General features: G+C 38.9%; 4 protein-coding genes across 13 annotated transcripts; 2 read left to right on the top strand and 2 right to left on the bottom strand.

Annotated features, from left to right (window-relative positions):
- Positions 1-24,774: 24,774 nt before the first annotated feature.
- On the bottom strand, positions 24,775-26,247 carry foxd1 (forkhead box D1). The gene has a single exon (XM_060863048.1). It carries the CDS (start codon positions 26,044-26,046, stop codon positions 25,048-25,050), a length of 999 nt encoding a protein of 332 aa, XP_060719031.1. The 5' UTR covers positions 26,047-26,247; the 3' UTR covers positions 24,775-25,047.
- A 19,218-nt stretch (positions 26,248-45,465) lies between these two features.
- On the top strand, positions 45,466-50,204 carry btf3 (basic transcription factor 3). 2 transcript variants are annotated; one of them, XM_060863201.1, is made up of 6 exons: positions 45,466-45,555; positions 47,208-47,276; positions 47,361-47,474; positions 48,164-48,365; positions 49,116-49,169; positions 49,840-50,204. In XM_060863201.1, exons 2-6 carry the CDS (start codon positions 47,208-47,210, stop codon positions 49,884-49,886), a joined length of 486 nt encoding a protein of 161 aa, XP_060719184.1. In that variant the 5' UTR covers positions 45,466-45,555; the 3' UTR covers positions 49,887-50,204. The 2 variants fall into 2 exon arrangements, with proteins under 2 accessions (XP_060719184.1, XP_060719185.1); XM_060863202.1 differs by having other exon boundaries at positions 45,479-45,618.
- Positions 50,205-51,971: 1,767 nt separating this feature from the next.
- ankra2 (ankyrin repeat, family A (RFXANK-like), 2) lies at positions 51,972-66,149 on the bottom strand. Of its 4 annotated transcripts, none has more exons than XM_060863316.1 (9): positions 65,976-66,149; positions 58,731-58,992; positions 58,228-58,386; positions 56,657-56,722; positions 56,460-56,557; positions 55,240-55,365; positions 54,920-54,986; positions 54,738-54,818; positions 51,972-52,341 (listed from the first exon to the last, which is right to left on the bottom strand). In XM_060863316.1, the coding sequence occupies exons 1-9, from the start codon at positions 66,132-66,134 to the stop codon at positions 52,286-52,288; spliced, it is 1,074 nt and encodes a 357-aa protein (XP_060719299.1). In that variant the 5' UTR covers positions 66,135-66,149; the 3' UTR covers positions 51,972-52,285. The 4 variants fall into 4 exon arrangements, with proteins under 4 accessions (XP_060719299.1, XP_060719301.1, XP_060719302.1 ...); XM_060863318.1 differs by lacking the exon at positions 65,976-66,149 and adding an exon at positions 59,236-59,631 and having other exon boundaries at positions 58,731-59,038; XM_060863319.1 differs by lacking the exon at positions 65,976-66,149 and adding an exon at positions 59,339-59,631.
- Positions 62,852-141,056, top strand: arhgef28a (Rho guanine nucleotide exchange factor (GEF) 28a). Of its 6 annotated transcripts, XM_060863311.1 has the most exons (37): positions 62,852-63,003; positions 66,036-66,355; positions 73,729-73,780; positions 85,388-85,538; positions 86,445-86,930; positions 92,089-92,272; positions 93,512-93,701; positions 93,869-93,935; positions 98,621-98,667; positions 99,020-99,086; positions 106,538-106,641; positions 108,047-108,300; positions 108,849-109,041; positions 111,418-111,535; positions 113,491-113,580; positions 115,010-115,052; positions 116,372-116,473; positions 118,202-118,322; positions 118,607-118,742; positions 118,971-119,026; positions 119,262-119,322; positions 119,440-119,578; positions 119,675-119,793; positions 121,508-121,648; positions 122,046-122,296; positions 122,630-122,755; positions 122,861-122,978; positions 123,119-123,370; positions 124,889-124,965; positions 125,053-125,231; positions 125,317-125,408; positions 125,576-125,758; positions 126,229-126,503; positions 130,729-130,776; positions 131,374-131,847; positions 134,765-135,014; positions 138,823-141,056. In XM_060863311.1, exons 3-37 carry the CDS (start codon positions 73,748-73,750, stop codon positions 138,972-138,974), a joined length of 5,379 nt encoding a protein of 1,792 aa, XP_060719294.1. In that variant the 5' UTR covers positions 62,852-63,003; positions 66,036-66,355; positions 73,729-73,747; the 3' UTR covers positions 138,975-141,056. The 6 variants fall into 6 exon arrangements, with proteins under 6 accessions (XP_060719294.1, XP_060719295.1, XP_060719293.1 ...); XM_060863312.1 differs by lacking the exon at positions 66,036-66,355 and having other exon boundaries at positions 106,562-106,641; XM_060863310.1 differs by lacking the exon at positions 66,036-66,355.
- Positions 141,057-144,179: the final 3,123 nt, after the last annotated feature.

Below are 144,179 nucleotides of genomic sequence, written 5' to 3'. Positions count from 1 at the left end.
GATTTTTCACTTATACATTTAAAATACTCTGTGACAGGATTCTCTGGTTTATGACATAAATTATTAAATTAACTTTAAATCTAACTCAAAAGTCCTAAAAATACAACAGAACAACAGCATTATTCATGCATAAATTTATACCAGTATATTTATTTATCATTTATATACTAATAAGTTATTTATATTTGGTAGTAATTGATTGTTTAGTTATTTTAAAATCAAAATTATTAAAAAGAATTGAAATAAATTTAAGGAAAACAGATATATAAGAAGATCTATCCGAAAGTAGGCTAATAAGTTGATAATAACCTTAAAAGGTAAAATGAACAAATGAAAACAACAGCTGGTGTGTAATGCACACAGTAAATACAGATAACATTTCTTTTTTTTCTATAGGTCTTAAACTAGAATATTTTTCCTATTGTTGGTATTATAGGAAACAGAAGTTTTCCCCTGGGTGACTCTGTACTGGACCAGATGTTCGCGTCTCGGACTCGACAATAATAGCGCGTCCACTAGATATAGTGATTTGTGTGTGTGTGTGTGTGTGTGTGTGTGTGTGTGTGTGTGTGTGTGTGTGTGTGTGTGTATGTGTGTGTGTGTGTGTGTGTTTGTGTGTGTATGTTTGTGTGTGTGTCTGAGACATTTGATTATTTGATGATTAGATTAGATTAGATTAGATTAGATTAGATTAGATTCAACTTTATTGTAGATTCAACTTTATTAGCTTCTAAGCTTTACGTGTTGTCGGGTCAGCGGTCAGTCCTGAACGGTTCAGCATCTCTTGTTCATCTTATGGCCTCTCGCCTTCTCAGTTCCCTGCAGAAATAAAAACTTTTCCATTTTGCGTTACATGATTTTAACACATTACTTTTGTGGATGCTTTTAGAATTGGCGAACCAGGAGGAAATGAGATCTGGGATCACATCACAAATCTACGATGGAATAAATTTGCTACAAAATCAATCGTCATTCAACTACATGTCCCACAAAACTAATCTCTGTATTAGTTTTACTAATTTGTTTTTTAATTTACCTTAAAGAATCCGGTGATATTTGCATGTTACTGGAATTTGCATATATCTCACCAGGGTTTTCTCACAATGAAAAACGGAGATGTGTCACTGCATAGGCACTGTGGTCCTCAAATCTCACTTAAGATCCAGCACATACGCATGTATCACACATCCTGAAATGATGCAAACGAGACTAGAGGCGACTCATTCCGACTTAAGTGTGGGGTGGGTGGGGGTAGTGGGGGGGAGGGGTGGTGTAGGAAGAATTTCCTTTGGCTGCAGGCGAAACAGGCGCGTCCGCTTAGCAAACCCACCAACTTCCCACAACAAAGCCAGCCTCTTCTTGTTGTGCTCTGCTCGGCATATTTTGCCCTATATGGCAAAATAGGCTGTTCATATTTAAGGACGTTTTCATTGACCTGACTGTTTCACATAAGGGTTTTATATTTAGTGGCAAAACTGTAATCCAGATGGCGTTTGCCGCGGGAGTCAGATAACGCGCTTTAAAGAACGAATCACCAATTCCGCCAGAAACGGAGTATTAAGTGATAAAACGTGCGGCGCTCTCAGACCCACCACTGACAGACCTTCCTCTACATTAGAATACGCTTATTAAATAATTACACGCCAATCCGCCAAATCCTACTTTATTGCGTAGAGCGCAACATCTGCACATCTGTAAGGGGTAAAGGGGTAGGATGGGGGCAGAAAACAACCAAGACTGCGCGTCTTAATCGCGCCCAGATGTGAGGAGCAAGTAACTGATTTACCGTCAGTCAACAACCATAATGCGCATGAAGACGCGCAATGGTGATACTGGTGTTTAATGGGAGGTGCTAGACTGACACCTGAGTAAGGGCTGTTTATTCATTTTAGGCCTATATGACAGCATGATCTCTCTCTCTCTCTCTCTCTCTCTCTCTCTCTCTCTCTCTCTCTCTCTCTCTCTCTCTCAGCAACCTGTCACCAACATCTGAGTACCACATGTCCCACATGCTTCTTTTCCCTTCTCGTTTTCCCGTGGGTAACATCCTCCAGCTCGATCTGATCACTGGCCTTTAAACGTTTTGCTCCTTATCTTTAATAGCTCCCGTCACATAAATAAATAAATAAATAAATAAATAAATAAATAAATAAATAGCAGTGTTCGGCTTGTATGAAACATTAGGGATGTTCGCGCAGTGGACGGGTTAAGCAATCGAGCTTTTCTTTAGATTTCATATAAGAAAAAAATGCCTTATTAAAAATATGCCTGCTATTTGTTTGGGAATCCTGGTTGGTGCTATTGCGGGAATCCTGACGCATCGTGCAGCGGGATGAATGCGCGAGAAACGCAGAGGAAATTCCAGATCTCTCCCCTGGGACAGATTTCCTATTTGAGTGAGGGAAAAATTCCCTAGATTATTATCGGAGAAATTGGGCGCTCACTGCCGCTTTAACTAACACAAATGGCCGCCCAGACATTATCAGATGAAGCTCAGTAATAGCACATCTTTTACGCTCCGGCGCAAAGATAAGGCGCATTTGGCGAAATGTTTGTTTCTGTGAACAGTGGATTTTAACGACAACGTAAACTTATCGTGTCAGCCCTAATCAGTGAAAAATGATTTGTCATTACAGGCTACAGGGAATAGCAGTATATGGGAATAGTTCTGTGTCGTGAACGAATAAACTAGTTTACCTTTGAACTTGAACAAACACGAGGCCACAAGAAGGAAGACGCGTGCATGGTGCAGTCCAAACATTTGCCCAAACCGCCACAGACTTCCACACCAATTATAGCTGTGAATGGTAAAAAGAAATAGTTTTGCATGCTGCACAATATCACTGAAAAAACTGTGCTTCCAGCTTCCCAAAAGTGCACAGGCGAGAATAATAATAACAATAATGACAAAAAAAAACAATAATACCCTGAAACGAATCTTTGGGCATAGCTTATTACACTTTAACAGTAATTTGTAATGAAATAGAATATTTAGAGGACAAATCATGCACCGCGTTCCTAAGGATGAGGATGTGGAACAAGCGCGCACTCAAATCATTTTACTGGCACGTTTCTGTGAGGCCTTTAATGTAGTGGTCACTGTTGTTTAGCCACATTGTCTCGCATAATGATCATCCTTTGGATTTGAATCGATGCATCAACACGTTAAATGTGGGGCAGAATATGTTCATTTTCTCTTCAACGTCTTGGAAAAGCCATTCCAGAAGCCTATATATCACATTTGAAATGAACTCTAGAGAGAGAAAAAGAGAGATGCCTAACATCTGGATGCATTCCTGGCAATTTAATGCAACTTCATGGTTTATTTACTTTGACGTTAATTTCTATTGAAGTTTGTTCACGTGCATTTTGTCTGTCTATCTCTGCAGACTAATTCGTAAAGCGCGCTTTAATGGGAGTTAAAATCCGTGAGAAAGACGCGATTAAACCGAGCGTTAAGTCCGAGCACGAATCCAAGTAACACTGAACATTGTCCTGTTTCCTCTCCCTTGATCCACTGTAATTAAAAATTCAACCCAAATTAAAAACAACTTTAACACAAACACAGTGACAGATTACTTTGTAATACCCATTTTTCTTCTACAGTTACATTAACTGTCACTACTGAAGTACTGAATATTTGAATATATTTAAATAAAGATTAAATTATTCTTAACTTAAATTATTCTTTTAAAAATACCAACCAATAATATTAAGAATAATAGTGATGTTATGATTGTTAATTATAACGACTATAATATTAATATGAATAAAATAAGTCATCATTTGGATTATTAGTTACATAAGCTTTTTTTTGTCTTACCAAAATATAATTACAGACCAGGTTCAGAGCTTTATCATGCCACAGACTGTTAAAATAAGTCGACTATATAATAAGTTTAATATGTTTCCTTAAGGTTTTGCATTCTTATCAATTCACAATTATTTAATTTGTGAATCCTGCATTGTGTTTTCTTGACTAGCCTCTTTATTGGATTTAATGTGTTGAGAATCTCTCACAATTTCATGGTCTGATGGCTGTGTGTATTGACAGATGAGCAGTGACTGAGCAGAGTTTTCTAAATGCGATCCTCACCCAAGTCAATCACAAGCACAATGCACTCTGACACACTCTCTGGTATAGACTCTCTGGTACACACACTAAATGTGTGTGTGTGTGTGTGTGTGTGTGTGTGTGTGTGTGTGTGTGTGTGTGTGTGTGTGTGTATGTGTGTGTGTGTGCGTGTGGCGTCTGATTGTGCATTATATGTGTGATACAATGTATAAGATTGTAACAGATAACAGATTGTAATAGTTTGTGTATATATTTGTGTAGTATTGTTTAGTTATTCAGTCTTTAAACAAAATATATGAGCAAATAAGACCTCAGAGAGTGCAGCAGTGTGACTTCATCAACCTCTCTGTGTTTGTCCAAATACCACGGTGCTGTGTATGTGTAAGTGTGCGTGTGTGCTCCCCCCTACCCCCTGTTGTTCCAAACCTTGGTCCCTCTTGGAAAAGTTCATCAATATTTTGGGTGACCTTAGACCTGACCCAGGCAATCCAACAATGGCATTCCTGGTACACTAAATAGCCATGTGGCTGGCAGGGCGACAGGGCTAATGAGGGAATGTCATCTCGGGTTTACAGTTCAGGTCGAGCGTGCCAATGAGCGCAGGCTGCCGTTGGCTTGCCTCATGCAAACTTTTAAAGAAGGAGCGAGCAACAGCACCACAGGGGCTTTATTCTCTCAGCCATTCACCTCCTTGCTTCTATGTCCCTGTCTCTCGGTGGAGTTTTTCAAGTCTCACTTTCTCACGCCACTTTCTTTCAAGTTGCCTGTTCTCTCTTTTCCATTCTCTTTTTGCCTGTTTTTTTTATATTCAGCATTTGTTCCTGTGTTATTTGTTTATTACATCCTTCTCATCAGTTTGTCTATCATATACACTCTGTAAAACTATATTATGTTTGCTCTAGATATTATACAATATTACTGAAATCTTTTTAAGACAAGTGTCCATTTGTTTCCAGATGTGGAGGCATGTTAGACATGTTTAATCTAAATTAAATTGCATTACAACTTATCTGTCTGACCTTTGTGAGCAATCTAGTAATCTTTACTGACTTTAAAGATTACTGATTTAATCTTTAATGCATTAATAGCCATCACATCTATGCTGTAAGACATTTCAAAATGACTAAACTCAGAAACTAAACCTTACCTGATGCTTTACCTTCAAGATAAGCTTTGTTTAAACACATACTGTATGTCATTCTGTTACACTGTGGAGCTTCTGTCACTAAAACAAATTCCTCGCATGTGAAAACGTGCCTGGCAATAAAGCTGATTCTGATTCTGACAAGACAATAAAATACTTTAAGTTTTATTTTTAAAACCTTATAAACGTGAGTTTAATATCTGATTTTTGTGTTTTGACTGAATTTGTGAGAACGGCATCATCAAACCTATGTGCAAATAATAAAATTATTTTTTTTCTTAATTAAAAAAAAGTGTTTGAATTTAAAAATTGTTAATTGGATTTGGTGGCTATGGCATTACTCTCTTTGTCTTTCATTTTTAGTGATCCTAGCCAAATACGGCTATCCGTGAGCTCATCTATGTTGAAGAGGGTAGATAGTGCTTTTCTCTGAGTGTGTTACACTGCCCTGTGGCACAGTAGGTCAAAAAATATTCTTCAGCTGTTATATGATGAGGAGATTTGGGCAGTGGGTGGGAATTGGCATGTGACCAAACAGGGGAGAAAAATGAGGAAAAGTTGTGAAAAGTGTGAGCTGTTCCTTTGATATTTTCTAATGAATTTTGTTGTTTCTGTTTCCCAAAATGAATATAAATAGTGTATTTTCTAATTTAAGCTTTGGAACAAGCAGTTACAAATGATTAATAAATAAATGTGGACTTTGTAGACTCTTGTGTCCACTTTTGATCCCAATTTTTGATCCCAGTCCTTTGCACTCATCAAGTTGCAAAAAAAAAAAAAAAAAAAAAAAAAAGAATAATAATAGATTAAAAAATTGTGCCATTTGGAACATACGATAATATTTCTAATATCCCTAAAATATGTACAGTGCTAATATAGTTCATTCTAATTTAGTTGTAATCAAGCGCTAAATAGAATTAATTGTAAATTATCTAAAATATCACAGATATCAGAGATAGTTCTGGCACTAAAGTAAATTCTTTGAGATCAAATCATTATGCTGTGGAGTCTGATTTTATAAACAGCTCAGAACATTGTAGCGAGCCATACAGTTTACCACTACCAACATCTAATGGAATGGAGAACACATTTTTGTCATCAGATTTTGGCCAAACTCTTGGAAAAATTTCACGAAGGATTCATTGTAATCCATTTATAAACTGGCCCTATGAGAATTGTTTTTACGCTACAGGGGAATTGGAATGTGCAGAGCTATCTATCTGCATGCTCACATTCCTACAATCGGAGGCCAACATTATTTTTTAAAGAAAACTACAAAAATCTACAAATGAACATGCTGTGAACTCTTGCTGCAAGACATGACTTAGACAGTTACATATATTTGCAAAATGTAAACAATTGGACAATAATAACAACCAGGGTTATTTCTCACAGCTGATGCACAAACTATCAGCTCCATTCATCTTTGTACAAACACATTCTAATTGTCAGAACAGATGAGATAAGAAGAGGGATTGAGCTGCTTGTCCTCCTGTTGCCTTAAACAGATGTGGGAAAGGATACAGGTTACATGTATACATATATACCTATATACACAGCCATCTGCCATTCTTCAGCAACTCAGTCCTCAAGTACTGATTAAAATGATATTATTAATAAGACGCACAAAGGTAAGTACATTTTTAAAAAGGAAAATCCATAAAGGTTTAATGTTATAAAGATTAAATAAAACATAACAGAGATAATAATGATGGATGAGGAAAGAAACCATATACAATCTGTGACTGTCCAGCATTATAGCACCAAAACATCACATGAATTTATTTAAATACGGACATATTTGATGTGTTTCGAGGTGGAGTTTTCCTTTAATATTTTAATGTCTCTGGCTATATTATAAAGGCTATATTATTTATTTCATATTATGTACCATTAATGCAGGTTCTTAGGTAAAATACTCAGTATCTCTGTATAAAATAATCTCACTTTTCTTTGTGGTATTTCATGTAAGATGAGATTAAATTACAACAACGTCTAAGTTTGAAATGTCACAATAATATTGAATATGATTATTCTGTTCATTACATGAGGTTGTCATCAGAGGAGCATCTGTATAAAAGAGAGCAAAGCTAAACGTCTTAGAAAAGACGTCTTCTTTTTATGTTTTACCTAATGAACGTTTAAATGTTAGAAATGAGCTTCCATAGTTCTTTTCTCTCTTTCCATTCTTTCCATCTGTATATGTGTGTGTGGTTGGGTGTTATTATGGGAAGGGGGTGTAGTCTCAGGGGAGCACTGGGGTGTAAGTTGCTCAGATGTTTGCAGACGTTTGAGTAGGTTTAAGGAAGTCGTCCAACCTTTTGGTTCAGAAGGTTAAATGTCAATGAACATACACCATTACAACATCGGACTGTGTATTTGAGCCTGTACTTGTGTCTTCCTGCATATCACTGCATCTAGATTCAATTTTCTCTGTCTCACTCTATAAGCTTTATTGGACGTTAGCCGACTTCATAGCTTGTGTTGGATGATGTGTGATTGCACACACTTTGCCCCACAGAGTGGACTTGAACTCATTTTGTACACCCTAAAGTTTTACAAGAGTGTACACAAGGGAACTGGTCGACCCGTGACCCTGAGTGGAAAAGATTGAAGTGTTTGAGGGTCAGAGAAAGCTAGTAATCTGCTCCTGACTGTGGAGAATGTGCATGTAATCTGCCACTGTGGAAATCTTTCTCTCACACTTTCTCTCTCTCTCGCTCTCTCTCGGCAGGTCCATAAAGCTGCGGCGGGTTGTAATTCGTCCCAGTGGAGAATGTCTTGGAAAAACAAAGTATGAATGGTTCACATTGATTTGAGTCAAGTGTGTGTGTGGATGTGTGCTCTTGTGTTTTTTTTTTTTTCAGACTGCAAGGCTTTTTTTAATGAAAGACACATCATAAGCTGTTGACCATGGAGATGATTTTAAGGGTTCGGAGTATTAAAAGTCAAAATTTTTTGTAAATATAATTAAAAAAATCCATTATGAAATTATTAAAAATTATCTCATAATTCAAATATTTTAGCAGATTTCTTTATTATTGCTGCTTTGTTTACATCCATCAATATCTAATCACTCCACTTCCCAGCATGCACTATGGAAATACATCAAAAAAGATTGGGAAATCCTCAGTGAAAACTATCAAAGAGTAGTGGATAAAAGAACTGCAAATGCATAAGTACTACTAGTCACTTGTAATGACTTGTAACATAGGAAAAATGACTTGTTGGAATATAGGAGTATATTGTTTTAACTGAAAATGTAACAGAAGAATGTAATAGAAGAATTGTTCCACCTTTTTCTCAAAAAAAGGATATAAATTGATTTGCATTTCTGAATTTGCAGACAACAATAAAGACCAGAATGTTATTAGCAAGATCCCATGTATGCAGACGATTGCAGATAGCTAGGGAAGATAGCTGGGAAAAGATAGAGAAAATCAGCTCAGTGACCTACCGATTAGAAGGTTGTGAGTTCAAATCTCAGTACTGCCAGTCTGCCACTCCTGGGCCCCTGAGAAAGACCCTTAACCCTCAAATGCTGAGCTGTATAAATGAGATGAATGTAAGTTGTTCTGGATAAGGGTTTCTGCCAAAATGCTATAAATGTAGATAGCACTTTACTAAGATGTTTTTTGCCGCCCTGTCATGCAGCATGAGCAGATGCATTTGGCGGTCTTTACATCCCAAAGGAAGCACATGTTAGTCTTTGCCCTCCCCAGTTGGTGGCTGCCATATGTCTGGGAAGACCTGGATAATAGGTGGGAGATGGGAGGGAGGAAAGGAAAGATCCAAGAAACAAAAATGATACATAAATCAAGAGAGAGTTTTTACAGACCAGAAAATCTCCACTGTACAGATGACTATTATCATTGATAATAATGAAAAATGTTATCTTTTTGGCAGCTTCAATTTCAATTTAATGATAAGGCAATACAATGCTGGTGGTTTTAGACAATGCAATTACAAATCTCTTTTCTGCAGTATCTTTTGTCACATTGTGTGAAATGATTCCAAAGGTCTTGCCTGAATTTTAGAACAGATGTATATCATGTTCTCTACGTATGTTTATATGATAAAGATGCCATCCTCCTTTAGCTTTTAGATGTACATCTGCCCACTTTAGTGGCAATAGTTGGCTGCTGATGAGCATGTCACATACAGTACACTCCAGGACCTTGGTTCTCAACTTAATTATTATTTTATGAAGTGATTTTTTTGTCTGTGACAGAAAAATCCTGCCAATATTATACAGTGTAAACTCTTCTTTGAATTGTCAATTAAAAATGCATGCATTCTAAAACTTCTAAAACTGCTATATATTCAGTGACACTAAGAGCAAATATTGTTTGCAATTGGAAACTTGTATTGTTCCATAACCTGTGTTTAGGCTACTTATGGTTTCTGGTGTGGATTTACAGCTCTTTGACATTTCAATGCTCTGTGACATTTCAGTGCTTGATTTCCTCCAGTTGTTCCATATGTTAGTCAGATATTTCTCTCCATTTGGAAAGTATGATTAGGGGAACTATGAGGATGAGTGACAGGAAGGATATTAATATTAATACCAGAGCAATGTCAGCATATTCAACTTAAACTTATAATGTATACAAAGTGTCACTACAATTGTACCAAGTGGATATTTTCTAGATATTGCCATAGACTTCCTCTCAGCTTCAATCAATCTGGCCGTACAACTCTTTCATTTTCAAGACAATTTTACTCCTCTTGTTTTTTGTTTTACTCCACATCCTGTGTAAATTCTAGAGACAGTTGTGCATGAAAATCCCAGGCATTCAGCAACAACCATAGTCAAAGCCAGTGAAAACATTAACTGAGGTTTCTGGCATTGACAGTCCTTGTTGTATTTCATTGCTGATACATGATTTGCTGATTGGACAATTGCAGGAATGAGCAGATGTACAGGTGTTTATTTGTAGTACTGTCTTCACTGAGTATATAATGCCTCACTTAGCTGATTACATTATGCTTTTCAATGTGCAGTCTAATCTTGTTTTTATGTTGAACTGTTTAAATATGGTTTTGCACACCACATTTCAATACCTCATTCAAATGCTACTATTAATTAAGCGTATATATGTTTGTAAGAACCCTCTTTGTTTTCAATCCTATTTTTGCACAATTTACTGTATAATATACAGAATGCACACTGGTCAGAGATATTTTGTGTATCTGTCCTGTAGTGTTTTGTATTTTTTATTTGCTCTGTCTCGCATGGGTTGCACTTCGTTGCACACATTGTATTTTATGTGGCTAGGACAATACTTCAGTCCTTAGCTCTGTTTTGTTTTGTGTAGCTCTATGCTATTTTATGTAGCACCACGGTCCTGGAGAAATGCTGTTTAATTTCACTATGTACTGCATCAGCTATCTGGTTGAAATGAAATTAAAAGTTTCTTGACTCGACTTAAATAAGCTTTGCTCCTAAGCAAGTCTGAATTTGAGGATTAACAACAGTTTAGAAGAGTGGACAGATGTAGGATTTGAAAACAATCAAATCCTCTGAACATATTAATTCACATGTGAATATAAAGATATTTCAATTATTCATAATAATTTGTTTTTTCTTTTGCTGTTCAATTTATTTTTTCTCTACTTAACGGATACAAATTCCCTACTTATAGCAAATTGTCTTTTTGCAAGCAATTTGAGTTGTCTTGGAATTTGCCATTTTTTTCAATTCCTTCTTTAATTTTTTAGTTTAAATTTATTATTATTATTATTATTATTATTATTATTATTATTATTATTTATTATTTATTATTTATTATTTATTATTTATTAATTTATTTTATTACATTGAAAATTAGATGACATTTTTATCCAACTGTACCAAGTAAGATAGAGGAAGTTATCGTAGAGTCATTTTTAGATCACAGATTTTCAGATAGGGTTTAAGTCTGAGCTTTGACTTCAGAACACAAACAATCTTTATTTTGCAAGCCATTCCTTTGTAGATTTTTCCATGTGCTTTGGTTGATTGTCCTGTTGAAACATACATTAATGCAGATGTCTGGCAGAGTGGAAAAGGTTTTCTGCAATAATTTGCTTATATGTTCTTGTCATCCATGTTGCCATGGGACGACAAGAAGATTTCTAGTGATGCTTGATTTTTTTGCTACCTCTAATGTGGCCAACTAAAAGAATTAATGGAATGGATGGGTTACATGTTTGTTGGACTGTGAATAGTTTGTGCCAAACATTATACTTGTGACTCATCAGACCACAGAATCTTTTGTCCACAGACGCTCATATATTTTTACATGAACATGGCCTTTTTCATCAGTAGTTACCTTCTGGCCACGCTTCCTTAGGCAGGATTGGATCTGCTAGGGCTCATGATACTGTTGAGGTTCTTCTATTTCAGACAGAGAGCATGTAACGTCTTTAGTCTTGTATCTGGATTCCTGGACACTTCTCTGATAATTGCCCTTCTTGGTTGAGACGCAGTTTTGGTAGTGTCTGGATTGTGCAACATTTTTCCACTAGTATATGGATATAATGGATTATAATGGATTTTACAGTGCTCCTACGAAGGTTCAAAGCTTTGCCTTTTCCATCTTTTTTTCCTCTTCAACTTTGCTTCAAGCCTTCACAGGCAGTTCCTTGGTCTTTATAACAGGAGGATTAGTCGTATCTACCATTTTAGGGTTTTAGGGTTAGACTTCCCAAAGTCAGAGATATTTATTTTGCCAAGCCAGAATTGGATACAGGTGGATTTAAAATGAACACTGGTGTACCCTATTTAATATGTTTATTGTGAGCTTTTAAAAATTAAATACTACTCTAAAATGAGATTGTTAAAAGAAAGCTGTGAATTCTTGTCAGTTTGGCAAATTTTAAACTTCTTATTTTTAAATAAATCTGAGGGCATCCAAATATTGACTGTCAGGTCAAAATGACCAGAGTCACAATACAGTGTCACAATACCCAATTTTACCTGCTTCCTTTTTCACTTTTAGTTGACATACACAACAATGGCACCTTTTTGTGCTCTCAATTAAACATCACTGTCTACAATTTTATTTAAAATACAGAACAATTTGTAAAATATTCATGTAGCTTTGAGAAACATGCCAGAGCCAAGACAAGGTTTCTAAAACGTGTGCATGTGTACAGTATGTGTGTGTGTGAGATTTTTCATTTTGTGTTTGTGTCTGTGGTTAAATAAGCATATCATTTGATTCCAGTAATCCAAGAAAAATATGTTAAACATAGATAACTTTAATTTATACAACAATAAATGAAAAACGTGCCTAAAAGAATTCCCTTGGAGTGCTATTTAATCTGACCAAATTGCTAGTCTACCCAGTTTGCTTTGGCTAAATATTGTGTGTGTGTGTGTGTGTGTGTGTGTGTGTGTGTGTGTGTGTGTGTGTGTGTGTGTGTGTGTGCCTGTGCATGTGTGGTGAATGATTTTTTGGCCCTTTTCCTGCATTTCTGCGATGAAAAAAACAAACACAAAAACACAAAAGCTGGGCTCTTGGTTACAGTTTCATTAAAACAGAACCAATGCCAATTTTGTCAAACCTTTCAGAAACATTTGGCAAATAATGCAACTGAACAGTGGCATGTGTGCTGAAAAAGAAATGGTCTAATCATGAATTATAAGCATGATATAGAAATAGTTTGTACATAGTATATAAAAAAAAAATGGAAATGACACAAACTCACAACAGTGTATGACATACATTTTGAATTTATGCACAGTGATTGTAATGTGGGGGGCACGGTGGCTTAGTGGTTAGCACGTTCGCCTCACACCTCCAGGGTTGGGGGTTCGATTCCCGCCTCTGCCTTGTGTGTGTGGAGTTTGCATGTTCTCCCCGTGCCTCGGGGGTTTCCTCCGGGTACTCCGGTTTCCTCCCCCGGTCCAAAGACATGCATGGTAGGTTGATTGGTATCTCTGGAAAATTGTCCGTAGTGTGTGATTGCGTGAGTGAATGAGAGTGTGTGTGTGCCCTGCGATGGGTTGGCACTCCGTCCAGGGTGTATCCTGCCTTGATGCCCGATGACGCCTGAGATAGGCACAGGCTCCCCGTGACCCGAGGTAGTTCGGATAAGCGGTAGAAGATGAATGAATGAATGAATGAATGAATGTTATACACACATCTAAAAAAATATGACTCTAGAAAGAAACATCGATAGTACATTTTATTTATGATGAGATTATGAAGCATGAGGCATTTATTGAAGCCACAAAAATCTTTTTGTACTTTTTTTCTTACATGCAGTTTATTACAATTTATGATTTTTAATAATGTAAGACCAAATGTGGCGAAGAAACACATTACTTTCATTCTTTTGCAGACAAAATGTTTTCATTTTTTGGTTACCCACACTTTATAATCAGCAGCACACTGGATGATTGCGTAAAGTAGCTGTTTCCTGTTCAGGAAATAACATATTTTAAACAGATATTGGCCATAATTATGTGGACAGTTAACTTATCACACCAATATGTGCTTGTTAAACTTCCCTATAAAGATTCAGTCTCTGTTTTGCTTTTATAATAACCACCACTAATCTTAGAGGCCTTTCAACTAGATTTTGAAGGGTGGCTGTGTTCATTCAACCACAAGAGCATTAGTGAGGTCAGGTACTGATATCAGCATCAGTACCTGGCCTGGGGTGCAGTCAGCATACTAATTCATTGCAGAAAGGGGATCTGTGCAGGCTACTCCACACCAACCTGCCAGACCATGTCTTTATGGGTCTTGCTTTGCACACATGGACATTGGATTGAGACATATTTGTTTCCCTTAGTTCTGGTGATTTCTTAATGCTACAGCATCCAAAGACAATCTAGACAACTTTGTGCTTCATATTTGGTGACAACAGTTTGAAGAAGAACCACATTTGGGTGTGATTATCAGCTGTCCACAAGCTTTTGGCTATATAGTGTAGCTTATTTTCTTTGAATATTATTATCATATTGAGGCACTGCTATTTCATATTCTTTGACAATATGTCATATTTCTATTTATTTTTCTACCTCACTTTTCTTACTGTTATGTTGCTAACACTTTGCTAACACAATTTCCACATGGACAAAAAGTTTATCCTAATTTTTTATTTTATCCATATTTTCCATTGTTCAATTTATCAGCAATTCATTTTAGCATTCTAGTTTGTGTAATATTTTATATATCTGTACATTCATATTCTCTTACTATTCACTTGTTTTCATGTTTTTATATTCAGGTTTTTACACTTGAGCTATTTCACTAGTCACTTTACCTAACAGCATGGTTTGGTATCTTACAAGAAACCAGACAAACTTGCAGCAGTTAATATGATAATTACAAGCAGTACAATTTATGAATCAATATATAAGACTAATATTAAATGTTAATTGAATGCTTACCATCTTCTCTTTCATAATAAATCTTTTTTTAATTGTTACGTCTGAATTGTTCTTTTGCTTTTATGTTAATTTGTATTACAGGCTTAAAAACAACTGACTATGTTAAAATGCAGTGATCTAGATACTATTATGGTCATTAAATGCTGACTTTACACTTGATCTAATCTAGCGAACTCTAAATAAGTATTTTAATTCAATCCCAAAAACCATTTTATGGATTTCTGTAAAATGCATTTCATACACTGAACAATATTATTGTAGGGAAACAATTTTTAAATTCATTCATTCTCTCTCATGTTGACTCACAAAAAAACAACACATTTTTTAAATAGCTACTAAATGCCTGTTGGGCACCTTGCCTAGTCTCAACAATAGAAAAGTGCTAAATTCTCAGAAGGGCAGTGAGGGCATCCAATGACAATGCTGTTTTTGCTGGTTTGACCAAGGTCACTGGTGAAGTGGTGGTTTAATGGTGTGTTTTTAGCAGAGTCAATTTCCACACTTTTTTTTTGTAAAAACAATATGTGTGTGTGTGTGTGTGTGTGTGTGTGTGTGAGAGAGAGAGAGAGAGAGAGAGAGAGAGAGAGAGAGGGTTTTGTCTTGTTGAGGACCAAATGTCCCCAAAGGGTAAGGAATATCTGACAGTTTTGAACTTGTGAGTCTTTTCACTGAGCCTATTTCCACACTTTTTTTGCAAGAACAATGTGTGTGTGTGTGTGTGTGTGTGCGTGTGTGTGCGTGAGTGTGTGTGTGCATGCATGTGTAAGTGTGTTTGTATGTGCATTGCATATGTGTGAATAATTACACATATGCCATTGATTAATCTCATCACTAAGACAGCAGATCTTACTGCTTGGTTGTGTAAGAGGAACAGATTAACATAGCTCTGACAGTGTGGCAGTACAAAAACCCTAAAGACCAATAACCACTCAGTTCCTCTCATGTAGATCCAGTTAGCTGTTCCAGGAAGTCCTGCCTCCTACTGTGACCTGTTTAAAATCTACACCCTTCAAACACATACACACAGAAACGGCCACCCCAATACAGCAACTTCCTCAGAGACCCAGAACTATCGGCCAAGTTTCAGCAATGTTGTGACAGGACACAGGAAACACACACTGGCTTGGGAGGAAGTATCAAATCAAAAGGCATCTTTTTCTACTTTGAGGATATTCCTCTCCAGTCAGAGGGGCTTTGCATTGACGTTTATAATAAGCCTGTGAGAAGGAGAGTTACTCAGTGCCTTAGAAACAAAAGCCTGCATTCATGTAGCATTCATGAAGAAACAAAATGTTATTGCGTCAACTCCATCCTCACCTCAGAAATAAGTGAGGGAGAAAGAGGGATAAACAGTCACACAGCCTGTGAACATTCACAAATTGTGCATAACAAGTTAGAGCTTTACTGCAGTTTTATGTCATACATACTTTTTTTGGAGAAATTAATAATGGTGAGGACATTTGGGAATAGAACAGGGTCACAAATGTTATGTGAGAACTGACTGGATCAGCCAGACAAGACTAGACATAGTCACACACAATGAATATCTCAACACACAAACAAACAAACACACACACACACTTCATTACATTGCTTCAGGCAACCTATGAGTAAACCTATGACAATTCCTCTCTATTTCTGAATGAAGCATGCTGAATAATTTGATTGGTTCATCCTTTTGTTTCAGTTTTGGATGTCCAGAATCAAATTAATAGCATATGCAGCCACAGACTGAACATGACTTAGAATGAAGATTAGTAGAATTTATATTCAGAAAATATGTTCTGAGCATTCTAAATCAGGTTTTAAATTAATTTTCCTACTTCTGTTCTGCAACGTATGTATTCGCTCATTAAATAAATTTTTGTGTATCTATAACGTAAATACTACTTTATAATAGAGTACTTTACATTACAGTTGTTAATTTTATCATACTAGTATGCCATGAAGCATCCATTGTTATGATATGTCTGTACATCTACACTGTCTGGTTCTTTTCAAGAATTCTGCCTGATTTTTATATGTTTTTTTGTAACATCATGACTGATTAATTAATTGGTTAGTCTGAGTTTCTGCAAAGCTGCTTTGTTACATATAGTTAAAAGTACAGCTGAAATTAAATTTAATCAGATTAAATTTACATTGGTCCTGAGACCCTGAGAATTTCCGCTTTACATGAAATCTTCCCCAGACTGCATGATACTCTGAGAGTACTCCTCTCTAAATGTTGAGTTCCACTCATACACGCTTTTATTTTGTTTTTTATCACTTTCTTGCACACTATCAAAGCCCAGTGAGATGAGTTCCAGAGCTTGGTAGAGGTTTCCTTAGATGTGGCTCTTTTTCTTATGAAGGGAGGAGGCCTTGAGCGAATGGAGCTGAACAGACAGAAGTGCAGAGCAGATGGTGCTTGTGAGAATGGGTGCTGATCGAGGAAACTGGGATATCAGGAAAGGATGGGATTTCAGGAGGAATTGATCAGTAGGAAGAAGAGTTCAGCTAGTGGATACACATCACCATTTACACCTATTTTATATGACTGTCAGGTTGAAATGAGGAGGTCATAGTCAATCAAAGAGTAGATGAAGGGACAGAGAGAGAGAGAGAGAGAGAGAGAGAGAGAGAGAGAGAGAGAGAGAGAGAGAGAGAGAGAGGCTTTGTTCTTGTTTGGTTTTGCTGACTGAATGACAGAGTCGTCAAGCAAATGCGGGAGTTCTGAGAGTATAGACATGAACTCTAAATGGCTGCGTTCCATGGCCACCCACGTGCATTCAAAAACACACACACGCGCACGCAACCTCCCCAATCACTCTACCCCTACCCCCCCCCACCCACCCCATCAACGTGCTCTTCCCAAGCAGTTTTATAAAGAGTATATTCACTCATGTCAGATGTATTTCTGTAGCCTTGCAACCTATATACATTTTATAGATCTGACTAAATCTATTTTATATCTATAGACCAAGCTGTACAGGGTTGTTGCTTCAATTAAAAGCCATGTCTCAAGAAGTTGACAAAACTCTTGCCAGAAATTAGAGAAAAGTTTAAAGACGAGTGACAGACTGCTCGGGCACATTAGCTGTACGGTGCATTGCTCAGACTCTGCTTCTCGTCTTGTTCACCACCACCACCACCACCACCACCCCTGCACTTCAGCATGATGAACGGTCCGAGCGCGCGAGGGATGAAATGTTTACGCGCCGGTGGCGTTATTGCGTGTAACTGGCGTCCACAATCAGGCTGTTTGGGGAAACCGGAGACTCTGGTAGCAGTCACTCGAGAGCCAGGCTAAACTGGCCATTAACCACCACCACCACCACTCGCCCCATCCCCCTCAACACATACACACACACACACACACACACACACACACACACACACACACGCGCGCGAGTTACTTTCAAATGAATACATTGCTTCTGCTGTTTTAGTTTGATAATATATGATATAAATATCATGCAATATTTTTTGAAAGTAAGGCGTCCTAGAGCAAACCAATGTGTCATATTTTGGTAACCTCCCAAAGACACTGCACAAGCCTTTAGACAGAAGGACAAGGCAAAACAATCAAAGATATAATGTTCATCATGCGTTCAGCGAATGAAGTAAACACAAAAGAGACAGAAAGGAGGCTAAGATATGGCCGACAGAGAAACATAAAAGAGACTAAAAACAGAATGTAAAAGAATAAAAGACTGAAAGAAAGTGAGAGTAGACAGCGCATGAAAGGAGAGAGAAGTAATTGACTGAAGTTGGGTGGTAAGGACTGGTGGGCTATTGGGCTCTCTAACTCTCTCTAATTGGTGCTGTATTCAGACCTGTCTTTAGTTCTGAAATGTACTAATGGAGCGTAACACACACACACACACACACACACAGACACAGAGAGAGAGAGAGAGAGAGAGAGAGAGAGAGAGAGAGAGAGAGAGAGAGAGAGAGAGAGAGGGAGAGAGAGAGAGCTACACAGAGGATAGAGGATAAGTGTTGCTGGGCTACACTGTGAAAAGGGATTGAATACCCCCCATGGAGGGCATTCACATGTTTTTTTCTCTCTTCTTCTTGTTATACTTTTATCTTTCTTTCACAAACACACATCCACACATGTAAGGGTTAAATAATTCTGTGTAAGAACACGAAAAGGAAAACGTAATCAAAGTATTTGTGTGTGTTGTGGGGAGGGCGACTGAGTAATTATATTAGCCACATTTTACATGTTTACAGTATCACTATCACCATTGTGAATGGTGCGCTCAATACACCTGTTAAATGAATGGTGTCTTGGGCTGTTTTTCATTTATGAATTAAGAGCTTTATCCCAGTCAGGGACGCGGTGGATATGGAATATTTCTCGGGAACACTGGGCGTGGTGCAGAGTACACTCAGGATGGCAGAGTGCACACAGAGCCTTCCATGCACACATATAAATACTCACACACTCATTGACATCTAGGGGCATTTTGGAGGAGTCATTTTGTCTACTCTTATGACAGAGGAAACAGCAGAACAAAAAGAACATATTAAACGCCACACAAGCTTTAACCAGACCCCAGGATCCTTAGTTTCTGAAACGCTTGCGTTAATTTACACAATGTTTGCGTCACTATTTCCATTATCACTTGATTGTAAGCTTTAAATTATGTTCTGTATTTTGAGGTGACTCGCATCATTCAGTGTTGCACGAATGAAATCCACTTGTCATGTGATTGATTTGTGAGCGTTTTCCATTTACTAATAATCAGTCAGAAACTCACTTAAAGTCAATAACGTGCACTTACCATCTACGATCTGTTGCTTGAAAGAGGAAAGTAATATGAAAAAAATAATAATGATGTGAGGTGGATACAAATTTGTTATAGTATGACTGAGAAAGCTACTTCAGTTCTTTTCGTTGCGCAATTATGTAATAATAATAATAATAATAATAATAATAATAATAATAATAATAATAATAATAATAACAATCATAATAGAATTCTACACGGAATGGTATTTTAAACTTACCAATTGAAACAGCTGCAAAATTATAATTTTATTTATAATAATAATAATAATCATTATTTTTTATTATAAATACAATAATAATAATTATTATTATTATTATTAATATGTTTATTATATGTTATATAAAAATGTTGTCAAATGTTTAATACACAGCGGTGTTTTATTGTATGTATTCATGATTTATACATAATTTGTACACATATAGTGAGCATTACTGATCGTTTTTACGAATGTGGTTATATTATTTGTCATTGTAAGGCGTTGCTAACAACATAGCATACATATTCTATAAAGTATATATCATTCTACAAAGTATATATAAACTTCTACATATTCTATACAGATGATATATCGAGTATGAATGTACTTAACGCTGAAATACAGATAATCTTGCATCTTTTTCCATCATTTTTATTTTTAAAAAGGATCCTCTAGGCTTTATTGTAAACGCACACACACGCACACACACACACACACACACACACACACACACACACTCACACACACACACACACACACACACACACACACACACACACACACACACACACGGAGCGTCTTTAATATTCTAATAATATAATATTGTAAGTGTTCTTGTTCTATGCTTTTACCATGCTTTTACCTGCATTACCATTTGTTTTTGGGCACACTCTTGTGGATTTAGCCCTGATCCTCGTGATCTCTGACCCACAATCCCACTGGATAAACTAACGAAGCATGAAACAGGGCCGCGGCGGCACTGAGCTCAAAGCCAAAAAGAAAGCTTTTTTTTTTTTTACATTTTAGATCAAACCCCCAATCACACGTACAGCCTCGAGGCAAATGAGAACAGCTCGCCACCCAACTTTCTCTTTAAATTGCTCAAACATCATGAAAGTAAGCTAACAACGTGAATGATGACCGGTGCTGTTTGACTGTTATTCTTTGGTGTGCTGTTTGCCACGATGCCCATCACTCACTGCGCACAACTTGTCTTTCCTCCACTTCCAGCGGGGCGCAGGGGGGCAAGCAGGGCACTTTTCATCTTACATGTGTGTATTTTCATTAGGAAGTTGCTTTTTGACATGTGGCATGTCAGATCTGCAATGCCTAGGAAAATATGTATACTTACATTTAATGTGTATAAGCAATTATTAATGTGTATAACTTTGTTTAACGATTGTTTTCAAAGATTGAAGCAACATTTTTTATTTATATCATTATTAATTGAAATTAATATTGTATTAATTCATAGACAACAACAACCACATACCAATACTACAACTAAAAGTAACATTATATATATATATATATATATATATATATATATATATATATATATATATATATATATATATATATATATATATATATATATATTATTAGTATATATTATTATTATTACCATTATTATTATTATTGTTATTATTATTATTATTATTATTATTATTATTATTAATGTATGTATAATCTTTCTGCATGATTATGTTAAACGTAACCATGACAATATCTGATTCTTTTAACCGGTTTTGTTATTATTTATCCGTTCAAAGTGAACTGTAGCATGTATCCACGCAAAACGTGCAAATTAAGAGCACAGATAACAAAGTAAAACAAAAGCAAAAATCTCAGCAAGAAACGCTGCCAGTTATTCCCAAAGATGGAAATGAATAGAATAAGTTTTAAAAAATAATAAAATTAGTTTTGATCTCATAAAATACTATTCTCCTCTTAATAACTTAATAATGGGATGAATGTTCATCCGCATAAAAATGTTCATGATCATGTTAAGCACAGAAGCATATCTTTTAGTACCTACACAGTATTATATGTTACGAAAAAAATTAATTCGTTGTAAAATATTCGTATTCGTCTCTTACATTTGCACATGTATACGTTTTATGTAATTTCTATTTCATCCTAAATTAATTTCTCTACAGCTCTCATTTTTCTAGCTCACTGGGTAAATCGGATTGTTAGTTATTTGTGTCTCCATGAACAAGGGAAAGAGAAACTTTAGAATGAATTAGAATTTTTTAAGGAATACTATTGATTTATACAATGCTGCAGCTTTTCCTGGCATATTTTTTTTTTTACATTTAGGCTATTTTGTGATTTAGAAAAATAAATAAGCAATGTCTAAAAACTACTATAGTTAATATACGGTACAGTCTAGTTAATGTTGAGATTTATGGATCTAAATGCTCCACATTATTAGCAATACGCATCATCCTTCCACTCTGTTATTAGAGGTCTAAAACACACTGTAACGCATGTCCTAGTATGTAAAGCTTTAATGTAATATATGAAATTTGAAAATAAAATCTAACTTAAAAAAGGCCTAAATATATATCAGCCAGATTAAAACCCGAATATATTTTAGCTTCTTGGAGACTCCCTTTAAAAAGGACAATATTGACAGATCACGTGCATAGAGTCTCCCAGTAATAATGTATTATTGATGGACCAGGCAGCTACATCACTGTGCACTTCTGCTTACTGAAGCTACAATCTCATTTCATTAAATGCTCGGATGAGTTTGGAGTGATCTAACTAAGAAGACAAAAAGGGTCAAAAATTCAGAATTTGAAAAAATCTATTAAATTAATGCAGTTCATTACATTCTGTAATTCATGTACTGCATGGATACAAAAGGATTTCCGCTGTTTGCGTGTGTGCGACTTTGACCCATTTTCCTGTTCTGTCACTAGTAGTAGCGCAGTTACATCATCGCCATCATTGTGTGTGTGTGTGTGTGTGTGTGTGTGTGTGTGTGTGTGTGTGTGTGTGTGTGTGTGTGTGGCCTACTGAACTGTCTCCACTACTCTCCGCATTTTCTCCGCGTACAAGGAGGCACGCGAGGTATAAGCTACTGCGGCTGCGCGCACACATACATATACACGCACACTCGCGCGCATCCACCCACACACACACTCAAACACACACACACACACACACACACACACACACATTTATGTTATCGTTCTGAAGACATAATTATTAAACAGCTAATATTATATGTACATAAGATTCTGGATCTTTTATTTGTTTGATTTTTTGTTTGTTTGTTTGTTTATTAAAAGCTGCATCCAGGTAACAAGGCAAATAAAAATAGAAATTATATACTTCGTTTTAGATTTAAACCTTTCCGTGTTCAGATTATTTCAAGATGAATTAAATGACTTACTTACTACTTTAAAACGACTAATTCCCACATTAATCCCAATATAACAAGGGTTTAGTCTTAAATTGAGTTTAAACATTGGGTTCATTTTTATATTTTAATACACTTACAGTGGACGAATCCAAATAATTGTACTTATAGGAAATCTAAATCAAAGAGAACATACTGAGAAACCCTGTCAAGAATGTTTTTCCTGCTTTTTCCCACCTTGGAGTGAGGATATGAACTTCTGTAAGTCATTATGGACAAAGGCATCTGCTAAATGTTGTAAATGCAATTGTATAAATATCTTGTTGGCCTAGAGCCAATTTTCTCTCTTAAGATCTGCTCTTTCACATTTGTAAGTACGAGTTTATTAGTTATTATTGCATCCCTGTAACAGTTTGACCAGGAGATTTTAAATTTAATTTCCACTGCAATTTTACTCTATAATCAGAGTGTTAAGGTCATTGGAGGCCAGAACTGGTGCTGTGGAAGATGGCCAACGTTTGCTCAGTTTAGTTTACAGACAGATTAGTGTCACCAGGTCAGCTTTCACACTGCTGTCTCCGACAACTAAATACGAAAATGAACGTGAGAAAGACGACAGAAAAATGTAATACAGGTCATAGTAGTGTTTATTAATTATGTGTGTGTGTGTGTGTGTGTGTGTGTGTGTGTCCCCGATCAGCTTTCCATGTTTGTCAGGGTGGTAAGTGAACATAGCCTGTTAACAATAATATCAATAGTACCAATAATATTTAAATCTACTGCTATACATTTTACGAGATGGAGTCTGAAAGAGGTGATTTCACGCTCGTAATATTATACTTGCTTATATGATTCCAAAACGATTTAATCTTTTTGTTTTTGCAAATTTTCTTACTTGAAGAAAGCCATTAATAATAATAATAATAATAATAATAATAATAGTAATAATAATAATAATAATGATATATATATATATATATATATATATATATATATATATATATATATATATATATATATATATATATATATATATATATGTGTGTGTGTGTGTCTGTGTGTGTGTGTGTGTGTGTGTGTGTGTGTGTGTGTGTGCATTGACATTGTCATCTTGGACAAGAGCACTTCCATTAGGATAAATGTTTTATTATAGGGTGAAGGTGATCATTCAAAATCATTTTGTATGTGATATACCCTTTCCTCTAAGTGGATAAATGTTTGCAAACCATGCCAGCAAAACACCTCAAACAACATTAGGGATACACTGTTGTTGTTTTTTTATATGGTAACTATCTGTAATTTGTTGAATTTATAAAAACTATTGTATTTGTAGGAACACATGACTACTATCAAATTACATTCACATCAGAGAAATTATTTTCATGTGTTTGTTTTGTCTTCATTATCTGTGAAAACCAGAATCAGGTCTCAGAAATATTTGAAAAAATTAATAACTTTGATTCATCATAATATTTCTGGAAAAAAAAGAAGAGTGTTTTAGATATTTATTTACCTACCATGACCAACGCCTATTATCACAGCAGGCTTTCAGTAGAGACTCACTCTCTCTCTCTCTCTCTCTCTCTCTCTCTCTCTCTCTCTCTCTCTCTCTCACACACACACACACACACACACACACACACACACTACATTTATGGCATGGCGTGCCATTTCTGTGCTTTAATAAATGCTTCTGAATATAAATAAATAAATAAATAAATAAATAAATAAATAAATAAATAATATTTATTGGAAATTGTTTACCAATCTTTGGAGATTATGTTTATATTAAGAAGTTAATTCCACTCATCTTTTCTGTAAAACAATATTTATTCTTAGTGTAAAACAAATCGTGTAAAAAAAATTACACTCTGATTATACAACTAAAATAATGTACATATTATTGATATAAGCACATATTGTATCAAAATCCTTGTGAATTTTTATGAAAAGGAAGACATTAAACCTAAACTTTAAAAGTCTCATTAAATGGGTCTCGACACAAAAAAGATTGCTTTAAATGAGGTGACAGTTTATTATGTTAAAAAAAATGTTATTATCCTGAGATGCCCTACGCCATGTCTAATTTAATAAAATGTAATTAAAAGTAAAATACTAGATGTTATATATATATATATATATATATATATATATATATATATATATAGGCACAAGGGGCATTTTATGTCTATCATTCAGCTGCGTTTAACAAAAAGTCAAATAAAAACCAATCCTACCTTAAAAACAGGAGCTTTTGTGTGTATCGCTTATTATTATTATCTTTTTAAAAAACTTCAATTAAGAAATTAACAGCCGCTTGTGCCACTGACAATCCGTGTGGGAAACTTTTCGGCTGCTGCTCCATTCTGTCCGAAAGGCGCCGGCGGAGTCCGTGAAGCGCAATGCGCATGTGCCGGGCTCCCAGCACTCCCTATGAGGCTTTCAATGGAGAATGGTGAGCGGTGTACCGGGGATTTGGTCGCAGTGTGTACCGAGGAGGAAATCCCGGGACTCAACGGTGGATAGAAACGGGAACGCGCGAGTTCAGCTGTGTTTGGCATGAGAGAAGGCGCTGGGATCAGAGTTCCGGTGTGCCTTGAAGACGGAGGCGCCTGTTGTTGCTGTTGAAAGGTAAAGAGCGTGGAATGCGTGTGATATGCCGCGTGCAGTTGAAGGCCGTATCCGCAACCATAAGCTCCGTAGCCGTATGCAGGGACAAAAGTGCCATGTTCCCGGAGGAGCTCAGGTGCCTGCTGGCGCTTAAAGCGCTTTCGCCGGCGCAGGAAGCTGCCGTTGTCAAACATGTCGGCCGACTCCGGGTCCAGCGTCCAGTAGTTACCCTTCCCCGGGTTGCCAGGCTCGCGGGGGATCTTGACGAAACAGTCGTTGAGTGACAGATTGTGGCGGATCGAATTCTGCCACGCGGGAAACTTCTCACGGTAGTACGGAAAGCGGCTGCTGATGAAGTCGCAGATCTCACTGAGCGTCAGCCGCTTCTTGGGACTCTGAAGAATGGCCATGGTGATGAGTGCGATGTACGAGTATGGCGGCTTCACCAGAGCGTTTTTGCTCCCCGGTTTGTACGCGTCGCGCGCGCCCGAACCGGCGGCACCGTGAACAGAGTCAGCGCACGGAGGCGAGGCGTCGAGGAAAAGATCATCGCGAGCGCGCGGAAATTCGTCGTCGTCATAGACGCACGAGCGCGCGAGTGCGTCGACGTCGTCGTCGTCTCCTTCGCCCACCACATCGATGTCCGGCTCTTCCGAGAGCGCACACGCGTCCGACATCTCGGAGCTCAGAGTCATGGCTCTCGGTGAGACGCTGCGTGCGCTGCTGCTAGTGCTGCGGTTTGAAAAGGCTCATAATTAGCTGCGTGATGAAGACAAGCGCAAACTGCAGCTGTACGCCGCCAAAGACATAAGGCTGCCAGTCGAGGGTTCACCTTACAGCCCAGGTTACCGTGCGCCAATTCAGTCGAACCGGAGATACTTCAAATAGGGCAAAGCAGGATTCCAAATAGGGCGGACCTTCATCACACTATATACCAGCTCACTGATCACATGGTAACTAAGCGTCACTATGCCTAGTGAAATAAAACACAAGACCGGAATTTTCTTGGAGGGCAATGATTAAAAAAAGGCAAATTCCTTTTGGATTTCAATGGTTTCAGGAAACATTTTAGTCAATTTGTTGTCATACGAATAAAATACTACTCGCTACAGCAGAGAACTAATCCCATGGTGCTTGTTTTTGGGGGCGCACACATTCTATTCACAAAAAAATCATGTTTTAAATTAAGCATTTTGATTGTGGAATATATATATATATATATATATATATATATATATATATATATATATATATATATATATATATATATATATATATACATACACACACAAGCGCACACACGTGTATATATTCCACATGTGTGTATATTATACGTGTGTATATATTCCACAATCAAAAGCTTGTGTGTGTGTGTGCGTGCGTGTGCGTGTGTGTGTGCGTTTCACACCTTTCCTCGGACTATTTATTTAGTATCCGTGCGTTTATCGTTGGTCCCCCCCCTCCCAAAATAAATCAATCCAGTTATTATGTATTCAGCAGACAGTAAACAGTTCATAGGCAGCTCAACAACTGATGGAACTATAACTGTGCAATGTAAACGTGATGGCTAACTGATATGGACTTTCTTTAACAGGTGAAATAATGTGACATTTTTTTCCACACGTGTAGCCTAATAGTGATACTGTTTAGAAAACACATTCATTTATGTAGACTAAACACTGTCGTGGTTAATAGTGTTTAATATGATTTGTGAAATGCAACACATTTTTTTCTCTTCCTTTCGTTTTAGTTTTAGTATTAAATGTACCTAATTATTATATACATTTATATACATATAGTATATACATTTATATTTATATACATTTATATACATTTATATTTATATACATATTTATATACTTTTATATACATATAGTATATAAGTATTATTTGTGAAATGCTACACATTGTTTTCTTTTTCTTTCGTTTAATTTATTATTAAATGTATATCATTGTTATGGTTCTTCAGCAACACAACTGAGCTGCTAAACTGAGATTTTTACCTAGAAGATTTAATACCTCGATTTTTTATTTTCTTTTATGTTTAGGCCTAATCTTACAATTTAAAATGATTTAAAAACTATACCCACTGACAGAGAGTATTAACATAATGTTTGTTTGGTTTTAACTACAAACACATTAAATTAAAATACTTTGGTTTAATATTTATTTGTTTCAGTCTTTGTTTATTCGGTGACTAGCCATGCATAAATGTAGGGAAAAAAACTTTTTCGTGTCTTTTTATTGTATCGTTTGCCCTTAAACTTTACTTTAAAGTAGGGTATTAAAGACAATTTGTGGCCAAAGTGATGAGAAGCCATTTATCTAAAAAACAAACAGCGCATGTCCATAAAAACGCTAAAGTGTGCCATAAGTAAGCCAAAATGAATGGGGATGACTTGTGGAAAATATCTTTCCAAAGATACTTATGATGTTAGTGTTTCATTTGCGTGCTGTGTTAGTTCTGGATGATGCAGATGGGAATGAGAGTTTGTATGATGGAAAAAACATCTGCACCGTTCAGAAGGCCGATTCATTGAGAATCGTGTGGTCAGGCTTACAAATAGCGTGTGGGAAGCTGAGAGCGCCATCTAGTGGCCGAGTATCAACGCTTTTAAGGGCAAATGCACTACAAGAAGGAACTGACAAACTTTTTCATCGCTTTAACGCATAAATATTTGAATTTTCTTTTCTTTTTTTCTTCTTTTTTTTTCTTGAAAATGTTTAATCATGACGGATCGGTTCTAATAAGTGAAAAAGTATTAGGAATTACAATAAACAAAGTGCATAAAAGTTCTAGAGTCTGATTACAAGTGTGGCTTTTGGAATCCGTTCACATCATTAGGCTGAAAAATCAAAACAAACCAATCAGAAAATATAAAAAACATTAGCTTAGGCCACATGAGCAATTATTAAACATAAGTTGTGCAATGTTGAACCCATTAACACTAAAATGTCTGAAAAATAACTCTGAGGAATAACAGAAAATGTACAAAAATACAAACAGATATAAAAGTAGAGATACCACTTCTGGTATCATGCGTAAAGTGCAAAAAGACGTCACTCTAGTAAGAAAGCGAGAATTAATACAAACATCCGATCAGTTATAACAGGAAAAGTAACGTAGTTGATCATTCTACTGAAATAATAGCTGTAGGTGTTTCCACCCCGAAATGGACGTGACGTTTACAAAGTCATCATATCCATGTTAACACGTGAAATGCGTATTAAAGTACGTTTTCTCAAAGCTTTCATAGGCTAATGCAAAATAGTTTGTCAACATCCTCCCTCAACCCTTTCTAAATAACGTTGATAAATAAACTAGTGTTATTTACTAAGCCAGATTCCGTTCATTTCGGTACAAAAACCGGATAAATTTCATTATTATTATTATTATTATTATTATTATTATTATTATTATTATTATTGTTGTTGTTGTTGTTGTTTATTGGTCCATGGTGCTCAATAAAGAGGCACACAATATAAGTTTTTTAAATAGTTTATCTATCATTTTAAATGCATTATTGAGGGGTATGACACTGGTGCTGTAAAACAATTAATTGTTCATTGGTGCTCAATAAATGGGCACACAGCATCTGTAATGCTTTTATAGGTTTTTGGCTGTTCCAATGGCATTTAAAAAGTATGGCAATGGTCTTGTAAATCAGCATGATGTATGAGTCTTGAAGTCTAAATTAGGCTAATAGATCTCAGAGATGTGATCTGAGATCAGGGTTTTGGAGCTTACAGTTTTTCAAGGGTGGCAGAGCAAGGGCATAAAACAGAAAAAAAAAAACAGGCCACCCAGAAGGGTATCCAACAAAGCTAAAATCAGGACATATTTGAAATAGCCCCAAGTGATTTAGAGAACTAGTCAATCCTGGCTCTATACTCCATCAATGAACTCCAGATGAAATTTATTTCCTCTAGTTCATGTCAGAATTGGCCAATCAGGGCTCATGCGCGTGAACTGGCCGATCAGGGCTCATGCGCGTGCATGAGCCTTTATGAGCCTCTTCTTTATATCCCTAGAGATATAAAGAAGATACAGCGATATGTTAATGAATGAAAGCTGCTTTTTCACTCCAGCTGCACATCCGCTTACACTGAAATTCTACCACGTGTTTAAATCTAAATTTGCAAATACGTTACATTAAATTCCGCAAATTAAAGTTACATCTCTGCAATTAGCAAATTCCAGGAAGCAGCAAAACAAAAAATATAATAAATATCAATAAATAAATAAATAAATAAATTTAAGAACAAATAATAAAACAAATACATAGACCTACATGATATAAAAGACTATTTCATTTGGTTTTATTGTCAAAATGTATCCCAAATACTTGATCTCCAAAAAAAATAATGGATTTTCACAAAGATATAACAATTTTTTATGGCCAGATTTTGCTTTGGTGTACCTTGTTTAATAAAATCAAGAAGGTCTAAGCTAGAACCTCGGAGCTATGGGCCAAAGAAAGCTATGTCAATTGATCAATCAAGTTATTCTAAGATTTACAACTAACCTGACACAAAGAAACTAAGCTACTTTGTCCAAAAGTATATTTAGCCTTTCTAATATGCTTAGCTTCATTTGTGGAACCAAAATGAAATTTTGGTTCCACAATAATGGAACCAAATTTTGGAACAGACAACGGAATGGAACAGACAACAATCAGTCTCAATCAGTGATGACTGATTGTTGTCTAGTTTTCCTCTTTTTTATTAAGACACACATCAGCTGTGTTTTAACCAGAGTAACAGTTACTTTCCACATTTTCACATGGAACAATTCACATTTGTATTCATGCATAAAATCTTCACACTGTTTTATTTACTTTCACAGGCTATGATGAGTTGTGAGTATAAACCCTTTTTCTGTGCTAGTGATGTCTTGATGCTGCATGAATAATATATTTATTGTTCAGATGAAATAGATTAGACTGTGTTGTGTGTTCAGAGTGCAATAGCACATAGATATCTGAGCATCATGAGCATAGTGTAGTGAACACAACAGACTGTGATCTCTAACAGAACATTCATCATGCTGGTGTCTAGTTTGTCATTTAGTGTTGTACAGACACAGAAATCTGACCTACACACTAAGAGAGAAAAAGCTAAAGGTTTTTGTTTGAATGTGATTTGATAACAATAACTATTAAAGTTACTGATCCTTGCTAACATTACTGTAGTGAACAGAACTACAGAGAGATGTGAGTTAGAGAGTCACACTTGATAATGCTGCATGGAAGAGATTCGAACAGAATGGAAGTAAGTCATCTGGGGAATTTGTTTCTTAATGCATTAATACTGATAGATCCTGAAGAGCAGAAAGAGAAGAGAAACAATACAGTATGGGATCAAAACAGACTTTTTTAGGAATGCTTACAACTAATACTACAGGATAAAATACAGAAATATTGAAAATTACAATGCATTATTAATAATCTCAACAAACTTATTGTGCTTTTTTCCACATCCTCCTGTATAACAAGACTTCTGTGTTCATCAGGTGAGTAAACTGTTATAAAATATTACATTCATTAATGTCTTACTGATGATAGCAGCATCGGATAAGCGGTAGAAAATGAGTGAGTGAGTGAGTGAGTGAGTGAGTGAGTGAGTGATAGCAGCATAAAAAAATCATAAATTATGTTATAATTAGACCAGTGATCAGTGAGGGGTAAATGAGTTGCCATGGCAACCGGCACCCAGCGATGGTTTATTGTGGATAAAAAAAGTCACATTGGATTGTTCTAGAAACACAGTTGTTAAACTGTTTGCTAGCAATCTGCTGTTATTACTGGTGTTGTTATGATGTAATTATTATTTCTAGGAGTGTAAACACTTTGTGGAAACGTAAACAAAAATGTAAGAAAAATGACGACCTTCATTCCTTTGCTGTTTATCTGAAAACTTTGTCTTTAAATTCCATTTAAAGTGACACAGAAAAGGTTTAACACGTGTTCAGTTTAACTTGAGGATCGATGCAGACAACCTACAACACTAACAAAATTAAATTACACTAAAACATTTTTCTTAAAATCTTTGTACTAAAATTATTGGCACCCTAAAAGATAATTGTTGGTCAGTCTGGTGGACTTTTGGGATAAAAACATACATTTCTCTCAGTTTCTGTGTTTCTGGTGTTCTTTGATCATTGCTAACTGACGATTGTGAACAAATAAAAGTCAGCTAATGAACATAAAATAATATAAAACACAATCAGTGTCTTTAAAAATAGATGTAAATGTCTGGAACAGTGAATTATGATGCATAAGAACATGACTTCATTGTGATATTGTGTGACGTCACCACAGCAGAAATGAGACCAAACATCTTGATTCTCCTGGAGATGATTTTTTTTCTCTCTCCTGTAAGGTTCAATTTAGTGTTTAATGATTGTGTTCTTCAGCTGGCTGCATTCAAACTCAGTGTGTTACTGAATACAATATCAGTTTAAATCAACCTCAATCAGCTCAGTGTGCACTTTTAGTAATTTTACACCTACACACACACACAGTTATCTGAACAGAGAAACACTTAATGTTAATTTAACACTTTATTTACATACAGTATGGAGTCATGTATAAAACCTTCACACTGTTTTATTCACTTCCTCAGAGTAAAAGAAAATGGACAAAAGCTGAGAAAGAGACAGAGAAACACACCTGTTCAGCTTTACAGCCTGAAGTGTTCTATAACAAAATAAACGTAGTATGTAGTCACATTCTTCATTAAATATATTTAAACAACAAGAACGTTTATATTTAGAATGGGTAAAAACTTACTGACAAATGTGCACAATTTCTTCATTTATTTTTCTCTACACACTCCACCTTTGAATACAGCACACAGTTTAATTTCAAAATCAAATTTTAAATTTATTAATTACAATTTATTTTTCCATATTTTGTAACAATGAATTACTCAAAATCACACATGTCAAACTCAAGACACGGGGGACAAACACACACCACTGCTGTGCTTGTGTGTGGCCTTCAGGCTGTTTGATGGCAAATCCTGAAACACATCACTCAGTCCACAGACCTAATAAATACAGTATGTTGGAAAAAAGATGGGACGCAAAGACAAGTGAGACAGGAGGGTGAAGACATGTAGGCTCAGAGCAGAAATAATCCTTTCTTTCTTTCAAAAAACAAAACACAAATATACGTTATGCTGTTTTCAGTAAATTGCCAATCTCTGTTTTTTGTCTCTTGCTCCTTTTTTTACTTTTGATATTTTGAAGCAGTTCTTACAACCTGGTTATGATCCACCAGCATGAAATGCAAATACTTGGAATGTTTCCCCCGGTCCTAAGATTTTTTTCAGGAGTGTGTGTGTGTGTGTGTGTGTGTGTGTGTGTGTGTGTGTGTGTGTGAATATATACTGTATATACTGTGTCTATATGTATTTTAATCAGTATAGTAAATGTCATGACCTCATATGTCAAACATCTGAGTAGTTTTTAGTTTTTTCAAGAAGCATCTCATTCTCCATTCAAAGCACAGGGTATTGGTGTTAATACAGAGTTAACAGAAATGTTAATTGTTAATCTGTTAATTGGTGTTAACAGAAATGTTAATATATTTAAAAGCAGTGCTCTTGGTTCATAGCCCTTCAAAGCCTCAACTAATACTTCATTCATTCATTCATCTTCTACCGCTTATCCGAACTACCTCGGGTCACGGGGAGCCTGTACCTATCTCAGGCGTCATCGGGCATCAAGGCAGGATACACCCTGGACGGAGTGCCAACCCATCGCAGGGCACACACACTCTCATTCACTCACGCAATCACACACTACGGACAATTTTCCAGAGATGCCAATCAACCTACCATGCATGTCTTTGGACCGGGGGAGGAAACCGGAGTACCCGGAGGAAACCCCCGAGGCACGGGGAGAACATGCAAACTCCACACACACAAGGCGGAGGTGGGAACCGAACCCCGACCCTGGAGGTGTGAGGCGAACGTGCTAACCACTAAGCCACCGCCACTCATCAAAAATAATGAGTAAGATACATCAGCAATTTTACTGAAATAAAATAATAAATGCATTGCTCACTTTCATGTTAAATAACTATAAACAGTCCTTTTGACTTTAGTCATAATAAGCACTGTTTCTGTAGCTGATCAGTGGTTCTGACCACATTAATCATTCAGCTCACTCTCCTGCCCAATTCTTTACAGAACTGCGAAATAAAGACGAGAAAATCGCAGAACTGGAGAATCTGTTCAAAAAGCTCCAGGAGAAAGACAGACTATTATCAGAGAAAAAACACAACACGTAATTTAAACAGATTCTTCTCAGTAAGCCAGTAGTACTTTCAGATGGTAAATATCTACTTGATAAAATGTTAAAGTACATGAAATTTATCTTAATGATTCTCAATGGTGCAACTTGTCATATCTTTAAATGTATTTGTTTTAAGTGTAAATTTAACAGTGAAAATTATTATTTATGTGTCATACCTTTATGATCTCATCTGTCTAGCTCTTCCTTATGAAGAATTTCCCTCATTCTGATTGGATCTTATGTTTTCTAGTGAGTGAAGAGACCCAGCAGGACCATTCAGGAGAAGAATCAGATTTTTGAATCCGCCATGTGAGTAACTTGTAATTTAACAAATGTGTCTCATAAGGTCAATAATTCCAGATAGTAAATATTCACTTAATACAGTATATGTAAGTACATTAAATATACTGCAATAAAACTTAATGATACTACTATTTATCTGTTGTTAGGAAGTGTAAATTAAACAGTGAATGGTAAGTTATAATGTATAAGACAAAAAAGAAAAAGATTTAGGCGAATAAATTTAAAATTTGATGACAGTGTAAATATCAATATTGTAGAGCTGATAGAGAACATAGACAATAAAAAGTAATGACAAAATATTAAATATGTAATAATGAAAAATCTGCTAAATATGTATTGATCCTGAGCAGCGTGACAGAAAAGCATTTACCCTATTGTGAGTTTGGCATTGTTGCTGGGGAGGATGAATGACATTTCTTCTGTCCGTCACAGTGAAACTAACATGGGATACTTCATGTGTCTGCAAGAACATGCTAGTCTTCACCTGCCATGATTGCTGTTGTCATAGGATAGCACTTATTAATGGTTGGGAATCACAAATAACCAAATTGGAAGGAAGTAGGGGTAAAATAATCATTCTCCCTCTGTGACTATAGATAGAAAAATGCTTTTTATGTATATAAAAACGGTTAAAAAATACTTTGTTGTTTTTAATTTTAATACGAGTAACATTAAGGACATAAGTTATCCAGATTTGGTTATTATTATTATTATTATTATTATTATTATTATTATTATTATTATTATTATTATTGATTGATTAGTGTAATCACTGTAATGCAGTAAGTGTTTCTGTATTAAATGATTCATTTTGTTCATTTTTAGATTAAGACTAGTCCACATAATCCAGCACCAGTTCCTGCTGCAAACTGCCTAGGCGGATGATGTCTGGAAAGAATGCAACAGGAAACACCATCCTGGGAAGAACTAGTCAAATGCAGATTTAAAAGATTAATGGCTGTAATTATAGCAAAAGGTGGCTTGACGAAGAGCTAAATAAGGGGATTATTCTAGTTTTTCAGGGTTTTTTTTGTCATTTTTCTAAACTTTTGCCTTGTGCTTTTATTAGTTTTTTAGATTTTTTCATCTAACCCTTGTATGTTGTTCATTGTTTATCAAAATAAAAATGATATTATAAATTCTTTTTTTAGCCTCAGACTCATTGGCCTTGGCTCATTTTCTGTGAAGAACATATATCAGAACATATTTTCAATGACCACACACTGTACACTGTACACCCCCCCCCCCCCCCCCCCCCCCCCCCCCCGCACATTTATATTACATACAGGATGTTCGGGTCCACTGGACCCAGGGATAATAAAAGTGTGGAAATTGTCGGTCCTGTGTACCTGTGACCTGTGGAAGCTGACCATGGTGGGAATGATACGGAAAAACAAGTCTGAGCTCCCATCCCAACTGCTGACTACAAAGAACAGGCCTGTCAGGTCTTCCAAGTTTGTGTACACAGCTGACACATCCTTGGTTTCCTATGTGCCAAAGAAAGGCAAGAATGTGGTACTCATGAAAACACTGCACAGTGATGGGAGAATCTGAGGCCAGGAGCATCAAAAACCAGAAATCATTATGGATTATACATTTGTAATGCCACAAAAGGATGGGTGGACAACATGGACAAGCTGGTGACTGCCTACAGCTGCAAAAGTAGGACCCTACGCGGCCATCATGAGTAGGATTCAGGAGGAGAATGCTGGTGTCCCATTCACCTGACCTACAGAACCACCATCTGCAAAACCTGTGTGATGCTGTTGCATATGTCTGTCACTCATACCTTGCGAGAGGGAGAGGTGTTAGTAAGATAAATTCCTAATCCTTTCATTATTCTAGGTTGAGGCCAGCAGCAACAAAAAGAAGCGCTGCGAAGTGTGTGGACCCAAGATGGACAGAAAAACACAATATACATGCATGAGGTGCAAGAAATGCATATGCAACACACACACAGTAAATCTCTGCCCCTCATGTGTTGTATAGGCTGGTATGAAAAAGCAATGTGTTCAATGGGGCTGATGTGTCTAGACTGACATGGTTACTGTATGTGTTCAGCTTGTGTTGTGTAAACTGACCTGAATGAGTTAAATTTCAAATAAAGTTCAAATAAATAAACATCAATAGTTTTGAAAAACTTTGCTTTCTTGAAAATTTGTTGATTTTTTTCCACTCATAAATTGATAAAATTTGATTTTCTTTTTTATTACATTTCATTTAAAACAAACAAAAAATGAGTAGCACTTTAATTAAAAAATGTGATGTAATAAAGGAAAAGGGCAAATATTAACCATATATGCTGTTTACATTGCTTGTAATTGGGATGACGTAAACATCTGTAGAGTATTTTAACATAAAATTTTTGATTGTGTTGAATTAAAAACCCAAAAATGCAGCGGGTCGACCAGACCCATGAACACTGGCTGAGTACCAAAAATACAACACACAAGGGTCAAGGCTGTACAATAACTAAACTAACTATACAATGATTTATATTTAGTATCTGGTTAAACCTGTTTATACACAAGTTGAAAAAAAAAGAAAACAATTATTAATATTTGATGTTAATTTTTTAAATCTTATTTCACTGATTAGATGATCTACTATGCTACTACTCATAGTCCTCATGTACGTTCCCTCAAATTTCCACTTAAAATGTCTTGATAATGATTTTGTTTGTAATAAATCTGACCATTTTTCAGTTGCTCTTTTTATCTTAGAATTAAGCATGGTGTTTGTTTATTTTTTGTTTTGTTTTACTGTCTATATAATACAGCAATACAGGTGCATCTCAATAAATTAGAATGTCATGGAAAAGTTTATTTATTTCAGTAATTCAACTCAAATAGAGAAACTCATGTATTATATAAATTCAGTAAGCCACAAACATTCTCACTGCCAAAGAAACTGTTCACAGAGCGCTGTATCCAAGCATGTTAACAGAAAGTTGAATGGAAGGAAAAAGTGTGGAAGAAAAAGATGCACAACCAACCGAGGGAACCGCAGCCTTGAGAGGCTTGTCAAGCAAAATCGATTCAAGAATTTGGGTGAACTTCACAAGGAATGGACTGAGGCTGGTGTCAAAGCATCAAGAGCCACCACACACAGACGTGTCAAGGAATTTGGCAACAGTTGTCATATTCCTCTTGTTAAGCCACTCGTGAACCACGGTCAACATCAGAGGCGTCTTAGCTGAGCTAAGGAGAAAAAAAACTAGACTGTTGCCCAGTGGTCCAAAATAGTCTTTTCAGATTAGAGCAAGATTTGTATTTCATTTGGAATCCAATGTCCTATACTGTAGTCTGGAGGAAGGGTGAAGAATCTCATAGCCCAAGTTGCTTGAATTCCAGTGTTAAATTTCCACAGTCTGTGATGATTTAATGAATTGTGATCTGCTGGTGTTGGTCTACTGAGAAACCCAAAGTCACTGCACCAAGAAATTTACCAAGAAATTTTAGAGCACTTCTTGCTTCCTTCTGCTGTCCAGCTTTTTACAGATGCTGATTTCATTTTCCAGCAGGATTTGGCACCTGCCCACATTGCCAAAAGCACCAAAAGTTGGTTAAATGACTGTTGGTGTGATTGACTGGCCAGCAAACTCATCAGACCTGAACCCCATAGAGAATCTATGGTGTATTGTCAAGAGGAAAATTAGAAACAAGAGACCAAAAAATGCAGATGAGCTGAAGGCCACTGTCAAAGAATCCTGGGCTTCCATACCACCTCAGCAGTGCCACAGACTGGTCACCTCCATGCCACACAGAATTGAGGCGGTAATTAAAGCAAAAGCCCATATTGAGTTCATAATGAACATACTTTCCAGATTTGGTGGGTTTTTCTTAAATGTGAGCCAAAATCATCACAATTAAAAGAACCAAAGACTACTTCAGTCTGTGTGTACTGAATTTACATAATACATGGGTTTCACTATTTGAGTTGAATTTCTAAAATAAATTAACTTTTCCTTGACATTCTAATTTATTGAGATGCACCTGTATGTTAAATGGCTTCTGTTCTCATAGGCTGCCTTGTATCGCACTGTATCTCCCACACATCTCACACTACTAGACTAAGAAAAGTCTAAGTCAAGTTTGCAAAACATGGACTAATTATTGGGGGTTTGATTACGTGGTTCAACAACATTTTATGAATAAAAATTTGTACTTTCTATTCTCATCTATCATAAATAATAAAATAAGTTTAACATGCGATTTCAGACCCGGTTTAATGTGTGTTGACATTTAGGTGTTTAATTGGGTGTGATCATGTTGTATAACAAACTACATGATTTATGGAAGAAATTAATTAATAATGCAAGGGCCCTATTTTGTAGATCTTTTCAGAACAGATCAGACTGTATAGTCTATGGACGGAAGTCAGATTGTGTTCTTAATTTAACTTAACATTCTCATATGCTCCTTTTTAGAAAACAGGCACCTCCATGCAGGAGCAAGAATCACTTGAAATGAAATGAAAAGCTCAATGATAAAGGAGGGAAATGTGTGTAAGTGAATATGGCCCCATTCCTATAATTTGTCTAGGAGGGAAAATCATGGTTGCACCAAATAATCGCGTTTAAGACCATGCCTCATTAATGTTTGTGAAAAATGGTGGAGTTGCATGTTGTTATGTAAATGTGTATGTGACAGAGGGGGCCTGGTTAAGTGTCAATGGCGAGAGAAGGGGAGTCGAATCAGCAAGTAACATGAAAATTCTCACCTCTCATTTACTGTGAGGAGAGAGAGAAGCGCTTGAACTTGACGAACTGTGAGTTCAGAACGGACCCATTTCTGCTGAGTTGTTTTGTTTGGTTGAGGTTTTGAAAATGTCCTTTGGAGGTGTAGATGAAGTAACTATATAATAAACATTCAGTTATTTAGGGTATGCTGTCCAGCAGCTCAATTTGAGAGTATTTAGACATACAAATACTAACTCTGTAGTACCATAAAATAATAGACACCCTACAACTTACACTCATTAATTCTTCTAAGAAAATATTTGTTCCATAAAAAGAAAATCTGTATCACCCAAAGCCGTATGCGGCCAGAGTGGACATTGTTGTGTCTCCTGCCCGAAGAACCTTGCCTGGGCTGCAAAGGTGAGCTCCTCCACATGTCCTTTCAGTTTTCAGCTACAGTACCTATTAGATTAGCTATGCAAATGCAGTCTGTTCTGTCTCAGCCCTGATAGACTCTGGGTTCAATGGTGTGGTGACAGGCTCAAAGCAGTTACTTAGGGGAAGTATGCAAGCCTTTTTTTCTTTCCTTTCTCTCTCTTGCAATTACTTCTCCTCTTTTCAAAACTTTTCTTCCACTATTCATGTGTGCAAACATTCATGTATGCAATGCCTGCTAACCAAGCTTACTGGACAACATCAAGACTTATCTGGCCACATTTGAGAGTTTCATCGAACCCAAAATGAATGGCCATGTGTCCTAGTCCTGTTCCGTTCCTGTGCGGTCTAATTAGCTTATCATGCTCTCTCACCTGACTACACAGAAAACTTTGAGACTCTTTACATCAAAATCCTGACATGCTGTTGCTGGCAGACATGTGGTGGCAGAGTTCCACCAGTAGTGTTACCACCTGTCATTAACTGTCAGGGCCTGGCATCAAGGATGAGCCCATGCCTACAAAACTAGGCAATCCCCACACATGCCAAGTCATGGCTCGCTGGCTGTGCCCACCACAATGGAAAAACAAAAACAAACAAGAAAGAAAGGAAAAGGTATCTTGCCATAGAATTCGGATTTAAGCATTTATTACCTTTTACCGTTATAACTGTCCCTTTTTATTTTGGCAGGACTCTACAGTGTTTATCAGTGATGGTGTATTCTTCATCCTCCGGCAACAAGCTAAAGCCTAAAAACTTTAGTCCTGCCATATCTGGACTCTGCTGGCACCTATCACTTGTCTCTAGGTAGATTAGCTAATTTGCAATGGCTCACATGAATCTGTGCATTAGTGATCAAAAGAACTTATAATGGACCTTCCCACCTAGCCTCCAATGACATTCGCTGAGGTTTATGAACCATTACCAATTGTCCAGGGACTATACTGTGTCCCGCCTTTGGGGTGGCTCCCATACATCATGAACTTGCTTCACAGCACTCTGTACTGCAAGGCTGAGTCTTTCACAGTGTTGGACAAGGCTGTAGTGGCTGTCTGCAGTACAATTAATAACTCCTCCGGTTCCCTTGTTAGTGAATGGAACATGATCCAAACATTCATTTAATTTACAGCTCCACAGTCATTTTTATGAGCTCAGATCAGCTTAATATCTCCTCCATATTTTCCCTACAATAAATGTGTTTTATAAGATTTATATGATGATAATTAACAGGACAGTGTTGATGAGGTTGTCTAAGGCAGCTAACACTAACTCAGATTCATACTAATTTATTGTGTGTGTGATTTTAGATAACACTAGCAGTAGCTTGTTAAGGTTAACCAGTCACTAGTTTTTAAATGAACTGCACTGACAGAATGAGTGAAGAATAAGATCAAACTTTTTCATTCAGATGAGTAATGCACTGCAGCTCAAATCAGTAATTCATGAGTCAAAGCTCTAAAACTTTTTCCTAACAATGATAAGATTAATATTCCGGTGAAAATTATAACAGTACAGTTTAACATGTTACATTTTTATTACTAAACACTGTATTAACTTTGAGGTTTTGAGCTTCCTGACAGGCAGGAAACAACAGGTGAGACTGGGAGGTTTTACCTCCAGCATTCGGACAATCAGCACTGGCGCTCCACAGGGATGTGTCCTCTCCCCACTTCTATTCTCCCTCTACACTAATGACTGCACTTCAAGTGACCAAACTGTTAAACTCCTGAAATTTGCAGATGATACTACGCTCATCGGTCTCATCCAAGATGGTGATGAGTCTGCATACCGGCCGGAGGTGAAGCGGCTGGTGCTATGGGTCAGTCAGAACAGTCTAGACCTATGAACCCTCCAGATCTGCTCCTTTATATAAGAAAAGCTATTCATAAAAAGCTAGACTAAACAAATGTGTTTTTAGCCTGGACTTAAACACTGAGACTGTCTGAGTTCCTAACACTAATTGGAAGTCTGTTCCATAACTGTGGGGCTCTGTAAGAAAAAGCTCTGCCCCCTGCTGTAGCCTTTTGTACTTGAGGTACTACCAAATAGCCAATACAATGAGGATAAGATAGGGGGAATTTGTTCATATTTCTGGTTCTGGTTAGGACTCTAGCTGCTGCATTCTGGATTAACTGGAGCTTGTTTATGCTCCTACTGGAAAATCCAGACAGTAAGGTGCTACAATAATCCAACCTAGCGGTAACAAATGCATGAACTAGTGTTTCTGCATCATGTAATGATATCATATTTCTTATCTTAGCAATATTTCAGAGATGAAAGAAGGCTACCCTTGTGATATTATTTAAGTGCGCTTCAAACGAGAGACCGGTATCAATAATCACATCAAGGTCTTTTACTGCTGCACAAGATGTAATTGAAAGACCATCCAGAGTTACTCTGTAAATCCTGACTGATACATTTCATAAATATTATTCCTATGTAGGTCAGAGCATAACTGCTGTCTTACAACCTTTTGTAGGATCTTAGAGATAAAGGGGAGGTTTGATATTGAACAAGAGTTAGACAGCTGGCTTGGGTCAAGGTCAGGTTTTTTAATCAAAGGTTTGATAACCGTTAGCTTAAAATATTTCGGCACATAACCAGTGCTAAGGGAAGAATTTATTATTTTTAGAATGGGTTGGATAGCTACTGGTAATATCTGTTTAAAGAAACACATGGGTAAGAGATTGTCAAGGGATAATGTAGGTTGATAATTTTGAAGTAGATCAGTGAAAATCAGTGAAAATAAGTCAGTCTCTTGAAGGGGATTAAACGGTCTAAATACTGATCAAAAACAGAAATATTATCTAAGGCATTATCTATCAATTTTTTTTTGGTATTAAATAAATGGTATGAATGTTTTTTCATCAAAATAATTCATGAAGTCATTACTGCTACAAATAGATGGTGTTTGTTTTTCAACAGTGTTTTTACTCCTAGTTAATTTTGCTACAGTATAAAATAAAAATTTAGGATTATTTTTGTTAATTAAATAAGCCTGGAAATATGCTGATCTAGCAGCACAAAGAGATTTTTTTTAGCTATGAAAGCTTTCCTATTGTTTATATTGTATATAAATACTGATAATTTAGTTTGACACCATTTACGTTCTAATTTCCTTGTTGTGTGTTGTCATTGTACCAGGGTGCAAGTTTTCTCTCTAATTCCTTTCATTTAAGTCGATCTACAATATCTAGGGTGCAGAAAAACACTGAATCTAAATAGTCAGTCACCTGTTCAAGTTCTGTGGGGTACGATAACGATCCAATCATGGATGATAATTCTGGGAGACTGGTAAATCTCTCTGCAGTAGCAGATGTAAATGAACAAATAAAATGAATTGCAAATATCGTGTCTGAAGCGCAATTTAAATGAAATGAGATAATGGTCAGAGATCAAGAGTGTGACCTCCATTATGAGTGGGTCCTACTAAATTCTGGTTAACTCTTAGCGAAAGAAACAACTAGGTTTGAAATGAAATTTGCAAATTCACAGAGGAATTCAGAATATGGTCCAGGAGGTCTGTAAATATCAATTAGAGGAACTGACTTAGTAGACTTATTTTTTGTGGCTACATATGTTTTCCCTACATCCCTATTTAGACCAGATATGCTGTATGGGTTAGAGCAGGCCTTGGCATTTTACAGCCCGCGGGCCACATCTGGCCCTTTAGGCATCTCTGTCTGGCCCAGCATGAGGTCAATCCTAGATTAGAAAATAAATGAAAAAGTATTTTTTTTGATGTGCATGCAATACTACTTTTATTTTGAAAACATGCAGTTTTTTTTTTACATTTTCATAAGGACACACATGCATGGCTAAACAGCTACAAATTATGCCGAACAGCTAAAATTCAAAATGTCTTGCCATTACATGCCATCACTTCCCATTGTCATTACAATTTAAATCGCCACTACGTGACAAAACACGAGGAGAATGACAAGAACCTTTCTGATCAAGAGCATGCAAGGGAGTCAGATGATTTGCTAACTAAGCTGCAAATTCAACAAGGATCTTTTAGTAAACTTTGCACATCCAGAGATGCAGCTGTCAAGACCAGTTATGTCATATCCCACAAAATCGCTAAAAAAAAAAAAAAAAACGTTTTCTGAAGGAGTTTATTAAGGAGCGTTTGATAGACTCTGCAGCACTAATATGCCCGGAGAAAAAAGAGAACATTTGAGAAAGTGCCCCTCTCCCCACGTACTGCAAGACATTGTGGAAAATCTGGAGATTCAGCTGAAGAACAAACCGGTCAACTTTGGCTATTTTTCCTTTGGCTTTGGTGAGAAAGCTGCAGCTTCTCTCAAGTCAAATAGAAGACAACATCCCCACCCACTAGCGAACACTGAAGGAAGCCACACCATCAACTGATCACCACCACAGATACTCATCCATGTTAGAAGCACCACGTGGTAAATCAATGCTATTTCAAGACTTTAAAACAAAGAGTATAATGTACATGGTTTCTTCTCAAGTGTAGTGTCAAGAATGGACCCAATGATGTTCAAATGGAACTAATTGACCTGCAGTTGGACATACTTCTGCCAGAGCACTTTAGATCAGTCTCATTGCTTGAGTTTTACTCTTTCCTCAAGAACTCAGAAGATTCTTGTCCTCTTTGGATCTACCTACATACTGTATGTGATTAGACATTTTCAGTGTTAAAAGTTCAGCAAATCCAAATACAGATCCTCCATCACTGATGGTCACCTCTCGGCTGTCCTTCGCATATCCACATGACATTCAGCCAGATTTCAATGCACTTGTTATAGTCTATGACAGACTGGATTTTTCCCACTGAACAAGTTAGATTAAACACTGATGTGATAATTGTTTTTGTTTTTAGTGTTTATTGCTTCTTTAGGTGTTTTTTTTCTATTTTATTTATCATAATTACAGTACATATATTAAACTAAATATTAACAGTATATCTTTATTCTTCTGATTACTAGTAACAGCTAATCAAAATATTACATTTATTTCTTTTTGCAATTGTTGTTTCAGCCCCCCAACACAGCTCAGGTTTCTCATGTGGCCCCTTATAAAAATTAATTGCCCACCCCTGGGTTAGAGACTGTAGCAGTGAGGAAAAGACATAAGGCAGATATGGAGGTAGCAGAGAAGAGGATGTTGAGGTTCTCTTTAGGAGTGACGAGGATGGAAGGATTAGAAACAAGCACATCAGTGGGACAGTTCAGGATGGCTGATTTGGGGACAAGGTCAGAGAGGATAGAATGAGATGATTTGGACATGAATAGAGGAGGGAGATGGTTATATTGGTAGAAGGATGTTGGAGATGAAACTGCAGCTAGGAGGTCAAGAGGGAGGCCAAAGAGGAGATATATGGGTTGAAAGAGGACATGAAGATTAATTGGTGTGAGAGTAGAGGATGCCGAGGATAGAGTTAGGTGGAAACAGATGATTTGCTGGTGATTTACTTACCTGAATCGTCTCTCAGAGATGGCAACATGGAGGGGATCGAGATCTGCTCCAAACAGATTCTTCACTGGTGTCCCAAAAAGCTTGGTATTCTCCTTTGTTCCTATATACTCATTCTATTTACTTCCAGATTCGGTCTCTTTAGTGTTGTACAGATATTTAAGATGTGTGCATGCTGCTTTTTTTGCAAAATATCATGGTTCATCCACCCACTTCATCCTGCATCACACCATCACAGCAGGTGACGACCGGCCATTCCTATCACACTGCAAGTAGGTCTCTTCTACTTATGTAGAACTCTCCTTTTATGTCACCACTTCTCCCACCAACTAAGTCATCTTGGACTTTCTACAGCTCCAGGTATAGGGATATATATTATTATTATTTTATTATATATATATATATATATATATATATATATATATATATATATATATATATATATATATATATATATATATATATAGTATTTTAAATTTTAAGTTAATGTTTTTTAAATTAATTTCAAACTCTAATTGTATATATTCATTTTTTTTTTTTTATTCTTATTATTATATATTTATTTCTTTTTCTCTCTCTTCTGTTTCCATACTTCTGTAAAACTGCTTTGAGACAATGGTAAATTGTTAAAAGCGCTATACAAATAAAATAAATGAAATTAAATTGACTTCTATAAAAGTACACAATAAACTAAAGGAAGATTTTTCTTGGCCTAGTGAACAGTTCTGTGACTGGGATACTAGTTTTATATATATATATATATATATATATATATATATATATATATATATATATATATATATATATATTTGTCTTTGTTTAACTAATTTTTGGTTGTGGTAGAAAACCTACTATAATGTATTATAATTTATATGGTTTATAATAATATATTACTATACAGGGCACAAGCTATTCTTGTTATTCTTGGCTGTGTTTTTTTTTTCCGGCCCACTGTAGTGCATTTCAGTCCTGACGTCACTTCCGTCCCCCTCTCTCTCGCTTCCATCTTGCTCTCCGCGTGTGTTTGCTGCTAGCGTGCAGGTCAGTGAGGAGATCTAAAATACTCTCTTTCCTGCACAGACACTTCCATCTCCCAGGCTCAAGGTAAATTAAGAATCCGAGTCACCAGATCGGCACTTATTTCGTACGGAGTTTCCGTGGAAACGTTCAGAATCGTTGAGGATTTCAGGGACAGGAGCCTGGTGGAGTGACAGGGCCCCAAAACTGCACTGATGCCTAGTGAGGATTTTACATAACGAGTGTTTATTTACATTGACGTTGTCAGCCAAGTTCATTCATTCGTACCCAGTAAACAACAAAAACAACGATCAAACATGACGACGTTAAATATAACTTAAACATTTGTCTTTTTTTTAAGCTTTTGTATGCCAGTGTAGCTTTCGAGCTAACACAACAGTGCTTTACCTGACATGTTAACGTTTACTGACCGAAACCAACACTTTTGTGATTGAAGTCTTTGAATAGATCGGATTTAACGTTGTATTAAAAGTCATCAGGTGTTTGTTTAGCTGTTCAGAGCCGTCAGTTAGCATTAGCTGCTCTCTTGGGCCTCACACTACTGTTGCATTTTTTTAATTTATTTATTTTTTTTTGCTAAAAGCCGGTCGCTGGTTATTTATCAATACTATTTTGTTGCTGAAATAATTCTTGTTCTTTTTTCTTACTAAGAAAATTCGATTAAAATGCTTTAGCTGGTTTTAAACTTTAACATTTGTCTAGTGGTTTTAGACCGCACCCCTTTAACTCCTAGCGTGGTTTGTTAGGAAGTTAGCACATGGAGCTACAACTTAGCTTAGCCGATAGCATTGGTGCTAACTAACTCTCTTCAGGAGAAGCAGCTAATGCTAATCAAAAGAACGCCAGATTTGGATTCGAATAGCAAATAAGCTATGAATAAAACAACGGGACTTACTTACAGTAACGAGTAACACACTCGACTTTCTGATAACTTTTATTCCTCTTATTTTTTCTTTTATTGGTTTAGTAATGTTTAATGCTTGTTATGTCTGTGAGATGTTTACTAGCGGCTTTATATTCTCAGTTGTGATTGGACAGAATTACGTGTTTATTTAGTGTGCTAGTTCTTGTATCTTGTTTTTATAGTAATAAAACCTCCTCATGTACAGGGGTTGTATAGTGGAAGCTCTCTGTAATCTGTCAGTAATTATTAAATTGCTTAAAAAACGTGTTTTTTTTAAAGCACTCTGTTGACCTGCTTCATCTTTCTGCATGTCGTGTATTTATCCTAACATACAGTTGTTTCATTACATTTACATTTACAGCATTTGGCATTAACATCACTTGTTCATTTCTTCTGAAGTTAAGATTAAAAACAATATTGTCATAAAGACCCTTCTGTGGATTTTGCCTTTCACAGACCGTTTTACGAAATCTTATAGAAAGTGTTGTCTTATTAGTTTTACTTGGAAATACCTTTGTTTTAGTATTTTGCATCATGTAGTTTCATCAAGTTTTTTTTGTAGTTTGTGGTAGCGTAAACTCTATGTACATAAATGGCAGCAACAGTGATGTGAGAGAGCGTTGTATCTAATGCAGGACAGTTACTTGTCTCATTATACAATTTTATAATTCTGTACTGGGGCTTCAAGGAATGTATCTTGCTGTTAAAGAATGCTTGTATTATGTAAACATGTCAATTTGTTGTTCTTCAGATGAAAGAGACAATAATGAACCAGGAGAAATTAGCCAAACTGCAGGCGCAAGTCCGCATCGGCGGAAAGGTAAGACAACGTTTCTGTATTTGATCTGTTAAGAGTAGGTTTTGGCTGTAATTTGATTGGGTTATGCGTTTTGTTGTTACATAGGGAACTGCACGCAGAAAGAAGAAGGTCGTACACAGAACTGCTACTGCAGATGACAAGAAACTTCAGTTTTCTCTGAAAAAGTTGGGCGTCAATAACATCTCCGGCATTGAGGAGGTTCTGTCTTTGTTTCCCTCTCTACACACACGTGCGCACACACACGTGCGCACACGCACTCTCTCACACATACAGAGTTCATAAAATAAATCTGTATTGGATATGAAGTGCATGGCTGCTTTTTAAAACATTGATTCATTGTTCTATGTAGTGACCGACATATAGAAGCATTGTAAAGGCACATTTGGGCATTTTAAACTTTTTCCCATCTAAACAGTAACAAATGCACTGTCACGCTTTATTTGCAATGCAAAATACTTTTTGTTTGATTTTTGGTACGACATCTTGCCAGTGTATTAAGCAGAGGCATATGGGTGACTTGTTATCTATCAATCTATCTATCTAACTATATACATACACACACACACTATATGCCTGCTTGAATGTGATTAGAGATTTAGTTTGCACATATTGCACAACAGTCATTGTGCTCTGTATGAGGTTCCAAGCAGTGGGTCATTAACGGTTTAGGTGTTTATGCATTGAGTACGAAATTGAATTGACATCTCTACATGACTTGTTGCTTTTATGTAATCGGACATGTAGCTCAGATCCTTCTAGTTTTGACTCGGTCACTACAACTGAGCAACACTGTTCAGTCATTTCTGAACGCAGGGAGCCTAAATCCATCATTAGCTCTGCCTGTGTTCTGTGTCTGATCGAGACTACTCGATGCTCTGACTTTGCAGGTGAACATGTTTACAAACCAGGGAACAGTGATCCACTTCAACAACCCCAAAGTGCAGGCTTCACTGGCAGCCAACACCTTCACCATCACAGGCCATGCCGAGACCAAGCAGCTCACAGAGATGCTGCCATCCATTCTCAATCAGCTCGGTGCCGACAGCTTGACCAGTCTGAGAAAACTCGCTGAAGCCCTGCCCAAACAAGGTGCGCCTTTTACTCGTCAGGTTTTCTTGTTGTATCTACTGTTTAACATAAAGAGAACAGTCCATGGTCCACTTTTTTATATTCCTTGCTTGCCAATAGTGAATTGAAGGTATTAAACATAAAGTTGGGTTTTCAGGGTTTTTTGTTCTTATTGTTATTATAATATATAATAACATATTCTTATTATGTTATTGACATTTAGTAAAAAAAAGAAAGTCCCGAATGTGAAAGGATTTAATGCTTCGTACAGATTCGAGTTTGGATACCAATAATAAAATACCCTCCCCTTAAATACTGTCAGTTAGCTTTAGTGATCAGAACAGACACTGATCTGTCACTGTACTCAAACTGAATAGCTAACGGTATAAATAGAGTTGTTGATCAAAAAACTAAGCTTTGTTTACAATTCTATATAAATGCATGTTTCCTGAACTCTTATTGACAGAACTTTGACGTTACCTACTCTGTTACACGGCTTATTTTAGGTAATGATTTTTGAGCTAGCGTGAATGTGCCATCAGTCTGAGAACAGGTGTGATGGGGGTTTGACTTTGGCATGTGCCATGGCACAGCTGTCTTTAAGGGTCCGTCAAATGTGCAGGTTAAAATAATAGTATTTTGGTACATAATCGAAATTTGAACAAGTTATTTAGTTTGGAAACATTGGTTTCATTTACAAGATTCAGATGTGCACAGATCTTTAACCTTGTCCTTCTTTTTTTTTTCCATTTATTTTTTTTTTTTTTGTAGCTGGTGATGGAAAAGCACCAGTGGCAACAGGAGAGGAAGATGATGAAGTTCCAGGTTAGTCTTTTTCTTTTAATTGCTACCTATTATATCAATTAATATTATTACCTAATATTAGCCAGTTTTATATTAACAAAATACATTGTGGACAGATGTTTGTATAATTTTGTGCTTTGGATACTTTTTTATGCTGTAGGTTTTATAGCGTAAGAGTAGACACCAGGGAGTACATGTTAAAAGCATCTTTAACAGCTGACACCGTTAAACTTTTAAGGTCAAATTGTTAACTTATTAATTTGTTACTAAATGAACCATCCTGCTGTTCTTAAGTAATGATTTGGGCAAGCCTGACAGTGCTGTGGCAGTGTGCAGGGTTTTGTGCTACCAATAACATAAACTTTGAGAGAGTAAATATATTTCACCAAAGCAACAAGGAAATGTGATTTTCATTTTGTAACCTTGCCCTGAAGGTGTCTAATACCTTGCTAGCTGAGCCCACCAGTGGCAGCTTGGTAGTGCCGGGGCCTGAATCCCCGACTCGCTGAACTGTAGCTCAGAGCCTTGGACTATAGAGCTACTACTCAAATGTAAAAGTCTCACAAGGGGTAAATGGCATCCCACATGACCTGAAGCTCGATATATTCAGTTCCCTTTAACTGGCCCTAGAATTTTCATCTGCCTTTTTTATCCAGGCAAATGATCACCCTTTGTACATCTTTGTTTGCAGATCTTGTGGAGAATTTCGATGAGGCTTCAAAGGATGAGGCAAACTAACTTGAAAGGAGACGGACATTAAGAATCTTCAAACTCAGCTGGGCCACGTCGGACTTCCTTTTTTTTTCTTTTTTTTTTTTTTTTAAAATGTATTGCAGTCTTTTTTTTTTTTTTCTTCTTTTGTTCTCTCACATGCACTGCTGTTTTCCCCCTGTGTCCAAGCTGAGTGTGTGAAGTGTGTTCAACTGCAGTGTTGTAGCGTGGTGTGTGTTCCTTAGGGCATCCTGTCCATCTCTCCCTGTTACTGAGACTCTCCTTTGCGGCCTGGCTGAAACCCACATCTGGAAATAAACATTTGCTATTGATGAGCTTAATAAATACAGCACTGTCTTGCCTTTTTATTTAAAGAAACATGCATTACTTTTAATTTGTAAATATTGGTGTAACTCAGATTCCCAGCATTTTTTTTTTTTTTTTTTATGTTTATGAAATTAGTATTTGTGAAAGTAAAGCAAATGTTCATGGACAGTCATACATATTTACACCATTTGTAACCTTAAACATAACTGTCAGTTAACTCCTAATTAAACTAAGTTTACTATTTTATAAGATCATGCAAATCCACACGAGAAGGTGTCGGCTCAATGATGCACCTGTGGATTTGGGGCTTCAATTCCTCCCTCTACATACTGTAGGGGATTCCTTTTTCCTCCCTCTAGTCAGAGGTGTTGAAGGCTGATTGGCATGTCTAAATTGTTAGGTGCGTGTGAGCTTGTGCTCGCAACTGATTGACACTTTTTCCTAGGGGATAATCCCCAGGTTTTGCTGTTTAAAACATTAACGGATGTGTAAGAAGATCCCAGTACAATATTAGCCAAATTCCATAAAATCAACTGTGCTCTAACATGTGTAGCAGACTATACAATATTACCTCAGGTGCTACTCTGAGTATTAAGGAACTCTCAATTAGCATATCTGGTGTTATTGCTGACACTATAAAAGCTTTGCCGTTAGTAAAAAACATGCTTATCTCCTAAGAATGTGATATTTGACTGTAATAGCAATAACAGGTTGAAAATAGTACACTAATGGAATGATGATGCAGCATTGGGTTTTACTGAACCCTTACTCCAGACATAACCTATCCTTAACCTACGTCAAAGACTCCTTCAGCTTTAAGATGTGCATGTACCTGATTCCATAAAAATCTCATGTAGATAATTAAAAAAGCATGTTTTCGAACAGTCAGTAGTTTTACTATAAGGCTGTAGTTTTTGGTTAGCTTGCCATCATACCCATACCCAGATTTAGTCTCTTTGCTGTTACAATAACCTCTGCTCTTCTAAGAAGGCTTTCCTTGAGTGTGGCTGCAGGGAATTGTATTCATTCAGAAAAGCATGAGCGAGGTCAGATAGTGGTGATGCATGAGGACGACTGCCTTACAGTTCACCCCAAAGGTGTTTTTGAGGTCACAGCTCTGTACAGACCGCTCAGGTTCTTCTACTTCAACCGTGGTGAACCATGTCTTCATGGTTCAGCTGACTTTGTGCACAGGGGTGTTGTCATGCTGGTACAAGTTTGGGCTTCTAAGTTCCAGTGAAGGAAAACTAATGCTAGAACAAATATTCTCAGCAGTTTTGCACTTCAAACAAACAGTTCAAAAGAAACGTGTGTATGCGACGGTACTTTGGCTATCAAATGTCCACCATCACCTATACGTGAGTAACATAATTGGAAATGGTCACAGACCAAGCAAGAGCATGTCAGTTTTTTAGAACACTAAAGAAAACCTGAGACAAACAATGGCTTAGAATACAAGGAGCCTGGATAAGAATTCTCATATCACTGAGTTACTTATGAAACAACTCCTTATGGTTATGTGTATCATTGCATTGCTTAGTCATACACTTAAGAAGCTTGTGTGTGGTGTATAAAAGCCGATAACTTTGAAACGTTCCAGAATGTAATCATTTATCATGAAGCCATTTTTCTCAAGATTAGTATTTTGCACAGATTTATATTATGTTACTAGCTTACATGCTCTTAAAGTGTACAATAAGCATCTAAAAACCTTATTTCTGTGATAAAGTTAAAGAAATGTTTCTGTACATAAATGTACAATCATGTAAATAATATAGTGTAGTCTACAATTCTCTGTCCAGTTTTATTGTAGAACAGCTATTTCATTGGAAAACCTTGATAGAGATCACACAGACACACACACACACACACACACACACACAGTGACCAAAACACTGAATAAATATCCACAGTACACATCACACTTAAACATGTAGCTTAAAAAAGAGAGAAATGAGAGATGAAATTAGCTTCAGTAACTTCCAACTAATGTAAACATGCACAAAGTTCATTGGTTTCCTCTAACTGATCTCCACAGCATAATCTTCAGTCTTCTTTTGTGCCCTTTTTCACATGCAGGTTGTATTCACTAGTTGCAGTCACTCTTTGATTCCTTGTAGCAGCTTCAGTAAATGTGCTTCCATCACCTGCTGAACTGAAAACGCAGCACAAGTACAAAGGTGTCACATGTAGATATATGACATTTAGTAGATTTTTGATCACATTAAAGCAGCGGTGTCCAATCTTATCCAGAGATGGTCCTTGTGGGTGCAGGTTTTCATTCCAATAAATCAGAAGCCACATCTGAATCTAATGAAAGCAAAGGTCAACTGATTAAACAGCTGGAATCAGGTGTGGCTCCTGCATGTCTGGAGTGAAAACCTGCACCCACATCGGCTCGTCGCGGGTAAGACAATATGGCAATATTCTGATGTGCTTTAGCAATGTAATAATAAGTTGTTAAAAAAAAACTGGACACAGATTTAGATGAACAAGTCAGAGGTATGAAGAAAAAAAAACTCGCTGAGGTGACATGATGTAGAAAAGGAACCCAATCTCCTTCTAGGTCTAGGATGGTGGACAAAAATGAACACAAATTGAAAACCATTTGAAATTATGGAGTAGCAGAAGTACATTTTCAAACCAAAATAGGGCATAACATGTACTTAATTACAATGGATGTTAAAAGGTCTACACACCCCTGTTGAATTGTTTGTCATATAATAAATTTAAACCAGAATAAATCATGTCAGAGCTTTTTCCATCATCACTGTAAATTGCAACATATAAAAAAAAAAGAAATGTGGGAAAAATAAATCAAAATGACAAAAGCCTGGATGCATAAGAGTGTATACGCTTTTATAACTGAAGATGTAGCAGTGTTCAGAATGAACCAGTCACATTCACAACTAAGCCTAAATAAAGCTCAGCTGTACGTTATGGTACACAAGAGCTCACAGATCATGCATAGTATCTCATTTGTTGAAACATATCCATCAGTAGATTGTTATAAAGGTATTTATATTTATATATTATATATTTGTATTTATATATGTATTCGAGGACATTAGCTATACCTGTATACCATTAGCTATATCACTGTAAACCCCAGGATCAGTAAGAACAGGATGTCCTTCCAAAATGTAGAAAAGGACAAGACAAACACTTACCAGGGAGGCTTACATAAGACCTCCAGAAACATTAAAGAAGCTGAAAGTACTCTGTGCATGTGGCAACAATCTCTCAGCTTCTTCACACGGCTGGATTAATGGGGTACGGCGACTAGACAGAAGCCTCTCTCACATAAAACGTCTAAGCTCAAATAAAGCACCGCAAACCATTTGGGGCAATTTGTGATGCTCGGATAAAACCAATTCCAAAGGCAGAATAATTTTAGAATAACAAAAGGTATGTTTGGCACAAATAAAACATCACCAAAAGAACATCATGCCCACAGTGCAGCATGGTGGTGGCAGAACTGGGGTTTTTATCAGTGTGGAGGAAATAACGAATAGCTACAAATACGAATTTAGTGTAAAACCTTCAGCTGTTTACTTAATAAGCTGAAATGGAAAAGGAGTTTCAGCACAACACATACAAAGACACATCATACCTCCAAATGGACAAAGGAATGGTTTAACCAAAAGATCAATATTTCTGAATGAAAAAGCCAGAGCACAGACCTGAACATCTGGGGGATGACCTGTAGTAGGCTGTGAGATAGAGATGCCCTTAAAATACTGGGTCAGACTTGATAGTCTTGATAGATATTCCATGATATGTTATATAGTGCTATTTGCTTTAAATTAGTATCGGTTTCAATACTTTTGCTTACCTAATCATTGTGTAGTCTTCCACCAACGGTGCCATGTTCTAGGATGTTTAAAGCATCTCATGTTCATCTTCTGATCTCAAACCCAGTGTATAGCAGAAGAATTATACTTGTCGTTCTAATACTTTTGGACGGTATGTGTTCTGTACACAGTGCATACTGCTTTTTTTTTTTTATTTATTTAAAACGAAGTGTCTTGATGTTCGTAGAGAATATGCAACCCCGCAAAGCCATGCTGGAAAAGCAGAGTATATGGCACATGGAACACTTCAGCATTGAAAGCAGACGCTGTGGAGAATTGAAGCCAATTATACACCACCAGAGTCTCTCTTATTTTTATGCAGACGCTTTGCTTCTTAATTGACTTTCATTGTCTTTTTTGTTATACATTGTTCTTTTTATATTGAATTGTGTGATTACCTTTAATGTGAATGACTGGGTTTCAAAAAACATACACCGCTTAAACATAAAATGTACAGAATAATCTGTATATATAAAGTGTAGTAACTAAGCATGATTTATAGAACTGTAAGTCAATCATTCAAGGTTTATTTTATACAATTTTCTTGTGTAAATGTTCCTACAATTGACGCAAGTATAAACCTGTAAAAATAAATACGATTGTTCGAATCCAGCTTGACAAATGAGACCCACTAAATATTACAGGACATTTACAATATCAACAAATGCCCACGCTGGCAGATTGAAACTGAGCTTACCATGTCTGTGGCCCATTGCTACTGCCATGTCCATAGCATTGAAGCCAGAGTCAGACTCCATGGTTGGGTCAGCTCCGTTCTCTGTTCAAAATATAAAATGTTATATAGTGTAAATCCACTTCAAATTCAGTTCGAACCCTAGCGTACAATCTTTTGTAATGACGTAAGCTTTGCCCGCTTACCCAAAAGTAGCTCCACACAGCGGACATGGTTCCCGTGCACCGCGTACAGTATAGGAGCTCCTCCATTCTGAGACAAGCATAAACAGTTATAGCTGGTGAATGGTATAATGACAGCAATATAGCAGTACAACTCTTACTTCACTTATTTCACTGTGTACTGCAACAGCTATATATGGTTGAAATGACAATAAAAGCTGCTTGACTTGACTTCCTTTTGTATCATTCAAGTTTGAAGAACTCGAATCTTTAGAAACTCGAGCATCACAAAACTAAAATTTAGGAAGAAGTACAAAGCGCTTTTGTTTTGTGTAATTTCTTACCCAGTCATATTCGTTAACATTCACACCACAGTCAATGAGCATTCTAACGATGTCTGTGTACCCTTTACTGCACGCCAATGATAATGCACTTTCTCTTCCTTTAGCCAAAATGTGGGGGTCTGCACCCTGAAAACAAAAAAAAGTATGTTAGCTTGGTATGCACACACACACACACACTTATATACATGGTAAAAACACGCCCATATTTTTTTCTGAATATCTCTTTCTAGTCCCCCCTTTCTGTATTAAAAGCCTCCACTCTCTACAGTAGACTTTTTACTAAATCTTGGAGCATAGCTGTGGGGATTTGTGCTCTAACTGTTACTAAATAGAGCATTAGTGAGGTGTTGGGTGTTGGGTGAGGAGGTGTGGGACAAAGTCGGTGTCCCAGTTCATCCCAAAGGTGTGCATTGGGGTTGTGCACAGTGGCACTGTTACACTTTAACATATTTAAGTTCTAGTGAAAGGAAATTGTGTGGTTACAGCAACAATCTATAGTCGTCTATACTCGTTTATAAATCAATTCATGGCTTAGGACCGAAATACATTACAGATATGCTAATTGAATATAAACCAAGCAGACTACTCAGATCATTAGGATCAGGTCAGTTAGAGATACCAAGGGTTCACTCAAAACAAGGTGCGTCAGCATTTAGTTATTATGCCACCTATAGTTGGAATCAGCTTCCAGAAGAGATCAGATGTGCTTCAACAGTAGACACTTTTAAATCAAGATTAAAAAACACATCTGTTTAACTCTGCATTTACTAAATGAGCACCGTGCTGCTTCACACTGACTGCACTTTTTTATCCAAATCACTTTTACACCTGTTTTATTCTTTTTAACATATTTTAAACTGTTTTTATTGAAATCACATTTGTTATCTTTAATTGTTCTTTGTTTTTATTGTGATTTTATCATGTGTCTCTTATTTGTACATATATTTTTTTTTCTCTCTTATAAACTGTTTTCTAATTTCTATGTAAAGCACTTTGAATGACCTCTGTGTATGAAATGTGCTATACAAATAAACTTGCCTTGCCTTAACTTGCCTATAGAAGAGCCATGAGTGGTGGTGAGGACATGGCTGTGATACACACTTGATCTCATAAGCAAACGTGATGAACGATGTAGCTGCTGGTAGAATTTACTTATGATTGTGTTTATGATCAGATTAAACCCTATGCAGCTTTAATGGATACTGGTTTACAGCACTCACACTCTGGAGCAGAAACTCCACCACAGCGATCTGACCATGAGCTGCAGCCCACATTAACGGTGTGAAGCCCTCTTCATCCTGCAGGTTTATTGCTGCCTCTGATTGGCAGAGAAACAAAACCACACCAGTGTCAAATCTTTAACATGGTCAAAACAGTTTGCAAAAACGACTCATTTAATATGATCATAGAGCCTTACCTTGTTCTATTCGGCTGGCTAAGTAGATCATTTCTCCCTGTGCTGCAAGCTGGTGAATGGACAGAGCTGGAAAAATGAACAGAAGACAAACAAAATGAAACCTTTTCAGTTAATTGTGCTGGCTAACAAATGTAGTGATTGGCTGAAAATTCATCGGAAAGAAATCTAAGATTCTCTTTAAAATCTGGTCGGGACAAGATGCATAAAATGACTACATGTAATCATTTCAAATGAGATCCTAAACTTTGGTGTGTAATGTCTAATATACAGTGCCTTGCAAAAGTATTCAGCCCCCTGACCGATTCTCTCGTATTATTAAATTAGAATTGGTGCTCTGAAGTTTTGTTCTGATGGATGTTTTATTTGAAAACCCTGAAACTCATACACAATTATTAGAAGATGACATTGTGTTTTTAATGGGAAATATATTTAGGAAACAACTGTTATTTTGATTGAAGATATTTTTTAATTGAGTACTGCTCAAAATAAACTAAATAAAATATCGCTTTCTGCTATGAAAAAATATTTTACACTGATCATCCTTTTGAAAAGTTTACACTTCCCCTGGCATTTAATGCATCATGTGGCCTTCATGAGCTTCAGTGAATGTTTTGAGCTCATGTAAAAGTTGTATACGAGTCTCTCAGTTGTCCTTGTTGTAAAAATACTTTTCTTCTTTTTCATCTACTTTTGTCTTTTCCCATTAGGGGTCACCACAGCGAATAATCTGTTTCCACGTATCTCTATCCTCGGCATCCTCTACTCTCGCACCAATTATCTTCATGTCCTCTTTTAACTCTTGTTTTGGCCTTCCTCTTGACCTCTTACCTGTAGCTCCATCTCCAACATCCTTCTACCAATATAACCATCTCCCTCCTCTGTACATGTCTAAACCATCTCAATCTATCCTCTCTGACCTTGTCCCCAAAACAGCCAACCTGAGCTGTCCCTCTGATGTCCCTCTCGTTCCTAATCCTGTCCATCCTCGTCACTCCTAAAGAGAACCTCAACATCCTCATCTCTGCTACCTCCATCTCTGCATCATGTTTTTTGTTCTCTCTGCTACAGTTTCTAACCCATACAGCAGAGCTGGTCTCACTACTGTCTTGTACACTTCGCACTCTTGGAAAGGGTTCAAATATGCAAAAGCAGCTGGTAAACTAAATAAAGTGAAGGACTTTTGGTAGTTTAACTGCTCATGACAAACACAGGACTTATTACAAAACATAAAAACAGTCATCCAGGTCACAACAGTATTAGGAATCAAGCGGATATACGCAGATTTTGAACTGGTTTATTTGTATATATTCAGTTATTTTGCTAGAAATATGAAATAGTTTATTCAATAAAATATTTTTATTTTAAAAATAATATTTTCTTTCCTTAATTATTAACAAGTATGTAACTCCTTTTTTGATACTTGAGTTGTAATTAGTTATGTAGTTGTACTGTAGAGAATGTAGGGAAGATGAGCTTCTTTTATCTGGGTGAAAAATGTACGTTGGAAAATAGAAGAGCTCCAGTTTTTACTTAATCAGAGAAGTTCTGGGAAAAATAGAAGTTTTTCTCACAGTGAACAAGCAGCGGAGTGGACGAGACCTCGTTGCCACGGTGCTTATTGGTAAGTGTGGTCGACTGCTTGATCGGTGAGAAGTGCTTGGTGGTTGAAGGTGTGTATACGTGTCTAACCTGGATCCCAGGAGACGGTGAGGTCTGAATGTTGCATTCCGCTGGAAAGAGAAAGAAAGACAATATCCGTTAAACAAAACTTATTGAAGATAAGGATTGGCTTATTGAATATTCTTATATCAAATCTGTAGTGGATATAATTGTGCATCATTTAAAGCAAAATGGTTTCTAATGAAAATCTAAATATATTAGTACAGCACAAAAACTTGGAGCGCAGTGCAGCAGCTGCAGATACTTAAGCCTCAACCTCTCAGTTCTTTACTCTGATTGCATCGTGCCACAATGTTTTGCACAGGTGATACAAGTAACTTTGTCAAAAAGATCTGGATGACTTGAAGATATAAATAGTGGGTACTATTTGGCTTTTAAGCTTTATTCGTCTTACCTTTAAACAAGACTGATGCTACCTCTAGGTCAGAGTTCACCTGGTCTTGGATGTTCTTACTGTCTTCCTCATTCAGAGACTTCACAAAGCGTGAGCACACGTTCATGTCAAAGCGGTTTGGCAAGATAAATTTGGGGCCCATGGCCACATTCTGGGAGCTGGCATCCTCCACCGTGCCAATATTGACAGCAGGCTCCACTTTGATGGTCGTCATCTCCGGCAGAGGGCACATGCCCTCCATTTCTTCTGATGCCATGTGGTCCTGTGGATCAGATCAACTTCTGATGATGTGCATGCAAATGATCAGTCTTGGGTGAGAAACATTGAGATAAAAGCCGGTGAATCGTTTTAACACAGACTCTTAATAACACAATGGCAACAGGATTCAGTATAAAAAGATAAACCAGCATGCATGAGCATCATTGTGTTGTTGATGTCAGATACAAATATCAGATCAGTCAAACAGGTCCAAGTGTTTGTGTGTGATTACAAAAAAAGGACATACCTAATTCATTCTCAATAAAATGCTCCTGTCAAGAAACTGTAATATGTCTCAAGCACCTCTTACTGAACGTTGTTTCTGATTAAAAACCAAGCAGCTGAATCACATGAAGGTCCTGACAGCGTTTAGCTTGTTGTCTTCTACATAGCTGGGTCTCTGGTGCTAAGCTAACTAGCTAGGTACATATTTTAACCCTAACTCTTTCCGGTAAGACTTTTCCTTAAAATAATTATTTATTCTATATATCTCTGTATCTAAATGAATGGTTAGGTTAACAACGAAATACTGTACACTGAGATATTTATTCGCAGAACTATTGTAAACGCTGAGAGATAGCTAGGTTGGGACTTTAATCCGTGTCGCGCATGCGTACAACGTTAACACGTTTAAGGGAGGGTTATGCGCATGCGTAGTATGAAGCTGGGGACCTGATCTATGCAGCTTGTGATGCACCTGACGCTGTCTTTCCCCAGTAATGTCACATGACTCCTACACCAAAAATGTGTTATGAGGTTAAATCTTCTCAACCGACTGTGTTGAATAAATGGTCCCTTTCCAGGCTTCAAGTGTACACTAGTGGCTTTTAGTGGTCAAAGTGCAGACCACTGATATAAGTGGGCAGGCAGGACCCTCACTTATAAAGGTTTACTGGCTGTTAGCAAAAGTTAGTAGATAAGGTATATTGGCTGTTAGCAGGATGTGGAGCTCTCCATTATTAAAACAAATGAATTCTTTTTAACAATTGAAAGGAATTTTGCAACCAAATGCTCCTGAGGGGACAATTCTGAGTTCATTATAGACTTAACATTAATTATTTTCTGTCAAAGTCTTTAAATGTTCACTGATGAAGACCGGCGTGACTGATGCAATGGCAGTTCAAAGACGGCCTGACAATCTCCAAGTGGTTCTATCCACAGCAGTCCCATGGGTCATGTGCTGTCCATGCAGATCTATCCCCAGCAGAGTGCACCATCAAGCGACGGTACTCCACTTGGTCAAGTGGTAGCCTAGTGGTTAAGGTGTTGGGCTACCAACTGGGAGGTTGTGAGTTTGATCCCAGGTGCACCAAAGCTGCCATTGTTGGGCCCCTGAGCAAGGCCCTTAACCCTGAGTTTCTCAGTTCATGATACTTCAAAAATAAAGTATCAAGTAAGTCGTACTGGTTAAGGCGATCTGCCAAAGGTCTGGAAAGAAGAAGCGGTCAGACCGGGAGCTCAAAACATTGGGAGCTCAGGAGCATTTATAGCTCAATAAAGACAGAGTCAAGTCAAGAAGATTTTATTGTCATTTCAACCATATATAGCCGACGCAGTACATAGTGAAATGAGGCAATGTTTCTCCAGGATCAGGGTGCTACATAAAACAAAAATAGAGCTACTTAGAACAACACAAAGCTAAGGACATAAAGTAAGTTGTCCTAGCCACATAAAGTGCATCTGTGCGACCTAGTACAGAAGTCCTAAGAGGCCATGCATTATTAAAATTTTCTTCTTTCTTGTTTTTTCATGATAATGACTTAATTTTTGTTGTCATCTCGATATAAACATTGTTTTATGATCCCTGCATAAGAACATATTCTAGAGGGACAACAAGAGTAATGCAATAAAGCCTTTGCTTTTCATTGTGCAGTATTTCCTGCATGCCTTTTTTTAATCAATTAAAAGCAAAACAGTCTGTGTTTTATATTTCATATTTTTTAGTGGTGTGATTGTATTTCTCCCTTAAGATGGATTGCATTCGTTTCTGAAACAGATATGAAAAATATTTAGGCTATTTTCAATGTATTATCATCCAAAATGAATAATTTGTTATTTTAAATAAGCTTGTTATTTCTGGCAGATTATGTCATTACAAGACTAAAAAATGCCCCACTTCTGCTACTAAGAAGTATTATATGCTAATAAGAAAGTTATACACGGTCAAGTCTTGCTCATGATAGCATTAAAACATTGAAATTATAACCTTCAACATGTGAATTTTATGAATTAAGAGCAATCCTTTAAATCATGTATTATAAAAGAGGCACAGTTTAAAATTGCAGGTAGAATCACAAACATATTCATAATAGCCATTACATTTACATTGTTTTTGTACTAGAAAAATGTATACAACTTTCTTGTACAACTCGGTCTTCTGATTCTGTCTGTCCTTAAGACACCTCTAGATGGTGCACTTTTAACATATATATTTTCACAGCCATCTTTCCACCAGTGGAGATATTAGTAGATTTCTGGGATCTGAAGTCCCTGGAAATGGCTCAGTGCTCTGAGGAGCAAACAGGAAGGGTGGGCATTCTCCTTGGCTTCCCTCCAGTTTCCTGTTTAGTTTCCAAATGCATTTTTGATTACCCAAACATGTGTCTGCTTTTGAGTGACTCTTTTGGAAGTTGAATCCCGTCTTTGCCTCTTTTTAAAATGTAGTTCTATAGATCTGGGGTATGTTGAGACATGGTAGGCAATCTTTTGAATCAGATTGTTTTCAGTGACTGGGAAGTGATTCAAATCTTGTTTCTAATGTTGTCCAATTTGGCATAATGTGCTGTCACCTACAGCTGCTGAAGAAAGGGTTAAAAACAAAAACACCCAAAACCTGTCAGAATCTATACACTATTAACTAGGATACAGAGTTTGCTTCACATTCAAAAGCCCACAATGCGTGCAAAGAAGACAGTTCAAATGTTCAACAAAATAGTTTTTGTTTATGTGGTTATGGGCATGTCCACATTGTGCCAATTATTTGGAGTTATACAGTGTCAAACCCAACGTTGCATGAATGCCATAGGAAAAACTCAATGCCCAGAAATGTAACCTTTTACAATGTTGACAGTCACATCAAGTCAAGTCAAGAAGCTTTTATTGTCATTTCAACCATATATAGCTGTTGCAGCACACAATGAAATGAGACAAAGTTTCTCCAGGACCATGGTGCTACACAAAACAAAGACAGAGATAAGGACTTAGTAAGTTAGTCCTAGGTACATAAAGTGCATCTGTGCTACCTGGTGCAAACAGTGCAGGACAAGACAAGACAAAAAAGACAGTGCAGGACAAAAGACAATACACAAAAAGACAATACGTAAAAGACAATAAACAGAAACCACGCCGATCACAGGTTTTTATAAAGCAGAGAATTATAAATAAATTAGAGCAAGCTATAGAGCAAGCTATCTATTCATACATTTTTTTCATCACCTAACCTAGAGCATCTACAATTATGTCAATATACAGCAAAGCTGAGAATAAAAACAGTAATAAAATTGCAAAAACAATTTTGTTCATTGTTCTGACTTGATAAAAAAAATAACTGGATGCATAGATATAGAGAATAGAGCATATAACATGCCTATACTTTTGGCTATCAATCATCAATTGATTGACGATGTGTCAGCCAACTTGTGTGTCAGATGGGTCAGATGTGTCAGATGGGTTTTGTCTATAAGGGCAGTCTGCTGCTACTGGTAGCCGATACAATTCCAGATAGGTGTTAATTCTCACCCTGTATGGGACACTGGGCCTGCTATTGCAAAGGGGCATGGCAACTGCGCCTGGTGTTACAGTGGGCGTGGCTAAACCACACCGAATCACAGGGGGCGGGGCTTCTTTCCCGGTGTTGCCGAAACAGAAGTAACAAACAGTAGAGCAGCCACAAAGCAGCTACCAGGAATATCAGCTGTCTTATTGAAATGTCAATGTAGCTCCTTTTCGGTAACCGTCACGACCTTCTTACTGCAATATCGTTTTATTAAACCTCCCGGACGTCTCCTGCTCTGAGGTGAGTTTGTTTTGTGGATCTTATCTGTTGAAATCGTAACTTGCCATTCAAACAGAACAGTGTAAAAGTAATTATTCTCGCTAATGAGCTCGGCTACACGAACGCCATTAAAAGCTGTCTGATGATTGACACGCGGAAACCATGGAAACCGACCTGCGATGTTTTTTTATTATTATTATTTATTTACTGTTGAAAGTTAGAGCGATCACTCGAAATTAAGTAAAGACACGCTGTTTATTTTGTCACTGTTACTGTGTTCATTTAGTCCTCTGGCTTACCTGGAATAATAGGAAATAAACAAGCGCTCGTGACGCTGGTTAGAGAAGATGCGAACTGTCTCGTGCGCAAGCCACCTGCTCTATTTACATTCTGTAACAAAAAGATATCTATTATTTAGTTTTTATTATTTGTGTGTGTGTGTGTGTGTGTGTGTGTGTGTGTGTGAAAGCGATTCAAGTTGCAAATGATATGATCATGTCTTTAAGAAAGCCTTTATTAAATTCGCAGATATACCTGTCATTTGATATTGTTCATGCGCGTGCACCTACAGTACCACTATGGCAGAACCTGATGATATTCTTTTGATTAGTTTAAGAGGATTAATTTTGAACAAATCTTACTTTGATGTGAGAAAAGGGATTAGATGATAATATAGCAGATAACTGAAGATTAAGGTTAGATCTCTTAGATAGGTAGACTGAATAATAGCTGCAGAGGTGCACTGACACTTGGGGAGTGAATAAAACATAATGTGCAACACTTTATATACCTTAAAAAGTGCATTTTAAGAGCTCATTCTTAGTTGTGTTCATATTTCAAATGGTTTTGTATTTTGTAGAATTTGTAGCCTGTCTTTGTGAAAGCAAACACACTTAAGGTCACTTGCTGTATAGGCTGCTATAGACAGACTGGAGTGTGCCAGATGTGCAAACACTGGCTGCTGTGTCCTGGTTATTAGGAGAGATTTTACTTCCTCCTTCCATGTGGCAGAGGTTGGGTTTTATGCAAACAGTTTGGCCTGAATAAAGGTCCCAGGATGAAGGAAGTTTAGAAGTGTTCTCTAATGCTGTACACTTTGTAAATTAATTAATAAAAAAAAAAATAGCAGATGATATACAGCATGATTATTAACTAACTGTACTAAAACAAGATCAGTACCTCACTTTGGTTTATAATACTGATTCCTGAGTTACAAACATTGCAGTTTCCCAATAATAATATAATTTACAAAACACATCTGTTTTTGTGGAAAACTCCATTGTGGATACTGATTTGTTGGTTGAGGTATTTTTATTCTTTCTCACCATTTTGGAGTTTTTTAGGATATTAACCTGGATGGCTATGAATTTTCTACAGCTAAATGAGATTACAGAATGGAAAACCTATTCAATATGTCCCCATACAAATCTAGAAATGAATCAGGGAATTTATTTTCCTTCAAATTTATTTTCCTTTAAATTACTGTTTAATGCCGTTGTCCTTGAAATATATTATATAGTTCCTGAAGAACTGATAAAGCCCTTTTGGAAGATTAGCAAAAAGCACTAGTGGTCTTAACTTATTACTACCTTGCACGATACCATGACATGGATTACTGAAGAAAAAAAAAATATATATATATATATAAAAGTTAGTAAATTCATGACTTCATGTTCGACTGACCATCTTTTTTGAAATAATTTCATTATTCCCAGTAAATAGTCTGCAAAATTTTAGTCATGTGTGTGCATTGTGCAGCCTTCACATCTGGAATGATCACAAATTACATGTTTCCCATTAGGATGTTGCATATGAATGACATAAGTCATAATTACGACTGATAATTTTTGTTCCCTGAGTTCCCAGGACTTTTTCTGACGGTTTCTATACCGAATACTGTTCTGAAAATGTTTAGCTTTTTTTTTTTTATTTATGTGTTTCAGCAAGTATTCTATGCATGTTGTGCATTTTTGCATCATGAAAATGATATATCTAGCTGTGTGTTATGCGTTATGACATCAATGAAGAATAGTATGCATAAATGAACCAGGAAGAATAATATGCATAAATGATCCAGGTCATGTTCTTTCTATCAACAGAGCATGTAAACACAACATACCCGTAATTACCATATCATAAACGGAATAATTCTGACACTTTATTATACACAGAGATATGGAGGATTTAAAAACAAGTGCTACAGAAAAGGGTCCAAACTTCCTTATATTCTTAAAATATCCTTGCTAGATTCATGAATTTGTCAGTGATTTATGTCTAATATAAGAGGTCTTTAAATTATAAAATAAAAGGTCCTCATTTGGATATTTGCCAATTTACGCCCTGCAAATTGTCAAATGATTTGTGAAAGATTGATCCAATTTTATAATGTGGTTAATTTAGGAGGATCATAGCTTTAAATGTCTTATTATTACTTGTGCCAAGTGCTTTTGCATTACTGTCAACGCAGGCGAAGACAGACTCCAGTTCAGCTTCCTCGTTTGTAACTCCTAAAAACAAGATGCATCATCACTCCATCAGTTTTCTGTACTAGTTCCTTGAGTGACCCAGAGACAACATGAGGAAGATGTTCTTGTGTTCTTTACTATGACCCTTTAAAGTCAAAATGCAGCATGTCTGTAACACTTGTGTGCATTTGACCCTTTTGGCATTTTCCTGGAAAATGTCTTGACTTTTTTATATTTTCTTTCTTACACACTTCCATTTACATTTATGGCATTTGGCAGATACCATCTAGAGCCACTTACATTTATCTTATTTTATATGGCTGAGTAATTTAGCAGCTCAAGAGCCCAGCAGTGGCAGTTTGGTGGTCCAACATCTTAAACACTTCCCAGTAGTCCAATGAGTAGTCCAACATTTTAAACACTTCCCAGTACTTAAATTACGATCGCTCTCGAAAACGTGAGTTACTTTTTAAAATACTGATTTACCTTCACGCAGCAGCCACTCATCACTTAGGACAGTATACTTACATATGTGCCTGAATATATGTGTAAGTATACTGAAGTGGATTCCCATGTTTTTTCTTTTAGATAAACAGGAGACTTCTTGTGCTCATCTTTGACAGTGGCTCCGCACTCGAATCTGCTCTGGCGGGTGTTTGCCTCAACCTCTACACATAATCCTGTCATGAACTTGGACGAGTCTGATTAGCGACAAAGCGGCTTCTTCCAAAAAGTCGATGGCAAAGCAAACAAGAAGCTGTTTATGCTGCACTTCAAAACAGGTGTCTCATCTGAGGCGTTAGCCGAATGCTAACATGAAGTGCCAGTGAGAAACGGAATAAAACCACTGCAAACTGATACGTCTTATTTATAGCCATTAATTAATCACCATAGTTAAACATTAAAAGGTAACTGCTCAGTCATTTTACTTCCTTAACCAGAGATTTGCAAGCAGGGAATTTTTTATAGCTGGAGCTTTATAAATATTACACGCTCTTAGTGCAGGTAGATTCATTTTAATTGGGTAATGCTGTCACTGGATTTAACCTGCAACGTCGTTTATTTGTTTATATCTTAGAAGATGTTAAATAGACTTTGTGATTGTGGTAATGTTACTTATACTGTGTCCTTTTGACAAAATCTGGTCAGTTTCTTTGCGTTCTTATAATCGCGTGAGCGCAGATGTCTTCATCTAAATGCTCTGGGGAACTTAGTTTTCTGGACGTTTCTGGAGTTCTGGACAGCTTCTGCTTTGTACCAGGAGGCCATGTCTTCCACTGAAGAGTCTTGGCCAGTAAGGGAGAAATGCCTGTTTATAGGATGTTAACTAGGAGAAAGGTGTGGTCTCACAAATGGATATTAAAAAACTCCACGTGGAGAGTGTCTGTGTCCTTGTGCTTACACATGTGGAATTTAAACGTCTGGGCAAAGTTTGGTCAGATTCACTTTATGTCTTGGCTTGTTAGGTGTGTCTTTTTCACATCAATCCTTTCTCTCTTTCTTGTGTCTACGTGTCTGCCTGCCTGTCTGCCTGTCTGTCTGCCTGTCTGCCTGTCTGCCTGCCTGCCTGCCTGCCTGCCTGTCTGTCTGCCTGCCTGTCTGTCTGCCTGCCTGTCTGCTTGCCTGTCTGTCTGTCTGTCTGCCTGTCTGTCTGTCTGCCTGTCTGTCTGCCTGTCTGTCTGCCTGTCTGTCTGTCTGCCTGTCTGTCTGCCTGCCTGCCTGTCTGCCTGCCTGTCTGTCTGCCTGCCTGTCTGCCTGCCTGTCTGTCTGCCTGCCTGTCTGCTTGCCTGTCTGTCTGTCTGTCTGTCTGCCTGCCTGTCTGCTTGCCTGTCTGTCTGTCTGTCTGCCTGCCTGTCTGTCTGCCTGTAAGTCTGCCTGTCTGTCTGTCTGCCTGCCTGTCTGCTTGCCTGTCTGTCTGTCTGTCTGTCTGTCTGTCTGTCTGTCTGTCTGTGTGTGTCTGCATCTGTGCACTCTGACTGACTTGATTGTTACCTGGTGGTTAAGTTGTGTTCATTTGATTTTCATTAAAGATTGTTCTGCACTATGATAATCCCTCCAATCATTTACAGACAACACCCACCCACCCACCCTCCTCCCCCAGGTGATATACTGTATACTGCAAGAAACAAGCCTGAGAATAACCGATAAAGCTTCAGCAATTCCTTCGTATTGACTCATGTCTCACACGGCAAACATCAGAAAAGTACTTGGAATATTCACAGGATAAAAGCAGGACATGTGTTTTCCATTTCTGTCAGATCTGTTGAGTGGAGTGAAATTAAATAAGATTTATTGCCAGCATTGCCCACAGTTTAAAGGCAAAATATTCAATTTCATCTTTCTCGAACCTTCAGCTGAATCGTTGCAGTGTTTCCCTCAGACGTAAAATATACTTGGGTGGGAGTCGGGTGAATGAAGGTGGTGGTGTGTGTGGGGGGATGGAGGTTAAAGCGTGCCTTGTTCTAACCCTCTCTTGCTCTGAGACCTTTCAGCTCTTTCTGACTCACCTGTCAATTAATCACAATACCATAGCATTTTATATAGTTAAGCGAAGCTATATTCAGCGTCATTACACTTACTAACCTCCATCACATATGATCTAGAGTACTTTAATTAAACACCCGTATGAAATGTAGTGAAATTCTATGTATAAACACATATTACCTACAGTGAGATTTGGCTGAAGGAGTGTTCAATGTGTTGCCATAGAAAGAAGTTTGAGGACGAGAAGTATCAGTTACTTATGATTTCTTTTAAATGGCTAAGCTAGCTACACAAAATACTATGTAAAAAGCTGTCCTGTGTAGAGCTACACAGAAGTGACTGTCAAACTGATAAAAATCAGCTTCCTCGTTTTCTTATGGGGGAATTAGTGGCCAAATGGTTAGAGAGTTTGACTCCTAACCCTAAGGTTGTGGGTTCGAGTCTCGGGCCAGCCACGACTGAGGTGCCCTTGAGCAAGGCACCGAACCCCCAACTGTTCCCTGAGCATAAATGGCTGCCCACTGCTTCGGGTGTGTGTTCACGGTGTGTGTGTTCACAGCTGTGTGTGTGCACTTTGGATGGGTTAAATGCAGAGAACGAATTCTGAGTATGGGTCACCGTACTTAGCCGTATGTCATGTCACTTTCACTTATTGTCGTGCAGCTGTAACTGTAAAACAGCATCATTAAATAAAAAAAAAGCAACAGATGTCAAGGATACATTTTATTCCTTTAAATCTGCCATCGGTCAGTTTGCTAGTTATAAGGCTAAATACTTGATTTACATCTTAAGCACGTTTGTTCAACACCTAAACGTACTAGTCCTGTTCTCGCTCGTGATCACAAGCTAGCTAATGAACAAGAACAACAAAAATCTACACACCTTTATGCTTTTTCAGTTTCCAGAGATTGTGAATGAAAGTGTCATTTTTCCCATATATAATCAATCTCATACACACACCTTGGTAGACATGACCACAGATGTTCAAAGGCTTTGATATCACCTCTAGAATAATTCATCCCCTGTACATATACTGTAGTAATGTCATTGTTCAGATCCTGAAGTCTTGAACGTGGTGCTCTCTGTCTCTCTGTCGCTCGTGCTCTCTGTCTGTCTGTCGCTCGTGCTCTCTGTCTGTCGCTCGTGCTCTCTGTCTGTCTGTCGCTCGTGCTCTCTGTCTGTCTGTCGCTCGTGCTCTCTGTCTGTCTGTCGCTCGTGCTCTCTGTCTCTCTGTCGCTCGTGCTCTCTGTCTCTCTGTCGCTCGTGCTCTCTGTCTCTCTGTCGCTCGTGCTCTCTGTCTCTCTGTCGCTCGTGCTCTCTGTCTGTCTGTCGCTCGTGCTCTCTGTCTCTCTGTCGCTCGTGCTCTCTGTCTGTCTGTCGCTCGTGCTCTCTGTCTGTCTGTCGCTCGTGCTCTCTGTCTGTCTGTCGCTCGTGCTCTCTGTCTGTCGCTCGTGCTCTCTGTCTGTCTGTCGCTCGTGCTCTCTGTCTGTCTGTCGCTCGTGCTCTCTGTCTGTCTGTCGCTCGTGCTCTCTGTCTCTCTGTCGCTCGTGCTCTCTGTCTCTCTGTCGCTCGTGCTCTCTGTCTCTCTGTCGCTCGTGCTCTCTGTCTCTCTGTCGCTCGTGCTCTCTGTCTGTCTGTCGCTCGTGCTCTCTGTCTCTCTGTCGCTCGTGCTCTCTGTCTGTCTGTCGCTCGTGCTCTCTGTCTGTCTGTCGCTCGTGCTCTCTGTCTGTCTGTCGCTCGTGCTCTCTGTCTGTCGCTCGTGCTCTCTGTCTGTCGCTCGTGCTCTCTGTCTGTCTGTCGCTCGTGCTCTCTGTCTGTCTGTCGCTCGTGCTCTCTGTCTGTCTGTCGCTCGTGCTCTCTGTCTGTCTGTCGCTCGTTCTCTCTGTCTCTCTGTCGCTCGGGCTCTCTGTCTCTCTGTCGCCCGTGCTCTCTTTCTCTCTGTCGCCCGTGCTCTCTGTCTCTGTCGCTCGTGCTCTCTGTCTGTCTGTCGCTCGTGCTCTCTGTCTCTCTGTCGCTCGTGCTCTCTGTCTGTCTGTCGCTCGTGCTCTCTGTCTGTCTGTCGCTCGTGCTCTCTGTCTGTCTGTCGCTCGTTCTCTCTGTCTGTCGCTCGTGCTCTCTGTCTCTGTCGCTCGTGCTCTCTGTCTGTCTGTCGCTCGTGCTCTCTGTCTCTCTGTCGCTCGTGCTCTCTGTCTGTCTGTCGCTCGTGCTCTCTGTCTGTCTGTCGCTCGTGCTCTCTGTCTGTCTGTCGCTCGTTCTCTCTGTCTGTCGCCCGTGCTCTCTGTCTCTGTCGCTCGTGCTCTCTGTCTGTCTGTCGCTCGTGCTCTCTGTCTCTCTGTCGCTCGTGCTCTCTGTCTGTCTGTCGCTCGTGCTCTCTGTCTGTCTGTCGCTCGTGCTCTCTGTCTGTCTGTCGCTCGTTCTCTCTGTCTGTCGCTCGTGCTCTCTGTCTCTGTCGCTCGTGCTCTCTGTCTGTCTGTCGCTCGTGCTCTCTGTCTGTCTGTCGCTCGTGCTCTCTGTCTGTCTGTCGCTCGTGCTCTCTGTCTCTCTGTCGCTCGTGCTCTCTGTCTCTCTGTCGCTCGTGCTCTCTGTCTGTCTGTCGCTCGTGCTCTCTGTCTGTCTGTCGCTCGTGCTCTCTGTCTCTCTGTCGCTCGTGCTCTCTGGCTCTCTGTCGCTCGTGCTCTCTGTCTGTCTGTCGCTCGTGCTCTCTGTCTGTCTGTCGCTCGTGCTCTCTGTCTGTCTGTCGCTCGTGCTCTCTGTCTGTCTGTCGCTCGTGCTCTCTGTCTGTCGCTCGTGCTCTCTGTCTGTCTGTCGCTCGTGCTCTCTGTCTGTCTGTCGCTCGTGCTCTCTGTCTGTCTGTCGCTCGTGCTCTCTGTCTCTCTGTCGCTCGTGCTCTCTGGCTCTCTGTCGCTCGTGCTCTCTGTCTGTCTGTCGCTCGTGCTCTCTGTCTGTCTGTCGCTCGTGCTCTCTGTCTGTCTGTCGCTCGTGCTCTCTGTCTGTCTGTCGCTCGTGCTCTCTGTCTGTCTGTCGCTCGTGCTCTCTGTCTGTCTGTCGCTCGTACTCTCTGTCTGTCTGTCGCTCATGCTCTTTGTCTGTCTGTCTGTTGCTCGATCTCTTTGTCTGTCTGTCGCTCGTTCTGTCTGCCTGTCGCTCGTTCTGTCTGCCTGTCGCTCGTTCTCTCTGTCTGTCGCTCGTGCTCTGTCTCTGTCACTCGTGCTCTGTCTGTCTGTCGCTCGTGCTCTCTGTCTGTCTGCCTGTCTGTCACTTGAGCTCTCTGTCTGTCTGTCATTCGTGCTCTCTGTCTGTCGTTATTGCTCGCTCTCTGCCCGTTGCTCTTCCTCGCTCTCCCAGCCTGTCTGTCGCTCTTTATGCCTGACCCTGTATCTCATTGTCTATTTCCCTGTTTCTGAATTTCTGTCTCATAGTCCATCTATCTCTCTCTGCCTCTCTGTCTCTGTCCAACACCACCCCACCACCCCACCCTTGTGTTACATGCACGCACACAAAGAACAAGAGACAGTATGTTTACATGGCCTTCCTGGATTTCTCCACCTGTGGTGTTGATATCTTTCTCAGTCTGCATCATCATTAAGTATTAATGTGTGTGTCTGTGTGTGTGTCTGTGTGTGTGTGTCTGTGTGTGTGTCTGTGTGTGTGTCTGTGTGTGTGTCTGTGTGTGTGTCTGTGTGTGTGTCTGTGTGTGTGTCTGTGTGTGTGTCTATGTGTGTGTCTATGTGTGTGTCTGTGTGTGTGTGTGTCTGTGTGTGTGTGTCTGTGTGTGTGTGTCTGTGTGTGTGTCTGTGTTTGTGTGTGTGTGTGTGTGAGAAGACATTGTGCAGAGTTACAGTTATCAACACAATGTTGCAATCCGTGACCGTGTCTTGGTAGTAATCTCTCCTAATGATTCATGCCTTTTGTGTCGAACTCTAGGTTCTAGCAGCATAACGGTGAGCTGAAAGCAGACGGTAAAATGTCTACATTTATTTTAAAACCAATCAATCACTACTTTGTGTCGGTGTGTGTTATTGTACACAAGATGAATTGTGCTAATGTCAACACAGCGTAAATGACTTATCACTTAAGCCCCGAGGTTCAACTTAACATACATCATACATCAACAGATAAAAAAGCATAATATTTGCCTGTTTATTTTTAACTTTTATCCATGATTATGATAAGTTTGTAATTAATTAGCACAGATTAGGGGACCTGCGTGTAATTAGACTTTAATGTTGTCCTACGTTCCTTAACCTAAGTAAAAAGTTCTTACTGCTTATTTGAGCTTCTATTTTTACTTTGAAATTATTCAACTAGGATTGTTCTAAAAAATTATAAGGTTGTTCGACCAATTCAATCCAAACAATCTTATAATCATTCTAGAATAATCTGGTATTGAGACAGATAAAGTGGCTTATATTCACTTGAGTGGACAAACACTCCATTTATTAGCTAGTCTCGCAGGTAAGTGAATGTTTTGTTTGGCCAGAAAAAGAAATGCCTAAGCTTTAATCTGAATGCTGCAGTGTTTGGATAAGATATCTTTCTAAATGAAGTATTGCCTGATTCTGTGCCTTAGGTTTCCATTTTCAGTTGATTAAAACATTGTTATATTAAAACACGAAGCCTTTTTGAAGCCTTCATTCTCTACCACAGAGTAGAGTCTCGTATGTGCAGCTAAGCTCTCCGCCGTCATCGCACTGATTTCTTTAACCTGGATGGAAGGTTTACATACCAAATGCATTTTTGTAAGTCATCTGGAAGCAGTTTGTTAAACCTATTTTTCTGCCTAGCACAAAAACCCCAATAATAGCCCGGGACAGAAAATATCCCTGTCCCGGTTCCCCAGGCTACTGATTTGTTCACCCGGATTCAAGATGTTTTTATTTACTGAGCAATCTTTTTTTTGCAGCATTCTGAGCACTATTAGTTTCTTTATTCAAGCTCTTGCAAGGACTGTGTTTCCTTCTGTGTGGAAAACTAGCCAGCGGTGCTTTGTGAATCTTCCCACTAACAAATTACAGTCCTGGGCCCTGCTATAGTCCTTTTGTTCTTTTGAATACTATTTGCAGTCTCTCTCTCTCTCTCTCTCTCTCTCTCTCTCTCTCTCTCTCTCTCTCTCTCTCTCTCTCTCTGTCTGTCTTTTTTTTTTTTGCTCTCCATCTTCTCTCTCTGTTCTTTGTGTCTTTTTTGCTCTTTCTCTTTCTCTCTTTTGCTCTCTTACTCATTCACTCACAAACTCTTTTTCTCTCACTTGCTCATTCTCACTCTCTCTCTCTCTCTCTCTCTCTCTCTCTCTCTCTCTCTCTCTCTCTCTCTCTCTCTCTCTCTCTCTCTCTCTTGCCCTTTTCCCTGTCAGTCTCCTTTCGTCTTTCTGTCTGTCTTTCTCTCTGTTCTGTCTCTTTCTTTTCTGTCCTCTCTCTTGCTCTCTCTCTCACTCTCACACTTTTTCTTTTTTTCTATTGCTTGCTCATTCACTCTCCATCTCTCTCCATCTCTCTCTCTCTCTCTCTCTCTCTCTCTCTCTCTCTCTCTCTCTCTCTCCATCTCTCTCTCTCTCTCTCCCCCCCCAGCTGAATGTCATGTTTTGTTTTTAATGAATAGACATTTGTCCTCTCAGTGTTTTCCTGACCAGTGTGTGTACAGGGGTGTATTGTGTTGTCGGCACAATTTGCTCATATGTTTTAGGGCAGTGTTACACTTGGTTTGCTTTGCTGCAGATGTGTCTGGTTGAGCAGGTATGTGTGTACACGTGTATTTCCACCACTCTGGCCTGTATTAAACTAAGTGCTTTGTTTTTTTGCAGATTAGAGTGTAATGGTCTAATGGAGCTGAACAGAGATGAGATCCCTGTTTATGTGAGTATGAGAAGCAGTCCTGTTCAGAGCATTTTGCTTCTTTCTGTCTGCAGCTCATATTTCTTTGCTTTTTTGTAAAATGTAGAGATAAACATGACCTGTAAATAAAAGAAATTAGGAGCGCACACAGACAGCGTTAGGGACATCAGAGCATTTGCTTCACTGCTTCTGTTCACACATTCACACACTATTTGTATGTATTTTTAAATCTATTTCTCATAGGTGTTACTGTTCATTTACCTTTGTGCTATGCCACTCCCTTGTTCATGTGAAATTCTATCTTTTTTCCCCACTTTATCCTCATGGGATCTGTCCTTTCATTCATTCTGCCTGCCAAATGTCATTTATTTGTGCTGGTATCTGTGAGTGCATGAGTGTGTGTGTGCGCGTACAAGCCAGTATGTGTTTGTGTGAGCCCACGAGTGTGCGAGTGTGCGACCGTGTGCGAATGTGTGAGTGTGCGACCGTGTGCGAGTGTGCGCAGCAATAAAAAAAAAAACACGGCCATATTTTATGGTAAATACTATGGTAAGCTAAATGCTCAGCCCAGTGGTTGGGTTGTGTAAATAACCCATCATTTTCTTTTTTTCAGCTCACTTCAGAATGCCTCTGTCTCATTAGTAAAGTCGTTTAGAACAGGAAAAGGAATACTATAAAAGGTCCATTCTGTTGAGCTGTAGCTCAATGCCATTATCCGTATCTCTAGCTTGGGTTTAGTGCTTTTAATATCCGGATCTGTATAACCTGAAGTTGCTGTAGTCTCACTGTGCTACCAGACCACTAAGAGGTAGAAGAAACCCAGAGGTAGAAATTCCAGCAGCATGTCAGTCAGTTCCTCAACTACAGGTAAATCACTCAGGATCATGTCCTTCTCAGCAGGAGATGAGTGTGAAATGAGTGGGTTTTTTTTGGGGGGGTGTAATACCACATCTACTGTTATTTTGTAATTGGTTCCCTTTAATAAAATCTGAACAAACAACAAACTAATAGCCACATGAACAACTTCTTTTTTACCTTTTTATGTCCAGCAAGCTTCATTATCTTGCTGCTCGTTTGATCCAGCATGAAATTAAACAACCAGAGCTTCTAGCGGTATCAGTTTAGAACACATTGTCCGTTTGTTGTGAATAAAGTATTCATATTCTGTTACATCCCCACAGGATTCAATGAGAAGATATTGTCATTATATCACAATGAGCAATGTGAACTTCAAAGCAGCGCTATTGTGAACATCACAATGCGTTTAGAATTCTTTCTAAAAAACTTCTTATTCATTTTTATTGCTTTCTATTTATCCAGATTTGAATAACTGGTTGTCAGACCTTGTTGGCTTCAATCTTATAAATGAACACGTTTCCCATTATACCGTTGCAAACTTTGAACAGCATCCAGTACACAAATGAAACAGAAGGCTGCACTGGCTGCTTGAAATAATTTTCATATTCACTCCACCCTCCTACCTTTCATCTGTAATAGGGTTTAAGTATAACCAGGAGAACCATTCAGTCTGGCTCGGTGACCTCAGTGCAGAAGAATGGGCATATGTGTAAGGTGTGGTCTCTCTAAAGCAGGTGATTTGGAGAATCTGTTTCTGCAACTGGACACTGGACAGCGTCATATCAACTCAATACTAATGGCTCAATAGACAAAAGGTCCGATTCACTGGAGTTAAAACACTCTTTGTGTGTGTGTGTGTGTATGAGAGAGAGTGAAAGAGAGAGAGAGAAATGGTTAACATATTGGTGCTAAATACTTTCAGGTGTCCTTGAATATTCAGTAGATCAAGTGTTTTTGTGTGTGCAAATGTGCGTTGTGTGTTTTAGTGTAGAACATTTACTGATGCCTGTGAGCTTTTGAGTTCAAATGATTGAATTTTTTTTTAATGACTTTGTTACTTGACGTCATAAAAACAATCATTTCTAAAGCACATTAAAAACGTCAGTGGAAACGTTCTGATGTAAGTAAGAATCATTTCAGACAGTTCTAGGGACATTTAAGGGTCATTGCATGAAAAAGTGGAAAAATATTATAAATTTCTACATGAATTAGATGCTAACACATGAATGTATCTCAGAAATATGGCTAAATATGTGATGACAAGAACGATCTAACCTGTGGAAAAGTCAAAACTCCATTTAAGTTTTATGGTTAAGTATCTACTCGGACCTAAAATCAACAGATAATGTAGTTTAATTGAAATGTATGACATGGTAGTGATGGACATTGATGTATTCATTCAGTTTCATTCATTACTGTATCCTGGTCAGGGTCATGGTGGATCTGGTGCAGCTTGGTTTCCTCTGGGTTCTTCGGTTTCCTTCCCCTGTCCAAAGACATGCTTTGTAGGCTGATTGGTATCTCTAAATTGCCCATAGTGTGTGAATATGTGTATGATTGTGCCCTGTGATCGACTGGCATCTTGTCCAGGTTGTACTCTGCCTTGTGCCTAGTGTGTCCTGGGATAGACTCCAGGTTCTCTGCGACCCAGTAGGATATTTGCTGCGATGGATGGATGGATGGATGGATGGATGGATCCCGAATGAGCAATGCCAGAGGCAAAAAAAAAACCTGAGACAATGTGAAGAAGAAACCTTCAGTGGATCCAGACTCAAACAGGAAGCCTTCCTCATGCCAGAGAGTGTGATTATAAATCATTTCCCTTCTTTAACTGTAAATTGCATGGACTTAATGTGCCACTGGGATATTCAGTCTTGTTATAACATGTAGTCGTGTTGAAGTTATGAACTGTTTGATGGAATCACAGGAATGTACCCTGGAAGGGACAACAGTTTATCACAGGGCACCGTGTGCACACATTTACGTCCGAGGGCTATTTTAGTTTGGCAGTCCACCTCTTCCATGTACTTGGAAGGTTGGAGATAAAATGCAAAACAGAATTCCTGGGAACTCAGAATTTTTGTAAGGGGAAATCTTTATGAGCCATATTCTCTTTATATTCTCTGGCATGTTGTGCTGCACTGTGTTGTATTTTGCTTAGTTTTGTCACATTTTCCACATTATTTCTATGAGTAATATAAACGTTTCCTACCAACAGCCAGACCACGTCCAGACCACATAAGGATCAGGAAATCGGGGTGGAGGGGCTTCAGGGGGATGGATAGCTCAGATATGTAATATGTTTGTCCTGGTCTGGTGTTAGGTTCATTCTCAACTAACAGTGAACCAATATGAATAACATAAACGAAGGAAAAGGATGAGAATAAGAGCAGCTCGGTTCACAGTTCCACAACGAGAAGGACTATTCATGTGAACCTGCACAAGGTTTGACATAAGCAAACACGATAAAGGAAGTACTGTAATATCCATTTGTCAGTTTGCCTGGTAATGCCACTGTGTAAATGTCTTTGTTTGAACATAAGTGATAAACCTTCATTGAGCTACAGGGAAATGGAGCCACATGTAGTCTGCATTTAGAGGTCAAAATGGATAAGTATTCAATTTTGAGATTTCTGATATGGATGTAAAATTGCTTGGCCATTTTAAACGATTTCATTTCCCTTTGCTTTTTATTTCCATTATTTGGCCTCTTATGAAAAGTCCCTTTTTAATGACCGTCAAACGGGTATCATACCAGCTGTAAATCACTGCACTTGAGTTACTCTGTGTTTTGAAGGTTGGCGCTGTTTCAATTCTCCTTGCACTTTAGGTAGACTAATAATGACTTTATATATATATATATTATTTTTTTTTTTAACCAAAATGCAAATTTATAACAAACACAAAGAACCAAGGAAGGTTTATTCCTTTATCTGTTGCTCTTTAGCATATTGTATTATAGTATAGGTGTTATCACACTTGTTAGTCCTTTTACCCAGTCTAAATTAGTCACACTTTTCATCCAAAATTAAACTTAGCATTATACAACATACAAGACAAAGGGAACAGATGTACTGTAGGGACACTGAACTGTACATTTAACTTGATGTGCTTTTGGAATTCTATCAAATCATTTCTTAATGATATTTTTTCACTTCTCCTGGCATAGCTCAGGCAAGGATTCTCAACACCAGCCACATGTTATAACTCATTCTGGGGATTCCCAGATACTCCTAAGACAAGATTTTATTCTCTTACACCTGCGGTTGTCAACCTGGGGTAATCTTCTGAGCTATCTGTATCACATTAACTCATTATTCTGAGGCACTACTGGATAGGGACCTCATTTGTTGCCACAGCCACTAGCTTTCAGTTTAAGGATAGAGGTGTTCAGTTAGAATCTGTTACCTTTTTTTTCCATCACTTTTTTTGAGGTTGGCATCTTGGGTCACTTCATAATCAGCAACAAATCATTCAGAAGCATGACCACAGTGCACTTTTGGCATCGATGTTATTTTTCAAATGGACCACTCACTGTTCTGGGAATGAATAGCACAAAGTAGTGACCCACTAGCAGACTTCCACAACATATGTCAAGGGATATGATCTTATCACAACTCAGCACTCGTCTAAACCCCCACAAAGCCATGCAAGAGAAATGAACTGGTCTGCTGTTGTATTGTCTGAGTAGAAGCAGCAATTGATTCATAGGTTTAGCTGTTGGGTGGAGACCTTTGTCCAGCACCCTGTCATAGACCTTTCTTGTGAGGCTGTGGAATGTGATTCTTAAAACTGATTCTTAAAGGTGTTAATATACCTTTTCATTTTTAATAGCGAGACACACTCCGAGACCATTACATAGGCGGTTCTCCTGGTGTGTTAATTTATCAGAAATTTAAAGTTGAAAAATAAAATGTCACCCATTTTTCTACAACTAGCCTCAATAAATAGCAACAACAAAATGATTGTTTATATGAAATCCACATTTTAATGATTAGAAAGCTTACGTCCCCCAAACAGCAACTCCTGCATGGACCCTGCGTGTCCGTCAAGCTGCATGTGCTTGACTTTATGACCTAAAGCAATGCTGTTTTGAAGAGTAAATAAATTGTTATTCTAATTTAGAAACAGGATCTATAAAAAGAATGAACGTGTGTTGGCAATCGTGTAGAAGTGAATCCAGTGCCACAAGTTTCCTGAGTGTCTATGAAGGACAACTTCCTAAAGTGTATATATAAAACCTATTCATCTCGTAACAGTGTTTTCAAAGCCTTCTGGTTGTTTTAACATCTTAGCAAAACTACATTTTTAGCTGTTTGGAGATTTCGACATTTTTTTTTTTACCCCAGTGCTTAGCAAAGGCATAACTTGTGGGCATGCGTGGTGAGAGTTTGCACCAGAATTGGCACCAGAGTTTGATTTACGTCTAGGCAGTATAGAATTTATAATAGAAACAGAATTGAAGGTAATAACTTTTGGTGCTTCCTGAATGACCTGAAACAAGAAATTATGTACTGAAAAACCTGGAATCCAAGTCAAAATTACTTTCTATGATAAACTGAAGCAAGGGAGCAAATTGGATTTAAATGTTTATATCTTTAACACATATTTTGACAGATATTTTAATAAAATTTTAAAACATGACGTTCACTGAGTCTGCTGTGGTGCTCTTACTTATTCTGGGATTCAGTGAGCTCTAGCCTAAAGTCTGGGATAGTCATTTCTGAAAAGATCTAAATTTCTAAAGGTTTTATGGTCTGTGAGCCATATTTGTGTGGATTTGAAAGAATGCTTTGAATTATTGTCCTGTGAGAACATCTAAGGATGACTGTCTTGGCAAAAGCAGTGAGAATTTGCTCATGAGTGTCCTGGAACTTGACAGAGGTTCCTCATGCCAAGTATCCTAACAAGGGCCTTTGGAAGCAAAATGGCTTATTCACTAGCATTCAGTAGGTTATTCTTCTGAAGGATCTTTTCTGCATGACTGTAATTACATTTATTGGTGATTTAGCTCGATTATAAATCTCCATCTGGCAATGCATCCCACTTCCAATCAGTTCCAATGACTTTAGCAAACTCCATATGCTTTCATTTAAGGTTTGATGAGATTAGAGTACGGGTCTGGAACATTCAAATGCAGGATAAAAAAAAGATATGTAAGGAAAGGATGTTGGCTTTGTTAAACATATCTACTCATATACAAATGTCCATTTTTATGTTTATGTTCAAAATATTTAGCAAAGGACCATCTTTTGGATCTGTAATATGAACGTTTATACACTCTGTTGAAGGGGGATGAAATGTGTTTGGGTTATATGTCTCCAAAGCCTTTAACGCATTACTGATCTAAATGATTCTCGACTGCCGAATGAGGGGCTGGGACTGCTTGTGAGGATGAGCTGTTAGCAGGTCTTAGCCATAGAGACAGGTTTTTTTTAACATGCTTCTCTTCTCCCAGCTTTCCGCTACAGTGAAAAGTGTGGTTTCTCTGTAGATGACCACTTTAGCTTGAGGAGAACTGGCTTCAGCGTGGTCAGAGCTCCCACCTGCAACATGAAATCAAAATGTCATCGTTAATATGCATCATCAAGAATAAACTATTGTTTCTGGCATTCAAGCGGCAGTGAAAACACACTTTTTTCTGCTCTCGGGGCATCAAGCAAATCAGTCTCAAGACTTATTTATATTTCATTTTGATATAATTAGGAAGAGATTTGTTTATGCTCTGCTTCTCAGGCAATTCATAATTCATACACTTGCTTACAAATATTGGAAAAACAAAAATTTCCCCAAGCATTAGTGCGTTGAGATTTGAGCCCTGCAGCACAGCATTACTGGCCCTTTGAGAGACTGCCAGTGAAGTAGCACTGACATTTTATGTAACTTTGAAGACAAAACTTGTGAATTGGATCTTTTTCTGGACACGGTTCTGTACAGTGATGCTAACAGAGATATTACCTAATTCTGAGGGCATTTCAGGACTCCATTACATAACCAAACCGGAGTATGCCTTTAGGTATAATTGCGATTTCAACTATAACTTCAACTTTAATTGCGATTTCAACTTGGAAGGTTTTATCTGATTTGTGATTTTATGATATTATTAACATGTTGGGCTACGATAAGATCAATACTGTGGATTCAAAAAGTATTCAAACCTCTATGCGCTGGGGATGTGATTGTTATTATGGGACATTTAAGTGTAGATCGATGTACAATGTGATATCCATGTACAATGTGAATTTTTTTTTTCAAAATTAATTAAAAAAAAAAGTGCAAACTTCTTTTCGAAAGTATTTTTCAGTTCTTTGTAAAATCCCCGTTGGCACAAATTCCAGCTGCAAGTCTTGTTGGATTTGTCTCTACAAGCATTGCACACCTGGATTTGGCCACTTTATCCCATCATTCATGCCAGATCTTGTCAAGCTTTCTCAGATTTAATGGGAAGCGTCTGTGAACATCTTCAGACTTTGCAACACAGATGATGGATGGGGTTTAATCTCGGTTATGACTTGGCCTCTGAAGGACTTTCAGGGACCCAAAAGCCATTCTAGTGTTTTTTTTGTTTTAGCTGTGTGCTTAGGGTCATTGTTGTGTTGAATATTGTACTCTCACCCCAGTCTGAGTTTGCATGTGCTCTGGAGGAGGATTTATTAAAAGATGTTCTTACATATGGCTGCATTCATATGCTTCTCAATGGTTTCTAGTCTCCCTGTCCCTACTGCTGAGAACAACACCCATAGCATCACTATGTTACAACCATTTTTCCCTGGAGAGATGCATTAGCCAGGGGATGTGCAGTGCCATGACATGAGTGTCAAAGCCTTTTATACCTTCATATGCCTTATACTCAACACTGGCTTCTGTTTTTCCCACAAGCCTCAGAGATGGTTACCTGTTCAGCATGTTCTCCTGTTTCTTTACAGGACTTTTAAAGCTCTTCTGGAGTGGCTGGAGGTTCCTTTCTTACCTCTCTAAACAAGGCCCGTTGCTTGGTTTTTGTTCTGACTATGCAGTGTTAATCGTGGGCTCTTCCAATCAATTCAGCTTGCAATAAGCAATTAATAATCAATTAAACCAACCTGGATGATGTGAGAGATCAGTGAATGACCAGACCGCTCAGAGCACACAGGAAGTCTATAGTAATTCAAGCGCTCATTACAGTTGCAGTAAACAGAAAAGCAACTTAAAATGGGTAACAAACCTTTGGGTGGATGAGCTACAACAGCAAAAGACCACTACGGTCAGCCAGGAACACAAATCTGATGCTTTAATGAGCACAGAAACTCGACAATTGAAGCCTGTAAAAAGACCAAGTTATTTATTTATTTATTTCCCCTATTTTATTTGTTTTTAGGTTTCTAGTAGAGTACAGGTTGCTTATATGATTAAACTATGTACTGTAAATAAATTAGGCAGTAAAACAGCAGTGGACTAACAGTGTAGTGTAGAGATCAGGAGCTTAATGGCTGTGAGGAAGAAGCTGGTCCTGAGCCTTCTGGTTCTGCAATGAATGTTCCTGTAAGGAAGGAGGTTGAACAGGCTGTGACTTGGATGGGAAATGTCTCTAATGATGGGCACTAATGAGTTGAAGGTTTTCACCACCCCTTAAAAGGCAGAGTTGGTCAAGATGACCTCAGGAAATAAAAGCACTATTAGATCAAATACTTAATCCAAACAGTTCTGGTTCCAACATACCAACATCCATGCCACAATCAACCTCACAGAGATCACAATTTTTCTTCATTTGGGTGTCTGATAGGAAGATTATCTGAAGCTCTTGCTCTGTATCTGCATGATTTTTTAGAAATAGAAAGGCGAGGCAACTGTCAAATTTGTGTAAGTCTAGGCCCAACCTAGCCTCCGATTCTTGTGAAAGTCGATGCAATTGTCTAAATTTGAAGCCCATCTGCCTGAGCGTTTTTGTGTTTGTGCGGTAATAAGACGTTAGATTTGTTGGATCAGGTTAGATAAAGGTTTGATTAGTTCTAACAGTCTTCCTGTCCGCTCAAACCAGTGTAGTCACTGCTCACTGGACTTCATATTAAGAGTTTAATAGCAACAGATTACACATGCAAATATCACACACTGATCTACCTTTAACCTACTACCTCAACTGTGAGATAATGAAGGCATAATACAAACCTGGCCATGGAACAGCTGAGAAGTAGAATGTCTAATTCACTGAAAAAGAGGAGGCCATATGTAAAAATTTACTGCTCATCTGAATTGGATGCAATTACCATCAAGCCAAAGTCTGCACGATTAGTTTCATTTTAAACTATATACAGATTTGTCTGTGACAAAAAGATTTATGGATCTGTAAAAATACTCTTCATTATTTTGAGCTCATGCTGCATGGTCCTGTGACTTGTCCTGTCAAAGACATGACGTCAACATTATTAACATTTCATTTAGCATCTATTCTTCTTAACATTTTAGAATTTTAAATATATCTGTGAAGTTAGAAATATTTATATTCATACTGGTTTGTTGCAATACCAGATTTGACCTGTTGATGTGTAGATGTTGTAGTTTTAGTGTTACAAGACCTTCATCACTGAGGAAGAATTTATTAAAGGTTTTTCATTTCTACTTGGCTACTGTAAACCGAGTAATAAAAATGTAATGAAAAGTGGTGTGGGAAGTTACTGAATACTCCGGACAATGAGTTTGCCAGCTCAATTTGTGTGTTTTATCTCCTTCAAACACGTTCTCAAATAAAACAAACCGCATAAGACATTAATACATTAACGTGAATGGTATCTTTATACATAATTAATTAAGTGAATTATTATAAGTTTGTAAGTATGAGACAATGTCAGGTTTATGATTAGAGCTGCTGTTGAAATATTCCAAAATAGTGATGCAAACAACAGGAAGTAAATATTTGAGAGATGATGTTTAGTTCATGATAATGGAAGTATCTGAACATTCAAAGAATAAGAGTGCCAAAGACATCGGTCAAAATGTTTTCTACTAGACATGTCTATCCAGACAGGAGTAAAATGATCAGACTGTGTACAGCCTGAGATTTCACAACTATATACTTGTTCCTTCCTTCCTTCCTTCCTTTGAGATGGATTGTGGCAGGCTGTAATGGAATGTGATGTACTTGACTGAATGTGATGTAGATTGACTGTGTTGCTTTTAATGGACTGTGGTGGATGTGCTATGGTCAATACTGGACTGTGATGGGATATGTTGGAATTAAGATGGACAGTGTTGGGCTGTAGTGGACAGTGTTGGGCTGTAGTGGACTGTGATGTGCTGTAGTGGACTGTGATGGGATATGTTGGACTGTAATGGAATTAAGATGGACAGTGTTGGGCTGTAGTGGACTGTGATGGAATATGATGGTCTGTATTGGACTGTGAGGGAATATAATTGCCAATATTGGACTCACTCACTCATTTTCTACTGCTTATCCGAACTCCAATATTGGACTGTGATGGTTTGTATTGGAATGTGATAGGCTGTTATTTACTTTATTGGGCTGTGATGAAATGTGATGGTCTGTATAAGGCTGTGATCGACTGGCAGACCATTATCCAGGGTGTATTCCAGCCTCACAGGCACTGTTTCTGAGATGGATCTTTATTACTGAATTATAATTAGTGAGACTCAGTTGATGCTGGATTTAACTCAGTGCTCATGGCACAGCTCATTGCTGACAGTGTGACGGTTTTTCAGGTGGACTGGGTAATCATCATTCCTCTCTTCCTTAGTTAAAAAGAAACCTGTCGAAATAGCACTGGGTATTACATGCAAAATAAGGAAAAGTTTGAAAATCCTGGCACAGTAGTAGGTGTAGGTGACAGTAGTACCGAAATGTGGGAAGTGCTGGGAATGGTGTCATGGGGAAAGAGAGCACTGAGAATCCCAGGCTTGCCATTCATCTCCATGTGAAGGACTGAGATGCAGAAAGAGGAAAGTCCTCACTCTATCCATTCCCATACCTAACAAACTTCTTTACCCTTTTATGAAGGTTCTACTTACTATTCACCGTTATAGCAAAGGGGCCCCTTAAATGACAGGAAGTGAGAGAGACGGCTGTAGAAGTAGCTTAAAAAAAATCAAAAGAGGGTTTTATGCAGGACATGGGGGAAAGTGAAAAGAGCCTTGTCTTGCACAAACCTCTCTCAGTCTGCAGTAATGTTTACCTCCCTTTTTACCAGCCGTGTCTTTGATCAAATTCAGAGGTCTGAATTATGAGTTTTAAAAAAATCTGGATTGAATGCACATGTTGATCAGAATAGAGCACAATGCAAGCAAGGTAAGAGTTCTTACAGTTGTTTCAAGCTTGTTACAATTCTATAGTAAACATGGTTCCTGTGGATATATGGGTTACTGGTAAGAATTATGAGCTCTGCTTTATCAATTATGATCCATGTTCTGCATGTGTGGAATTACGACACAGTGATCCAAGACATATCACATAGAGTGATGACTATATTCTATATTCTGTTTAACGTTGATTATTTTCCTCATGTGCAATCACATTTACAATACACATTTTTTGTGGTGTTTTATACACACACAGTACAGTTATAAGTTATATATATTTTGTTTTGTAGCAAGTGTAAAGTCTCTGTGTTAAACAAAATCATAAACATTAACAACGATTTAACTTAAAGCTGTGACATGTGCAGTCCAGTTGTAGGCCAGACATCTGTGACCTTATAAATGTATCTTTAAAGACCATAAATAGAGCGAAGAGAAGGAAACATGTTTTTAGATATTTTTTCTCTCTTTCCTCTTGTCTTTCAGGGTCAGGTGGAAGTGTGTGCAGTACTGCAGGATCCTCAATCTGTTCAGGAAAAAGCTGAATACTATGTGTTATTAAAAGGCTCACAGATCCACCATGTCACCACAGCTCAGAGGAAGGAAAAGAGCCATTTACTGAGCTTCATCATACCTGGTAGGTCTTATGGGCCTATCATAATTACAAGTCAATATTTAATATTGCTCCACATTCACCTCCAGAATCAGCACTTTTCAAAAAAATGAGCAGACAAAATTGTGTAATATTCATAACATGCGTCAATCATGTTCTTCAAACATGATAATGACTCCCTCACACAGGGGTGTATGAAATGCTTTGTATATCGTGTATAGTGCATTCCAGTTCTAGTGACAGGAATGGTTTCTTGCTACTGGCACTACATACTGCATGGTATCCAATTACAGAAAGGCAAAAATATTGGTGTGCAATTTTCAACCATATTAAAGTTGCTTTTTAATTTCTAAGAAGATCTTGTGTTTTCACTATCATGGCCTGGGGCCAATTCTGGTACAGGAACCAACCCAGCCAGTCTGTGCCAGGAAAGGCGTCTAGCGTAAAAACTGTGCCAAAATAAATATACGTGGCTCAGTTGATTCGCTACAACAACATAGTTTTTCCTTTAAAAAGCTTTTAAAATTATGGTGGTGCAGTTGTTAATGACAAACTGTTCGTTACTTTCAATAGCATTGTATGAGACAGCTGAAGTATTAACATTTTATTTTACATTTTTCTTTGTTTTGTACCACCTTCCAATATTTAAAATAGTGACAGTGATTCTCAATGCATTAGACTTATTTTGGCTTTGACCAGCGACTACTGACGTTGCACCACATGAACAACTAAAATTCTAAACAATAGCTATGTTTGCTCAATGCAGTAAAAAATAAAAACAACACAGGAAATGCAAACATATTTGCTAGGAAAATGTAGCTATCACACTGAATATCTTTGTGGATATTAATAAACTATCTATTGAGCAAGGTAATTTTAATTTAAAAAAAAACCAAATCTATTAAAGTTTTCTTTTATTTTTTATTAAAGGTCACAATGTGGCAGAAAAGGTCTCTGTACAGTTGTACTGCTGGGATGAGAGCAGCAGCTGCAATCAGCCAACCCTGATGTCAGAGGAACTCTCACTGGAGTACAAATGGGACACTATACAGGAAGTGGCTGATCTCCTCATATCTGACCCTGATAACTTTACAACCAGCACACATGTAGACATCCAGAGAAAGTTCTGTTCAGGAGACAGTATCCAGCCGGAGCAGAACAGTTCAGATATGAATGAACAGCATGGCATGTCAACACTAGATGAAGAAAGTTTAAGACTTAGCCAAACACTCAATAAAATGAAAAAAGAATCAGGGAGTCACAATCCAGAGGAAACTCCTGAATGTTGTGAACCTGATCCTGGTGAAGGATTCAAACTGGAGCCATGCGGTGAGGTTGATGTGAAAATCACACAAGCAGTTTCTAACATGTTCTCTCTGCTGGAGTGGAGCAACCAAAAGTCACAGGAATCACAAGGTAAGAGCATTACACTGGTACATTTCATTAGCCTTGACTGTTTTCTGGATAGAGATCTAAACTGAAAACAATTCTGAGTCTTTTTACTGTAATTAATTAATTAATTAATTAATATTTTTTTTTTTTAATATTTGTTCCTCTCTGGGAATATTTAACCTCCTTAGACATAACAGCTTTTTTTGGTAGGTTGTACATGGTGGTGGTGGTGGTGCAGAACCCTTTGAATTTGACCTCAGGCCACGTCGGGACGTTATAAACCTGGAATTTAACAGTTGTTATATAAAGCAAAACCAGCAGGTAGAGATTTGCAGAATAAACTCTGGAAATATCTAGAGGCTTGTTGCACGACCAGGAGCTTGATATAGACTTGATTTATCACCCCAATAATGACAGCAGAGGTGTGAAGCTTGAACAATTGACTCGTGAGGAGGTGTTTTGTGTTTTCTGATACAACTCCCTTCCCCCATCTCACTAGTAAGTAATGTTTTGTCTGGTCGTCTTGTCTCGTCTCATCTCGCCTTGTTTGACATGGTGACAAACACAACCTCTCGTAGTAAACGGCAAATATTCTTGAGTTGATGAATGTGAAATAAAATCCATCAATGTATGTTTGATTTGACTAGCATTTGACAGGTATATAGATAAAGCCACTATATTTATTAGAGATGCACCTAAATTTCAGCCCACAAAACTATTTGAACAGAAAATAGTCCGGAATATTTTGAAAGGAAAATACTTGGCAACCTATAACAAAAATACTATGCATGGAGCATAGTGTAAACAAAATTAAGGATGGCTAACTGATCAATAACTATTTAACCATGTTTTCAGAGGTGTGACCCAAAAATGTCATTGTCAAATGCATTGGAAAATGGACACCATTTTTTTTCTTTCCTTTAACCAAAATCTTTACACCCCTGTTTCAAAGCTAATACATAAAACCAATGGGAATCTGGCAACCCTTCAAGGAACTCGGGGGAGAGTGTGCAATGTCAATACTCTGTAGCACAAAAGTGATTTTGAATCCTGTGTTGTCTGAAGATTAGACTGTTTTCCTCTATATGATGTTTGCACAGATGAAGCAGTATTAGCGCTGCCTTGTAATCTAGTACATAAGCATATTGGGGTGTGCTTAAATTGAGGTGAAGAGAAAGCAAATGTTTTATACATCTATGAAGAAAATTAAATTATCCTGATTAAAATGTGTTTAAATGTACAGCTCTATGTTTGATAGAATTTAAAGAGTGACTTAAATCATCCAAGTATTTATTTAGTGCTAACGAAGGATTAATTGCTCGTCTCTTAAGCGAATTTCTACCTGTTTAGCAGAAATCCAACCCTGATATGCAGTGCTTACAGCTTTAACAGCTTTCCACCATGTCTCTTGTTACATGTACTCTACAGAAAAGTGTCTTTTTTTTTTCTTTTCTTTTTCATTTTTATGATAAAATTTCGTGACTATAATGACATGACCTATAAAAATTGAACCTTTGTTTAATCCGACCTTTTATCTTTCCCAATATTAAATATCCCAATATCCCAAGTCAGCATTAAACAGTGTTTACTTTAACCCAGTAGTTACCAAGGTACACACCTTGTTTGGTTTGTGAAGCCAAATCACAGATTGAATTACAAAACATGTTGATATGTTTGCTGTGGGAAGTTTTCCCTTCATCATGACCGAATAACTGTTTTTCCCAAGCAAATATCCCCGTGCACTCGCTGCCACAGGGAAAAACATTAGCAACGTCAGCACTGCACCTGCTCACCGTGTGTGTGTGTGTGCGCGCGTGTTTTTGCGTGTGTTTGTGTGAGTTATTAATGTGTAAACTCACCAGGCTGGTTTTGAAGTGATGTTTTGGAAATATGCTTAGTTTACAACCTGGGAATAGAAATGGCATTAGTCTTCGTCACCCATTAGTCTTAGTCACCACTCACTGGGAAAATAACGCTCCTTCAGACACTGGATTCTGTACACTGCTGAATGTTCTTAGACATAGTGTGACTTAGTGACGGCTGGTTATTGTGGTTTACATTACAGCTTAGATTAAGATGAATGCAATTCGGTTTAAAACAGATTTCTGCACATCATTATTCTGTTCTTGTTGTTGTCTTCAGTCATTTTTTCACCACCGAGGCAGGAAATATTCTGTTTAATTAAGAAAGTGTTCTAGCATCAAACATTATTAACACTTTCATTCCTGTTTTATGTCTAATTTATTAGCAATAAAAGCTCCAATGTGCAGCTAACAAATGTAATGTAACAGCATATGGTGTGCTGAAGTCTTAATCGTGATCGTGTAGTCATAGTACTGCATGCCAAATGAACGTGAAATGAACCTCAGTAAGATCTCGGCGTTGTTTCATTTTCCGCTTTTTAAACAGCTAGTTTAAACTTTTTTAAACTACTCAGATGGATTGCTAATATTCTTCTCCTGGCAAAACATATCAGTAAAATTCACTAACAGCTTTCAGCCTTTGTCTCATCCATTAACCTTCAAATTCAGTGGCATTTTTTTCAGTGGAAACATTTCTGGATTTAAACAATATGTACATTGTTGTCAGTTACTGTCAATTTTGGCAGAAGTATGTAGCAGTCTACCTTTTTCTTAATAAAAAAAAAAACATACATAAAATATGCTATTTGAGCACATATTCCATCATTATAGAGCAAAACATCCAATAAAATGATATTACTTTGCTTAATCGAATTATTTTACCCCATAATCTAAACATATTATTACACATCATGAATTTGCATAAAGCAAAACACGAGAAAGCTTTCTCCTGATTCTCTATCAACATGTAATTGCCTATAAAAATATCCATTTAAAATTAAAATGCATCATTAAAACTAAGAGGATTAATGAAACATCAACAGAGATGCACTATAGACATTCTATAGATAACGTGGTACAATTATGTTTTTTTTGTATATTCTTTGTCATTGACATCCTTATGTCAGACGAGATTTCGAAATCTTGGCATAAATTTAAGAAGAGCATAATTTCCATTGGATGGCACAGTGGCCTAGTAGTTTGCCTCACACATTTGCCTGCCTCACACCAACAGGGTTGAGGGTTTGATTCCTACCTCTGCCATGTGTTTGTGGAGTTTGCATGTTTTTCCTGTGCCTCAGGGGTTTCCTTCGGGTACTCTGGTTTCAAGACATGTGTTGTAGGCAGATTGGTATCTCTAAATTGTCCAAAGTGTGTGAACGTGTGTGTGAGTGCACGGATGTGCCCGGTAGTTGATTGACATCCTGGGTATGGTGTACCCTGCCTTGTGCCCTTAGTCTCCTGCAATAGACTCCAGGTTCCCTATCAACCAGTGGGGTAAGTTGTGTAGAGAATGGAAGGATGGTTAATTCCCACGGTCTAATTATAATAATTGAAGTGCTTGTATATACTGTAGTAGAATTTGAAATTGTTTTCAAATGCATATTTACATTTTACATTTACAGCATTTGGCAGATGCCCTTATCCAGAGCGACGTACATAAATGCTTAAATCTCTCTCAATGGATACATTAATGCTGGCTCACTAGGTTACATACTTAAGATACCATGAGTTTAAAACATTGTTCAAAGTTACAATGAAAGTTTCAAAGTTTTTTTTTTTTTTTAAATGCAGAAGATAGGGAAAGAAGTGCTAGTTGAAGTGTTTCCTGAATAAGTAGGTCTTCAACCGCCGTTTGAAAATAGCCAGTGACTCAGCTGTCCGGACCTCTAGGGGAAGTTCATTCCACCACCTTGGTGCCAGAACAGAGAAGAGTCTTGTAGTATACTTGCCTTTTACCCTGAGAGATAGTGGGACCAGTCAAGCAGCACACACAATGATTGATGCTCATGCAATAGTGAGATATCTCATTTAAATGAATGGAAATGTAAACACTGAACGTGATCAGATATTTACATTTATGGCATTTAACAGACACCCTTAACGAAGTACAGTGCGACTTACCAAAGTCTCAGTTTTTGTGTTCATTCCTTCAGAGTACATTTCCTAAGACCTCGGTTCCTGAGTGAATCTAACCCAAGGTGTATGAAAGCTCTTCTGCCAGCAACACCTTACCGAGGCTGTTTTCACACTTTCAGTTATTTTCATAAACTTGCCACAGTTTGCTTTGAGTGGTCAGTATTTTGTTAATGTGTCAAAGCTGTTTGGGATCCAAAGCGGAGCAGAGAACAGATCACTGGTTCTGTTGAAAATGGTAGACTGGGGATTGATTGTAGTGATCTCAGTTGTGTGTTGGATGTTGTAGCCTAGTAGTTAAGGCATTGGACTACTGATTGGAGGGTCATGAGTTTGAATCCCAAAGCCACAAAACTGCCACTGCTGGACCCCTGAACAAGGCCCTTAACCCTCAATTGCTCAGCTGTGTATATGATAAGTTGCTCTGGATAAGCAATCTTCAAGGCTTCTCTATTTGAGAATATCGTTTTTGCAGTGTTTCTGCAGGAGGAGATTTGAAAAGCCACAGTTTTTCACTGCTTGACTGATAAAACCAGCAAATGACATTTTGTAAACCTAAATAAACGTGACAGGGAATTTCACATTTGAGCCAAACTAGAGCAGATTATGAGCCTCTTCACTTAATGAGCACAGAAGTGATTACAGTATATTATGTGTAAATGCCCTAAGAGACTTTCATTAAAATTGAAATTGAGCGTACTTATCTCAATGAATGAGTTTAAGCTGTATCTCAACCGAACATTCCAAACTGTCTGCACTTGTTCTTAATTTTGTTTTAATCTTGTTTTATTGTTGTTGGAAATGTGTGTGTTGTGATTATTGTTCTATGTACTTAATTTGTTTTATGTTGTCTATTGTGTGCTGCTACCTTGGCCAGGGCTCACTTGTAAATGAGATATTTATCTCAATGTGATTTTATCCCTGGTTAAATAAAGGTATAATAAAAATTAGTGTATACATCTATACATTATATCATCTTGTTTTACCCCATACAGCCCCAGAACAGCTTTGCTGCCAGAGCTAATGAAGGATTTTATTTTATTTTTTCCAAAAACTTAACCTTAAAGGAAACATTGTGTTTTCTGCTCAACAACTAATATGTCATCCACTATTAGTGATTTTAAATCGAATTTTATTTATTTATTTTTTTTTTTTAACATGTTCTCATATTGTTGTTCTTTCAGCTTTCCACCACATTGAGACCCCTCTGCACATAGCTGTGCGTTTAGGTCTGTATCACCTCACACTCTTCTACCTTCATCAGTCTGGAGGTCAGGAAATGGCAACACTGCCCAATGAGGAAGGACACACTCCTGCTGAACTGGCCCAGAGCAGAGGCAATGCAGCAATTATAAGTGCTTTATCCAAGTAAGTCACCCTTATGAGTGTTTTTCCCCTAAAAATAAGACATAAATATCTATGTGAGGTTTTAAAGAAATCAACCTATGGAACTTTTTTCATGCTATGAGCACATTTCTAGTCTTGCTTAAGAAAAAACGTGTAAAACAATAAACCCAGGTTTTCCCCCCAGATCTTATTGTTTTTCAGTTTATGGAAAAGTGTACAATATTTAATTTATAACAATTAAATACTGGCAAGTCAATACGCTTCATCGCAAGTCATATTACAGATTTAACTTGCATGTTATTGATCTTCACATAAGAAATAGATATACATTATATGCCTATTTGTATGTGGACATCTGACTATCACACCCATATTAGGACCTTCCTCAAACTGTTGTCATAAAGTTGGAAGCTCGCACTACAATACACGTTCAAGCACTAACAATGCACCTGTGCACAAAGCCAGCCCCACGAAGGCATGGTTAACATGGTTACAGTGGAAGAACTGTCCTGACCTCAACCCCAAACCGCCAAGCACCTTGAGGATGAACTGAAACACTGACTGCACCCCAGACATCCTCATCCAACATCTGGGCTTGAGCTCCTTAATGCTCTTGTGACTAAAAGGACAAATCTATAGCACATTTCAAAATAGCTGAAGAGCAGCAGGGGGACAAAATCTAGCATGAACTATTTAAAAAGCATATATGGGTGTACAGGTCAGGTGTCCACAAACATTTCACAAAACAAATTCATGAAAACTCTTGTTCGTTGTAGTTCTATCTTCAAAGTAGTTTTCTTGCTCTTGTAGTCAGGAAAGTCGCTCCTACTCTTGGATCGGATATATTTTTATACCAATGTTAATGATGGACAATTCTCACTGCTGTGGAACTTGAAGTTACACACGCACACAATAATTAATCATGAAAAAGCCCCCTGGCCCTGGCCAGCATTTTTCATGTTTTTTAGTTTCAACCCATTAATAAAAGAAATGCTTTGTTCATTCATTCATTCATTTTCTACCGCTTATCCGAACTACCTCGGGTCACGGGGATCCTGTGCCTATCTGAGGTGTCATCAGGCATCAAGGCAGGATACACCCTGGACGGAGTGCCAACCCATCGCAGGGCACACACACACTCTCATTCGAAATGCTTTGTTGTTTTTTTAAATATACTTGGATGCTCATCATAGTACCTCTGCTCCCTGACCAAATATAAGGTTTATTTTATCCAATGGTTTATGCGATTGTTTTGTTCAGCCTTTTAGCTTGCAGAGAGGAGAGACCAGTGTGGATGTCCCAAATCTGGGCTGATGAATCACACCTCCTCAGATCGTACCCATTAACCAGTTCCTTCGTCCTGACGGTCAAACACACAGTTTATTTTGATCCCCAGAGGAGCATCCAGCTCTATAGGGAAAAACACGGATATGTAGAAAGCCACGTGCAGGTGAGTGTGTACTGCATTGTGCTGCGCTGATGATTTACACACAAGGATGTCCGCTTCGGAACAATTAGCAATTCATTCGATTTGTTTGTTACCAACAATCATAAATCTTTGAGACTAGTGAAACACAAGGAGCTACAAATACTGTATTACTGTGTGCTGTGTTGTAGGAGGCTGTTCTCACTGAGGTGGAAGAGAAAAGCAGACCAAACCAGACAGATGACTCCAGTGATGAAGGTGAGTCAGTGAACTTGGTTAGAAATCCCCTTCAGATTTATTGGCACCCTTTATGGAGATTAATATATTAAAAACTGACACTGTAGTTCTGTTGTAGTGGTTTGTTAATTTGTCAATTGACATTCGATTATACACATTATACAATGATTTGCTTGGACATTTGGGTAATTATCTTTGGGCTAATGAGATCTAGATGATCCATTCATGGCCTCTTTGATGGTTTGTTGGTTGATGCAGTGAAACTGAATGTGTTCTTCAGTGTCGTTCTGTACTGTAGCTCTTTGTAGCTGAATAGCTGTTAATGGGATTCAGTAAAGTTCTACAGTTCTGTGTGAAAGTAGCTCAGCAGATACGATGTTTTTTCTTCTAATTCACAATGTCTAAACCCAGAACGAGTAAGAAAAGTGACCATGATAACGGACGGGAACAAGGCTTGGAGGACCAAATGAAAAAATAAATATACTTTGGTGCAGAAGTGGATCTGGATATTGCACTGAAAGTCTCATAGCAAAAAAGACTTGGCAGCACACACTGCAAACATGGAACGCTTAGTGGTGTTTAATCATTTGTACTTATCCGGTCACTTTCTTTTGCTTGCTTTTCTCGTTTGTTATACTGTCTCATCTCATCTTTCAGCTCTTTCTTCACGTCCCTGTTTTACTTTCCTTGCTTCTTTTTTTTTTTTGCGTTTTAATGCTCCCGCTTGCCATTTTCTCTCACTGCTCGAGTATTGACCTCTTTCTCGTGCTCTTGTTTTCCTCTGTTCCACCCTTCCCCCTTTTTTTGTCACTGTGAGTTAGTTCAAGCAGGGTTGTTAGGGTACATTGGGTGAACTTGGCTCAGTCAAGAGGACATTGTGGTAGTATGTGGGATGATGATGATTATTTTACACACACACACGCACACAGTCTTTGTGAGCCGGCTCTTGCTGGGTTTTCCAAACGTATCTGGTATATGAGGGCAGATTCTTTTGTCTTAAAAGGAATCACTGTTTTCTCAGAATTATATGGATATGCTGGGGTGAATGATGGACTTTTTTTTTGCCAAAAATGAAACAATAATTAATTCATTGTATATTCTCAAATAAGCAGATTTTGATTCATCTTTCCAGCCGGAAGCAATCTGATACAGTAGTTTGTTCTGCAAATAGGAAGTTTCTATTTTTAGCCTTTTTTTTTCTAGCTATGACTTGTGTTTTGCATCAGGGCTGGAATCCCAAAGGACACAACAATATCTTGTGCGTGCAGGATTTTTAGTTACTTTCTGAACAAATAAATTTGTCAGAAAATGTTCCAGGCAAACCAAAATAAGAAGTGCACAAGTGGGACAACACTTTGTCTGGATGCAGGTTACATTTACAGCATTTAGCAGACAGCATTTAGCAGACACCCTTATCCAGAGTGACTTACATTATCTAATTTTTTTTTTTATACAGCTGAGCAATTGAGGGTTAAGGGCCTTGCTCAGGGGCCCAACAGTGGCAGCTTGGTGGACCTGGGATCGAACTCACAACCTTCTGATTGTTAGCCCAACACCTTAACCACTAGTCTACCACATACCCCATTAAGATGAAATGCCCCATTTAGATTAAAACCCTAAATCATCAGCATGGTGTGAATTTGAAACCTTAACATTTTGCCAACTGACATTGTCTCAAAGCACAAGAAGATGCAGCCTTTATTTTGTCACTTATACATTGCGGCACGGTGAAATTTTTATTTTGCATACACCAAATTTGGAGGTTGGGGTTGGAGCGTAGGGTCAGCCATGATAAGCAGTGAGGGTTAAGGGCCTTGCTCAAGGGAACAACAGTAGCCTGTTGGTATCCAATCAACAGTACAGAACCCTGACCACTTGAGCTTTCACTGCCCCAGCTTTATAGAAGTATAGAAACAGAAAGAAAATCTGAATAAAAAGCCAGAGGTGAAGGTGGCAAGGAAAAACTCCCTGAGATGATATGAGGAAGAAACCTTGATAGGAATCAGGCTCGGAATGGAACCTCATCCTTATTTGCATGACACTGGACACTAAATAATTTAAATGTACATAATGTCCTTTCTACAACAGTTTATAGTCAAGTGGAATTGTGTAACCAAGAGCTCCTGTGGAACTAATAGGTCAGCGTCATTTCTGAGTTCATTACATTTACACTTACAGCATTTGGCAGACACTCTTATCCAGAGCCACTTACATTATCTCATTTTTATACAACTGAGCAATTGAGGGTTAGGGCCTTGCTCAGGGGCCCAACAGTGGCAGCTTGATGGACCTAGGATCGAACTCACAACCTTCCGATTGGTAGCCCAACACCTTAACCACTAGGCTACCACATGCCCATTACAGACTTAAAAAACTAATTCCTTCCTGCTGAAATCTTCAAATGTTCACTGATGAAGACCTGAGCACAAGTTTGACCAACGCATAATGAGGGTTGGAAAGGGGGCCAGAAATTTCCGGTAAATTTCCAGAAACCTTCCATGGGAACTTAATCTGGGGAATTTTGGAAATATTCTAAGTTGGAAACTCACCGGAAATTAATTCTAAATTTGGGGAAATTTATATAAACTACTGTATATAATATACAAACATAAATATAAACATTTAGTTTGGACATAAGCTGACATGCATGCAATCTAATACAGACATTTGGTGGTGTTTGTGGCATAGTTCTATTCTACTTATGCAATGCGATGCACAGATATAAATAATTAGTTGAACAATTGGAATATTTTGGAACAAAAAACATTTGACAATTGATGCAAATGAATAGAAATAGGCTAGCTAAATAAATAATCTTCAATCAGCATGCTTGCTAAAACAGACTATAACCTAGTTTGTACAATAATTCAGTCAAAAGTTACAAATTACAATTTTTATTTTTCTAAAAGAAGTATCTTATGCTCATTTAAGCCTGATTTATTTCAAAGGTATAGAAAAAAAACTTTATATAATGTATTTCTGTGATGCAAGGCTGAATTTTCATCAGCCATTACACCAGTCTTCAGTGTCACACGATCCTTCAGAAATCATTCTAATATGCTGATTTCTATATCTATCCCGATCCCTAATAAGCAAGCCAGAGGTGACGGCGGCAAGGGAAAAACTCCCTGAGATGATATGAGGAAGAAACCTTGAGAGTAACCAGGCTCAGAAGTAAATAGTGCTAGCTTACGTTTAGCATATCTGATTTACTGGCTGGCTAGATGTTGTATGAACACATTTTGGTATTTGCTAAATTTGCTAAGCTTTCATACCATTGATTATATATATATATATATATATATATATATATATATATATATATATATATATATATATATATATATAATAAATAAAAATGCAAAACTGTGGAATCAATATTTCTGTGGTAGTCAGAGCCTACCACAGGGGGAGGGGGGAGTAAGGGGGATTGATTGTTTTTATTATGTCTGCTCAGTCAGTGTATTTGTATTTACAATGGTATAATTTTGTTACACAATAGCTTACACAAAGCAGACGGGAGTTTGAAATACAACTTTATGTAATATGTAAATACTTGATGGAAATACTCACCAAGATGGACATTTTTTGACATTATTTTGTGTGAAGGATTTAAGAAACAATGTGTAATATGTTAGGGAGGAATGCACAGTGCATTAGGGGGGTTATGGCATCAACAGCCCTGCAGTAGGGATTGATAAATGTGCAGGGTAGAAATTCAGCTGAATTTTCAGCAGATCTGGTTGTTTTAACCAAGATTATCCTGCAAGATTGTATTTTTCAATTTATTGAAGTTCCCTGTTATAGGCTAATCTGCAATTTAGTAAATTCCCAGTTAATCCCATAAATTCCTGTTAATTCTAATGGAAAGTTTCCAGCCGTGAAAATTTCCGGAATTTTGCAACCCTAGCCTGAACCAGATATAGGACTGTTTTTGTTTTTAATCTCACTTCTGTAGTTCTTATTTCTGCATTTATTTCCTCTATCATACCCACTAAACCCACTCACCCTGACCAGGCACTTACTAAGGATGCTGTAAATGCATCCTTATGAAAGAAGGAATTCTGCTCGCAAAAGTTTGGGTTGTGTCCTGCAGCGTCCCAATAATGATGCAAAACCTTAGTCTCTTCCTCATGTCCTGTGCAGCATTTTGCCATCCTTTAAGGGGGAAAAAAGACAATAAACTCACTCCTATTTCAACACAAAACCTGTTAATGTTTTTGGTTTTGGTTTACTGTTTGTGTTGATTGTGTAAGAAGAAATAAAAGACTGTATTCTGATGACTAGGTAAGAGAAATTTGTTTACATGCCAACATAAAGGGGTGAAAAGGCAGGTGTTGAAAGCTTTAAGCAGATTTAAGGTTCGCTACCTGACGCACTTAACACACACAAGCTTCCTGTCATTGGTTACCATAGCGATCACTGCTTTACTGCTCTGGCTTCGATCCACAAGCTGTTTGTGTGACTTCAGCGCCTGTGTGGATCAGTATCCTCTGTAACCCGAAAGCTTGAGTCTTTGGCAGTTTATCAGCATCTACAGGGTATAATTAAGATTCGTTTCTGTATTTATCATCCATTAGAAGATACATAATAGAATGGAGCATCTGTATTAGTGCAAGGAAAAAAAATTTGAACACAAATTTACAGAGTTTACAGCGTAGTCAATTTTGTGTCTGTATTTTCACGGATGGATGTCTCACCTGCAGGTTTGAGCAGCCGGACAAACGCAGAGGATTGTGTTCTGCTGAACAGTGTAAGTGCCTCAGTGCTTCCCATTGTGTGTTCGTGTGACATGGTCCGCTTTTGCAAACATTTTCTATGTTCCGAATGATCACGTTTCTGGAAATAACATTACATGTGAGTGTGTTTAGTTGTTGTACATATTGTTCCCTAAAGCAAAAAATATCAGAAATGTTTAAACTGATGTGTTTACAACTGATGCGTTCAAGATACAACAGAATATTGTAGACTATTAAAGAGCAGCAATGGAGAAAAAGATATATTTGTGGTTTATTTGTAGTTTTTGTGTCTGTGTGTGTGTGTGTGTGTGTGTGTGTGTGTGTGTATTTGTGTGTTCATTAACTCTCGTTTTTTTTTGCCCTCAGGTTTTTGAAGAACAGCTTGTTCTTTCTCTGGATGAAGACGAAGAGAATCCCACCACATATAATTCAGGTATCTAATGATCTATTCTTCTGCGCTTAACTCTACCAAAGGTTCCTCTCCCTGCTCCTGGAGAACACACCAGGGTTTGGGATCCTGTGCCATTGTAGCGTTGTGGTATAGAACCGGATTAAAAGACGAACCTTTTCCTAATCTGCAATTCTGTATTAGAGGGAATAAAATAAAGGTGAAAAATCTAGGCACTGATTGATTCACTGATAATCACTGAGCCTTTAATGGACACTTGTCCATTGCTTTAATTGGTTAGATCTGTTAATGACACAGGCTTCACACAACATTTAAGAAGAGCTATGAGAATGTTTCATATGGTATTGTATTTGACACACACACACACACACACACACGCACACACACACACACGCACATACACACATACATACACAAATACAAATACACATGAACACACACACACACACATACACAAATACAAATACACATGAACACACACACACACATGCATATACACACATAGACATTCACACACACAAACACCTACAGACTAATTGCACAGATGGTTGGATTTGCATATCTGACAGTTAAGATCTGTTTGTGTTGCTTTACAGTGGTCTCTTTGGCTGTATTTGTATGATTATTATTATGACTATTATTACTCTTCTTCTTCTTCCTCCTCTTCTTCTTATTCTTCTCATTATTATTATTATTATTGCATTTGGCCTCGCTGTTTTCTTACTGTTGAACATCTGGAAAAAAAATAGCTAACTTACCCACTGGCATATTCTAGGGTCTCTGTGGTAAAATACATTTTCTCTTTCCCTCCTAGACACACATACACATACACACACACACACACACACACACACACACAGTCTTATTCATACTTACATGCACCAGGAACAGGACAGAGAAGGAGGAGGATGCTGAGTGGGAGGAGTTTGTCACCGTGGCAATGTAAAATGCTTCCTATAAGTTGTCAGGGTCACGGCTGTAAGAATGAAGGGGGGTACGCTAACATCTTACTTTCTGAGAGACTAGGTTTTGAATTTACACACACACAAACACACAAATTCGCTGTTGTTGTCCTTGTTTCTGTTAGAGGTAGTATGCTCTTGTATCTCGTAATGTTTTGTTATTAGGGTAGCATTTGGTCCCACATAAAAATGTAATCCAAGAACACGGAAAAAGGGGGAGTCAGAGAGAGAGAGAGAGAGGGAGGCTAAGGGAGGAGAGAGAATAAAGCAGTCATGACTTCAGTGCTCAGCCAAACTTTACTGGAGTCCCTGCTCAGCACAACTCGCACCACGAAGACATCTTAAAAAAAGTGAGGATTAAAACCCAAGGCAGACATCTGAAGACCATTTGCACAGGAGTTCCAGCACACACTTCCAGCTATTCGCACCATACACATCTCTCACCAGAGTGAAAAAAGAGAGAGGATAAAAAAACACTCACGACCTGAAGAGGAAAAAAAGGAGCTGAAGACAAAGGTGTTAACGTGAGCTCGAGTCGGACGTCTGGAGAAAGTTCAACAGGGGAAATTTTGCACAGGATTTACACACACACACACACACACACATACACACACACACACACACATACACACACACGCTTACTTTCAGCCACTGTACACGTGTCTCACTTCCCATCATGGAGTTCTGCTTTTCCTCAGGGGACATTTTTTGTGCTCATTTTCAGACACTGATCTCATCTTTTGATCTGGATTGTGATCAAGACACATAAAGACCTTTAACCTCTGGGGATTCGCGTGCATGCAGTCTACACACACACACACACACACACACACACACAATCTTACAGGTTAGCCGATACAGAACATTAATGCATATGCATGGCAGAGCGTGCGGCTTTTCAGCAAAAAGACAGGAAGTTCACCACATGCAGAGAAGACTATCCAGACTCGTACAAACACACACACACGGCTTTAATCTACTTTCAGCATGTTTGACTCTGGGTCTGCCTGAGCCATCAACGTGTTGATTTTGGACCATAAGGAGGCCGAGGGCCGGTTCGTAGCTTTTACACACATAAATGTTGAAAACCTTTAAAAGTTTCGTTTACTACATAATCACAGATTGTTAACGTTTCTCAGACGGTGTCTGTCCCTCGATTTATTGTTCAACGTCTTCATTTGTAATTCTCAGAGACTTTTCAAGACTTTATACTCTACAAATCATTTGTATACAGGATGATGAATGTATTTCAGCTCAGCTTTGATGCTTACGGTTTCTTTTTTTTGTCCTATTGAAACATCAGACGCTTCCATTACGTTGATGACTGCCTGGAGTTTGGAGTATAAATTTAACAGAACAGTGTTGTGAAGTATTGTACTGGATTGTGTGGATGGTGTGTTGGAATTTGAGTCTTCTTGGCCCCCTGCGTGTCCACAGACCCTCCTGGGACTTTATTAGCATGGCCGGTTAATGATTTCTAAACCTTGGCTGACCTTGCAGATTCTTCAGGACATCTTACCTTAAAAAAAAAAAAAAAACAACAAAAAAACTTCTTTTGCTTCTCTCTGCCAGGCCAAGGGGAGTGGAAGTCTGCACCCAAACCGTGGGAGTGTAGGGTGTCGAAAGAGCCCACCTTCTTGCACACACTGACATTTATGTCATCAGTGCCTACATCAGCTTTCACCTCCAGTCTACAGAACTGTTTGTGAGGAAGTTTCTTCCTCAGTGCTGCGAGAAATTTTTTTGGAGAGGATTTTATTCGATTTTTTCCCGAACGGACAAAAATTAAGCTACAAAAAACAGAAGCATGGACTCGGATTCAGATTCTCCTTTTAACTACTCCTGGCCGTCCTTTCCTAAAATGAGGCTTTTGAAACGGAGGACGAAAACAGGTAAAGGGGTTGGGGGGGTATTGAGTGATGTGGTGTGGGGAGGTTGGGGCAAGCGAGCAAAAGTGTGTGCAAACTTTCCAGCGACAAAATATTAATCGCTCAGCTGAATCGGTGTAATTATAATAAAACCAGGTCAGCAGGTTCTCAGGTTGCTTTAGTTCTTTGGTTTGTTTTTCTATCCAGTCAAAGCACAACACTGACACTCCCTCTTTCCAGGACGGGATCTGTAGCGCGTGTCAAAGCAAAAGGCAAGAAACGACAGTAAATGCACCAGCCAGTAGCCCCGAGGGCAGATGCAGTAAGGTGACAATATGAGCCGCTGCTGTGCCACTGCACTGCTCTTCTGCTCAACATACAACATACAACTCTACAAGTTTTCTGCTTCATACAGTCACAACAGCCCAGGAGAATAAAGCAGTGTGACTGAATAGTGCTTTACATCGTCTTAACTCTATAGCTCTATTCAGATTTACACCTGAATGTGGAAGAGGTCCTTCTTCTTCTTCTTCTTCTTCTTCTTCTTCTTCTTCTTCTTCTTCTTCTTCTTCTTCTTCACCTTCTTCTTCTTCTTCACCTTCTTCTTCACCTTCTTCTTCTTCTTCTTCACCTTCTTCTTCTTCTTCTTCACCTTCTTCTTCTTCTTCTTCACCTTCTTCTTCTTCACCTTCTTCTTCTTCCTATTATTATTATTCACCTTCTTTCCTAAAAAACACTTAAAAGCGTTTTCCCCGGGTCACTGTAAACGCCGGAATGAGAGAATCCTGGGTTTTCCTCTTTAACATTTCACACTACTGTCCAGTTCTCCAGTTGACACACTTTTCATCACCCCTTAATATTGTTCTTCCCTGAGAAGCTACAAGTACTGTTTAAATGACACATAAGGTTCCTATGACTTTAAAAAGCACGTGATAATAGACACACGCTGTGGATGTGTATGTGTGTGTTGTTCGCAAAGCTTCATGGGATGTTGAGTGTGAAGGAGCTTGTTGTAGTCCTGTCTCTGTGTGTGTATGTCTCTGTGTATGTGTGTGTGTGTCTCTGTGTGTGTATGTCTCTGTGTATATGTGTGTGTGTGTCTCTGTGTGTATGTCTCTGTGTATATGTGTGTGTGTCTCTGTGTGTATGTCTCTGTGTGTGTGTCTCTGTGTGTGTGTCTCTCTGTGCATGTGTGTGTGTGTGTGTCTCTGTGTGTATGTCTCTGTGTGCATGTGTGTGTGTGTGTGTGTCTCTGTGTGTATGTCTCTGCGTGCATGTGTGTGTGTGTGTGTGTGTGTGTGTCTCTGTGTGTATGTCTCTGTGTGCATGTGTGTCCAGGGTTTTCTATCAAATTTAACAGCTTCTGTTTCCTAAAAAAAAACACTTAAAAGCGTTTTCCCCAGGTCAGTGTAAACGCCGGAATGAGAGAATCCTTGGTTTTCCTCTTTAACACTGCTGCTCATGCTTTATCCAGGGTTAACACTTAATCCTGACTCTTCATAATCTGGCGTTTCTCTTTGTACCTTATTATACTCTGGCTTAACCAACCATAAGTGGATAAATAATAAAAAATAATTGGCTTTTTTTTCTTTTTTTTTTTTTTTTTTTTAAGATTCTCCTGTTGTAGACCAGGAATTTGTCGTGTCCAGCTTCCACGAATATCTTCAGCTGTCCAGTTCTCCAGTTGACACACTTTTCATCACCCCTTAATATTGTTCTTCCCTGAGAAGCTACAAGTACTGTTTAAATGACACATAAGGTTCCTATGACTTTAAAAAGCACGTGATAATAGACACACGCTGTGGACTTTTTGATTTGGGGGGCTGTTGCTAAGCGCCTAGCTGTAACGATCAGTGTAAAGCAGTGTAAAGCGTTGCTCTACAGGATTTTCAGTAGGGTTTAGCCAGAGTTCAGTGCAGTGTGAAAAACATTCTTTATTACTCATCAGTACATGCTGGATTTTTAGCTACATTGGAAATCAAAACCTCCCAACTTTGCGGTCCTGTATCTGTTTAGAACACACGTTCATTTTGAATGATGTATCGTATCTAACATGACTAATTCGTACATGTTGTCTCTCTGAGGAGAAGCGTTCAGTACACCTTGACCCGTCTTTGATTTATCGACACATGCCCAGTTGGCCTGGAAGTTCTCGGTATGAGGTGCTTGTTTTTGAGCATGTTTGTGAAGAGCAGGATCTTTTTCACTGACGTCAAGATCAGACCGTTCCGTTGTTGTTGGAAGCCTCGTATGAACACATACCTTTTACAGAGCAGAGCCAGTAAATCTTTTCTGTGCTGTTTTTACTTCATTTCTCCAGGTGCCATGTTGTTGCTGGCAAGTGTTTGAATGGCCTATAGAGTGTGTGTGTGTGTGTGTGTGTGTGTGTGTGTGTGTCCTCTGTAGGATGTGATCTGTTTGTCTGGACATACACACATATACACCACTTTGTACAACTTTTTGTAGAAATGTATTGTGTTCATGTGACAGAGTCCCGGTGGCATGATTAAGGAAATTCCCGTCAGATGCACAGGATTTCCTTTACATTAACCAGCCGGACAACAGACCAGACATCACACACAGGCACACACACGCACACAGACACACACACACACTCACTCACTCTCTTTCTCTCCTCTTTCTGTCTCTCCATTTTTTCCCTCTTTCCTTCTCTTTGTCCACAAGTGTATGTCTGTGTGTGTGTCTATGTGTGTCTTTGTGTGTCTGTGTGTGTACCTGTGTGTGTCTCTGTTTCAGTGTGTGTGTGCGTGTGTGTCTCCGTTTCTGTGTGTGTCTCTGTGTGTGTGTGCGCCTGTGTTTGTGTGTCTGTGTGCCTGTCACTGTCTCTGTGTGCCTGTCTCTGTGTGCCTGTCTCTGTGTGCCTGTCTCTGTGTGCCTGTCTCTGTGTGCCTGTCTCTGTGTGCCTGCCTCTGTGTGTGTGTGTCTCTGTGTGTGTCTTTGTGTGTGTGTACCTGTCTCTGTGTGTGTGTGTGTGTGTGTGTGTATGTGTCTCTGTGTGTGTGCCTGTCTGTGTGTGTGTGACCGTCTCTGTGTGTCTGTGTGTGCCTGTGTGTGTCTGTGTGTGTCTCTCTCTCTCTGTGTGTGTCTCTGTTTCTGTATGTGTGTGCAGGTGTGTGTGTCTGTGTCTCTGTGTGTGCGTGTCTGTGTTTGCGTGTGTGTGTCTGTGTCTCTGTGTGTGTGCGTGTGTCTATGGGTGTGTGTGTCTGTGCGTGTGTCTCTGTGTGTCTGTGTGTGTGTGTGTGTGCCTGTCTGTGTGTGTCTCTCTCTCTGTTTCTGTGTCTGTGTGTGCCTGTCTCTGTGTGTGCATGTCTCTGTCTACATGTGTGTGTGTGTGTCTGTGTGTGCCTGTCTCTGTGTGTGCATGTCTCTGTCTACATGTGTGTGTGTGTGTCTGTGTGTGCCTGTCTCTGTGTGTGCATGCCTCTGTCTACATGTGTGTGTGTCTCTGTCTACATGTGTGTGTGTCTGTGTGTGCCTGTCTCTGTGTGTGCATGCCTCTGTCTACATGTGTGTGTGTCTCTGTCTACATGTGTGTGTGTCTGTGTGTGCCTGTCTGTGTATGTGTGCCTGTGTGTCTGTCGCTGTGTGTGTCTCTGTGCCTGTGTGTGCCTGTCTCTGTGTGTGCCTGTCTCTGTGTGTGTATGTCTCTGTGTGCATGTCTGTGTATGTCTCTGTGTGCATGTGTGTGTGTGTCTCTGTGTGTGTGTATGTCTCTGTGTGCATGTGTGTGTGTGTCTCTGTGTGTGTATGTCTCTGTGTGCATGTGTGTGTGTGCCTGTCTCTGTGTGTATGTCTCTGTGTGCGTCTGTGTATGTCTGTGTGTGTGTGTGTGTGTGTGTGTGTGTGTGTGTGTGTGTGTGTGTGTGATTACAGGGAGACAGTCAGAGACTCGTATTACTTGGCTGCTTGAGCTCAGGTCCACATGTTTACTATTGATCCAGCCTTCAGACTCCAACATACCTCCTCAGTGTTTATTTTCCTTTCCTGTAATAATTTGTTCACAGAAATTCATTTCTTCGTCGTTGTTGTTGTTGTTTGTTGTAATTTATAGTCATTTCTCAACGTTTCTCAGCACATCTGCTCCAGCACTTTATTGCTATTTTATTATTTTACACATGAGTGCTGCGTCATTGCTGTGAGACAACAGCAGAAGAGTTTGATGTATTTCTTGGGAAAAAAATCCTGGAAGCAAACAAAGTGTGGTGTTTTTTATGTAAATATACAATAAAACTAAAACTAATACGGTATTGTTGGTGTATGGTGTTGTGTGTGTATGCAAACAATATTCAGAGATACAAAAGGATGAGAATTTAAAGGAAAACTAACAGTGTTTTATTAAGGACGGGCCTCAGTATGACTTGGCATGGCTTTAAAAAGAGAGTGCTAACATCACTCCAGAATCTCCTGTAGGTTTTGTTTTCCCCAAACAGGAATAACAGGATTCTGTCTGTTTTCCTAAAATTCTTCCTTTAATTTGTCACCTTTTTATTAGCATGCGATTCCTGAGTGAGTGGCATGAACACTCATCATCATGGAGTTCTTAATCCAATAGAGAAATACTTTTATTATACATCACTGTACCCAATACAGAGTGGTTTTTCTCTTTCCTTTTTGTTTTTAACAGAAAAGTCATTTTGCTCTCCTCCAGGTTCCAGCTCTCCACTCCAGATTCAGTCTACGGACATCACTGCTGCCAGAATCACAGCCATGCTCAACCGCACCGGAAAGGTGTGTGTGTGTGTGTGTGTGTGTGTGTGTGTGTGTGTGTGTGTGTGTGTGTGTGTGTGTGTGTGTGAGGGAGTGTGTGTGTGAGGGAGTGTGTGTGAGGGAGTGTGCGTGTGAGGGAGTGTGCGTGTGAGGGAGTGTGCGTGTGAGGGAGTGTGCGTGTGAGGGAGTGTGCGTGTGAGGGAGTGTGTGTGAGGGAGTGTGTGTGAGGGAGTGTGTGTGGGAGTGTGCGAGGGAGTGTGTCAGTGAGAGGGATTGTGTGTGTGTGTGTGTTTGAGTGAGTGAGACGGAGTGTGTGTGTGTGTTTTTTTGTGAGTGAGATGGAGTGTGTGTTTGTGTGAGTGAGTGAGACGGAGTGTGTGTGTGTGTGTGTGTGTGTTTGAGTGAGTGAGACAGAGTGTGTGTATGTGTGTTTGTTTGAGTGAGTGAGACAGAGTGTGTGTGTGTGTGTGTGTTTGTTTGAATGAGTGATATGGAGTGTGTGTGTTTGTGTGTAAGTGTGTGTTTGTGTGTAAGTGAGTGAGACGGAGTGTGTGTTTGTGTGTAATTGAGTGAGACGGAGTGTGTGAGTGTGTGTAAGTGAGTGAGACAGAGTGTGTGAGTGTGTGTTTGTGTGTAAGTGAGTGAGACAGAGTGTGTGAGTGTGTGTTTGTGTGTAGGTGAGTGAGACGGAGACGGAGTGAGACGGAGTGTGTGTTTGTGTGTAAGTGAGTGAGACAGGGTGTTTGAGTGTGTGTTTGTGTGTAGGTGAGTGAGACGGAGTGTGTGTTTGTGTGTAAGTGAGTGAGACGGAGTGTGTGAGTGTGTGTAAGTGAGTGAGACAGAGTGTGTGAGTGTGTGTTTGTGTGTAAGTGAGTGAGACGGAGTGTGTGTTTGTGTGTAAGTGAGTGAGACGGAGTGTGTGTGTTTGTTTGAGTGAGTGAGACGGAGTGTGTGTGTGTGTTTTTTTGTGAGTGAGATGGAGTGTGTGTTTGTGTGTGTTTGTTTGAGTGAGTGAGACAGTGTGTGTGTGTGTGTTTGTTTGAGTGAGTGTGACGGTGTGTGTGTGTGTGTTTTTTTTGTGAGTGAGATGGAGTGTGTGTTTGTGTGAGTGAGTGAGACGGAGTGTGTGTGTGTGTGTGTGTGTGTTTGAGTGAGTGAGACAGAGTGTGTGTATGTGTGTTTGTTTGAGTGAGTGAGACAGAGTGTGTGTTTGTGTGTAGGTGAGTGAGACGGAGTGTTTGAGTGTGTGTTTGTGTGTAGGTGAGTGAGATGGAGACGGAGTGAGACGGAGTGTGTGTTTGTGTGTAGGTGAGTGAGATGGAGACGGAGTGAGACGGAGGGTGTGTTTGTGTGTAGGTGAGTGAGACGGAGTGTTTGAGTGTGTGTTTGTGTGTAAAACAAATTTGAGTAGATTTTTTCTTTTCAGAATGATGAGCAGCACAGGAAGTGCAACATTGCCGCAGTGACTAATGACAGCTCTAACACTGACACACTTCCTGTCGTCAAAGTGGATTGGACGAAAGAGCAGCGACCGTTCTCTCGCGCTTTCTCTCCGCCCCTCACTCCTTTCTCCCACACTTCTTCAGCAGGACTGGTGTTGGATCGGTTTCTTCGCAGCAGTTGCCACAACGATCACGACACTCGCAACGTGGGTTCACTTCCAGAATCCTATGAACTTAGGTGAGTGTGTGTCGCCGGAAATCTCTGATCTCACACGTCCTCCATTTATCTGTTTGGTAAACACTTCATATTAGTGACTTAGCTGTTTACCTCTTCACACCCTGCGTCCACTAGAATGGACATCACAGGCTTGTGGGGGTTTCTGTAAAAACAATAAAGATTTACCTTTCTATAATTTTTCCGAGATATGCAGAGTCCTAAAAAGGCTAAATTCCTGCTCACGGAAAATCATAGCATTGATCACACACATCCAGACAGATCACTGATGATAAACGTTCATTCCAGGGTTATGATCGTTCCTCACGTACCTTAACAAGGAGCCTTACACACCTAGATAATCTGTACAAGCAGACACACTTCTATACGACAGAAGATCGTAAGCTAGCGTAAATAAAACATGACTTGTAGGTGTGCAGTGGAGTACATCAGATTCCAGGGTCTTTCACCGACATCACCGACCCCTGACTTTATGTTTAGTTATCATTATTTGTTATTTCTTCTTTAACAAATGAGCCTTTAAGAATAAAACTTTCTCCACTCTCACAAAGCCCAAACCTCGTGGCCTTGGAAATGGACAGTGAAGAGGAAGACGACGACATGCTCATGAAGAAGCCCCTCCCTCAGATCTCAGCTGAAAATAAAGACAACGGAGATAAACAGGACGGCTTCAATCCGTCCTCCGACCTCGGCTGCACCCGCTCTCACTCCGCTTCCTCTGACTGTAACCATGGCTACCAGAAGGTACATGTTCGCACTTTCCTCAACTACCGCAATGCTGCTCGCACAAATATTGTATACTTTTGTATTATTTGAATCATTTTGTGTGTCTGTGTAGTGTTTTTACTTCACACCTCTGGGGTTGGGGGTTTGATTCCCACCTCCACACCATGTACACACTGAGTTTGCTATGGGGGATTCCTCTGGGTTCTTTTTTTTTTTTTTCCCCCCAGTCCAAAGCCATGAGTTGTAGACTAATTAGCATCTCGAAATTGTCCATAGTCTGTGTGAGTGTGATTGGTTCGCACGCCGTCCACAATCCATGCCGAGTCCCCAGGCAGAAAATAAATAAAAAAATGGATGGATGGATGGTTTAATAGATGAATCATATTGAGTAAGAAGATTTAAACCTACTAACAATTAAGATTTTTAGTCAATTATTTATTACTAGTACAACATTTTAGTTCATTGATCTCTCTCTGTCATTCTGACAGCCATTAAATAATTACAGACTCAAATGTTCCCTTGCGTTATGGTAGCGAGAAGCTATCCAACCAGTCCATACAGGATTTTAGAAAACTACTCGACTTGGAAAAAATGATATCACACGATTCTTCTTTTTAACTCCTACCAGTAAAGAGGAATACGTACTAAATTCCTGTGAGAGCCGTATCGGATGAACCCGTGTTTAGATGATGTCACACACCGCGTCATGACCCAAACGGGTGAAAATCTGCTGTTCATTTAAAATCACCCTGAACGGTCTGTTGATTATTGATCCAAATTTAATTCCATTAGAAGATTCTGTCAACACATCATTTGTGTTATTGTTTAAAATGTCATTTATCAACAATGTTAATACGGCACTCTTTTTATTTATAGCGATAGTAGCTTGACATCTGTAGCTTCCTACGTTTAATGCGTTCTTAACGCCACGGTTTCTTTCATCTTCTGTTAGCGAGGAGATTGGTCTGGTTGAAATCCGCTGCGTTTTCGCCATAAACGATTCAAGAAACGGTGCTTTTTAGCGAATTATGGTTCTCTTCAGAAGATTTTAGAAAATATCCCAAATATTTTTACAAAACTGCAGCTGCAAGTGGCGGAGCATCAGAGTAGCGAAGACGTGGAAAGAATGTTCGTGAAAGGTCAAGCTAAACCAAATCAGTGGATGATGATCAACTGCTAGGCTCACTGGGACTATTTATTTCATTTGACAGAAAGCCAAAAAAAAAACAAAAAACCTGGAACCATTACACTGGTATACCGTCAGCTCCAAAATTATTGGCACCCTCGCTAAAGACGCAGGATGGAAAAAACGTATTTGTGCTTTAATTAGCTTGAATATTGACCTGGAGATAAATTTAGAGAAATTCTTTTTAACAAAAATCAGAGTTACTATACACTGGGCAAACTCCTGACAGCATAATATGCTATAAGGCTTAATCACAAGGATCCCATCGACTGGGAATTTCTCCAGATTCACGTCCCTTCTTTTGGACTCCTTTAGCTCAGGCTGATTCTTCATTATAACTTGCTTGGTTGTGAATACAGGATCAATAACCTGTCAGAAGATTTGACCATATCCAAGTCGTAGTTTTTTGGTTCATGTCTGACCATAGAACATAGTTCCTTTAGTCTAGCAAACTCCAGACGCTTACGGTGCAGCTCCATGGGTTTAAACCTCTTTTGGACATTTTAGGCAAGTATATGCTCTGTACATCCATCTTCCCTGTCTTCCCAGGAATCTAAATATGAACATCACCTCATATTTATACCCCAGTTTGTATATACTAGAGTTCTTAACCACTCAGAAAAACTTTAAAATATAAGCAGAGGAAAGTCCATCCTATTTGGTGCCAATATTTGTGACAAACTATCATAAAAGATTAGATTTCTCTTCCAGTGTTTTTAGTGTAAGATTAAACAGATTAGCCACGCTCCTCTCTCTATAAATCTTTACAGAGGGTGCTAATATTTGTGGATCTGCTCAGGCACACCGTAGTGTTCTGTTCTGTTGGGTAACACGGTGTAACAGAGATCTTTTGTTAGAACAAGGCCTGACAGTCTGGTCAGGATCAACCTGCAACGTTCTGCCAGAAAGATTGAGCTGAGGAGGAAGTTTGTCTTTCAGCAGGACGCTGATGTAAATCTCACTGCCAGAGCAACAGCAGAGAGGGAAGAAAAAAGAAAGATAGAAAGAAAGAAAGAGAGAAAGGAAGAAAGGGTGTCCTTGAGTGGCCCTGTCTAGGGTTTTACCTTATCACAAATCTGTGGCAAGACCCCAGAAACCTGCTGCACATGGTGGTACATCCAAGTACTAAATATGAAAAGTAGATTTTTTTTTTTCTTCACTTGTTTTATGTTTTTCTTTTTTGTAATCACAGTTCTGTCTGTTTTCAGGAATGCGCAGATCAGGGATTACGTCTCCGTTCGTATTCTTATTCCTCACCCAAACTCAGCCTGCTGCCCCCCCGCGCCGGCCGAGATGCCCCGCGTCCTCCTCCTGACCTCAACCACGGTTTGAACATCTACCACTTCACCCTAAACTGCCCCTGCACCGTTCTTTCTTTTTCCAACAGATCACTTCCTCTTCGCTGTTTTTAATTATCATTACTAATAGTCCGATTATTATTATTATTATTATTATTATACGATTATACACGTACATCCATCATATATTATACATGGAAGTCATCCAGCGTCTGTTTTCTGTTGTATCTTGCGGTATCGTAGGAAAACCGAGATAACATGAGTTACGGAAGGATTAAAAAGTCAGGGGAGATTTCATCGTCAGTCGCAATATTGTCACTGTAGCTGTCATGCATGTTATAGGTAAACACATGTAGCCTGCGCATGATTGCATGATTGCATTGCTAAAAAAGAAACACACTTTGCCATTACAATAATGAAGACACAAAGACGTTGCTTTCTGGAGTGCTTGGAGAGACGACATCTAATTAATTGGAATATACTCTGAAGACATAACGATGATACACAAATGGATTTTGGTCCATTTATATCCATGATTAAGGCCTTAAGGGAACATGAGTAAGGCTTTAGAGCAACACCGTGTGATTGGGTGTGTGCATGTGTTCTCGACAATAGGCCGTATTTACTCAGGTATTTATCATCTATGCAAAACATGCTGCATGTTCTGTTCTGCCAAAGAACAAAAGTGTGTCTGAGAGATTAGCAATGACATGCAATTACCACCTCACAGAAGATTCGCACGTTATCATATCAACTGGAGACTTTGCGCCTGCTTTAGGTCCCCGGTTTCAGTGTTGGCGTGTTCATTCTCTGTGCTTTCCAGTCCAGGTATTATCACACATGGTGAAAAAAAAAGCAAACTTAAAACTGATAGCATGACTTCACATTTCACACACATTGGGATGCTAAGCAATCAAGAAGCTAGGACACATGGGACACATGGTATACACGAACATGATGCGCACTCATCTGTCACTTTAACGTGTACGCATGGGAACCTGCTCATCTATGCAGTTATCCAAACAGCATGAGGAATAAATTCATCAGAATGAAGATAAAACGTGACCTGGGCATTTCAGAAGCTGTTGAGCTCTTTCATAATCTTTTATTATGCATTTCTCTGTTGCAACATGATGAACGTTCAGCTTGTGCTCAACTTTTCAACTTTAAGAAAACATTCATATATTTTAGTAAAATCTGAGCGGTACATTCTCCCCTTGTTGTGTATGGATCCAGCAGAGCAGGCGAGTAAACAGGTATTATGTTTGGCAGGAAATCCGTTCCTGCCTGTTGAAGACAATTAGACCGTTCCTCCAGCTTCAATAACGAGACGGTTTATTAAGATTACAGTACGTCTTTCTCTAGCGCTCAAAGCAAATCTCTTCAAAACTCTTCCTGCGGAAAGACTTGCTTTGGTCTCAGACATTCAGATCATGTGCATTCCTTCTAATCCAGCTGCCTTTAAGCAGAGACAGGGCAAGGGTTCGCATTCACGTTAACGTTTTTCTTTTGTGTTCATGTTGAGTTTTATAGCGTTTCATCTCTTCAGCCTTTAACAGCCTTTAACATTACTTCATGTGCTCTTTGTTCATGTGCTCTTGTGGAAGTTTCTCAGAGGGCCAAAATCTAGAAAGAACAAGTGACACACACACACACACACACACACACACACACACAAACTCATGCACACACACACACACACACACACACAAACTCATGTACACACACACACACGCACACACACACACACAAACACACACACACACACACACACACAAACTCACGCACACACACACACACAAACACACACAAACTCGCACTCACACACACACACATACACACACACAATTTCTCTTCTTTGCAGACCCAAATTAGCAGGACGGTAGTGTATCAGGGTTAGGGTTTGTGTGTGTGTGTGTGTGTGTGTGTGTGTGCAGAGCAGCTCAGGGCTGCAGCGAATGTAATGTCCACTGTGTTCTCTAGATGGCGTCCTCACCAGCAACACCAGCGGCAGCAGATCTCTCCTACAGGCTCTGTCTCTGTCTAAATCTCTGTCTCTTCTCAATCCTGTTAGTAAGTAATGGCAACCCACTGCTCCACTCTCACCTGCAGCGAAATACAGTGCATGTAGCTGCTGCTGGGGCTTTTGGTTATCTGTGTTTTGTGTTTGTGTGTTAGACGTGGATGTGGGAGCTATTCTTTGTGCTTAAAAATTTATTTATTTATTTATTTTTTTTTAAAAAAAAGCCTTATTTTACAAATGATTTGCTAGACATAGTTCTTTTTCTACTTTTTTCTTTTTTTATATAAATATATATATATACAGCATTTATTACACATTGCTAATCAGCAGCAACATTCATTTCTACTCATTTTCTACCGCTTATCCGAACTATCTCGGGTCACGGGGAGCCTGTGCCTATCTCAGGCGTCATCGGGCATCAAGGCAGGATACACCCTGAACGGAGTGCCAACCCATCGCAGGGCACACACACACACTCTCATTCACTCACGCATTCACACACTACGGACAATTTTCCAGAGATGTCAATCAACCTACCATGCATGTCTTTGGACTGGGGGAGGAAACCGGAGTACCCGGAGGAAACCTCGAGGCACGGGGAGAACAACCCCCAACCCTGGAGGTGTGAGGCAAATGTGCTAACCACTAAGCCACCATGCCCCCCTCAGCAGCAACAATTACAACAAAATCTAAACGGCTTATTTTGTGGAATTTTGGTGTAGGTCGTGTTAAATTTTCAGCCTGAAAAACAAGCTTTTTTTTATTTTATTAAATATCGAATCACCTCAAGAGCCTCTCTTTGGGCGTATTTAGGAGATACCACACTTTTTAAACACAGTGTCACTACACAGTCATTGCGTTAAAGTCTTGAGCTGCCGCGTGCTTTGAACATAAAGTTTCTCACGATGCATCACTCTATGAAAAAGAAAATATGCTTCCAAGACAAGGTGTGTGAAAGCAGCAGTCAGGGATTAGTCACTGTAGATGTGCTGTGTGTTCTGGGTGTGGCTGAATGCATGCTGACACTACACGGCTTTGCTATGCTTTTATGGTTGTGGCATTAACGTCAGAGTTATGCTCAGGTCTCTCCTCAGGTTCACGTCATCAGTGTCATGCTGGGTCGTGCTCCGGTGTTTCGTGTACTTATCGCTTTCTCTACTCTTTTTCCTTTCAGTGTGTTGTGTAAAAAAAGTCTTGGGTTTGGGGCGCTTCAGCTAGACCTCAAGTGCATAAGGACACAAGCCTTCACTTGATCAGTCTTACTGCCTACTTTTGTTTTTACTCTTAAAGCGAAAGCTGAATCAGTGGACAAATCCATTTTTCACAAAAATCTAAGGTTGCATAAGATCTGCACCATTGTAAATATGTTTATGAGCATCTATTTACTGATTCTCTCTCTCTCTCTCTCTCTCTCTCTCTCTCTCTCTCTCTCTCTCTCTCTCTCTCTCTCTCTCTCTACCTCTGAACTCTTCCCAACAGAGCAGCGTGCGCTGAGCTTAACCGAGCAGACGCAAGAGAAAAGGTAATACTCCAGCTGCCAGACCACTGTTCTTTCACTCTGTGCTATCGACTGGGATTATAGGATACTCCAATGGCCCTGAGACCACAGAGTTGCTTAGAGACAGAGTGCTTCCTGTTGTAGTTTTGAAGGTCATGGATTTTTTTTCCCTTTGAAAACAGCCCTGAAATTTTTCAAATGGCACAGACATAGTGAGTGTGTGTGTGGATGCGTGTGTTGAGAGCGAGAAAGTGTGTGTGTGTGTGTGAGAGAGAGAGAGAGAGAGAGAGAGAGTGTGTGAGTGAGTAAGAGAGAGAGAGTGAGTGAGAGAGAGAGAGTGTGAGTGTGTGAGAGAGAGAGAATGCGAGTGAGTGAGAGAGAGTGGGAGTGTGTGTGTAAGTAAGACAGTGTAAGTGAGAGAGTGTAGGTGAGAAAGTGAGTGAGTGAGAGAGAGTGTGTGAGTGTGAGAGTGAGTGAGAGTGTAAGTGAGAGTGTGTTTAAGTGAGAGTGAGTGAGAGAGTGTGTTTAAGTGAGTATGTTTGAGTGTGAGAGAGAGTGTGAGTGAGTGAGAGAGAGAGTGTGAGTGAGCGAGAGAGTGTGAGTGAGCGAGAGAGAGTGAGTGAGTGAGAGAGTGTGAGTGTGTGTAAGAGAGTGTGTGTAAGTGAGAGAGAGTGTGAGTGTGTGTAAGAGAGTGTGTGTAAGTGAGAGTGAGTGTGTGTGTAAGAGAGTGTGTGTAAGAGAGTGTGTGTAAGAGAGTGTGTGTAAGAGAGTGTGTGTAAGAGAGTGTGTGTGAGTGAGTGAGTGAGTGAGTGAGTGAGTGAGAGAGAGTGAGAGAGAGAGTGAGAGAGAGAGTGAGTGAGAGTGTGTGTGAGAGTGTGAGTGAGTGTGTTTAAGAGAGTGTGTGTGAGTGAGTGAGTGAGTGAGTGAGTGACAGAGAGTGTGAGTGTGTGTAAGAGAGTGTGTGTAAGTGAGAGAGAGTGTGAGTGTGTGTAAGAGAGTGTGTGTAAGTGAGAGTGAGTGTGAGTGAGTGAGAGTGAGTGAGAGTGTGAGTGTGAGTGAGTGAGAGAGAGTGTGAGTGTGTGTAAGAGAGTGTGTGTAAGTGAGAGAGAGTGTAGGTGAGAGTGAGTGTGTGTGAGTGGTTGTAAGTGAGTGTGTGTGTGTGGGGGGGGGCATGCAGATGCACTGGAGCTCTTGTTCTGAATAATTATTTATTTTTCTTTCTCTGTCCTTGTGCAGTTGCTCCATCTGGTGGACAATTTGTGTCTGTGTGTAAGACTGTGACTGTGTGTGCGTTGTTGTGTACCTCTAATACACACTCAGCCCTGTATTTTAAACCTCCGTAGGGAGTTAAGGTTCCGTAGACGCACTCAGTCAGCCGATGACGAGTCCAGCGTCGAGCTGACTGATTCGCTACAACACCTCACGCTCTCCGAATTCCTCAAAGAGTACGTCACAACCCTGTTCAGCTCTCTGACCTTCACGTCTAACCCTCAGAGTCGCTCGATACGAGACATCTAATGTCCTTTTTCATCCACAGAATGCACCTGCTGGCATGGACGCACATCTAACACACTTAAAATGAAGAGCCTAAATATTAGAGCCATAACTATCCTGCTGCTAAACCGTCTCGGGCTTTAGTCTGAACATTCAGACAGTTAGGTTCAACTAACCTCACGAGATTTCTGTACGGAGACATCTCGTCTTACTAAAACGTAATATTTCTTCAAGAGGAATGTCTGAAAATGCGGTGAATGCTAAGAATGTTAAACTGGCTTGTCTTTGCTGTTGAAGTGAGAGCACAGTGACTAATTCTTAATTAATAACAAGGAAAGGAATGCATGACTTCCCCTGAGTCCTGTAACTGGAACCAGACTAACCCTTTCAACAGAACTGCTGTCTTTTAATGGTTAAAATGAGCAAATAAGGAAGTGGCATTTATAACCGACTGGGATATTGGCTTAGTGAGGTAGCTTTGTACCTTAGATTTGAAACAAACAAGTCATCATGTCAGTTTAATTGCTGTAGGTTTATGCAAGTAACGCTTTGGCGAAATCAGATGCCAACTAACTGCATCATGATGGATGAAAAGTAAAAGAAAAAATAAAACATTTTGAGGAACTCAAACTAGTCTTTAGAATAGACTTCCATAATAATGATTGCAGGGGGGGCGGGGGGGGGGAAGGGGGGTTAGGATCAATGTTACCAACTTGCTAACCAATGGATCCAGCTTGGCGGTTATCCCTTCCTCGTTCCTGTAGATCTTCCTGTAGTTTTACTTTTAAGTTCCAGACCTCCAGGGTGGTGTGTATGTGAGACCTAGTAGTGTTTTCTTCACAAATCATTTCCTTGCTGAGTAACGAGAGCAGACTCATAACCTTGTGACTGTGACCCCATGCAGCCTATAAAAGGAAGCGCTACCTCGTGCTCATCCTTGTTCCTATAAGACACACCTGGGACAACGGCTAATTCTTGACCTCTTACTGTTCACTGACCTTGTTTTGTCTGTGCTGCAGATTGATTAGAAATAATTTAATAGTTTTATGACATCAAAACTTTGGGAATTGTTAACGTTAGCTTCCTATCTTGTGTAATATGGCAGGATGGTAAGGTGTTTGTTCTGCCTAGCGCTGATGAAATTGGGTGACAGACAGTGACAGTGGTAGCTTTGTAGTTAAGCTATTGGACTACCAAGCTGCCAATGCTGGGCCCCTGAGCAAGGCCCTTAACCCTAAATTGCTCAGTTGTATAAACTGTGATAAAATATGTCACTGTCACTATTTCATAATCAGGGCATCTTTGACAAGAAAGATGTGTCCGACGCTTGTGAACTTGTGCACAGTGCAGTGAACAGAAGACATCTGCAAGAGGTAAGATGGAAGACTTGTCTCTTCAGGCCTCTGGAACAGGAAAAGCGACTAGACTTTCACACTGAAACAGAATACGGATCACTTGACAAATTGGTAATGTGACGGCTGCCATGTGGACCAGGAAGTCTGTAACAGAGACCTATTAATAGTCCCAAGGTGATTAATATCACAGCCTATCGGTTCTTAGCAAGGAAATGTAAACATGAACACTCCACTAGTTCTGAAGGAAACCACTCTGGAGATCCACCACCCTGTGGTTACATGCATAACATTGCAACCTTCTGTATTTTTATTTTTCTCCTCCAGAATCGAAGAAGAAGGCTGGGATAAATACATTATTCCTTCCAAGACTGAGCCTGAGAAATACAAAGTCAGCCGCACCTTCAGTTTCATTAAAAGCCGAATGTACAGCACGCGCAGCAAGAAGGTACACACTCTTAATGCTGTCTTAAAGCCGAACAAACGATTCAGTGCCTCGAGTAGAAGTCGAGCAGACGTCCCAGAAAAATAAACACGTAGTCTCAAGTCCCAGCGTTTCACTTTAATCATTAACCCCTCCTAATCCTGCCTACAAACTTTATGAAGCCAGGTTCCCCCGACCGTTATGTAGCTGCTTCTATTTCCCAGCTGTAAGCTATAAAGGGTCAACATATGGAAAGTTACGGCCATGGCTATGTTTGTCCTGTAATAGCTTTCTCTTGGTTCTCAAAGGGAAAAGCCAAGGAAAAGGAAGTGAAAGAAAAACAGAGCAGCGGACACCAATTTGCAGCAGGTCCCGTTCTGGGGACCTCGGTTTGTGAAGTGTGTGACAAACCTGTCACTGGGAAGGAAACACTGCACTGCACCAGTGAGTAAGATTACTCCGTTTTTTAAATTTGGTGTTAGAAGTCGATTCTTGTGTGTAGCGAGTAGTGAATAGCATTAAATTTGTTTGTTTGTTTTAGGATTAAAGCATTACTTGAGGTTCATAATGAACACTATGAGTGACAGAATTCCTTACATAGAATTAAATCGAGCTATGAACACAATCCTGGTTTGTCTTTCATGTGGTGATTGTTTTGATTTGTCTTCCTAGATTGTGCTGTTTGTGTCCATAAGGGTTGTAAAGATTCTGCAGCACAGTGCCTCAAGGTGTGTGTGTGTGTGTGTGTGTGTCCATGATGATAGGAATGATATAATAAATGTTGCTGTTCTTATTAAATAAATGAGGTATAGCATTAAGTGTGTGTGTGTGTGTGTGTGTGTGTGTGTGTGTGTAGAGTTATCCCAGGTTTAATGTTTAAGCTCAAAATAGTAACACATTTGCCTATTAGTCATGATTGCAGGGGGTCTGTGAGTGAGTCATTCTGTTTGGTTTCCTGTACAGAAAGTGCAGGACAAATACACAGTTTCTGTGATGAAGGCTCGAGCAGCGACACTCCCTCAAAGTGAGTCAATCAGCCGCAAGTGTGGAAGTGAGACGACGAAATATTCTACAAAAATATGTTTACTGAAACAAATTTAAAAAAATCTGTTTTTTTTTCCCTCCTCTCATCTATTACTAGACTTTGTATTGCGTGAAAGCATCACGTCTTCTCAGATGTCCCCCTCGTCCTCCCTCCCTGTGATGACTCCACGAGACAGAAGAGATGCCTCAACTCTGCCATGCAATCTATCCAGGAGTGTTCCTCTAGTCCCAGAATGGTTAGAAAATATACCTTATTGTTCATGATCAGTCTTTTGTAATTTCAATTTATTTATTTATTTATTTATTTTATTTTGTGTGATTTGGATGTCCAGGCTTGCAGAGAGCCCAGAGGGAGACAGTGATCCCTCCTCCTGGAGATCTCATGGTCAGTCAGAGGAGCTCCAGCAGAACGTGGAATCTTCCACCTCTACAGACTCATCCTTGGTTGAAGGTAACATAATGATCTTCATTCCAGTGACAGCGATGAAGCTGTGAAGTTTGTAATATCTTGTACAACTCCATCTCCCAGATCCACTGTTTGTCTGATATTTGTGTTTAGTGTAGTGTTCAATATTCAGTCTTTCTCACTGGACCAAAATATCACTTTTTAGTAATACTAAGAACTCTGAAACATAGGAAACATATGAATGGCCTGCTTATGCTCCGGTCAGCATTAGACAAGGCTTTTACTCTGAAAATATGTTTAGGAGTCTTCCAGAAAACCTCACCAAAGAAAATCCTGGAGTTTTTATTGAGTATTAAAGTGAAGGACCTCATAGCTGCTGCTGACACAGGAGAAGTAACTTTAAGATGCTTGCTCAACAAAAAGTCTTCTATTTCTTTTGGAAAATGAGGTTATATGGCTACGTCATACATGGGCGTCAACTTCCCGTATCATTTCATCTGATATGCAGAAAGCATTAAAAAAACGCATTAAAACCATTTTTTCCCCTTTCTTTTGCTTTCTTGCTATTTTCTTTTTCAGTGTTTTCTTTTGAAAACGAAACGTAATGACCGAAAGGTACATAGGTATAAGGTATATCCACCGTATCCATGTCTTCTAATGCACTAATGGAGTTCTCTGTTGTTGGCTTTGCTCTCTCAGGGTTGCCAAATCTGCTCATTAATCTACTGTTTATAAACCTGGGTAGCTCCATTAGTGTTAATTTCGTCAGACGAGACGAGACGAAATATGTTCTAAATTAACATGCCTTATTGTTGACGAAAAAAGACGAGACGAAAACGGTTTGTATAAAATAAAACTAAGATAAAATCTCTTCATTTTCGTCTACAATTGTCTCTGCTTTTTCATCAGCTGTTACGCCTTTAAAATATTCAGAACGAGTTCGCGGCTTCGTGCTGTGTAGTGTGTGCGTAGAAAGAATTCGTCCACATGCGGCTCCTGAGCTCAAGTCCACCCCTGGTCTAGTCAGGCTTTTTGTGTTAAATTATATTTCCTGTCTCTGCGCAGGCTCTTTTATTGTACATGACAGCTTATGTACCGATGACCGGTCTTTGCATTACGATTAAAAACGGTATCAATAAAGTAAAAAATGTGATGTGCAGTCAAGATCGAGGGAAACATATATATATATATATATATATATATATATATATATATATATATATATATATATATATATATATATAAACATTTCAGTAAAAAAAGTGTATATGTGTGTGTATATATATAAATATATATATATATATATATATATATATATATATATATATATATACACACACATATACACTTTTTTTACTGAAATGTTTATCAGTAATAATCTCAATTATAATGTGTTATTTTAAAAAAAACAATTTTTTGACTAAAACTAGACTAAAATTAAAAGACTTTTAGTCGACTAAAACTTGACTAAGATACCTTGAGTTTTCTTTTGACTAAAACCAGACTAAAATGACGAGACTTTTAGTCGACTAAAACTTGACTAACAAAAAAAGATATGTGAATGACTAAATATGACTAAAACTAACAAAGACATTTGGCACAAGACTAAGACTAAATTAAAAATAGGTGACGAAATTAACACTAGGCTCCATGGGTGGATCTCCTTGCTTTTCCTTCTTGTTTTTATTTCTTTTATATATATTCACTAATAGTATCTCACATATTTTGACCCTGTCTGTCCATCAATCTGTCAATCTAGACACAGTGGACGCTCCTCTGCAGAACAGCTTCGGGACAGACGCTCTGTATTTGGAGGCAGAGTCGTGGAGTTTAGCGGTGGAGGCCCAGTTCTGTCAGAAGCAGGAAAAACGCACGATCAAGAGACAGGACGTCATCTACGGTAGGCACAAAGGAACGTATGTAATGAGAAGACACTGAGACACGTAGCGGTTAAAAAGATCTCAGAAGATAATCTCACCTGCATGCTGTAGCTTTGTACATAAGAGTTGTTGGTGTAATCATGAAGATTGTCTTGTGTTCGTCCCAAGAGTCTAACTCATAATATCCCCATGCTAAGCTTCCTTTAATGAGAAAGAATTCATCCTCATGTCAAGTAATGGAGCTTTTCCTTACAGCTCTCGTCTCTTGTTTGCTCATTGGGAAACTGTACCAAATCACAGCTTTACCAAATCTGGATGTAAAGTTAAATTCATTACCAGGACACAACAGTGTAGTTCTACAAAAACTAAAGAATTAACTGTAAATAATGAGTTGCTGCTGTGTGTATGCTGGTTTAGAGCTCATGCATACGGAGCTACACCACCTGCAAACGCTGACCATCATGGCGGAGGTGTTTAGGCGAGGACTGCGGGAGGAGGTGGGCTTGGACGCGGAGGCTATCGCTCGGATTTTCCCGTGCTTGGACGAGCTCCTCGTCCTGCACCGTGACTTCTTTTCCATGATGACGGAGCGCAGGAATAACTCCACACAGCCTGATAATGAGAAGAACTACCTCATTCACCATGTGGGTGATATCCTCCTCCAACAGGTAGGAAACACTCTTTTCCGTAATTTTGTCTTTTTTTTTATTTTCTTCAGATTGTGTGAATTAAAAAAGTGTCAATTTTTTTTTAGTTTATGTTAAAAACTTTGATGGCACATTTGTGTGTCAAATATACTGTCTATTGTCCTTGTGAAACCAGATTTGATTAGAATTGCCTTTTAATTATTTATTTATTTTATAAATAACAAATGTGATAACAATTTATTATCCAGGATGTGGTTGTATTAATACAGAAAGGTTTTGTGTGTGTGTGTGTGTGTGTGTGTGTGTGTGTGTGTGTGTGTGTGTGTGTGTGTGTGTGTGTGTGTGTGTGTGTAGTTTTCTCAGGAGAATGCCGAAAACATGAAGCTGGTCTACGGAGAGTTCTGCAGCCGCCACAACGAAGCCGTCAGCTTCTTCAAGGAGCTCCAGCAGCAAAACAAAAGATTTCAGCTCTTTATTAAAGTATGTATTTATTATCATTAATCCAGTCCATTATCTCTACTTATTAAATCCCTGCTCATGTATCCTTGATCAGCAAGTGTCATCCACTTCCTGTTCTCTCCACAGCAACAGAGCAGCAACTCGCTGGTAAAGAGGCGAGAGATCCCAGAATGCATTCTGTTAGTGACGCAGCGCATTACAAAATATCCAGTGCTTTTAGAACGGATTCTTCAGTACACAGAAGGTAGCTGTCTGGGCAAATCTCCTGTCTAATATGACAGGATAATAGATAATCGGGCAGGTTGTCATTTGGGGCACAAGACTCTCTGTATTATTTTTAGCATTAGGGTTTTCTCTCTCTCTCACTCTACTTTTCTCTCTCAGAGGGCACACAGGAACATGCCGATATCTCTGCTGCTCTGTCTCTGGTGCGAGAGATGATTTCAGCAGTGGATGTGCGAGTGAGCGAGCGAGAGCAGAGCCAGAGGCTGAGCGACGTTCTCGGCCGCATGGAAAGCAAAAGTTTAGCCAGGTTGAAGAGCGGCGCCGCATTTCGCAAGCACGACATGACCAACGGCCGAACGCTGCTTCACCACGGCCCGCTGCTTTGGAAGACGGCCACCGGCAGACTCAAAGGTCAGATAAACACTGGAACGCCCTGACCGCATCCATACAAAGTGTGATTTACTGCCATGACCTTTTATTCCTTCACCCACAATCTCAGAATGTTCCGCGTGCTTTCTATCCATCATCCAGTCAACAGCACTTTAGTGACTGAACTTTACTTTACTTATTTCAAATGTTAAGATCAACTCTCGCTTTTCAACCCAGGAAAGAAATAGAAAGCTGCAGTTTTTAAAACCTGCCTCTGAACTTGCCCAGGTACATAAACTCCACCGCCAAAACCTGTCTAGAGTTCAACTACAGTTCAGTTCATTTTCCCATCTACTTGACTCTTTTTGTAAAACAGTATATTTACTGTTTAATTTTTGTGTGTGTGTGTAAAACTTAATTTTTTAGCAGAGTAGCAAATTCTTTGTCCCGCTTCATCCCCTTTACTAGTAATAAATTACACTTGCAAAAGTGGGTATTGTAGGGCACTTACAGTAGAGAGTACGGCTAAGTATGATGACCCATACTCAGAATTTGTTCTCTGCATTTAACCCATCCAAAGTGCACACACACAGCAGTGAACACACACCGTGAACACACACCCGGAGCAGTGGGCAGCCATTTATGCTGCGGCGCCCGGGGAGCAGTTGGGGGGGTTCGGTGCCTTGCTCAAGTGCATCTCAGTCGTGGTATTGCCAGCCCGAGACTCGAACCCACAACCTTAGGGTTAGGAGTCAAACTCTCTAACCATTAGGCCACGACTTCCCCATAGAATTCTTTTTATTGAACTATTATTCTCAGAAGGAGAAGTATCTGGTGGCAGCAGGTGCTTGAGATGTCATGGTTTGGTGGACTGTATCTTTACTAAGATGGGAGTTTTGGGGATTGTCTATAAAATGACTGACAAGAAACCCATTTTGAGGAAGACAACATGAAATACTAAAATAACAAGCGATAACCTGCAACGGTCCACCTGTATCCAGAAAGTGGACATCGTTTTTAAAAGCATTTACTAATCGTTCAGTAAAGTTGTTTTGGATATGTGTGCACGTTTTTTTCATACACACATTTGTAAGTTGAAATTGTATATAAATCTGTAATGTAGGACTCGAAAGTTTTTCCATGATTTCATGAGACTTTCATGAACACCTTGGGTAAGTGCTCCAACAAGCATCCATTCATTCATTCATCTTCTACCGCTTATCTGAACTACCTCGGGTCACGGGGAACCTGTGCCTATCTCAGGCGTCATCGGGTATCAAGGCAGGATACACCCTGGACGGAGTGCCAACCCATCACAGGGCACAGACACACACACACTCTCATTCAGTCACGCAATCACACACTATGGACAATTTTCCAGAGATGCCACTCAACCTACCATGCATGTCTTTGGACCGGGGGAGGAAACCCTCCAACAAGCAATAACTAAATAAATGTGTTGGTATCAGTCTTGATCCATTGACTGTGAATGATGAAGAACCCATGCTTTAACTTGTGTTTAACTTTATCTTTATTCCATATGTTTCTGCTTCTTTGTAGATGTGCTGGCTCTTCTGCTGACTGATCTACTGGTATTCCTCCAGGAGAAGGACCAGAAATACATCTTTGCTGCTGTTGTATGTCAGAAGTTGTAGGATACTTTGTAAAGTTTAGTGTAAGGTTTTTGTAGGTGGGTTTAACTTGTTAAACTCTCATTCTCTCAGGATCAGAAATGTCCAGTGATCTCCTTGCAAAAGTTGATCGTGAGGGAGGTGGCTAACGAGGAGAGAGGTATGTTCCTCATCAGTGCCTCCTCCAGCGGCCCCGAGATGTATGAGGTGCACGCGGCGTCCAAGGACGAGCGCAACACCTGGATGAGGCTTATCCGTGAAGCAGTGGTGATGTGGGTATAGGTTATTATATGGCGTTCGTGAGCGTATGTTTAGTCCTATGTTAAGATAGGCTAAGATATTTTCCTCTTCTCGTAGTTGCCATGAGAAGGAGGAGGACACTGCAAGTGAGTCAGAAGAAGAGCGCAGAGCAGCAGAAGCCAAGAACCAGAAAATTCAGAAGCTACAAGGTGATGCACTAAACCAAAGTGACACAAATATGATGTCCAGCTTGAAAATTCCTTTCTTGATGTTTGTCTGGGAATCATTTAACATGTCTGCTTGCCTTCGAGATATGCTTGTGAGAAAGCTGGAAGCTATTTCTGAAATACTCTGCTATTTCATCAATCTCTGGCAGAGTCTCTCTACAGTCATGACCAGCTGATTTGCTCCAGCCTGGAGGAGAAGCTCCACATCTATGCCGAGCTCTCAGCCATGGTGGGCCACAGAGACATCAGCCCAGAGCCAAAGCTGCTGGTGTGCCCTAACACAGAAGAACTCCCTAATGCTGCTGTTCTGCTCAACGCTGCACTTAAAGAGGGTGAGACACTGCCATTCAAATTCATTCTTACACCAAACTTAGACTTTATCTTGAACTAAAAGCAAATTCTACTCCCTTGATTATTTTCCTGTATCAGTTTGACTATTCCACTTCTGAATAACATTCATACTCTATGGGTGAGTCTGTCACTGTCACGTTAATACTCCAGTCATGTTAAACTATAAAATAGCGCTAGATCTAGCACAGTATTTTATTTTTATTTTTTTTGCAAAATCACCGCTCACAGCTCTCAAGCCCAAAGTTATGTCTAAATCGAGTTGTTAATGGTGGACTCAGCCGTATACTGTATGTGCTGTTGACTTCTAGCTGATGACTTGAATTTGAAACATGGCCGTTCCTTACTTTTGTAAACTAACATAAATATGTGAAAAGTTTCCTTAAGGCTTTCTTTTTTTTCTCTCTCTCTCTCTCTCTCTTGCTCTGTCTCTTTTTTTATTTCTTTTTTCCAGCGGAGAGTCTAAAAGAAGCGCTGTCGTTTCACTGTGGCTCCACCTCCTGTCCAGGTCCTCTGCTTGTGTCTGAGGAACAGAACAATAGTGATGCTACTCCTCAGCTAGAGGCTCCTGATCCTGCTTCATCCCCTCCTCCTGTGCCTGCTGAAGAAGAACCCCAAGCAGTGGATACTGTAAGGAGCGAGGAAGAGGAGTCGAGAGGAGAAGACAGCCTCGAGCTCCAGCTTCGGAATCAGAGCAGTGCAACTGACAATCATAATATGCACCTTAAGGTAAAGATAGGGGTTAGTTAAGTGTTCATGGATTGTTAACCTCATGAATAACTTGTTTTTGTGTGAGTAATACTGCTGGTTTTAATTATTAGTTTGTAGGAATGTGAGAAATCAGGTACAATGTAAATGAGCCATGATGGGCAAGCACTCTGGAGCTTTTATATTTGCCCCGTGGGCTAGATAAATAAATTACGGTTTTGTCCACCACTGACAATAAACATCTACCTATAACACGTTTGACAACCAAACCAACATTCCATTAGTGGATGGCATCAAACTGAGCAGCCTTGCCCAGCAATCAGCTAAAGTACACACATGTCATATTCCTGATTAGAAAATCTTCTCAGGAGTAGATGAGTTCTGAGACGGGACCATCTACATACGTCTATTAATACGTCTATAAATGTTACCAGGCGTAACAGAATCTAATCCCAAATCTATATACAAAGCTTAACCCCAGAAAAATCTGTAAACGTAAACTTAAAATCTAAACTGTTCTAAACCTGTTCAAACATTCATAAGACTCATCACTCATTTTCTACCGTTTATCCGAACTATCTCGGGCCACGGTAGTGTTAATTTCGTCACCTATTTTTAATTTAGTCTTAGTCTTGTGCCAAATGTCCTTGTTAGTTTTAGTCATATTTAGTCATTCACATATCTTTTTTTGTTAGTCAAGTTTTAGTCGACTAAAAGTCTCGTCATTTTAGTCTAGTTTTAGTCAAAAAATTGTAGTCTTTTTTTAAAATAACACATTATTACTGAGATTATTACTGATAAACATTTCAGTAAAAAAAGTGTTTTACATATGTTTCACTCGATCTTGACTGCACATCACATTTTTTACTTTATTGATACCGCTTTTAATCGTAATGCAAAGACCGGTCATCGGGACATAAGCTGTCATGTACAATAAAAGAGCCTGCGCAGAGACAGGAAATATAATTTAACACAAAAAGCCTGACTAGACCAGGGGTGGACTTGCGCTGAGGAGTTTTTATTTATTTATTTATTTATTTTTGAGTGGCGTGTGGACGAATTCTTTCTTGAGTAACAGTGCGAAGCCGCGAACTCGTTCTGAATATTTTAAAGGCAATTGTAGACGAAAACATTCATACAAAACATTTTCGTCTCGTCTTTTTTCGTCAACAATAATGCATGATAATTTATTCTTAGTCAGCGTTTTTGGACAGTGGTGCAGTCTTGTCATCGTCTCGTCTTAGTCATGAAAAAAAAAGGTTGTTGACGAACATATTTCGTCTCGTCTCGTCTGACGAAATTAACACTAGGCCACGGGGAGCCTCAGGCGTCACTGGGCATCAAGGCAGGATACACCCTGGACAGAGTGCCAACCCATCGCAGGGCACACACACACTCTCATTCACTCACATACTACGGACAATTTTCCAGAGATGCCAATCAACCTACCATGCATGTCTTTGGACCGGGGGAGGAAACCGGAGTACCCGGAGGAAACCCCCGAGGCACGGGGAGAACATGCAAACTCCATACACACAAGGCTGAGGCGGGAATCAAACCCCCAACCCTGGAGGTGTGAGGCGAACGTGCTAACCACTAAGCCACCGTGCCCCCTGCTACATTCATATGACAATTTATTTATTTATAAATGTTCTAAAACATGCATGACTATCTCCTATTTAAAGGTCTCACAGTTCAGGCAACTGTCAGAAGGTATAATGTCTGTAAGGTAGAAACACACACGTAGCAGACATTGGCGAACGGTAACGGCTAGAAGGGTAGACGTTTTTAAGCGGCACTTCTGCGCACTTCTAGTGTGGTGCGGCATCAATAATTCAGATTCCTTTGCTAAAATCACATCTCAGGCTTAATATTATGAAACATTAATGTGTTGAAAATAAGGAGAGAGTCCATTCCATTGCCTCTGGGGAACAATTTCATTAAAAATGAACAGTGATAATTAGAGCTTCCTTCAATCTCTTCCTTTCCTGCTAGCATTGGCACCTCTGATGGTGCTCCGCTATGCATTACACCGATAAGGCATGCTGATCTAGGCGTAAGCAGGAAGACAGACCATTCTTATGTTTAATGAGATGTTTCCTCTTGTGCTTTGTACTTTTGTAAGAACTGATATAAAAGGAATAGTGTATACTGTGTCCACTTAAGTGTTGTTTTCTTCATTAGCTGGCTGTTTCAGACATACTGTTTATGTGGCAAGTGAACTAAATTAATTAAATATAGTGTGTCTGTGTGTCTGGTAGCCGTTTCTGGTTGTATGTACAATGGCTTGCATCATTATTCACCCACCCAGGTTCCAGAAGCTCCAGATGAAAAAAAAATTGTTTCTTCAAGGACAAAACTGAATTTGGCCTTCAGTCATGAAACATTAAAAAAGAACAAAAACACCTCAGTTAAACTGCCTTTGGTGAGAGTCAGTGTGAAGGAAATGATTGAAAATGTAGACTAATGAAGTTAAACATAACGTAAGAGAATTAAACATAGGTATTGGGTGTAAGAGGATGTTCATCCCTGTACACACTGCTAGATCCATAGTGAGCAAGTGAACCCTGCATCTAGACCAGGCCCTCCCTCAAAACTCGACAAGAGAGTGGTGAAGGTGAAGCTGTCACAGAGTTACAGAGTACAGTGATCGAGAGTGGAGTGACTATACAGTACACAAGGCAAGCATTTCAAGAGCTCTGTATAACTCTGGACTGTATGGCAGGGTGGCTACAGAGAACTCATTGCTCAGGAAGCAAGTATGAAACATGATTGGGTTTTTTCTGGTAAGACGAGTCTAAGTCTTGCCCTATGTCTTGTGCAATACCTCAATTACCACCATCACAAGAGTGAAATATGGTGGTGGTTGCAGTATCATGTCATCTGGACTGTTTTCATCCTCAGAACTGGGCTATTTCTCAAACTGAAGAACGGATACAGGAGGCTGAGAAAAGAAAAAAATAAACTAAGCTTAAAAGTAGGACAGTGCATCAGAGATGACGCCTAAATACAAGCGTGGTTAAAAACAAACAAAAAAGGTGAATGATCTACACTGGCCAAGTCAAAGTCCAATCAGAATACTTTCAAACAGTTGCAGTCAACAAACAAAATCCATGTGTTCTGGAGCAAATCTGTGAGGAATAATGGGGAAAGAAATCATTAGTAACCTGTGTAGAACTGGTTCTGTAGGAACGTTGGTTCTTCAAAGTCTTATTTTAAAGGACCTGAATATGTTTGCAAGCAGATTTATCTGCTCTTGGATAATGGATTTTGGCTTTTAAGTGGGTTTGCAATTAAAATATTACCAAGAACAGTGTCAGTGATTAATCCAGACGAATGTGATGACTTTTGGCTGGAGTCTCATCACTTTACTAGAGATAGATCTGCACAGACAGCCCGTGACTCATGGGGTTGCTGTGGATGGGGCTGCTTGGAGACGGTCACACCGTCTTTGAACTACTGTTGTGTCAGTCGGCTTTGTGCTCAGATCTTCACCAGTGAACATTTGAAGACTTCGGCAGGAAGGGATTCGTGAGGGGTCTGTGGTGAACTCAGAAATCACCCTGATACATTGACATTATTTACTGTTCAGTGTCACCCAAATGAGGATGAGGTTCACTTCTGAGTCTGGTTCCTCTCAAGGTTTCTTCCTCTGAACTGAATTTTGCTGGCTTTTACATTATATTTTCTAATCCTGATCGCAGATCACCTGGTTCTGTATGTAGTTTAGTTTAGTTTCGTCTATTTCTTACAGGAAAACAGTTAGAGTTTGTGTGTGATTTTACTTTAGAAATAAAATCACTTCCAGTCTACCAGGAAAAATGAATCTTGTAAATAATAAAATGTCCGATTAAATGGGAAAAAAATATTTTTGTTTACGTAAGTAAAACAGATTAACACCAGATGGCGCTGTATACTAGCTAAACCCATGCAGTTTATTTTCCAGAACCTTTCCTTAACAGCTCAGAGGAAAGTGTAACGTTTGTAGAGAATTAAAGAATTAAACATTAAAAGCATAACTAAATGTCTTGAGATACCAAACACTGCATAGTTTAATAGTTACAATTAAAATAATTTATCACAATTATGTTATAGACAAATGATTTGATCAACTTCCAGTTCTCAGGGAAGCTAAATGTGATACCTGTCAATATATAAAATATAAAACACCTTCATATTTAAATAAGGTTGATATTCTATGTATTTTTTCCCCTTTTAATGTAGCTTTTCTTTTGTTTATGTCCAGATCTGTCAGAGCGTCCAGAGTTTGACTCAGTTGCTTTACAGTTTGCAGGTGATTCTATCTTACACACACTCTCTCTCTCTCTCTCTCTCTCTCACACACACACACGCACACACACACATATATTTGGCATATTCCAATTGACTTGCTTATTATTCTTATTTTTATTCTGGCCAAGAAGTTATAACTTAAACCACTGAAACACATGATTTCTTAATTTATGATCATTTCTTTGTCATCTGTTTTTAATATCTGAGTAATATTACTCAAGATCTTACATGATCATCTTAAAGAATAAAAGGTTTATAATACGTGTCTCCTTATATGCGCTGTATTAAAAGCAACTCGCACATAGTTTGAATTTCTGTGAAATTTGGCAATGAAATCACACGGAAAAGCTTCACTGATCACTGTAACATAGACTGTAGTATTGTTTCCAGATATTGTTTTAATGCTGGATCCAGAGTACTTTAATTTGTAAAGGAGTACGTCTGTTATCAGTCAGTATTGACTTCGCAGTGCCACATGGCTGTAACATGAACATTGATCACAGTTACTGGAGTTTGCTGTCATCATCCAAGGCTTATTAAATGTTTATTTGTTCCTCTGGGTGTAGAACTGTTCAATAATTAACTCTGTTCATTTCAGGCCGTGGTCACCATCCAGGACAGCCGCTACGAAGTGCGTCGTCTCCTTCTTCTCCTGCTCTCAAGTTCCACCCAACGGATCTCCCAGGGTTCCCTGCAGGAGCAAGAGCGTCAACGTGAGGCAGAGAGGCAGCGTCAGGAGCTGGCGAGGGCAACGCGGGAACGGCAGCAGTGGACCCGCGAGTGTCAGGCTCAGCATCAGCGTTTTGAAGAGCGTGAAATGGAACTGGCACAGCGTGAGCAACAGTGCCACGAGGAGGCCCAGAGGCTGCAGCGCCAACGCGAGGAGCTGGAAGAGCAGCAGCAGGAGTACCAGCAGAGTCTGGAGAGGCTGAGGGAGGGCCAGCGGAGCGTGGAAAGGGAGAAGGAGAAGGTGAAAATGCAGCAGAGGATGACAGAAAGATGGAAACATGAACGCCAACACAATACCAGCATCAAGCTGGAAGGTCACCAAGGGTCAGGAGATGAAACAAAAGTATGTGCGAGTGCGTGGGTCAGAATGTAATGTGTGGCTCTTCTTTCTTTCTTTCTTTCTTTCTTTCTTTCTTTCTTTCTTTCTTTCTTTCTTTCTGTTTCTTCTTTTCTTCCTTAATACCATTCCTGTCTATCTGTCTTCACCAGATAGACAGGTTGGTCACCGTGTGTGTGTGTGTGTGTGTGTGTGTGTGTGTGTATTATGGGTGTGAAAATACCAAATTTTGACTTTAACACTGTACAGTATTAATATAATATCATAAACTCATGCACTACAGCAGTGTAACGCTGACTAACTGGCCGTCTTTGGGTGTTGATGTGACCCAAAAACATGCAATAGAAACTTACAGCTGTTAGACTCTATGTTGTCTGATCTCCTGAATTGTGGTGCTTGTTGATGAGGATTTTAACCAGTTTTGTTTTGTCTGGTAACTTCCCTTCCCTTCTTCATGAGCAAGGCAAGAAAAAAAAGACAATTTGCTAAATCTGTCATTCAGTCACTTTTTCCTGAAGTTGTTTTCTTTTGTTTTGCTTAGTTGTGCACTTGCAGCTGAAACTACTGTGCTTTCATTCACCTTGAGGCAAAACTGCTGTGTGTTTACCTCAGAATAATACTGCAAACTGACATCAGGGAATTCTCTCTCTCTCTCTCTCTCTCTCTCTCTCTCTCTCTCTCTCTCTCTCTCTCTCTCTCAGTTTCTTGCTTTCCGTGTGTGTGCAGTAAAAGGATTTGCCTTCAGCATGGGTTTGAGATTTCCTTCACAATTCACTATTCTTTTCCGTGTTGCCAAAACACCCAAGGAGTGATGTCTAAGGAAAGCTCCTCTTAAACCATCTCTCCTGTCTCTCTTTGAAGAAGGGATAAAACTGTCTCTGAACTATTCAGGGCGGAGGCATTCAGAGCTTTTTTCTCTGTCTCACTCCATATTTTTGTCCTTTACACTTATCTGTATCTGTTGCTCTCTAGAAGTGTGTCTATCTAAAGCAATCGTGTACGTTCGTCTATGCTGTCTGTCTGTCTCGTGTGTCTAGCATTTTTCCACACAGCTTTCATCATCACTGCTTCCATTTACATACATTTACTTTTACAGCATTTGGCACACGCTCTTATCCAGAACGACTTACATTATCTCATTTTTTTTGTACAGCTGAGCAATTATAGGGGGTTAAGGACCTTGCTCATGGGCCCAACAGTGGCAGCTTGGTGGACCTGGGATTGAACTCACAACCTTCCAATTGGTAGCCCAACACCTTAACCACTAGGCTACCACATGCCCTACATGCTTCCCCTTTTAGCTTGTTAGCTAGACCCATCAATCCACTTTAACACGCAGCTTAATGTTCATGAAAGACAGCAAAGGCGACTTCGGAAGTGATCGTTACTTTTAGTCGCATGCCGTTCCTTTCTAGTTCACTCGAATCAGGTGTACAGAGTCACTGGCCGTAAAAATGGTTTCTGTCCTCAGCCAAGCTGATGAAGCTAGCCTGTGCTAATCTCTCAATCTGTCTCATTCAATCTCTATCACACACACTGTCACACTGTGGGCCTCTGATTCATTAACTAGGATAACACAAGCAATTCAAGCCTCATCAGTCGTCTGGCCTGACCACTGAGTGCACTAATAAACAAGTTACTGATTAATGATAAAGAAAGTTTTCCCAATAAAACCTCAAGACAAAGTAATTAAAACAAGCACTACATGCATCTCTCATGCACTGCTGTAGATAAAGGAAGGTTAGTGTTTTATTTAGGAGGTTCTAAGTAATACAGCAAGGTTCAGAGAGGGAAATGTAAAGGGGGAAAAAAAGACCAAACACTTTTTAGACACTGATGATTTCTTTAGTTTCTTGTGTTCTCTCTTCGTGTCTGCATGGGTTTTCCTCTGGACTGGCTATGCTGACATGTTATGATAAAATAAAGATTTAACCATGCAGTTACCTTGTAGAGTCATGAACTAGGGGCTGTTACAGGGTCAACCATGATAAGGGCCTTACTCAAGGGCCCAACAGTGGCATTGTTGCGGTGCTCTGTATAAAATATATTATAAATCTGCTAATAAACTCAAACTACTGTCAAGACTCACAGAGAACAAATTAAAGGAAAAACATCAACATGAAAACAAGTGCTTCAGGTGAGGTGATCTAGATCCTGTAAGTCTTTGGAACTGTACTGGTTAGATGAACGCCGTTCTTCTGACAGCTATTCCCTCTGCTGTTGTTTTGATCATGACGCTGTAGAGCTCGGTGAGTCCAGAAACTTCCATTGAGACACGATATATTTGAATCAATGCCATAGGATATAATTTACATCACTTTAATCCTTACCAAACCATTCAGTGGTTCCTGTGGATGGGGGCGGAGTCTCCCTGGATGAGACGACTCCCATCAGGAGCGAAATGTTTTATCGTAGGATATCAGGACATCAGTCAGAGTAACTTTGAGCTGATTGCAGTGAAACCAATCCATGCCAGGACATTGCTTTTAACAGAGGGACAGTTATTTGTATTATTTTATTTATTTTTTTAAATAATCAAGGAGACTTTAAAGACATCTGACTCTGTAATATGGAGGTTATATTTATCTGCCTTGTTGCTGACAATTTTCAGTTTGTTACATATAAAAAGAGACAGACATTAAATCAGGTTTGTCTTTTGCACAACAATGGAAATGAATCATGGTTTGTGTAGGAATGTAAAAAGCTGCCGAACCTAAAATACAATGCAGCATAATGTTTGTTACCATGTGTACAATTTAATCATCAGCATCAGTTTTTAGTTGGTGCTCACCTCAATGAACGCTGAAAGGTGTCTGCAGAAGAGTGAGAGGCTTGTTCACTAAAATGGGGAAAACCGTGTCATTTTCCATGCCACGTTCTATGTTAAGTTGAGTTACCTGTTCTCCTTTCTCTTTTTTTAAAGAGCTTCCATCATGGTCATCACAGTGGCTTGGATGAGGATGGGTCTGTTTACGTAAACGAAGCAGTTTTTCTGGCTCCGTCCATGAACAATCGGCATCTTCATCACTACCAGCATCAGTACCAGCATAATACACACCTGCATCCAGGTTACGTGGATTCCCCCAGTGCCCAGAACAGTCTAAATTCTCTGCTGGCTTTGTCCAATCATACACACCCTACAATCAGCATGCAAGATGAGCCGTGGACCGAAGGTATGGAGCAGCATGAATCACAATAACCTCTCTCTCTCCCACTCTCTCTCTCTCGCTCTCTCTCTCTCTCTCTCTCTCTCTCTCTCTCTCTCTCTCTTTCTCTCTCGCTCGCTCTCTCTCTCTCTGATGTCTATCTATTAATTAAATTGAACAACACGGTGTAAAATAGTGAATTGTGTGATACAAGGTTCTTAAATCAATACCTAGTATGGTATAATAAACAAGACAAAGCCGACAATTTCTCCTCTAAAAATAAACAAATAAACAAAACAGCTATCTCTTTACCTCAAAATTAGATTAGCTTTGTCATTAAACATGAACAAGTAAAAAGGCAATGAAATGCAGTTTGGTATCTAACCAGAAGTGCAAGATGTACATTATTTACAGTATGAACAGATAGTATACAGATAAAAATGTTGGGTGTTATAAACATGATATACAGGGTGTTATATATTATATATTATATTTACAAATGTATAGGTGCTATTGACATAATATACAGGGTTGGGTGATCATCGGGAGGCAGAGTTCAGTAAGCTGACAGCCCTTGGGAAAAAGCTGCTCCTCAGTCTACTGGTTTTTGTCTGGAAGCTCCTGAAGCACCTACCGGAGGGAAGGGGGACAAACAGTCAATGGACAGGTTGAGAGGAGTCTTTACGAGTGCTACAAGCTCAACACAGGCAACGTTTCCTTTGTATGTCCTCAATGGCTAGAAAGAAAGTTCCTGTGATGCGCTGTGTGGGTTGCAGTGCTTTGCTGTCTGCGGCTGTGACACAGCTTGTCAGGATGCTGTCAATCGCACAGAGATACAAGTTCACCAGGATGGCTGAAGACAGGTGATGACGATATTAAATGCTGAGCTAAAGTCCACAAACAGCATTCGTGCATATGTGTAAGCACAGAGTGCAGCGTTAAGGAGACCGCATGCTCTGTGTTCCTATTGCTCCGGAAGGCAAACTGACGTGTGTAGGTGTAGGTGTGCCAGGACCAGTCGCTCAAAGCACTTTGTGATAATGGGTGTGAGTGCTACTAGGTGGTAATCGGGTTGGAGTGTTTTGGGAACTGGGACAATGGAGGTGAATTTGAAGCATGTTGACACAGTCGCTAATGCGAGGGACAGGTTGAATGAAGGGACAAGTTAAAGATGACCTGAATTTATGTTACTTTACTTTTTTTGGGAGAAAAAGGGTCTTTAAAGCACCGTAAGTGAGTAGCTTGCATTACCCATTGAAAAAAGCAGCAAGCAGTAACTGGAGTGGTGCATGGAAGGATTTATGTTTCGTGGTAGGTAACAGTGCTGATGGCCAATGAGTGACGGACTGAATCATTTCAGAATGTTGAGTCATGCAGCAGCACAAATGCAACAAAATCTAATACACATCTGCATCACTATTTTGTGGCAGAACTAAAAGAAAAAACACTGCACACACTCAACAAGCCTCTGAGCTGCATTCACACAGCTTGTAAGGAACACACAGAGCTACAGTGTTGTTGTGAAGATTCACTCGTACAACGTTTGAGTCAGTTCAAAATGAAAGAGTTAGGCGAGTGTTCAGGAAACGTTTACTGTGGTTGTGTCGAAAAGGGGATTGTGTGAAACACTACTGTGCTCCTATTGATTCAGATTTTGAATCTGGTTTGTTTTACACTCCTAAAATACAATACATGCCTATAAACACACGAAATAGCATCATTCTATGTGTACTCACGTCTGAGACGCAGATGCTTTCAGAACATGATCTGGAGGAAATCAATAAGATGGTCAGTTTACTAAGAACTGGATTGTGACGTTTGAATGTCAAGAATATCTTCAGTTTGCGTGAACGAGAGATAAAATGTATCGTGAGCAGAAATCTAAAAATAGTGTGTCAAAATATTCTTATTATCATAATCTCTAAGCATTATCTCATCTCTGCTCTGAACCTTTCACTGTGGCCATGTCTCCAGTTTCCTCTTTATGCTGTTAATATATCTACTGACAAAACCCAACCCATCTCCTTTTTCTCTCTCGGCCTTTCTCACACACACACACACATTCACACAGACACTCCATCCGTCATGAAAATCAATCGTCCTTCTATCGACTGGCGGGGCGGCTGTGGTGTGTGAATCACGGTGAGTGCATGGCGGGAGACTGATTGGCACATCGATCTTAAAAATCTTTAGTAACCTCATTACACGCCAACTTGTCATCTGTCCATCTCTCACAAGCTTCCGAAAGACAGACAGCAAGAGAGAAGAAGGAACATATTAATCACACATTTCTGTATACAACGTCCTAGACAGCTTATGATGTTCTCACACGTACACCAGCACGTTGCTCCTAGTTCCACATGCATGTACTGTACAGCTGTATGTGGATACCTGACCATCACATCCATATAAAAATTGAGAATAAACTAAGTTATTTATCTCTAACATATGTTACTGCATATCAAGCCTGAGGCGACGGTGGAGAGGAAAAGCTCCCTGACATGATACGAGGAAGAAACCTTAAGTGGAACCAGGCTCAGAACGGAACCTCGTCCTCATTTGTGTGGCACTGGACAGTAAATAATGTAAATGTAAATAATGTCCTTCCTACAACAGTTTATATTTGAGTGGAATTAAGCAAAAAAAAAGGAGCTTCTGAGGAACTAATGAGTCAGCGCCATTTCCAAGTTCACTGCAGACCCAACACTAATTCTTTCCTGCTGAAGTCTTCAAATGTTCACTGATGAAGACCTGACCTTTGTATGTTGTAACGTTACAATTCCTCTTCACTGGAACATGTTCCATCATGACAATGCCCCTGTGCACAAAGCCAGCTCCATGAAGACACGGGTTGCCAAGTTTACAGTGGATGAACTCCTGCATGGAGCTCTGACCTCAACCCCACTGCACCCAATACCTCCTCACCTGACATCAGTAATTGATCTCACTAATGATCGTTCACTCTTTTATCTGTTGTTCTGCTCCAAAGTCCACAAATACATCCATCTAGATGTGTTCTTATTATTGTCTGAAAAAAAGCACAGGAAGGTTTTCCAGTCAAGTGAAAAATGGAGACAGGTACAGAAAAGCAACAGAATTTATATGGCTACAGTATACAGCAAGACTGCTGAGTGTGTGTGTGTGTGTGTTTAAACAGTAAAGAATTCTTTAAACTGAAACAAATATGTAATGATCAGATGTTTAATATTTATATATATATATATATATATATAAAACCCAAAAGCCTCGGGGGTTTCCTCCAGGTACTCTGGTTTCCTCCCCCGGTCCAAAGACATGCATGGTAGGTTGATTCGCATCTTTGGAAAATTGTCCATAGTGTGTGATTGCGTGAGTGAATGAGTGTGTGTGTGTGTGTGCCCTGTGATGGGTTGGCACTCCGTCCAGGGTGTATCCTGCCTTGATGCCCGATGACGCCTGAGATAGGCACAGGCTCCCCGTGACCTGAGGTAGTTCAGATAAGCGGTAGACAATGAATGAATGAATTAAGGCATGACAGTGTTAAATGACATTAGCACACATTATGCATCATGACATTGAGCTCTTATGCAGGCACTTTAAGCAGTAAATTAATCTCATTAATTAAAACAATGATTTATCTTTAACCCTCAGTAGACCTGTGTTTAAAATTTTCACTGTCCTCTAACTCCCTCTGCAAGTTTTAGACTAACTCTTTTTTTACCTGACCTTGAACGTTTTGACCACATTTCTGTGCATATAAATATTATTCATGTGTTTTTAAGTCTATTTAGAAGAAGAAGAAGAAAAAAAAACTGTCTTTATAGAGCTATTTGACATTGCTGATGTTCTTCCCCAGATGTTGGTCCAGCAAGCCATACTACCAGGACAGCAGGAGCCGTGGGCCCAGGGATTTATCAAGGTGATGCCCTCTTGGTGACGCAAGCCTTTGTTTCCATGGAAACGGAGAACCAAGATCCTGAGGGAGAGGAGAAAATTGTGTATCTCTAAGTTCAAGTCTCTTTCATTCCTTGGACAGAAACAGGCTGCGAAGCAGGACTCCAGTTTGGTTGAGAAATTGCACTGATGCCGTAGACACAAATAATCAATAGATGGTGAAAGTTAAAGATCAAAATGATTTTGTTTGGTGTTTCGTCTCCGACTTTCAGATGACATTGTTTTTCATTTGCACTTTTTCCCCATGCTCTCATTGAAGTATTCGCACTTAGATCCAGATTATGGCAGAAAATGCTGAACCATACATCATACATCATATCATACAGTACATACGTCATGCTGTGTTTTTCTAATGTAAAGAACATTAACAAAACCACATTCTCTTAATTATTAGAATATTTCATCAGGGTCTTCTCATATTTGCCATGTAGAGGAACAGCGCATAGTGCTGTCAGGGATGGAGTCGACACATCATACATACTGTACATACATAGATTTTATTTCACTCAAGACATTCTCCATTTATCTTGACAGCAAGTGAAAGCGCCACAAGCAGGTAAACTGAGACGGGAGATCATAGCTAGGTTTAGATGACGGGAAGAGGGCGGCGCTTCCAGGGTGTTGGTTACTAATATCAGGACGTTCAAAACTTTCAAAACATTCCAGATTCACATGTACATCTACCATTTTATTGGGTAAGGGGATGCTCTGTTTACTCATCTTTGAGTGTTGGAGCACAGTAGATAACAGTTAGTAAATAATTTGCTATAAAATGAATGACTGAATAAGCATGGTATTGTTTTAAAGGGTTAAATCCTCATAATTCCCAGATTTCATGTGGCATTTTCAAGGTGTGTGTGTGTGTGTGTGTGTGTGTGTGTGTGTGTGTGTGTGTGAGAGAGAGAGAGAGAGAGAGACTTAAAGGTCTTTTCTAGGGTCAGTATTGTGTCTTACTGCCTGAAGCCTACAGAGACAGAATTAGGTTACTCAATTTTAACTTGCTTATCTCACACACACACACACACACACACACACACACACACACACACACACACACACACCCCGCATTCTGCCTTAGCCGAGCCTTACTTACCACAGCCATCTATCTGAAAGCTAGGCATTTCATTAACATAATACTTTTTGCAGTGGATATGAAATGAAGCATTTGTCCTGCTTTAGGAAAGCTCTGCAGTCCTGTTCCTCAGACATCATAAATATCAAAATATCCCTCAGAACGATGATTTATCGGAACTTTTCATCTGGCTTTTGAACTCTTCGTGATCGTTCCACAAATAATGACACATTTTATAGTGTAATTACAAACTCAGCATTCACACCCCTCTATCTTATACCCTGTAATCCTGCAGCACATCCTGTAACAAAACCCTTACAGCCAGGTTTGCTGGAGCAGATCTCTGGGTAATCTTCTGAGCTCAAAGAGCTGGGAGAGGAACATGCAGGTTCTTAGGAACAACAAATTCAACGTTAATTCATAACTTGTGGAGATTTAAATGGTTTTTAACCATTTTTTGTTTAAACAAATGCACTGGGAACAGCACCTTGTTTTTATGTTTGTAAAGTCTTTAATCCTAAGTGAACTGACTGTGTAGTTGGACCACAAGCTCCCTCACTGTGCAGTGCTCTTTAATCCAGAACAAATGAAAACACTCACTAAAAGATTTTGGGCTTTCTGCATGCTGTTGGTCATCAGCCTTTAACTTTCATCCATTTAACCAACTTGAGCGTGTATATTTGTCTTTAAGAAAATTAAGAAAAGCAACATATAAATATTTCAGCTTTCTTTGAGGACAGATGAAAGTGTTTTACTGAATTTGAGTAAAAAAAAAAAAAAAAAAAAAAGTGTAATATCACAGATTGTAGAAAATTGCCCCGAATTTTTTTTTTCCTTTTTTTTTTTTTTTTGTAACTTTTATTTATTGTTATTTTATGCATTCTGAACTTTATGATGTACATGTGGACTGTTTTATACAATTGTATGTACAAATTACTCTTTGTAATTTATCATTTAATTGATCTTAGGCTAGATTTAGAAAATAGTGACATGTCTGAAAAATCTTTGAATAAAGATGGATGATTATGGCTGGGTTTGATGGTAAAACTGGAGCTGGAAGAAGACACTCTGTTGCAACAAATCCTTCTTAACTGCTGATAGTCATGGCTGTATGTATGGGGAAGTATCCTGGATTAACTGGTATAAAGTTTCGAGAAGAAAAAAAAAAAGCATTTCAGACAGGTTCGTAGGTGGTGATGCGAGTTGAAAAAATGCACAAAGCATAATATCTTCCTCACTTCACTGTTGCCATAGAAGCAACTCACAGCAGTAACAAAGAGGTCATTGTTATGTACAAGGATATTAAACACAATGATCAACTGCTGGAGTTTGAAAATTTTGTGTGTGTGCGTGTGTGTGTGGGTGTGTGTGTGGGTGTGTGTGTGATCTTACGAACACAATTTGGATGTTTTCTGCACATTTCTAGGTATAGTGCTTTGCTCAGCACTGCTTATTAGCCACATTTTTATATCCTTTCTCAGTAAAACAAGACCACTGCTGAACAGATGTTATTTGGGTGTGGTGCTGGTGTGGAGTGTAAAGTCCATGTTTAGTGGGTAAAAAAGAAAAAAACTTTTTATGTAGGGTTTTTTTGTGCATAATTTTTAAGTTTAAAGGCACACAGACACGGATAGCATTTAGGTGGCTTTCACACACCAGTGGCATTTAGTTAAACTACATCCAATATTTGCATCTGCTTTAAATTCCAGTCTTGTTTAGACGTGCTTTACTTCTGTTGGGGTTTGTGTGGGACTCTAAGGCGACGGGTCAATAGGTAATGAACTGCAACGAGTGTTCCATTCACTCATTTATTGTTCTGAGGAAGAAACACTTTACTTTTACTAGAAGATTTACTTCCTGTTCTGTAGGAAACAGATCACTGCTGCATATTTAAAGACCTCTGGGTTAATAATTGGAGGATCAGGGTTCAAGCTCCCACTGTTGGGCCCCTTGAGCAAGGCCCTTAACCAACACTGCTCCAGGGGTGCTGTATCATGGCTCACCCTGCACTCTGACCCCAACCTCCAAAGCTAGTGTATGCAAAGAAAGAATTTCTCTGTGCTGTAATGTATATGTGACAAACTATCCAATTAAAAAAATCTAACCATAATAACAGGTTGAATTCGGTTGTGTTTTAGTAATAGATTTCAAATCAGTGTGTTGCCAAGAAATACATCGCACTTCTCAAATCTCATTACTTTCTTATTCTGAATCACTAGAGTCATCATTTAGAGTCCCAGTAAATATGTTGTCCTGTGATTTGTGGCCTCTGAAGGCTATAGTAAGCCAGGGGCAATGCGACACTAACTGACTGCATACATATAACCCTCTAATGCCGCTGACACTCTGGTCAGTATTCTGATACGCGTAGGTATGTCAAAGGCCGTGACCTAAATAACATGCATCAGAATCCATTAACACAGCACTGACAAACTCACGATTCTGATTGGTCAGATATTGTTATTGTTTTTTTTTACGATGTTTCAAGAGCTGGACACTAGGAGTGTAATGAAACAATACAGTATTGTCTTTCTATTGCCTCTCGATTTGATATTCAATACCACTTAAATTATGTTAAAAAAAAAAATCAAGTCCACTCTCCTTCCTTTGTAAAAGCAACTTCCTCTTTATTTCAAAACAAAGAAATGCTAAAAGTTTTGCTTTTTTTAAATAATCTCCTAAGCATACTGTTAGTAATCTCATTCAATTAATTTTTTTATTTGTGTAGCGCTTTTAACAATTCACATTGTCTCAAAAAAAGCTTTACAGAAACAGAATAAAAAACTGTAATGTTTACAGTTACTATTTTTCTCTAACATCTATTCCTAATGATCAAGCCTGAGGTGACAGTGACAAAGAAAATCTCTGACATGATATGAGGAAGAACTTTGAGAAGAACCATCCTCAGAAAGTAACAAGGTAAGCTAGGTGTTGGACTGCCAAACTGAAGGTCATGAGATCAAATCCTGCTTGGCCAATGAGAGAAGCCCTTAATCTTCAATTGCTCAGCTGTATAAAATGAGATAATATGGAAGTCACTCTGGATAAGGGTGTTTTCCAAATGCCATAAATGTAGGCGAGTAGAATTGCAAGTGCATGAGTTCTTCATTCAGCTATAAGCTTTTAGAAAAAGCTACTCAGCACTTCCTTTGCCGTTATAGCTGGAGATGCCGTCCCTCAGGAATATTAAGGCATGTGAGATGCTCATGGAAGTCCATGTAGTTCCAGGTTCATAATGCTTTAATTATGTGATCCTCACTGCCTCACATATAGGGGCTTCTGCTGGAGGCTTCCAGGATAACGCTAATGGATTCAGTTCATTCCCTGCATGTTCAGTATACGCATTTCACCGTAGATGTCTGAAGAGCTCCTGACATTCATCAGAAGTATAAGACGTGTACTCACACTTTTAACAAGCTGGAGAAACAAGAGGTTTTTTACATACACACATACCAGATTCCGAAAAGGTTGTTTGCCTGTAAATAATAATTAATGGAAATGTATTTTAGATTTTTGTAGCTAATAATAAGTGTAATGTTAATAAATTCGTAAATAAAGTTAAATTCGTATTCAGATTTCTGTGAAATGCTTAGAGTTTCTTATAAATCATCTTCTCTCGCCGATTAGACGAGGGCAGTGTATATAGTTACGTCCAAGAGGGCTAGCTGTACTTAAAACTATATACTCATTTATTCTAACACAAGTTTTATGTTAGAGAAAAACACAAAATCCTGATCAGCTGTAGTTTCATTTACAGTAGATTCTGCCCTGTATGTGATCTAATCTCTAAAAGTCCTATCTTCAGCTTCCTATGCATTATGTACATATGGAATGGTCTAATTTTATGTTAATTAGATTGCTAAGACAGTCTCACTATATGGTGAAGAATTGAATCCAAGTAGTTAGACAGTTAGTTTAGATTAACTGGTCTTAGCTCTGCATCATCACAGATTATCATTCAAAAACCAAAGAAATGCCACCATGTAAAATTGGTATGTGTCATTTATTTTAGCCAAAACATCCACTTTGGATGCCGTGCGGCACTTAACATGGAGGATTTAGCCAACCAGAAATCCAAAAACAACAAAGTGACACAGCTGATGTTTTCAGCATGGCCAACCTTGAGATTTTTTCCGTGTCATTAGTGCAATATATGTAATTGTTCTTCCTGTGAGACGTGTAGATGA

The sequence above is a fragment of the Tachysurus vachellii genome, chromosome 26 (genome assembly GCF_030014155.1).
Source record: "Tachysurus vachellii isolate PV-2020 chromosome 26, HZAU_Pvac_v1, whole genome shotgun sequence".
NCBI classification, from domain to species: Eukaryota; Metazoa; Chordata; class Actinopteri; order Siluriformes; family Bagridae; genus Tachysurus; species Tachysurus vachellii.
Note: the sequence above shows the minus strand (reverse complement) of the source record. Positions and strands in the feature narration are given on the sequence as shown.

Excerpts from the sequence above, each read along its gene's own strand:
- arhgef28a (XM_060863310.1), top strand. The coding sequence starts at position 73,748 with ATGGAGCTGAACAGAGATGAGATCCCTGTTTAT. Across the intron at positions 86,931-92,088 it reads AAAGTCACAGGAATCACAAG|CTTTCCACCACATTGAGACC; the intron begins GTAAGAGCATTA and ends TTGTTCTTTCAG. Across the intron at positions 124,966-125,052 it reads AATACATCTTTGCTGCTGTT|GATCAGAAATGTCCAGTGAT; the intron begins GTATGTCAGAAG and ends TCATTCTCTCAG.
- foxd1 (XM_060863048.1), bottom strand. The coding sequence starts at position 26,046 with ATGACTCTGAGCTCCGAGATGTCGGACGCGTGTGCGCTCTCGGAAGAG.
- ankra2 (XM_060863316.1), bottom strand. The coding sequence starts at position 66,134 with ATGACAGGATTATGTGTAGAGGTTGAGGCAAACACCCGCCAGAGCAGA. Across the intron at positions 58,993-65,975 it reads ACATATATTCAGGCACATAT|GACCACATGGCATCAGAAGA; the intron begins GTAAGTATACTG and ends TCTGATCCACAG. Across the intron at positions 52,342-54,737 it reads AGCAATGGGCCACAGACATG|TTCAGCAGGTGATGGAAGCA; the intron begins GTAAGCTCAGTT and ends CTGCGTTTTCAG.
- btf3 (XM_060863201.1), top strand. The coding sequence starts at position 47,208 with ATGAAAGAGACAATAATGAACCAGGAGAAATTAGCCAAACTGCAGGCG. Across the intron at positions 48,366-49,115 it reads TGAAGCCCTGCCCAAACAAG|CTGGTGATGGAAAAGCACCA; the intron begins GTGCGCCTTTTA and ends TTTTTTTTGTAG. Across the intron at positions 49,170-49,839 it reads GGAAGATGATGAAGTTCCAG|ATCTTGTGGAGAATTTCGAT; the intron begins GTTAGTCTTTTT and ends CTTTGTTTGCAG.